This window comes from Tamandua tetradactyla, chromosome 17 (genome assembly GCF_023851605.1).
Source record: "Tamandua tetradactyla isolate mTamTet1 chromosome 17, mTamTet1.pri, whole genome shotgun sequence".
Lineage (NCBI taxonomy): Eukaryota > Metazoa > Chordata > Mammalia > Pilosa > Myrmecophagidae > Tamandua > Tamandua tetradactyla.
This window is the reverse complement of record NC_135343.1, coordinates 62,941,776-63,067,511: the sequence shown is the minus strand read 5'-3', so window position 1 is coordinate 63,067,511 and position 125,736 is coordinate 62,941,776. Positions and strand designations below refer to the sequence as shown.

At 38.3% G+C, this 125,736-nt stretch overlaps 1 gene segment (V, D, J or C); it reads right to left on the bottom strand.

Moving 5' to 3' along the window:
* Positions 1-23,834: 23,834 nt before the first annotated feature.
* On the bottom strand, positions 23,835-80,498 carry LOC143661177 (immunoglobulin kappa variable 3-15-like). The segment is given in 2 exon segments: positions 23,835-24,232; positions 80,438-80,498. Coding segments are annotated over 2 exon segments (447 nt in total).
* Positions 80,499-125,736: the final 45,238 nt, after the last annotated feature.

Genomic DNA, 125,736 nt, shown 5'->3' with positions numbered 1-125,736 from the left:
CGGTGGTTAATAGGTAAAATAGCTTCAACAGAGGTCTGATAGGGCAATTCTTTATTAATCCCTTTCCAAAATCAAGGACATTTAGAGATTTATGCAAATAATAAAATTATGAATTCTTCTAGGCATAAGACATTAAGTTATGAACCAATAAAACAGAACCTGCAACTTCATAAAGGTTTCATTCAAGGGAAGGGACAGATCATACTCAGAGAACCTTTCTGAAGCCCCTACTATCCTGCTACTCTGAGATTTCCTCCCCCATAGCAAAGCCATTATTCAGAACAGTGAGGCAGTTTGTGACCAGGTACATTTCATGGGAATCCGTCAGCATGGCCAGAGTAACAAAGAGAAAAAAAATAGAAGAATATTAACTATTTTATGTTACACAATTTTTCCTCTCCATTAGTTCAACTTTTCCTGCAAAGAAACCTCCCTAATGGCCCCAAGAACTTCCTCTTGATGGTGAGTTTCATAAGGCATGTATTGTGCCAATTTTAATCAATAGAGAGTTCATTTTTCCCTCATTTGTCTTCTTATGATCCCATGACTTTAGATGGGGTGCTCCTTACCAGGCATTCTGGAATGGTGTGGTATGGTCCCTCATCATCGGTAAGACATTCCTACTTGTCAAATGTCCACTAAATGTTTTGTCCATCACATATTTGTATTTTAAATATGCCACTACATTCTTCATGCTTGCTCTTTTTTAGCTTGTTAAAACTGCTAGAATACAGTACCAGAACTGCAACAATTTTTATAAAAGCAATTTGTTAAGTTGCAAGTTACAGTTCTAAGACTGTGAAAATGCCCAAACTAAGGCATTCAGGGAAAGGTACCTTGATTCAAGAAATAGTGCCTTGATTCAAGAAAGACCAATGCATTCAGAACATCTCTGTCAGCTGGGAAGGCACTTGGCAATGCCTACTAGCTGTCTCTCTTCATTCCACAGTTCTTCCCCAGGGGTGTTTTCCTTCTGTGTCCTCAAAATTCTCTGGCTGTGTGGACTCTGTCTTAATGGGCTCCAGTAAGCAACCCTACCTTGAATGGGTAGAGACACATCATTTAAACAATGTAATCAAAAATTACCACCCACAACTGGACAGGTTACATATCCATAGAAACATTAAAAAATTCTTACCCAGCAATATTGAGTGAAGATTAAACAACATGGCTTTTATGGGGTACAGGACAGTTTTAAACTGGCACAGCCTCATCTTCCATATTTGTGGTTCTGTTTTACTGTTCATCTGTGATGTTATATTTAATATACATAATTCTTAAATTTACAAATAGTTGATATTTCTGCTTCCTAACTGATAGTTTTCCTGCTTCAATAGATTAGATTCAGCTTTCCATCCCTATAAACAATCAAAAGTAACAGATAGTCACATCAGGATATACCAGGACATGTCACACAGAGACACCCAGACAGACGGCTCCTTGTGAAATTTCAGGTATGGAAATGTCCTCTATGAGGAGGGAATAGTATACCTCATGCATGAATACAGGACGGAGATGGCTTGCAAATCTCATGAAAGAGTCCTTCAAGAAAAGTGCAGGCCTTGGGAGAATATGGTCTTAGATGTTCAAGAAAGACAGATGAAACTGTGTAAATAGCAGATAAGGTTCTATCCTATGGGACATTTAAAATATGGGTGGAAGCTTGTTTAGATTAAGACCATTGAGAATATATAGAACAACAGTTAGAATTAATTCTTGTTCTTTGAAATAATTTCTATGTCATTTTATGTACATTAACACTGCAGGGAAGCATAAGGATAGAAACCTTTGTTTCTGTGCCAGCTCTTCTGTCCTTTTCTCTAAAATCATATAATGAGTTTTAAAAAGTGAAATTGTCCAAAACTCCCCAGTGACACTGATAGAATTGCGGACCAAAAATTTTGATAAATGATAAAAATAAAATGTTGTGCTAAGCGGAAATCTAAGCAGGTCCTCAGGATTGCCTGGTGGTTAGTGTCCCAGCTATGCACACCATAATTTAGGTTCTGTTATGAAGGGATTTTGCAAATCAATGACATCTTTAAACTTTAAGAAGGGAGATTATGCCTGTGGGCCTGACATCCTCACAGGAGCCTTTCAAATTTTACTTTACTGCTCAGAGGGTAAGAACTATGTAAGATTCATAGAAAATTAGAATTTGACATGGCAGAAAACATCTGTTGTTGGTGAGGGTGTTCGAGGCAGATATGTGACAAATAATACAGCAGCCTCTGTGAGATGAAAGCTCCAGCCAGCAAAGGGATAAGATCTCAGTCCTACCACACAGAGAACTGATTCTGCCAAACCATGTCACCTTGGTAGAGAACTCTGAGCTGTATAAAGAACGTAGGACTACTGACTCCTGATTTTAACCTCATAAGACGCTGAGCAAAGAACCTTTCAAATTTTGTCCACAGTCCTGTCCAACAGCACTGTAAGCTAATTAATTGCTAATATGTCATTAAATGATAGAAATTTTCTATATCAAAGATCCACATGTTAAAAGGAGAATCATAAATTCAGAGATAAGAAATGATCATCCTATTGAGCCCCTACCCGAGCTTCTAATGGTATCTCTATCTCTTGAGTTAATGTGGTTTCTGCTCCTTGATGGGTGTCCACATCAAACAATCAGGATTGAATACTACAAAAATTAAAGTGGAATTAGGTTTGAAGTTAACACGGTCTGTCCCCAATTTGCCTTCATGGGAATGTTCTCTGAGGAAGGAAGGAATTCTTGGCAGGGTTCTCTGCAGAAAGATGTGTTGGTTTGAATCTCTTGTTGGACCTGAAATCCATGTCCTTTAATCTTGATATTGTTGCCTGAGTTTCTTTGATTATCCATGGAGATATGACCCACCCAATTGTGGGTGGTATTTTTTTCTGAATATGCTGGCACCAAGAATCAAACCCGGGTCTCCAGCATAGCAGGCAAGAACTCTGCCACAGCACCTCCATCGCCCACCCAGGTGGTAACTTTTGATTAGTTGATTTCCACAGAGGTGTGGCTCCTGCTGTTTAAGGTGGGGTTGCTTACTGGAGCCCTTTAAGAGGGAATAATTTTAGAAAAAGACACAGAGCCCATGTAGCCAGAGATCTTTGGAGATGAAGAAGGAAAATGCCCCTGAGGGAGCTGCATGAAACAAGAAGCAGGACAGAAAGCTAGACTTTAAAATGTGCTTCTTCAATGCCTGACACAGATGGATGGAGTGGATTAAAAAATGATCTACCAATATACTATTTATAAAAAACTCACTGTAGAGTCACAGTTACAAATGTGTTGAAGATGAAATGATGGAAAAAAACATTTCATGCAAGCAGTAACCGGAAAAGATGAGGCAGGGATGTTGATATTAGACAAAATTTTAAATGCAAATATTTTATAAGAGATAAAGAAGGACACTATATATTTATAAAGGGATTAACTCACCAAGAAAAAAATGGCAATCATAAATATACATGCACCTAATCAAGGTGACCCAAATTATATGAGGCAAACAGTGGCAAAACTGAGGGAAGTAATAGATAACTCAACCATGATACTGGGAGACATCAACATATCACTCTTTACTCTCCAATAGCTAGAACATCCAAACAAAAGATCAATAAAGAAACGGAGAACCTAAATAATATGAGATTGGGTCTAGACCTGTGTTAGTTAGGGTTCCCTAGAGAAACAGAATCAACAAAGAACACTAGCAAATATAAAATTTATAAAAGTGTTTCACGTGACCACAGGAATACAGAGTCCAAAATCCGCAGGGCCGGCTGTGAAGCCAACGACTCAGATGGAGACTCTGGACAAACTCCACAGGAGAGGCTTGTCAGCCAAAGCAGGAATAGAGCCTGTCTCTTCTGAATCCTTCTTAAAAGGCTTCCCATTATTAGATAAAGCATCACTCATTGCAGAAGGCACTCCCCTTTGGCTAATTACAAGTGGAATCAGCTGTGAATGCAACTGATGTGATCATTATCTAATTCTATGAAATGTCCTCATTGCAACAGACAGGCCAGCACTTGCTCAACCAGACAAACAGGTACTACAACTTGGCCAAGTTGACACATGAACCTGACCATAACAAAACCTAACAGACATATATAGAATGCTGCACCCCAAAGAACATGATAAACATTCATCCCAAGTGTTCACAGTGTATTCAGAAGAATAGACCACATGCTGGGGCAGAAAACAAGTCTTCATAAATTTAAAATGATTGAAATGATTCATACAAATGAAGCTGCAAATGAATTTTAAAAAGTGAGAAAAGGGCGTCCTGCGAGGCCCGGGCACCGAGTCGGCTGGAGTCTGCGGGTGGTTGCCAGCGGCTGCGCCGCGGGTGACTCAGGAGGCAGGAGGCGGGATGTGTGTGGAATTTGATGGAGAATCTTGGAGGAAGAGAAGATGGATAGAAGTCTACAGCCTTCTAAGGAGAGCATTTTTAGTAGAGCATAACTTGGTTTTGGCTGAACGAAAGTCTTCTGAAATTTCTGAACGAATTGTTCAGTGGCCTGCAATAGTGTACAAGTCTGTATTGGACAAAGCTGGTTTGGGATCCGTAACTTCTGTTCGATTTCTAGGAGATCAACAAAGAGTGTTTCTTTCTAAAGACCTTTTGAAGCCTGTACAGGATTTAAACAACCTTCGACTTTCCTTTACGGATAATCAGAATGTCAGTAAGGAATTTCAAGCTTTTGTTATGAAACATTTGGATGAAAGCCATCTCTTACAAGGTGATAAAAATTTAGTTGGTTCAGAAGTAAAAATTTATAGCTTGGACCCATCTACTCAGTGGTTCTCGGCAGTCATTGTAAATGGAAACCCAGCATCAAAAACTCTTCAAGTCAACTGCGAGGAGATTCCAGCACTGAAAATTGTCGATCCGGCACTGATTCATGTTGAAGTTGTTCATGATAATCTTGTGACATGTGGTAATTCTACAAAAATTGGACCTGTAAAACGGAAATCTTCTGAGAATAATGGAAGCCTCATTCCCAAACAAGCAAAATCTTGCTCTGAGGGAGGAACTATTGCCATGACTGGTATAGAAGACCTTCAGGGAAAACTCTTCAGGCCTCCCCTAGTCTGTGTCCTGTTCAGTCTGATCCCACAACAGTATTTAAGGAGATACTGCTTGGCTGTACTGCAGCAACTCCACCTAGTAAAGACCCCAGACAGCAAAATACTCCCCAACCTGCCAACTCTCCACCTAACCTTGGAGCAAAAATCCCTCAAGGATGTCATAAGCAGAGTTTACCAGAAGAACTTTCTTCTTGTCTAAATACGAAGCCTGAAATACTGAGAACAAAAGCAGATATCTGCAAAGCAGGGTTGGTGTCTTCAGAAACCTCTCAGATTGGAACTGGAGACTTGAAAACCTTGAGTGAGCCAAAAGGTAGCTGTACTCTGCTGAGGACAAACACTGATCAGGATAACAGATTGGAATTTGTTCCCCAGCAATCACCTGGCCTTCTGGAGTGCTTACCTCCAAAGGCTTCCAAGGCAGAATTGGGAGTTGCCAGTAGTCCTGAACTACAGAGGCACCTAGAACATACATCTCCCACCTCTGACATCCATGTTGCTCTTTCAAGTAAGGCAGAAGTGAAAGCAGATATCAATAATGATAGCCCTAATAGTTGGGCTGGAAAAAAGGTAGAACCTTCAACTTTAGGTTGCTGGTCACAGAATTTAAAGGAATCTTCAGTAAAAGATAATGAAAGCTGTTGTACAAGAAGCAACAATAAAATCCAGATTGCCCCATCCCGGAAGTCGGTTTTTACAGACCCAGCCAAACTCAAGAAGCTACAGCAGAGTGGCGAAGCTTTTGTGCAGGATGACTCCTGTGTGAACATAGTGGCCCAGCTCCCCAAGTGCCGGGAGTGCCGCTTGGACAATCTCCACAAGGATAAGGAGCAACAGAAAGACTCACCTGTGTTTTGTCGCTTCTTTCATTTTAGGAGGTTACAATTCAACAAACATGGTGTGTTGCAGGTAGAAGGCTTCTTAACACCAAACAAGTATGACAGTGAAGCAATTGGCTTATGGTTGCCCTTAACCAAAAACGTGGTGGGGACTGATTTGGACACAGCCAAGTATATCCTGGCCAACATTGGAGACCACTTCTGTCAAATGGTGATTTCTGAAAAAGAAGCTATGTCAACTATTGAGCCACACAGTAAGAACATCTCTTAGGGGGTAGGATTTTTTTAGTCCAAATTGATTTCTGTTCCTAAATGGCCCCCAAGTCCTAATTGCATAGGTTTCATTTTTACCCAGAAGGTTAGGTGACTTAGATATAATAAGGTTTCATTTTTCCTTTTGTAATAGGTTACTGACTACCTCTTGGTTTCATCAGAGTTGGCTACCTTTATGTTGGGGCTTATTTGGGGACAATTTTCAAAGGAAGTAGAACTCCTTTTTTGTTAGCAAAGGTAAAAATGAGTCTAGAGTCTTTAAGTCTAGAGCTTTACCAGTAGAGTCGGCTCCCAAAAGAGATGAGGTTCCAGGTTGGTTTTTTAAGACAAGTTCTTAATCAGGAATACATTTCAAAGAAAATAAGAATAGACAGTCTCTACCCTAGAACTACTGAATTGGAGTCTACAGGACTGGATTTCAGGTATGAGAACTGCAATGAGCTCAGATGGGAATGATTCTGTTAGGATTTTAAGGGAATTCTTGGACATCCTAGCTCAGTGTGTGCCTATCTTTTACACTTGGCAAAACTCACTGAGCTAGCAGCTCAGTGATCCACAAAAGTCCAGCACATCAGAGCCAGAGATCTTTCATGCATCTCAAGGTATAATTACAGAGGACAACATATCTTTCTCTATTTATGTTCCTCTGTAGAAATATATAACCAGCTGGAAACATCCAGGGGCATTTGTCTTTTAAGTCTCATGTTTTCTTTCTTCCATCATTTTATCTTTTCCAAATGGTCAGAAGTTAAAATTGAAGCCTATCCATGTTTCTGGTGGGTAATTTTTCATAACCAAATATGTTTGAATACAGGCATCCACACATATCAGTCTTGATGAAGAATTTTGGTTGTAGGTACCAGAAACTAACTAAGGCTAGCTCATCACAAAAATAATTTATTGGATAGGAATGGATTCTGTTATAAGAGTTCAAGGGACGAGAACCACGGCACTCCCAGCAGCAGGAATCTAGAGCTAGGTGGAAGGGTGGTGGTGTGAGCTCCTAGGGCAACCAGAGTCATTGAAGAAAAGAGCACTTTTAGAACACTCTGCTCTATTAGGGTAGTAAAGACGTGAGTCAAGAATTTCATCAAATGCTTTTCTTCCTGTAATTGTCTGTTTAGTACAAGTGATGCTGGTTTTCCATTTTCAGTGGAGAGACACAGTTTCCTTATTAAATGCATTTAAGTAAATGTATAGTGGATATAAAGAAAAATTCTTCAGTAGCTGATAAAGAGATAGTATATAAATACACGGAATGTAGAAACACTTTTTTGAAATATGTGAGTAGCTTTACTCTTGAATCTGCAAGACTCTTTTAAGCAAGGGATGTTTTTTTCTTTTGCTAAAGGTGAGTCATCTGAAGATATATTTTTCATGCAGAAAAAGGCACCGGCAGTTGTCTTAAGAACATAAATAGAAAATTTTCTGCTTGAAGATTTAAATGTGATTAACGTTTCCTCATCCTTGCCTTTTTAACTATCCAGTTCCTCTTTCCTTACTCGGTGACAAGCTTGTCAGCTTATAATGAGAAACTCTGAGTGAAGGTGTTTTCTGAGTGTCACCTATCCTTGGACCTGGCGATTAATAGATCTCAGTCATTATGCTTTTATTCTGTCTTTTGGATGACAAATAATCATTAAATATGTGTCTTAAGAGATCTAAGAATACTCTCTAATAAAACAATCTAATCTGTGTGACCAAGGGAAAAAAAAGTGAGAAAAGTATCATTCACAAATACATAGAGACTAAATAATTGGTTCTTGAATAGTAAGTGGGCCAAAGGAGAAATCAATAAATACCTTGTGAGAAAAGAAATTGGGAATGCAATGTTTTACAACGTATAAGATGCAGTGAAGGCAGTGCCAGGAGGGAAAGTTATTGCCTTAAATGCTGAGTGTAAGAAGGAAGAAAGAGCTAAAATCAACTACCTAACTGAACAACTCAAGACACTGAGGAAAGGATAGCTAACTAATCCTAAAGTAAGCAACAGGAAAAAAATAATAAAGATTAGAGCAGAAATTAATGAAATGGAGAATGAAACAAACAGTAGAGAATCAATAAAAACAGAAGTTGGTACTTTGAGAAGATCAATTAAATTGATAAACATTTACCTAGACTGAAAATGTCTAAAAGAGAGAAGCTGCATATAGATAAAATCAGAAATGAGAGGAGCACATTACCATGACCTCAAGAAATAAAATGATCATAAGATGTCCTATGAATACCTGTAGGCCTACAAACAACAACTTACATGAAATGATAACTTCTTAGAAACACAGAATTAACCTATACTGACTTAAGAAGAAATCAAAGACCACACTATACAAATCACAGATAAACAGAATTAATCTGCCATCAAAAACCTATAAACAAAGAGCTGAGGACTGGGGAGCTTCACAGGTGAATTTTCCCAAGAATCCAGAGAATTAATACCATGCCTGATCAAACTTTCCACAAAAAACTAAAGGAACACTACCTCACATTATGAAGCCAACAGTACATTAATATCAGAGCCCAATAAAGATACTACAAGAAAAGAAAACTTCAGACTGATCTCTAATGAATATAGATTTAAAAATCTGCAACAAAATACTTGCAAAAAGAATCTAACGGTATAATAAAACAAGTATAGAGCATGGTCATGTGGATTTAATTCCAGGTATACAAGGGTGATTCAACAGAAAAAAATCAATTAAGGAAACACACTACATTAATAAATCAAAGGGAAAAAACATGATATTCTCTGTCAATATAGAAAAGGCATTTGAAAAATTCAGCATCATTTTCACATTAGAAACATTTGAAAGGATAAGAACTGAAGGAAATTTCCTCAACATGTTAAAGAGCATATAAAAAAAACTCATAGCTAACATCTTATTCAGAATTGGAAGACAGAAAAATTTCCCCCTAAGATCAGGAACAAGAAAAGGATACCCACTATCAGTGTTGTTATTCATAATTGTGCTAGAAGAACTAGCCAGAGCAATTAGGCAAGAAAAATAAACAAAGGACATGCAAATTGGAAAGAAAGAAGTAAAACTGCCATTAATTACAGATGACATGATCGCATATTTAGAAAATTTGGAAAAAGTGACAACAGATCTACTTGAGATAATAAGCAAGTTCAGCAAATTAGTGGATACAAGACAAACATGCAAAAATAATTTGTATTTTTATACACTAATAAAGAACTATCCAATCATGTAATCAAGAAAAAAATTCCATTTACAATACTGTGCTGGTTTGAAGCTTTTATGTATCCAAGAAAAGCCATGTTCTGTTTCCTAATGCAATCTTTTTGGGACAGACCTATTGTTTAGGGTAGAACTTTTGATTAGATCATTTCCATGGAGATTGACCCACTCAACTGTGGGTGTAACTTTTTATCAGATGGAGATGTGACTCCACTCATTCAAGGAGAGCTTTGATTAGTTTTCCATAATCCATTAAAATGAAATGATTTTGGAAAATGCTCAGAGTTGACACAAAGAGAGATGCTTTGAGAAGCAGAAAGAAAATGGTCCCAGGGAAGCTGTTTGAAACCAGAAGCCAGAGGACCAGCAAACACCAGCCACAGGCCTTCCCAGCTCACAAAGGTGTTCTGGATGCCATTGGCCTTTCTTAAGTCAAGGTATCTTTATCTGATTTCCTTAGTTAGACATTTTATGGCCTTAGAACTGTAAATGTGTAATATGATATATCCCTTTCATTAAGGCCCACCCATTTCTGGTATATTGTATTATGTCAACATTAGCAGACTAAAAAAAATACAAATTAAAAAATCAAATACCTACAAATAAGCTTAACCAAAGATGTAAAGGACTTTTACATAGAAAACCACAAAACAATGCTAAAATAAATCAAGGAAGACCTAACTATATGGAAAAATATTCCATATTCATGGATTAGAATGATAAATATTGTTAAAATAGTGATGCTGCCCAGCGGATCTACAGACTCAATGCAATATATATCAAAATTCCTACAGAATATTTTGTAGAAAGGAAAAAACTACTTGTCAATTATATTTTGAAGGGTATTGTGGATTGAATAGCCAAAAGCATCTTGAGAGGGAAGAATGAAGTGGGAGATATCACCCTTCCTGACTTTAAAGCCTATTATAAAACTAAAGTGCTCAAAATAGCATGGTGCTTTATAAAAAATTGCCTAATTAATCAATAAAACGATATTGGATAATGATATCTTAACGATATTAAGAAACAGGCTTTCACATCTACATTCACTTTCTATTTGCCAAAGCTCTAAGTCCACTCAACTGGGATAGAGCAGTCTCTTCAATAAATGGTGTTGAGAAAACTGGATATGCATACCCAAAAGAAAGAAAGAGGACCCCTATCTCACACCCTATACAAAAATAAATTCAAAATGGATCAAAGACCTAAATATGAGAACTATTACCATAAAAATCCTAGAAGAAGATTTAGGGAAACTTCTTCAAGAGCTGGTGATTGCAATAGTTTCTTAAACTTTACACCCAAATCATAAGCCATGGTAGAGAAAATAGATACATGGGAACTCCTCAAATCAAATACTCCAGTACTTCAAAAGAAGTTGTCAAAATAGAGAAAAGACTATTGATCCAACAGGAGAAAACATTTTGAAAACACATATCTAAGTAGTGTTTGATATCCACAATATATTAAAAAAAAAACTTACAATTGAAAAGTATAAAGACAAAACAACCCAAATGAAAAATAGGCAAAAGACATGAATAGACATTTTTTGAAAAAGAAAATGCAAGTAACTAAAAAGCACTTGAAGAAATACTCAGCTTCACTAGTTGTTAAGGAAATGCAAATCAAAATCATGATGAGAAATCTCACAATCTGCTTCCACAGGAACCAAATTATAGAGTTGCCTTATGGACCGGCAATCCCACTACTCAGGATATACACAGAGGATCTGAAACCAGGGATTCCAGCAGACATTGGAACACAGATGTTCATAGCAGCGTTATTCAGAATTGTCAAAAGATGGAACCATTACAAATGTCCATCCATAAAAGAATGCATTAAAAATATGGTATATACATATGATGGAATATTATTCAGCAATAAGAAAGACTAAAGTCGTGAAGCATGCAATGACATGGATGAACCTTGAAGACATTGTTAAGTGAAATAGATTAGACATGAAAGAACAAATATTGCATGATCTTATTTAAATGAAATAATTATAGTATGCAAACTCAAAGACATAACATGAAGAATATAGGTTATCAGGATATAGAATAAGGCTGAACAATGGAAGGTGATTGATTAATATGTAAAGAGTGATTAACTAGGCTGAATGTAAATATTTGGGAATGGATATAGGTGATGGTACTATATTATTGTGAGAATGATTAATAGTACTGACGTATGAATGCATTTTAAAGGGGAAGTTTAGAGTTGTGTAAGTCACCTGAAAGATAGCTGGAGTTTAAAACACTGGAATGTTTAACAGTGAATCTTTGGGTGGACAACACTGTGATTAATTGCACAAACATAAAAATATTCTTTCAAAAGCTATAACAAATATATGACACTATTACAAAAAGTTAATAATAGAGGGACACATGGGGAAAATAGTATCTACTGCAAACTATGGACTACAGTTAACAGAAATATTTTAACATTCCTTCCTCAGGATTGTACCACACCAATACTATGGGTCAATAATTGGGGAAGGATGGGGAGGATTTTAGTTTTCTCTTTTATTTTTATTTCCTTTCTTGAGTAATGAAAATGTTCTCAAATTGATCATGGGGATATATGCACAACTCTGTGATGATACGCTGAGCCAGGGATTGTGTATTTTGGATGGTTTGAATGATATGTGAATGTATTTCAACAAAACTGCATTTAAAATGAAAATGACTGATGAAAGCATTAATTCTATCAAAGTTTACATTCCAGGATGGAAGGGACATGGCTTGTACTAATTTATATTTCTCCTTCCACCCCCTTGATTACCTTGAAACCAATCATACAACTGTGGGATGACACAGGAGAATAACTTTAACTCCAGGAAAAAAGATAACTTCAAACCTTAGCTATTCTGGACATCGATCTTCCCCAACCACATCCACCCACCTCTCTCACCCCTGCCCTCCTGCTTCCCAGGGCTCTGAGTGAGTCCTTACTGGGCAAATGCTTAATTCCTTTCTCTTGTCTCCTTACTCTTACAGGCTCCAGACATCCTCATTAACTCAAAGGAATACTTTTCCAACCAAGTGGTCCAAAAGGCAAACTCAGTAAATCCCTACCCATCTCTGTGGAATCATCCACTTGAGTGCAAAGTCAGTCAATCACTCACTCAGTCCAGTTACTTTACTGCCTCCCAGTGCTTTTCTTCCAACCTGTGTCTAGTTCTTAAAAAGCTTGCTCCCCTTTGTTTGAACAGAACTGAGACCTACTCTCTAAACCCTGCTCTAGAAGCCATCCTGGCTTGTTTAACATTGTCTGGTCCAGTTTTTTTTTTCTTTGATGATGGTAAAAAATTGGGGGTATAAACAAAAGAAACCAGTTGAATCTCCTCAAAGATAAAAATGGGATGACAGAGTGAACAGCCTGTGATTTACTGACTTGAGCAGGAGTTTGGAAAACATAGTGTAGAAACTGTGCTGGCATCTGGATAGCAAAGATGAAGTCCAAAAAATCAAAGAGATAGGTTTATATGACCCTGCTGTCAGCACAGATGGACAGTGGACAGACCACAGGGGGTCTGCCAGCTAACTGGACACACTGGGCAGGACCACAAGATGAGTCATGGCTCCCAATATCAAAAAAATTAACCAATAAACTGGACAGGTCTAAAAATGCTGGTGATTTCAAGCCACTGGGATTTGCGGATGGTTTATGACATGGCAATAGCTAACACATCGTCAATTTTAAATAGATACCCATGCTTAATCCACCAAGCTATTTTCCCTCAACAACTGGACTAAAATGAGTGGTCTCTGTGTCTGAAGTAGAGTAAGCACTTAATAAATATTTTTGGAAGCATACTTTAATATTAAATTTAACAAAAAAACTGTTATATAGGTATGTTCAGTTTAATTGTTTTGGCTTTCTCAGGAAGTTCCTGAAAATAAATTTACTAAACCATGTGTTTCATAAAGAGGTGTGGAAATAATAAAAGATCATCTGATTTATTTCTACTCAAACAAGTGAAAGGAATGAATGAATTAAAGATTTTAGCAAAGAATTCAAGTTAAAGCAGACTTAAAAACTATGACTTTAGACTGTCACAGATCATAGAAGAAGCTGCCATATATTTCTAGAGGGACAGAGTTTTAAACAAAACAATGCAGAATTGTCTTTGAGGGAATGAGTATAAGAGAAAGAGATGGAATAAAGCTAAACAGAAGTTAGGAATGAACTACACTATAACTACACAGTAACCAGGACAAGAAAGGCTTGAAGGAAAGACAGAGACTGTGGAAAGAAAAAGTAAGACAGGAAGACAACTAAGCAGAAAGTTTTCAATATGTAGAGGCTGCGAGGTGGCGGAGCAGCCACAGGCCTCAGTAACCATCAGGACTCAGTACAGCAGGACTCAGGGACCATCAGCTGGGAAAGGAGGTTGGTGTTTGAGGCTGAAGCACTGTGAGTGGAGCTATGATGCTGCTGACAGTAATAATCTGCTATGTCCTCAGCCTGGAGACTGCTGAGGGTGAGCATGAAACCTGCCCCAGACCCACTGCCACTGAATCGTTCAGGTACCCCAGATGTCCGGGCACAGCTGATGAGCAGTTTAGGGGACTGTCCTGGATTCTTTTCGTGCCAGAATAAGTAGTTCTGGTTGGAGCTGGATAAAAGACTCTGACTGGACGTACAATTGATGTTGGTGGTCTCTCCTGGAGACACAGCCAGGGAGACTGGAGATTGGGGCATCATGATGTCCCCAGTGAAACCTGAGAACAAGAATGGACAAGGACCATATATTGCATAGAATATAAATTACAATAGTTATCTAAAATAGTTGGGATTTTTACATATCATAAATAAACAAAATGGTTTTAGATGAAATAGTTTAATTACTCTACATGATAAAATCATTTTTTGGAAACTTCACTTCTGAAGCTCTCACCTGAGACCCAGAGCCCCAGGAGGATGAGGAGTTGGGACTGTGACAGCATCCTGCTCACCATCTGGTGCACTCATGACCTGTCTCCAGGGAATCCCCATTAATAGAGTCTGAGCAGCCAGCCTGGTGCCTGAGGAGCCTATGCAAATCATCCATCTCTTTCCCTTATAGGAAAACACACGTGTGCAGTGAGTTGAGATGACAAAGAAGGGTACCAGATAAAAATATCGTAAACATAGGAAATTGGTTACATATATATATGGCCAGAACTTAAGCCTATAATTTTCAAATTAGTTAATAAAATATTGATATGTAAAATATTTTTGGAATCAACTTTATTCTTTCAAAATAAATGCAGTCAGCTTGAAAACCTAAATTAATTTTGTAATTGAATAAATGTGTTCTTGAGTGTATAATTTCAAAACATAATATCATGAATATATAGGGAATGTACACTCAGTGGATATATTTGTTGGTACCTGCAGAATGCATAACAATGGCTCACATGAGAATGTACAGCTGATTTACATCTCTGGCTCAGCTTCTGTTCTGAATTTCAAATTTGCATGTGAAGCTTCTCTTGGACAAATTAACTTTTCTGGTAAAAGGTATTAAGTTACAAAGGAATCAAACAGAAGCCCTGCACTCATAAAGCTTTCTTTTATTATGAGGGACAGATAATGAACACACAAGTCACCACTGCTGCTTTTCTGAGCCTGAATCCCCTGAGATTGCCTCCCCTGTGGCAATGTCATGACTCAAGGTAAGTGGGGCAATGTGTGTCCAGTTCATTTTATAAACTCTAATCCCTCACCATGAAACAACTCAGAGAAAGAGAGAACAGAACAAGTAAGGACAGTTGAACTTTTTTATGGGCAACAAAATAATTCCTCTCTCAGGATTTCAACCTTGGCTGCAGACAATTATCATGAATGCTCCCAAGAGCTTTCCTTCAGCGGAAGCTTCCGAAGTACATACTTTCACATATCTAATGAATAAGTTCATTTTTCTGTAGTGCAGCTATGTCTCAGATCATTATTCTAGTGACGTTCCCATCATCAGGAATTCAAGAATGTTGCCGCACAGACCCACTTCCACCCAGAAGCTCTCCTCCCCTTGCACATGCCTGCGGGCTTCTGTGTCCACCACATACTTGGGTATAAAGGGTGGCAGTATATTCTGAAGTTTTGCTCATTACTCTATGTTTTGCCTTGGTTTCCATAAAGATTTTTATGCATGTATAAACAATCTTAAATCTAGTGAATTAAATTTTCACTCTACTTGTCAACATTGATTGTTTACCACATCAATACAGTAGAATCAGTTTTCACCATTATGAACATTCAGACATTTCAGACACTCATGAACGATGAGATGAATAAACAGGATATGAAATGGAGAATGAATGCTGTGGGTGGGGCCCACATAAAATGTGAGGAACAGGAATGTCCATTTGGTCAAGGAGACAATTGAGCTGATGCCTGCATGACTGAGGGAGGTGGCCATGCAAAAGTCAGGGAGGTGGAGGACACTTCAGAAAATGCAGGCTGGGCATGTTCAAGGAGGACAAAGAAATGGTACATGGAAAAGTTTAGGTGTTTTTATTTGTTTCTTGGTTTGTTTTTGTGCCGTGGGCAGGCTCTGGGACTCGATCTTGCATATGGAGACTTTAAATGCAAGAAACAACAGGTACTGGTGGAAATTAATTCATGTTTTTACCAACTATTTTACATAGCATATTATAATTTTACCCTGGAAGCAAGGGGAAATGTGGGAATGATAGCATTTCTATGTCAACTGGTTTGGTAGGTGTGCTATCTTCTCTTTTTTGAAATCATGAAATGCTTTTTAACAGTGAAATTTTCCAAACACTGCCCAATGCCAAAGATTTAATTCAGGTCAACTGTTATTTGGTAAATAATAGAGTAGGATAATACAGTATGCAGAATTCTACAATGGTATTGAAGATTGTGGTGCCACTAATATATACATACCTCTCTCAGCAATTCAAACCAACAATAATTTAGATTCTGTATGAAGGGTTTGTTCAGATAAAAGGAATTCAGTTACCTAGGGAGAGTATCAGAGAGAGCCTGGGCTTATCAAGAAGTGCTTGTTCTGAGTGGAGAGGTCAGAGAGTGTGAGGCCTGAAAGATGGAAAATATGAGAGGAATCTAATAAGAGGAAGATTATCTGAAGCTGAATCTGGAATGGAGGGGTCAGTGTCAAAGGCTAAGGACAGCTTCTTAGAGCTGAGCTCACAGGAAGGAGGGACCTCAAATCTACAATTGCAGTGAACATATTATGCAGTGACAACTATGTGGGATTGGAAGAGCGCACCAAATTCTGGAAAGAACATAGCCCAGAAGACACCTTAATTTTTGCCATGCAAGACCCCAAGAGGGAAACTGACCACCTATGCCAGGACTTAGGATCTACAGAGCTCTGAGCTAATATGCTACTGTCCGGATATTTGTTGTGAAACAATAGAAAGCAGGTACAGTAAAAATGAGCCACGCATTAAAAGATGGGTCATCAATCCAGATAGAAGAAATGATCTTTGCACTACAGCATCACACATTTCAGGCTTCTTCTTTCATGAAGCTCCCCTGGGGTATTCTCCTTATTCATCTCCAAAGATCTCTGGCTATGTGGGCACTAAAGCTTTTTCCAAAATGGCTTCTTCTTAAAGGACTCCAGTAAGTAACTGCACATTGAATGGGTGGAGACAGAACTCCTTGGGAACAATCAAAAAGCAGCCATCCAACAGTACTGCATGAGGATTAAAGGATATGGTTATTTTGGAATCCACAACAATTCGATCGGGCACACCTGCCTTTTAACCTCTCATAAATGACTCCAATTAAGGATTAAGATCCACCTTGTACAGGCTGGGTCACATCTCAAATGAAATATCCTAACCAAAAGGTCAATCCATAATAGGTTTATCCCCTCAGGATTGATTAAAAGAACATGACATTTTTGGGGTACATGACAGCCCTACAACAGCATGTGTGGATACTTAGGTTTAGAGAATTAGAGAAAGGTCTTTAAAGAAGTATGAGTGACAGAAATGACTTCCATCTTTTTGGTTTTGTTTTCTTTTGTTTTTTGTTTTTAGAAGAAAAGGTATACTTGAGCAAAGAAACTGAGGCAGGACCACAAAGAACTACAGTCAGAAAACAATGAGTAGAAAGTCCTGACTGGAAAGAGGGTTTAGTAGGGAGGGAGGGTGGAAGGCAGTCCAGGATCACTGCTGGGGATTTTGAACCTGAAATGGCAAGGATTATATCTTGAAAAACCTTAATATGGAAGGAAATACAGGGAACACTGGAAGAGAAGGAGATTGAGAAAGAATTAAAATAGGAAATTTTAATATTTGATTCATCAGAGTAAATCTCACCAGGTCTCAAACAAGTCAGGGCTGCATGGACTTTGCTTGCTTCAGTCATGTGCATCCATCTCTACAGAACTTACTACCAATAGTCCTGACAATATAAGGAACACAGAAGGTTTCAGCGGTCAGATTAATAATCCCTAAAGATGTTCCCAACTTAATTCTCAAGCCTGCAATCTGTTGCATATATGGCAAAAAGAAATTTGAAAATATCATGAAGTACAAGGTGCTGAGATGGAAGATTAGCCTGGATTATCTGGGTGCCCTTGTGAAATCATATGAACCCTTAAAAGGAAAGAACCTCCCAGGACTGTGGTCAGAGAAACATGTGACAACAGAAGCAGGGTCAGGAGATGAAGTGTTGATTAATATGAAGAACAATTAAGGGGATAAACAGCCAGGGAATTGGGAGGTCTCTGAAAGCTGGAAAGGGCAAGATTTCCCTTGAGATACAGGGGAATATTGCGCCACCATGATTTTGCCTGCATGAATCCATTTTGCTCTAATGATTGGCAGAACTGTAAATGAGACATTTCTAATGTTTGTGGGAATTGTTACAGGAGCAATAGGAAACTAAAACAGAGATTTTTACTGCATTATCCAACAAAGACCATCAAAAAAAGATATAAAGAGACCGGACCCACTACATGTTTCCTGGACCCTAAAAAAACTTCTTGAAAAGAAATCAGTAGTCAACCTCCAGGGAGATAGAGGAGGTAGGTATGTCTAGGGCTGTGTGAACAGGAAACAGCTACTTTATAAGAGCCTCATGGACAAGAAGAACAGAAGAGGAGGTTGTATTCAACAATGAATCACAATGGGAGGAACTTCTTAACATTTCTGACAGAAGTATTCTGCCCATCTCCAGCCTGGAGCCTGCTAATGCTGAGAGAAAAGTCTGTTGTGACCAACCAACAAGAGCCTGTCAGGGAGGCCAGATGCCCTGTGATGAGCAGTTAGGGGACTGTCCTGGCTCTGCTGTGTGCCAGTTTGAAAGTATTATGAAGCAAGGAAAAGACATGTTTTAATCCTGATCCAATATGTAGGAGCAGCCATTTCTATTAATAGATTAGTCTATTAATCTATTAACTGTATGTTAGAATTTTTTTATTAGATTATCTCCACAAAGATGTGGCATGCCCAATTGCGGGTGTGTCCATTTGATTAGATGAAGATGTAATTCCACCCATGTCAGGTAGGTCTTGATTATTTTACTGGAATCCTTTAAAAAAGGAACATTTTGGAGACAGTCAGAAATGACCAAAGTCTCAGAGCCAAAAGAGCCCAGCATTCATAGGGATGCCAACACCTGGAAAAGAGAAACATGGACATTTAGGGATGCTTGGAGCCCAGCAGACATCACTGTGATGTGTTAAGCCATCCAGAACCTGGAGAGAGCCAAGGGAAGCAAGAGATGAAAGCCAGCCCTGGAGAAGCAAAGAGAGGAGCCCCCACAGGAACAGAGGCTGAAAGCAATGGAGCCCAGGAGAAGGGGACCAACAGATGCCAGTCACATGACTACCCAGCTGACAGAGGTGTTCATGGCCCATCAGACTTCCTTGAACTAATGTATCTTCCTTGGAGGCCTTATTTTGGACATTCATATAGATTTTATAGGTTTAGAGGTATCAGAAACTTTGCAGAGAATTTCTAAAGGATCTTTAGGCTGGTCAGAAATATTCACGGTAGAGTGTTGTGGAACAAAGACCAGTAGAAAGTAATAAAGTGGGTAATAAAAATGCATATTAATTGCATAAGCAGTAACACTGATATTTAGTGAAAGAAAAGAAAAGTAATGTACTTAAAATAACTGGCAAAATTGTATAAGTCAATGTGGGAACTAAAAAGAATTCAGGTGATCTAAGGATATTGCTTTCACCATGAGGGTAGTTGATTGTATTTATTTGTTAAATGTTGCCAGAATGCAATACACCTGAATTGAAATGGCTCTTAAAAGGAAATTCGTTACTTGCAAGTTCACATTGTAGGCTATAAAAATATCCAAACAAAAATGTCCTGAGAAAATTATCTTGACTGAAGAAAAGCCAATGGGTCCAGTAAACCTCTGTCAGGTGTGGTTGGCGTCCACTCATCCTTTGGCTTCTCATTTCAAACAACCTCCCTAGAGGCACTTTTTTTCTGCATCTCTAAATGTCTGGAACTTCTGTTGACTCTGACAACTCTGTCAGCTATGTCAGCTCTGAAGCTTTTTCCAAAATGGTTCTCTGTTTAAGGACTCCAGTAAGCAACCCCACCTTGAATGGGTGGAGACACATCCTCAAGGAAATCACCTGTTCAAAAAGTCCTCCCCACAATTGGCTGTGTCAGATCTGCATGGAAACAACTTAGTCAAAAAATCACACCAAGAAGACTGAATCAGGATTAAAGAGTCACTTTCTGGGGTACACAACAGTATCAAACTGCCACAAAGATTTTCATTAGTTTTAGACATTGCTATTGCCATTGTGTGTTATAATTTTTTGAATAAGCACTAAAAGAATTAAAATGCATTATATATAATGGACTAAAAATGAAGGCATCTTTTCTCCAACTAAAATGTAAAGTTCATCACATTTTATAAATCACACATAACCAGAATCTTAGTCCTTAAAAGGAGACACATGTAAAGCATTATTAAGCTACAGAAAGGTTGAAAGTAAAAGAATGGAAAATTATATATATATATATATAATTACAGTATTAACTAAAAAAGGGTAGTTATAATAATATCCAAAATGCCAATGATTTAAAGAAAAATCATTGCTAGGTAAAACACTTCACTTCATGATGATAGATGTTTCAATTTACCCTGAAGATATAACACTGAATTTTACCCATCGAATAACCAAACCTCAAAAGACAGAGAGCAAAAAGGGGACAATTATCAGGAGAAAAAGCACAAATACACAGTGGTAAAAGTGGCATCTTTAATCCCCAACTTCAGCTTGATAAAACAAACAGGAAAGTTTAATAAAAATAAGGAAATCTGAAAAACAGCAGAAAAATTATGAAAACATTAACAGATTTGCACATTCACTTCAAGGCACACATGGAACCACATAAAGATGATCACAAGCAGAGACAGCAAACACACATGCACACATTTCAAAACACTGAACTCTCTGAAAACATTTTCTCTGACTTGCAGGCAGTTAAGCAAGAGATCAATGATAAAACATGATTCAAAAATATCCATACACTTTTAAAATGGTAATTTCATGTCTACGTTTCACTTCTGAAAAGCACAAGTAAGCTCTTACCAGACAGAATGTTCCACAGATAAAATGAACTCACCACAAAATTCAAAATACTTGAAGCACTGGATCCTAAACAAAGCCTGGTAAATTCTGGAAGAGAGACAACATTTTGGAAAAGGGAAGTTGAGTATAAAGAACTATTAAACTATGACGGATAAGCAAGCTTGAGTTGAAGGAGAGCTCTACATGGCACCTCAGGCAGAGGATGCACCCCTGAGAGAAATACAGGGTAGTGGGGGTCACTCACCAAGACTGGCTTTTAGACCTTCTTGGAGAAGGTGTAGTTTCAGTCCCCTGAATAGCAGGGAAGGGCTCTGGATTGCACAGGATAGAGCTGGTCTGCAGTCTCTGGACAACAGGAAGGAACCCTCCAGATATGGGTGGGGCACAGGAGAACCACAGGTAGAGGCAGAGTGCAGGTGTGCAGAGGAAGTGGGGACACAGGTGCAGCCAACAGGCCTAGAGCTCACAATGGCCTCATCAAAGGAACTCTCAAGGCCATGGAATCTATGGTGTATGAATAAAACTGTTTAAAAAAGAGTTGATTTGATAAATTTTCATGGATTTACACATTGAAATTCTATTCAGCAATGAAAGTGAATAAATTACAAATGCATGCAAAAGAATAGTTGTTCTATATATATTGAGTGAAAGATGCTAGCAGCAAAATAATGTATTTAGGATGATTCCATTTATATAAAGTTCTGTAACAAGCTAAACTGTATGATTTAGTGATGACTATCTGGAATTCCAAAATGTGAATCAAGGAAGTGATTACTATGAGATTCAGAGAAACCAAGAAGGAAGGATTATGGATGGTAAGGGAGGAGTGGATTTCAGTAGGATGTGGGGCCGAAATGTTCCAGGTGATGAGATTGGTGCCTCACCAAGTTGTTGTTAATCAAAAATGTGTATGTGTTGGGCAGGCCATGGTGGCTCAGCAGGGAAAGTTCTCATCTGCCATGCTGGAGAGCTGAGTTCGATTCCTGGTGCTTGCCATGCAAAAAAAAACACAGAAACAAAAAAGTGTATGTGCATGTGTTTTATGCAATTTTCATTGCCATATTTTAAAATGAACTGTTGAATATTAAATATCTATTTTTCCTACCTACAATTTCACACATTTATTGACACATATGAAAAATATACTCAGAGCACCTGAAACTCTATTTGACAGAGTATTTGGTCAATTAATATTTCTTCAGTAAATTAAAAAATAAAAATAAAATGAATCAAGGAAATTTTTAATTCTATCAATGTTCATGTTAATGGATAGAACAGTTATATCTTGTTCTAATTTTATTTGCAGCTAAAACTTCTCTTCTGAATTCTAAACTCAACATTCTTGGAAGTATCTATGGCACTTATAACTCAGTATCTCTGACACCAATCTCATGTTTTTCGATGTGGAAAATATATATGTATATATATTGGCCAGATCAGTGATATAGTTTTTCTTTCAGAGTCATCTTTCTATTCAGATAGATCCATGGTATTAAAATGAAATATGAAATTAATGCTAAAGCAGCACAGGCCATTCCACTTATCACAGTTACAAATTAATGCAGCACCACCTTTTTGTGTCACTGTGTGACACAGCATTTCTGCATTATAACTTTCTCATTTCCTCAATGACAGTGAGGTTGGATGAATCAAAACTCCCCAATGCATCTCCATGACTCTCTGTGTTTGATCAGCTGCAAAAGATAACCCAAATATTTCATGTCTCCATGTATCCATGTCTTTTGTATTGTGACTTTGCGGTCTCTCCCATAACATCGTAGGAGAAATTTACCCTCCCGTTTAATAAAAGCAGGTCTTGTGTGTATTACATTGGTCAAGAGAATGCAATCTGGGCTCCAATTAACCTTTTAAGCTTTTGCATTTTCTCTTTAAACCTGCCAAGAGCCATCAGAATCAGCTAGAATGACTCTGACAGATGAGGAGACACATGTGGCCCAGTCAACTCAAAGCCAAGCTGATGGCCAACAACACACATGTGCAAGACAAGAAACATGTCTGTGTCTTTCTACACGAGGCAGCTCCCACTGCACCTGGAAGCTACTGAAACCACAAGGGAAAGCCCAGCCGAGATGAGTCAGGCCTGTCGATATCAACACAAATGACCAGCAGACAGAAGAGCCATGAAAATGCTTATGATTTAAAGCACTGAGATTTGGGGGGCGTTATCAGTGGGCAATAGCTGATATCTCATTCTCTTTTAAATAGCAACCCATTCTTCCTCTGGCAAACCACTTCCCCTCATGTTTTTTTTTTGTTTGTTTTTCTTTATAGGAAAATGCCATAGGAGGCATTACACATATGTGTGAGTTTATGTTCTCTCTCAATAACTAGAATAAAAGGAGTGAACTTTGCATCTGGCACATAGTAGGCCATCAATAAGTATTGTTATGGCTTGAATTCTTTAGTATTAAATTTAACAAAAAATGGCTACATAGGGGTATTTGTTTTACACTGTTCCGGCTTTCTCAGTTTCTGAAACAGAATGTCCTTAACTCATGTGTTTCAGAAAGGCATGCAGAAATAATATTATGGCACTTCAAGTTTTTCTGTCTATACAACTGAAATAATTTTATTAATTAAATATTATCCAAAATATTGCATATATAGCAGATGCAAAAGCCATGATTTCAGTCAATCACAGATCATGGGAAAGCTGTCATACATTTCTATGGTGATAGGTAAGGAACTACAGAATTGTGTTTGAAAGAAAGAGAAAAGGAAAGGAAAGAGAAAGTGTGAAGGAAAAGGGCAGTTAGAAAGGAGGTACAGTATAACTCCTTCAGTAAGGAAGATAAGCAAGGCTTGAAGGAAAGACAGAATCAATTGAAGGAAAAAGTAGGACAGGAAGACTAACTACTAGACGGAAAGTTTCAATATGAAGAGGCAGGAGGAGGGAGAGCAGCTGCTGCTGCAGGACTCAGTGCCCCACAGCTGGGAGAGGAGGTTTGTGTTCGAGGCTGAAGCACTGTGGGAGCATAGCTGTTATACTGCTGACAGTAATAAGTGGCCACATCTTCAGCCTGGGCTCCACTGATTCTGAGAGAGAAATCTGTCCCAGACCCACTGCCGCTGAATCGGTCAGGGACCCCAGATGCCCGGGTGGATGCATAGTAGATGAGCAGTTTGGGAGCCTGTCCAGGTTTCTGCTGGTACCAGGCTAAGTAGCTGCTAATACTCTGGCTGGCCTTGCAGCTCATGGTGACAGTCTCCCCTGGAGTCACAGCCACAGAGGCTGGAGACTGGGTCATCACGATGTCCCCACTGGCACCTGCAGGCAGAAAAGAACAAAATCAAACAATAAATCACAAGTATATAAAATGTATATTCACATGTAGGTTTCCTCATTTATCATATATAATCAGATCTGTTTGAGATGGAACAGTCTGTACACTCTGCATGTGAAAACCATCTCTCCACCTTTATAAAGACATTGCTGTTCTGAAGCTCTCACCTGAGACCCAGAGCCCCAGGAGGATGAGGAGTTGGGACTGTGACAGCATCTTGCTCACGTTCTGGTGCACTTAGGCCCCATCTCCAGGGAATCCCCATTAATAGAGTCTGAGCAGCAGCCCAGTCCCCAGGAGTCTATGCAAATTAGCACAGGGTACAAAGGGAAACACACTGTGCAGTGAGGTGTGAAGACAGATAATGCAAGGAAGGGGACAAAATAACATAAGCACAGGAAATGTGAGTGTAGTCCTGCAAATGTCCCAGAAATCAAATGAACACTATACTTTTCAAGAAACTTCAGAAAATTGTCAAATTTAAAATATTTCATTATCAACTTTATGCTTCAAACTACCTTCAATCATCTTATAAATGCAATTTAATTTTGAAATAGAATATATGTGTCAATGAATGTAAAATTTCTGAACTTCATTAAACTTTAAAAATATGGTGGCAGGAACTATGTGGAGTATATTCATATCATGGGATAGAATGAAGATGTAGGGCAAAAATTCTGTGTCTATCTCAGCCTATTCTGAATTTTATATACATTTTTGAAGTTCCTCTTTGATGTCTCAAAGTCACCTCTATAGGTCCACAACCAGAACTTCTGATATTCCTCTCAACCCAAATAATGTCTCTGAAAATGAGTGACCAGATACTTGCAAGTTACCCTTGGCACTGCCCTGTGTGTCCACACATTTTCAAATCACAAAGGAAGTGATCCACAGACCTACAGGGTAATGGCCCCACCTAGTGGTCATAGGTAAAATAGTCCAGTTCCCGATGTATCACAGCAGATTTGTCATTTATTTCTACCCCAAATTAAAAGTATTTATAAAATTATACAATAACAAGTGAACCTTTCTAGGCCTCAGACATTAGATTATGAAAAAATGAAACAAAACACCTGATCTCTTGATCCTTTAAATAACCTGGGAGAGACAGACCATAAACAAAGGACATTTCTGCAGCTTCTCTTATCCTGTTTCTCTGAGATTTACCCTCTAAAGCAAAGCTGGTACCCAGGAAAAGTGGGGCAAGGTATGTTCAGCTCAATTTCATGAATCTTCCCTCATTATGAACAGAGTCAGAGGAAGAGATAAAAAAATTGGGACAGTTTAACAATTTTAAACATAACATAACCCTTCCTGCATTGTAATTTCCACATTTCCTGCAAAACAACCACCCTTCTGCTCCCAAGAATTTTCCTTAAAGTGGAACATCCTAAGACATGTATTGTTCCAGTTATAATTAAAAATACATTTATTTTTCTGTAACTTGCCTTCTTATGAGCCCATTACCTTAGGCGGGGGTGCCATCTCCAGGCATTCAGGAATGGGGTGGCCCAGACCCAAACCACCAGGAAGACATTCCTACTCAGTCAAAGGTCCACTGTGGTCTTGGCCCACCACATATATGGGTGTGGAAGATGCCACTAGGTTCTTCAGGTTTGCCCTCATCCCCCATGGGCTTTTCCCTTCTTTTCCATGTAGTTAATATACATATAGTATTAAGTTAAATTTCTACTTTGTAATTGACAGCTTTCCTTCTTCAAAACAGTAGAATTTTCTTGCTATGCTGACATATATTTAAAAACTTGAGATAGTCAAGGATGACATGAGATGAAACAGGTTGTGTCATGTAAATGACTGAGGCAGAGGGGTCTCCATAAAATGTTGTGTATGGAAATATTCTCCATGAAAAGTGATTAGTTGGCATCATGCATGAATAAAGTTGAGAGCTGGCTTGCAAAACTCAGGTACAAACAATTCCAAAAATACACAGGACATGGTCTTAGACTTTTAAGAAAGACAAATAAAACTGTGAATAAAGAAGACAAGGAAGTGATCCTAGGGTAACATTAAAGTTGGTATGAAAGCTGAGGGTTCAGATTAAGTGCAGTGAAAATCCATGAAATCCATGACCTGAGTCAGAATGAATTGGTATTTTAACAGATATTTTCTAGGTCATTTCATGAGCATTAACACTGTGAAGAAGCAGGAAGTGTGGAATCCTTATTTTTCCTGGGCCAGCTAGGAAGCTAGCACTTTTATCTTCTCCTCTAAAATCATATAATGGTTTCTTTATTTAAATTTAAAATTAAGACCAAGCAATATTTGATAAAAGATAAAAAGAGCATTGTGGTAAGTAGAATTCTAAGAGGGCCCTCAAGTTGCCAAGCTGCTGGCATGTATAAATTCAATCCCAGTTGATCAAATAGTGTGAAATAAAATTCAAACAAAACAATATTTGATAAAAGACAAAAAGATCACTGTGGTAACTAGAATTCTGAGAGGACCCTCATATTTGCATATTTAATGAAACTGTTGACTTTGATTGCATAAGAAATGAAAACTGTTGACATTGAGAAGGGGAGATTATTCAAATGGGCCTGACCATTTCACAGGAGCCCTTTAAATATTGTTGTACTGGTCAGAGTCTAAGGACTCAGTAAGATTCCTAGATAATTAAGATTTGACAAGGTAGAAACTATCTGATGTTGCCTGTGGAAGTTGAGGGGCCATGTGACAAGGAATGAAGGCAGACTCTAGAAGATGAGGACACTCAGGCAGCAAGAAAGTAGGATCTCAGCCTTACCACCCAGGGAACTGACTCTGTCCAACCACATCAGCTTGGAAGAGAACTCCAAGCTCTGGAGAGAACAGAGCCTCACTCACTCCTTCATTTTATTCTCTTAAGACCCTGAGCAGAGAACCCTTCACACTGTGCTCAGCCAGACTCCTGACCTACAGCACTGAGAACTAATGAACTGCTCACTGGTTTTTTTTTTTTTTTTTTTTTTAGAGAGAGGGAGGAAGGGAAGGAAAGACAGAGAAGGAAGGAAGGATGGAAGGAAGGAAGGGAGGAAGAAAGGGAAACATCTTTAAACATTTTCTTATTTTATTATATTTTGTTTGTTTGTTTGTTTTTTTACATGGGCTGGGGCCGGGAATCGAACCGGGGTCCTCCGGCATGGCAGGCAAGCACTCTTGCCCGCTGAGCCACCGCGGCCCGCCCTGCTCACTGGTTTTTAACTGATAAAAACTAATATGGGTTTATGAATGAATCTTGTGTTAAAAGGAAATTCTTGAACCCAGAGAGGAGAAACTATCATACCATTTACTTTGTTGCTGAGTGATGTTGACTCCTCCCTCCTCCAGACAAAGAGTGTGTTTTATGCCTCTTTGACCAACAAATGATTTCCTGTCATTAGATCACATCCACAGGATAAGGGATGAATACTGTGCTATGAAAACACGAGGAAGAACAGAATTAGCTTTAAAGATGGTCAGAATCTCTCCATTCTTGGACTATATGGCCATGTTCTCAGACAATTAAAGGAATTCTGGTCAGAAATCTGTAAGAGAAGAGAGGGGCATTGCTAGAAAACCTGAACCACTGTACTACTCACATATTTGTTCACACTACCCCGTCCCCTGTCCTGAGAACACTCAGCACATGTGCTCCTGTGGCAGATATAACATCAAGCTAAGTGAGTTATAAGGATCAATTCTCATGCAGCCAGCTGTGCTATGCTATTCATTTCAAATGGGAGCATTGCATTAGCAGTGACCATGATGTTCTTCTGTAAAAAGTCACCCGACATTCTTGAACAAATTCATGGAAAGATTAGAGAACATGTGGTGCTGGTTTGGATCCTTGAACAGGAAAAATACATTAGAGAAACATGGTTAAACCTGAATAAAGTCTGGACTCCACTTAATGTTATCTTACCCATATGAGTAGCTCAATTTTGCAAATGAACAATGATTATGTAAGATGTTAGCATCAGGAGGAAGTGGGTGGCTTCCGAGAAGATGACAGACTGCTCCTGCTTCATGAAACAAGATAGAAGGCAGGGAGAAAATGTCCAAAGACTGCAGGTTCGGGGTGCTAGGAGTTCACCTTGGGTCTCTTGCTGTGGCAGTCAGCCATTCTGCCACTTGAGAACCAGTGCACCCCCATGTACCTTATTATAAACCCTTAAGTTGAATTGCATCTCCTACATGAGATCTGGATCTTGATTTGGCAGAGAATAATCAAAGAACAATGTGCAAAACTTTATTTTGTCAAAAACTAAGGAAAGGGCAGTCCACGGTGGCTGAGCAGGCAGAGTTCTCACTTGCCATGTCAGAAAGTTGGGTTCAATTTTTGATACCTACCCATGTAAAAAAACTAAATAAATATAAAACTTTAGGAAAGTGAAGAAAAACAGCTTACTAAATAACCAAATCAAGATAATAAAATATGCAAGCACAATAGAAAATCACAAAAGATCCAAGCAGAAATGGCCCACCCAAATGACCAAATCAAGATTCCAGATGGGACAGAGAATATGAAACTACTACGCAAGGATATTTATAAAGAAATAAAGGATATCAGGAAGACACTAGAAAAGCATAAAGAAGAATTTGGGAGGTTAAAAAGAAAAATGGCAGATTTCACAGAAATGAAAGATACAGTAGACCAAATACAAATTATACTAGAGACACACAATAGCAAATTTGAAGAAGGAAAAGGAAGAATAAGTGACCTTGAAGATAGAACAATAGAACTTGAGCACACAAAAGAGCAAATAGAAAGAAAGATGGAAAAGATGAAACTGGATCTTAGGAAAACGATGGACAACAAAAAGCATGAAAATATGAGAATTATGGGTGTCCCCTAAGAAAAAGACAAGAGTAAAGGGTTGGAAAAGTTAGTTGAAGATATAATCAGAGGAAACTTCTGAACACTTATAAAAAACACAAATATGCACATCAAAGAGGCCCAGTGACCTCCAAATAGAATAAATTTGAACAAGTCCACTCCAAGACACATGCTAATCAGACTTTCAGGTGTTGAAGACAAACAGAAAGTCCTGAAAGCAGCACAAGATAAGAAATCTACTACATACAAGGGAAAACACATAAGCCTGACTTCAGACTATTCAACAGACACCATGGAAGCAAGAAGGCAGTGGTATGACATTTTTAAGATCCTGAATGAGAAAGGCTTTCACCCCAAAATTCTTTATCCAGTCAATTATCTTTCAAAATTGAGGGAGAGATTAAATTCTTCACAGATAAAGAAAGATTGAGAGAACTAGTCAACAAGAGATCAACCCTACAAGAAAATTTAACTGGATCCTTGTCAGCTGATTAAAAAAAAAAGACAAGAGAGGGAACTCTGGAGTAGTGCACAGAATTGAAGAATAAGAGTAAAAGTAGTTTAAAGGAAAAGAGAGCAAAGGAGAATAATATACAGATCTGACAAAAAAACATCTAAAGGACAAGATGGTAGAATCAAGAACTGCTTTTACAGTAATTACTTTGAATGTTAATGGACTAAATTCACCAATTAGAGGATGCACACTGAAAGTTTGGATAGAAAATGTAATCTATCTATATGGTGTTTATAAGAAATTCATCTTAGATTCAAGGACACAGTTAGATTGAAAGTGAAAGGATGGAAAAAGGTCTTCTATGCAAGCTGTAACCAAAAGAAAGAAGGAGTAGTTATACTAATATCATGTAAAGACATCATAAGAGACAAAGAAGGACACTACATATTAATAAAAGGGACAATTCACCAGGAAGAAATAACAATCATAAATGTGCATGTTTCTGATCAAGGAGTTTCAAAGTACATGAGGCACATATTGGAAAAATTGAGGGGAGCTATAGATACATCAATAGCAGTTGTGGAAAACTTCAACACAACACCCTCCACTATAGATAGAACAACCACATAGAGGTTCAACAAGGAAATAGAAAACCTAAAAAGTAAGATAAATGACTCAGATCTAATAAACTTGTATAGATCATTACATCCCAGAACACCAGGATACACATTCTTCTCTAGTCTACATGGAATGTTCTCCAGGATAGATTATGTTCTTGGACCTAAACTGAGTCTCTATAAATTTAAAAAGATTGAAATTATTCACAGCACTTTCTCTAATCACAACAGAATAAAGTTGGAAATTAATAATCACCAAAAGAAATAGGGTTTTCACAAATATATGGAGATTAAACAGTATGCTCTCAAATAATCCATGGATCAAGGAAGAAATTGCTAGAGAAATCACTAAATATCTGGAGAAAAATGATGATGAGAAGACAACATATCAAAACTTCCAAGATGCGGCAAAGGCACTGGTGAGAGGGAAATTTATTGTCCCAAATGCCTATATTAAAAACAAGAATGAGAAAACGTGAGGATTTAATGATTCACCTGGAGAACTTAGAGAAAGAATAGCAAACTAACCCCAAAGCTATTAAAAGAAGAGAAAAAATAAAGACTAGAGAAGAAATAAACAATCTGGACAACAACAGAACCATAGAAAGAATCAACAAAACTAGAAGTTAATTCTTCGGAGAAAATTGATAAAATAGATGGTCCCCTGCTACACGACAAAGGAGAAGAGAGAGAGGACACCAACAAATAAAATCAGAAATGAGAGGGGGGTTGTTACCACAAATCAGGAAGAAATTGTAAAAATCATAAGAGAATATTATGAACAACTATATGCCAACAACCTCATAATTTAGATGAAATGGACAAATTCCTGGAAACACACAAATCACCTATACTGACTTGAGAAGAAATACATAATATCAACACACCAGTTATAAATAAAGAGATGCTATCAATCATCAAAAACCTTCCCACAAAAAAGCCCAGGACCTGATGGCTTCACAGGAGAATTTTATCACACTTTTCAAATAGAACTGATACCAATCCTGCTCAAACTGTTCCAAAAAACTGAAGAAAAAGGAGCATTGCCTAATTCATTTTATGAAGTTTACATCACTGTAATACCAAAATCGGATAAAGATGATAGAGGAAAAGAAAACTACAGACCAAAATGTGTTTCTTTGACTCCTGATTGTCCTCACCTCCTTGGATCGTTTTGTCCAAACACACATCTCTTCGAGCAGAACTATTCAAACCATGGTAGGTGTAGCCATGGGAGGATGCAAAGATTTTCCCAGAGGTTCACAGAGATGACAAACTTTAATGCAATCCCTTTCTACATTTTCATGTTCTGCTCAAAGTCTTTCCTAAAATGGCTCAGTCCAAGAACAGGCAAGTTGTGCTGCTGATTCTCCTTTGATGCTTCCAAGATCACATTACGTCTCTAGGCCTTAATGTAGAAAGAAAAAGGAAGCTCCCACTCAATTCACCATAGGCATTTTTTCCTTGGGATCCAAACCTCTGAAGAGCCAAATGAAGGGAATTCTCACATTCCCACTAGTGTCAATATTAAGAGTGAAAAACTCTAAAGACTAGAGACAGTTCTATGGTTCAAAAAATGCAGGGAGAATCTAATTGAATTTTTGGTCCAAATATTCCACAATTCAGTTATGGAACTTCAAAATGAAATCATTTGTCTAGTTTTCATTGTTTATTTTTGTGTCTTCCTGCCTGCACTTAGTATCTATCTGCTGAACGTATTGCTTTTAATAATTACACCTTGCTAAGGTTAGCAAAATTGAGATTTTGCTACTACCTTGAATAATTGGAATATGCATTTTCAAATAATTTTTGAATTATTTCTTTTGAAAAGTTCATTAGCATTTAGGACACATGGGTCACTTTATATAATTCTTCAAGGGCCCAAAATTTCTGAAAATTAACCTATATTTGGCACCAACATGACAAGGTGTGGACTGGACTACTTTGTTTTTATTCTTTAACTGCACTGTATAAGTCAATATTCTCTCTGTGCATGTGTTTGTGCATGTATGCATATTAACATGTGGTTAAACACATAATATATGTATATAATATATATATATAAATTATTGTAAATTTGGACCACTGCAGTTTCTCTTTGAGTTAGTAGAATAGCAAAAGTTGCTTAGATACAATTATGAACACATGTCAACTAAAATCAATAAACAGAAAATTTCCTCAACCTCGGTCTTCTAATTTGGTGAGAAAATTATTTTTACCACCATATTTTGTTCAATGGCAAAACTGCGTTAGCAAGAGACTTTACCTAATCCTCTATTAATTCCACGGCTGGACTCCTGAGACTCTCAACCAATAAATATTTGACATTTAACTCACCTATAATATCCAATGTTCTTTACTGTTCAGATCAAAGTCAACCTGGCATCTTTGTGCATCCTGGAGGACACAGCACATGCCAAAGCACAATTCGCTGCTGTAAGACAAGATAGGAGGGACAGATGCATCAAATATTTCACTCATCTCCTCTTCAGATGACATGGAGTTAGTGTTCTGTAGATGTAAAGGTAAAGGACCAGGAAAGTGAAAAGGGAATTTACAGGTTTCTCTCAGATTTAACTAATGGTTAGAGTGAGAGCTCTGTTCTTATGCAGGAATTTCATAAACTAAAATGAGGGCAAAAGCTGGGAGTAAAAAACAAATAAACACTAATTGCAACCATCATGAGTTTTGTTTTGTTTTGTTATGGGCAGGCACTGGGAATCGAACCCGGGTCTCCAGTGTGACAGGCAAGAACTCTGCTTACAGAGCCACAGTGGTCTGCCCTGCATCATGAGTTCTTTAAATGCAGCTACTATTAACACATTTGGAAAGGGAATCTTAAACTTCTTTACTATGTGTGCTCTGACCATAGTATGATGAAATCAGTAAATGTGTTTTCTATTTATTCGTTCCATAGATAGAGTTGAATTTTGAAAGAAAATGGATCCTACCCAGAGTGTCATCCATATTTGATATAGATGATTTAGATGACGATTTGAGAATTTTGAGTGATGTTATTTAGATGAGGTTTTGGAATTGCACTGAGACCTCAATGGGTTGTGATGTTTGGGGATTTGGGGATGAGGTTAATGTATTTTGCATGGGGGAAAAAATGGATAAAATTGGGGCTGAAGGTTACCCCCTGGAGATTGAATAATAGCTTCAAAATACCTGTTCCTAAATCCAGGTATCCAAAAGTGTTACAAAAACTTGGAAGAGAAGGTAATGGAAAAGCAGAGCAGAAAGACATTTGAAGATGCTGGACTTGAAGACAAGAGAAATGGAGTAAAAAACAAACCAAAAAGAAAAAAAAATCAAGGAGGTCTGGCAGCCACAATCAGTTGATGGAGGTGAAGAACACTTTCTACCCAGGAATATCCCAAAGGAGTGTGTCCTTAGAGACAGATTTCAGACTAGCTGTATTGATTTCAATCTTCCAGCCCCCAAACTTGTAAGAGAGTTGATTTTTGTTATTCTAAGTCATCACATTCCTTATAATTTGTTGAAGCAGCCACAGAAATATAATTTAATCATTGAAACAATAAATAATGGAGACTCAAAGTCAGTTTTAATGAGGCATGAAAATGCTGCTAATGGTTGTACCCAAGTATTTTCAGGTGCTTCTCAAAGCATTTTATATGTAGTGACCCATTTTGCCTCAAAAAATCCTACAAAATAGGTGTAAATGAAATATCCATTATACATCTGAAAAAGCTTTCCACTGAGATGTTAAGAAATTTACTCAAGGACATATGGAAAGGAAGTATCAGAGATGTAAAAAAAGAAAAGTTGATACCTGATGAAATGAAGTCACCCAGGAATTTGAACACATTTCTAATTAGGTTAGATAATTGGAGACTAGCCTTTAACTGGAAGAGAATGACTGAGAATAATAGCTTTTTCTCACATTTTTTCTTTTTTTTGGTTTTCAAAATAAAACATAGAAATGTGAAAAGGCATTGTGATAAGACTGTACAAGTACAGTTAGAAAACCCTGAGCAGAAAGGCCTGGCTGGAACTGAGTTTACAGTATCAAGAGGGGAGACAGACAGACAGGGTTTCTGGTGGAAATTTTAAGCCTGAGAATCTCAGAGTTTTATCTTGTTATTGGGTTTGGAGGATAATAGCAGGGAGGGGAGATAATAGCAGAGGAAGTGAAAGATACTGAGAGGGAGTTAACATTATAAAGTTTAAGTCAAGAAGGCACAGGGAATTGGAGGTTGATACATCAGGGTGGAAAACTCTCTGGGTCTTATCTTACATAACAGAGAACAGAGCTACAGCTTTGCTTGTTCACTCCTGAGCATCTATCTGTATGGAACAGTCAGTTTCTGGTTATCCAAAATCTCCTGATAATATAACAAAGGTACATTGAGAAGAGATGATAGGTAAATGTGCAACCTATCTAAAGGTGTCAACGCTCAAATCCCTGGAACATGTGCAGATCTTACCTTACATGGCAAAAGGAACTTTGAAGAGGCACTTGACCTTGAATTGAGGAGATTATCCTAGATTATCTGGATGAACTAAATCTATTTGCATGAGTCCAAAAAAATGCAATTTCACAGGACTGTGATGAAAGGAAGATGTAAGTATGGAAAAGGCATCATGGAAATGCAGTGTTGCTGTGTTTGAGGTGGGAGGAAGGGGATCTCAGTGAGGGAGCCAAAGGATGAATATGGATGAAGTAAGGAAGACCTTCACAGTAATAGCATTGAATGTTAATGGATTGAACTCCTCTTTAAAAAAAGACAACTACTGGCATAAATGATAAAATATAAGATCTAATTATAGGCTTTTTAAAAGTGACTCATTTTAGACAAAATGATGCAAATAAGTTGAAAGTGTAAGGACAGAAAATGATATTCTGCACAAACAGTAATGAAATAAAAGCTGGATAAGCCATACTAAAACCAGAAAAAATAAACTTCAAATGTTATAAGAGATTAAAAAGAGAAGAGGCTATATATTAGTAAAAAGTACAATTCACCAGTAAGTAATAACAATCATAAACAGTGTATGTCTAGTCTAGGTAGCCAAAATTCATGAGACAAACCCTAGAAAAACTGAAGTTGAGAAATAGGTTTCTCTACAATAATAGTGGGAGACCTCACCACTGCCCTCTCTTCAATAGAGCATCTAAACAGAGAAGCAAAAAGGACAAAAATAAACTAAATAATATAATTAAAAAAAACTAGTTCTAACAGACACATATAGAACATTGCATCTAAAAACAGCAGTTTAAACATTCTTCTAAGTGCTCATGGAAAATTCTCCAGGATAGACCACATGCTGGGGTACAAACGGGTCTTAATAAATTTGAAAAGATTGAAATTGTACAACGTGCAATCTCTGATCACAATGAAATGAAGCAGGAAATCAATAACAATGGGAGAAGTGGAAATTTTACTGATATATGGAAGTTAAACAACATGCTCTTGAACAATATTGCATCAAAGAAGAAATTGCAAGAGAAATTTTATATTCACTGTTCCTTTTCCTTTTATCTTTTGTTTTTATTTTATTTTGTTTTCTCTACTATTTTCTTGTCTTCTCTAGTTTTCATTTGGTGTTATATATAATTTGATTTTCTCCCAGCTTTATGCATATCAATTAAATTCTTTTTAAAATTGTTTTACTGGTTGTCCTAGCCTTTACAATATATATTTACAACTTATCTACATGTATTTACAACCTACACTTTTGCACTTCATGTGCAGTGCAGGTAACATAAGTGTCATCCCAGTTTTTCCCCCATCTCTTATAACATTGTTGTCATGTAGTGCTTTATTATTTTATAGTATAACATAGTGTTATGTCACTTAACCATAAATTATCCAAAATAGTGTTGCTGCTATTAAAACAAACTATCTTCTATATCAGTTAAGAAAAAGTAACATTCTATTTTACCTATATTTATTCCTTCTCAATTGCTTTTCCTTTCTCCAGATAAATCATTTCCTTTCTCTCTGAACAACTTTGTTTAACATTTCTTACAGGGATAATTTGCAAATATCCCCAAGTTTTGTTTGTCTTAGACAGTCTTTAATTCTTCTTCAATTTCAGGCTAGTTCTGGATGCAGAATCCTAGGTTGGTATGTGTGTTTTTTTCTGTCATTGAGTATTTCACTCACCTCTTCTTGCTTGCATGGTTTATGAATGGATGGCCAATGTAATAATTACCCTTCTTTCTCTAAGGTAGGATATTTTTTTCCTGTGCCCTATTTCAAAATTTTCTCTGCTTTTCATTTTTTTGCAGTTTGAATATAATACTCATGGTTGTATTTGAGGGTGACTTATCCTTCTGGTATTCTATGAGCTCCCTAGATCTGAAGCAATGTGTTATGTGTCCGTTTCACTCATAAAAATATTTTCCTAATTGTTGTCCACATCACACAATCAGGAGTGAATACTGTGAGATAAAAATTAAAGCAGAATTAACTTTGAAGATGGTCATGGTCTGTCCCTGATTGTCCTCATGGCCATATCTTCTGAGGAAGGAAAAACTCCTCCGCAGGGCTTTCTGTAAGAGAAGGGTGTGAGCTGGGGACATCCCAAGCAGAGCTGAACCACACTGCTGAAGTGCCAGATGCACCAATGTGGATGTTTCCTTCCACCTGGGGCATGATATAACTGTTTGTAGCTTTGTCTTCATCTCAAAAAAAAGTATTATTCTTCAATTTCTTTTAGCATGTGTAATTCTAAGCTTAGGTTTACTTCTGGATATTTCCAGTGTGAACATGGGATGTCTCTCTTAATTACAGATAAAATTATACTCAACACCCCCGATATGTTTACTTGGCACAGCTTACATTGCGACATGCTCTTACCTGGGACATTCAACACGAGGGTCTCTGTTGCAGATATATCATCAGACGGACTGAGTTATAAGGGCCCATCCACATGCAGCCAGCTTTATCATGAATCAGGGTTCTCAACTAACTGTTCGTGGTCTGTGGGATCCCCGGGTCCCCATGAAGATTCCCAACTATTTCTTTCATATGAGTGAGTGAATGTGATGAGTTAGATGATTGTTAACATAGAGGCAAAAGCTCATCAGTAATCATGAAATAATGAGATTGATAGACAAACTCATAAAATATTGATGTATAGAATAAAATTTTATGCTATTCATTTAAAATTGCAACACTGCTCTAGCAGTGACCATGACATTCTTCTCTAAAGATCATATAATTTTTCCATAACAAATTCATAGAAACCAAGTGCAATGTGGTGTCCTGGACTGGACCTAGAAAAGGAAAAGGGCATGATAAAACAAATGGTTAGCCTGAATAAAGTCTGGATTTTAATAAATGTGACTGTGCCAATGTAAATTTCTTAGTTTGATAAATGTGCTGTGATTATGTAACATGTTAAATTTAGGGACAAGTGATTGACATGTACAGGAACATTGCACTATGTCTCCACCTTAAAAAATTATTCCAAAATCAAAACTTAATATTAAAAGCACAAGAAAGGATTCCTTAGAATAGCTGAGTGAATATTGGATGGGACCAAGGGAGTCTGTCATGAATGACATAATGTAAGGTAACCCTTCCTAATAGTGAGACCCCATCTGGAGTGACATTATAGGTCTTGTTCTAGACATTCAGCCTTTCTCCTTGCAAGTGAGACCTGACAATACCCAAAATATGGTTCTTTGACAGCTGATTATCCTCACCTCATTAGATCCTTTTGCCCAAGCGTGCATCACTTACAGCAGCCCTCTCAAACCTGGGTAAGTGTCCCTCTGGACAACACCAAGTTTATCTCAGGGGTTCATGTTCATAAAGAGCTTTAATGCAATTAAATTCTAGATCTTTGTGTCTTGTGAAAACTCTTTCCTAAAATGGGTAAGGGGAAGAACAGCCCAGTTGTGCTGCTGACACCCCTTCCCATTTCCAAGTACACTGTCACCCTATGCTGCTTTAATATAAAAAGAAATTCCAGCACTCATCTCACCACAGATATTTCCTTTGGAACCAGAACCTCTGCAGTATCAAATGAAGGGATGATTCTCACTCCCACTAGGGTGAACATTAAGAAAATTTACGAATTCAGAGATGGGGAACAGTCCTGTGGTGCCCACTGTTTTGCTTCCAAGAAAAGCAAAGGAGGATCTAATTGAATTATGTGCCCAAATATTCCAGAATGCAGTCATGGAATTGGAAAATTAAGTCATTGCTGGAGTTCTTCTTGCTTAATTTCTTCTTCTCCTTCCCAATTAACACTATTTAGTCCAGAAGTTTTTCTTTGATAGTATAAATTTGATGCAGAAAATTCAAATCATTAATGGAATTAAAATACATTGTTTTGAAGCATGTGAGTTTATTCATATAAAACAGACATTATTTTACTGTTTGCAACATTATTATTCTGCTAATGAAGCCAAGCAAAAGATGTGTCACTTTACATTTCATATTTGCCCAAGAAAATATGGAATCAAACATAAGGAAAACAAATTTAGAAGAACCCTCATTTTATACAAGAAAAAATCATTCTTCAAAGTCATACATAACCCTTCAGGAGATATAAATGGCAAACTGTTGTTGGACCCAGTGTTCTTAAAATAAATCTTTCCTTGAGAACTGGATGTAGACATCTTTGTACAGATGAATGACTTCTCATTTTCATGTGTTCAGCCCCAAGACACATATATGGAAAATAACAGCAAGTATTTTATGTAAATTACACATTTATCAACTTGTACTTATTGAGAAAGAAAAATTTAGTAGGTGATTTTTGTTTAGCTCTCACTTTTATTTGTTTACCTTATAACTCTTCAAAAGGATGTCACGAAATTTAAAAACAAACTATTGCCAAACAATAATATTGTCACAATATACACCTACACTAAATGAAAGAAAAGAAACCACTATAATAGACAACTGTCCTCCATTACTCTATATAGAGACAAACTGTCCTCTATTACTTATACAGGTGTGCAGCAGGACTCCTGAGCATTTTCTCTTTAAAATATGTTTCAAATAATTAACTGATAATTTCCAACACTAACACTGCAGCCACTGAGTGCACCTGGCCACTTCGTGCACCGAGGAGTGCACAGCACAGAGCAAAGCACAACTGGGCAGGGTGCCAAGAGGCTGCAGGGACAGATGCACCAACCAGGAGGATCTGACTGCCCCACGATGGAAAGGGAAAGGGCCAGGGGTGGAAGAAGTTTCTCGAAGGTCTCTCTCAGACTGAGCTGCATTTTAGAGAGTGATCTCTTCACCACACTAGGAGTCATAAACTAATTGTATCAGAGGCAGAGAATAAAATATTAATAAATAAAATGTTTTAACCCCCCCTTGATTTCTTTAAATACAGCAACTAGTGACACTTTAAAAAAATTTTTAAAAACTGAAACATGCTCAACAGGACAGTCATCTCAGGAAAAGTGTATAGACAAGACTGTTTCAAAATGGCATGAAGAAAAATGTTACCCTAGATGGGAATGAATTCACCCACAAAGTGTAATTGAAACAAGGACACATCTTCTACAAGGATTGTCACTGTTTTGCAGAGGAGCTGCATATCAGAATCAGGTGGGGAACATTGAAAATATGACTGTTAAGGTAAAATATAGTCAAACAGTTCCAAATACCCAGAATTTGGATTTGTGAATCTGCATTTGAGTAAAATCTAATGATTTTGTTTTTGTAGGCTGTCTCACCAGTCAGGGAACGGGCATTAAGAAACCATCTCTACAACACATAAGCAGTTCTCAGCAACATCGGGGATACCAATAAAACTTATTTCACCTGGTTTAAATGAAGATTAAAGGAGGTATTTGAAACATACTATAGATGCTAGTCATTATTGTAATTATCTAAATATTAACGTATTGACAACTTGACTAATGACTGAAACATGACTATTCAACGCAAAAATTAAAAATCCATGGCCGAAATCACCTTGAGATGAGGTGAATTGAAAAGCACCATGATGCTGAGTGTTCAGATAAAATATGGCAATGGAAATGTTAGGCAGAAACAAGAGACTCTGGGCTTGGATGATATAGTTATATTGTTATAAAAATTGAGGATATAATAGAGTGAGAAGAAAGAGGCACTTGTGCAGCATGAAATGATGGCAGTGCCTAAGTGTGGTCCAGGTGCAAGGAATTGCTCAAAGCAATTTACATGTATTGACTTATTGGGCCTCACAGCATTCCTACAAAATAGATGCAATTATTTCAGCCATGGTACATATGTGAAAACTACCCATAGAGTAGTAAATCAACTAACTTCTCAGAGCTAGCAGGGTCACAACAGTATAAAATAAATTTCATACTTTAGGGATCAGTGTATACTCATTTATGATATATTGATTTTCTAAAGCTGCCAGAGTGCTATATACCAGAAATGGGTTCAATTTCATTTCAAGTTTATTTTCTTAGAAATTTACAGTTTCACAGCCTTGAAATTTCCAATTTAAGGCATCAGGAGGAAGAAATCTTCTTGTAGAAAAGGCTGCTGCTATCCAGAGTTCCTCTGTCACATGAGACCACACATGGCGATGTCTGTCCTTCCCTACTGGTCCTGGTTTCAATGGCTGTCTCCAAAATGTATCTGGGCATTTCTCCATTTGTTCTCCTTCTTTACCTGCTTCACTAGTTTGCAACCTTCTGGGATACAATATTCCAGAAACAGAATGACTTTTACAATTGGGAATTTATTATTAAGTTGCAATTTTACATGTTCTAATGCTGTGAAAATGTTAAAATTAAAGCAAAGTTATCCAAGATTAAAAGTATCCAATCTAAGGCATCCAGGGAAAGATACTTTGGTTTAAGAAGACCAATGACATCCAGAGTTTCTCTCTCAACTGGAAACACACATGGCAAACATGACAGCATCTACTGGTTTTCTCTCCATGCTTCTTGTTCATGAAGCCCTCACTGGGACATTTTTCTTTTTCATCTCCAAAGGCCTCTCACTGAATAGACTCTAAAGCCTTTCCAAAATAGTTTCTCTTAAAGAGCTCCAGTAAGCAACCTACTTTGAATGGTTGGAGACACATCTCCATGCAAACAAACAGCTCCCATCTGATAATACTGGATGAGGATTAAAGCACATAGCTTTTCTGGAGTCCATGACAGATTTAAACTGGCACACCTACCTTTTCAGCTCTTAGAAAGGACTGCAGTGAAGGATTAAGACCAACCTTCATTGGGTTGGGTCCCATCTCAAATGTAATATCTTAACCAAAATGTCCAATCCAGAAAACATCTAACTCCACAAGAATGAAATAAAAGTACATGAACTTTTTTGGAATGCATAACAACTCTAAAACAGCACATGTGGATACTTAGGTTTACAAAATTAGAGAAAGGTCTCTAGAAGGAGTATGAATGAAAGAAATGACTTTTTGTTGTGGGGCACACCAAAAGAGAGACCACATAATTCAAAACTGCAAGCCAATTTGGAGTCTTTATTAGCTGGCCAGTGACTGCCACAGAAATTTCCAAGAAGGAAGATTCAGAGAGCAGCCCCCAGAGGTTTTCAAGGTGTGCTTATAAAGGGTAAAATTATGTTGTGGACTTCTGGAGAAGATGGCAGCTTAGTAAGGTGCGCATGTCTTAGTTCCTTCTCCAGAAAAACTACTAAATAAGTAGAAACAGTACAGAATAGCTCCCAGAGCCATGACAGAGACCAGACACACAGTGTACCCCAGTCTGGAATGGCTGGACCGGCTAAGACACTCCACTGTGGTGAGGTCCCCGAGTGGCACGTGCTTCCCCGGGCCACGGCAGCTGGCGGCCGGAGCCCCTCCCTCCCTCCTTCCCGGGCTGGCTGGGAGGCCCAGATCGGCGGTTCCCCAAGCTGCAGGGGCCAGCAACTGGTGCCCCTCCCACAAACACGGCTTCCCGGGATGGCTAGGAGCCTCGGATCAGTGGTTCCCCAAGCCGCGGCAGTCGGCAACCGGCGCCCCTCCCACACGCAGCTTCCCGGGCCATCTGGGAGCCTCGGATCAGCAGTTCCCCAAGCCACAGCGGCTGGTGCCCCTCCCCCACAGGCAACTTCCCGGAGGGAAAGGAAAGAGTCTCCAACAGTAGTAGAGACTGAGCCCAACCTAACACCAATAGTGGCATTAATGAACAACTTCTGACTAATAAAAATAGGCCCTCAGCTCAGGTGAAACTGATCAAGGCAGAAGTCACCTATTGGGCTAACTGAAGAAGAGGAAAGGGGGCAAAACAGAGCATTCTGCAGCTGTTTCTACAGAGGCTTGGTTGCCTCTGGGCTCAGTGCTGGGATTACACAGGTTGCAACTGCCCTGAACACAGAAACAGGCTGCTTTCAGGGCATCTACCACCTGAACTTTCCCCATGGGAGGGGTGAAATGCAACTCAGGCAGAATCCCTCTCTCAAGGAATTGAAATCCCAGGACTTCACAATGTGAAGCCATTAAAAACAACCTACAACCTTTCCTCTGTCTCCACCACACACCCAGCAGCGAGAGTCTTCCAAAGTTAAAGGAGCCACAACATCTTTTGCTGGTGGGACCCACAGACAGACAAGCAGCACATACTGGGCAGGATAAGAAAAACAGAGCCCAGAGACTTCACAGGAAAGTCTTTCAACCTGCTGGGTCCCACACTCAGGGAAATATGATTAAATGCCCAGACGCCAGCAAAAAATAACAAATCAAACCAGGAAAATTGAAGATATGGCCCAGTCAAAGGAAGAAACCAATAGCTCAAATGAGATATGGGAGCTGAGACAACTAATTCTGAATAAATGAACAGAAATGGAAAACCTCTTCAAAAACCAAATCAATAAATTGAGGGAGGACATGAAGAAGGCAAGGGATCAACAAAAAGAAGAAATGGAAAGTCTGAAAAAACAAATCACAGAACTTATGGGATTGAAAGACACAGTAGAAGAGATGAAAAAACAATGGAAACCTACAATGGTAGATTTAAAGAGACAGAGGATAGAATTAGTGAACTGGAGGATGGAACATCTGAAATCCAAAAAGAAACAGAAACTATAGGGAAAAGAATGGAAAAATTTGATCAGGGGCTCAGAGAATTGAATGATAATATGAAGCGCACAAATATACGTGTTGTGGGTGTCCCAGAAGGAGAAGAGAAGGGAAAAGGAGGAGAAAAACTAATGGAAGAAATTATCACTGAAAATTTCCCAACTCTTATGAAAGACCTAAAATTACAGATCCAAGAACTGCAGCACACCCCAAAGAGAATAGACCCAAATAGGCGTTCTCCAAGACACTTACTAGTTAGAATGTCAGAGGTCAAAGAGAAAGAGAGGATCTTGAAAGTAGCAAGAGAAAAGCAATCCATCACATACAAGGGAAACCCAATAAGACTATGTGTAGATTTCTCAACAGAAACCACGGAAGCTAGAAGACAGTGGGATGATATATTTAAATTACTAAAAGAGAAAAACTGCCAACCAAGACTTCTATATCCAGCAAAATTGTCCTTCAAAAATGAGGGAGAAATAAAAACATTTTCAGACAAAAAGTCACTGAGAGAATTTGTGACCAAGAGACGAGCTCTGCAAGAAATACTAAAGGGAGCACTAGAGTCAGATACGAAAAGACAGAAGAGAGAGGTATGGAGAAGAGTGTAGAAAGAAGGAAAATCAGATACGATATATACAATACAAAAGGCAAAATGGTAGAGGAAAGTATTACCCAAACAGTAATAACACTAAATGTTAATGGACTGAATTCCCCAATCAAAAGACATAGACTGGCAGGATGGATTAAAAAACAGGATCCTTCTATATGCTGTCCACAGGAAACACATCTTAGACCCAAAGAAAAACATAGGTTGAAAGTGAAAGGTTGGGAAAAGATATTTCATGCAAATAACAACCAGAAAAGAGCAGGAGTAGCTATACTAATATCCAACAAATTAGACTTCAAATGTAAAACAGTTAAAAGAGACAAAGAAGGAAACTATCTTCTAATAAAAGAAACAATTAAACAAGAAAACATAACAATCATAAATATTTATACACCAAATCAAAATGCCCCAAAATACGTGAGGAATACACTGCAATCACTGAAAAGGGAAATAGACACATCTACCATAATAGTTGGAGACTTCAATTCGCCACTCTCATCAATAGACAGAACATCTAGACAGAGGATCAATAAAGAAACAGAGAATTTGAATATTACAATAAATGAGCTAGACTTATCAGAAATTTATAGGACATTACACCCCACAACAGCAGGATACACCTTTTTCTCAAGTGCTCATGGATCATTCTCAAAGATAGACCATATGCTGGGTCACAAAGCAAGTATCAACAAATTTAAAAAGACTGAAATCATACACAACGCTTTCTCAGATCATAAAGGAATGAAGTTGGAAATCAATAATAGGCAGAGTGCCAGAAAATTCACAAATACATGGAGGCTCAGCAACACACTCTTATGCAACCAGTGGGTCAAGGAAGAAATTACAAGACAAATTAGTAAATATCTCAAGGCGATTGAAAATGAAAGCACAACATATCAATACCTATGGGACACAGCAAAGGCATTGCTAAGAGGAAAATTTATTGCCTTAAATGCCTATATCAGAAAAGAAGAAAGGGCAAAAAATCAGGAATTAACTGTCCACTTGGAAGAACTGAGAAAGAACAGCAAACTAACCCCAAAGCAAGCAAAAGGAAAGAAATAATACAGATTAGAGCAGAAATAAATGAAATTGAGAACATGAAAAAAATAGAGAAAATCAATAAGAACATAAGTTGGTTCTATGAGAAAATCAACAAGATTGATGGGCCCTTAGCAAGATTGACAAAAAGAAGAAGAGAGAGGATGCAAATAAATAAGATCATAAATGGAAGAGGAGACATAACCACTGACCTCACATAAATAAAGGAGGTAATAACAGAATACTATGAACAACTTTACGCTAATAAATACAACAATGTAGATGAAATGGACAAGTTCCTAGAAAGGCATGAACAACCAACTTTGACTCAAGAAGAAATAGATGACCTCAACAAACCAATCACAAGTAAAGAAATTGAATCAGTCATTCAAAAGCTTCCCAAAAAGAAAAGTCCAGGACCAGATGGCTTCACATGTGAATTCTAACAAACACTCCAGAAAGAATTAGTACCAACTCTCCTCAAACTCTTCAAAAAAATGGAAGTGTAGGGAAAGCTACCTAATTCATTCTATGAAGCCAACATCACCCTCATACTAAAACCAGGCAAAGATATTACAAAAAAAGAAAAATACAGACCAATCTTTCTAATGAATATAGATGCAAAAATCCTCAACAAAATTCTAGCAAATCAAATCCACCAACACATTAACAGAATTATACATCATGACCAAGTAGGATTCATCCCAGGTATGCAAGGATGGTTCAACATAAGAAAATCAATTAATGTAATACACCATATCAACAAATCAAAGCAGAAAAATCACATGATCATCTCAATTGATGCAGAGAAGGCATTTGACAAGATTCAACATCCTTTCGTGTTGAAAACACTTCAAAGGAAGGAATACAAGGGAACTTCCTTAAAATGATAGAGGGAATATATGAAAAACCCACAGCTAATATCATCCTCAATGGGGAAAAATTGAAAACCTTCCCCCTAAGATCAGGAACAAGACAAGGATGTCCATTATCACCACTATTATTCAACATCGTGTTGGAGGTTCTAGTCAGAGCAATTAGACAAGAAAAAGAAATACAAGGCATCAAAATTGGAAAGGAAGAAGTAAAACTATCACTGTTTGCAGACGATATGATACTATACGTCAAAAACCCGGAAAAATCCACAACAAAACTACTAGAGCTAATAAATGAGTACAGCAAAATAGCAGGTTACAAGATCAACATTCAAAAATCTGTAGTGTTTCTATACACTAGCAATGAACAAGCTGAGGGGGAAATCAAGAAACGAATCCCATTTACAAATGCAACTACAAGAATAAAATGCTTAGGAATGAATTTAACTAAAGAGACAAAAGACCTATACAAAGAAAACTACAAAAAATTGTTAAAACAAATCACAGAAGACCTAAATAGATGGAAGGGCATACCGTGTTCATGGATTGGAAGACTAAATATAGTTAAGATGTCAATCCTACCTAAATTGATTTACAGATTCAATGCAATACCAATCAAAATCCCAACAACTTATTTTTCAGAAATAGAAAAACCAATAAGCAAATTTATCTGGAAGGGCAGGGTGCCCCGAATTGCTGAAAACATCTTGAGGAAAAAAAACGAAGCTGGAGGTCTCACACTGCCAGACTTTAAGGCATATTATGAAGCCACAGTGGTCAAAACAGCATGGTATTGGCATAAAGATAGATATATCGACCAATGGAATTGAATAGAGTGCTCAGATACAGACCCTCTCATCTATGGACATTTGATCTTTGATAAGGCAGTCAAGCCAACTCACCTGGGACAGAACAGTCTCTTCAATAATTGGTGCCTAGAGAACTGGATATCCATATGCAAAAGAATGAAAGAGGACCCATATCTCACACCCTATACAAAAGTTAACTCAAAATGGATCAAAGATCTAAATATTAGGTCTAAGACCATAAAACAGTTAGAAGAAAATGTAGGGAGATATCTTATGAATCTTACAATTGGAGGCAGTTTATTGGACCTTAAACCTAAAGCAAGAGCACTGAAGAAAGAAAGAAAGAAATGGGAGCTCCTCAAAATTAAGCACTTTTGTGCATCAAAGAACTTCATCAAGAAAGTAGAAAGACAGCCTACACAATGGGAGACAATATTTGGAAATGACGTATCAGATAAAGGTCTAGTATCCAGAATTTATAAAGAGATTGTTCAACTCAACAACAAAAAGACAGCCAACCCAATTACAAAATGGGAAAAAGACTTGAACAGACACCTCTCAAAAGAGGAAATACAAATGGCCAAAAGGCACATGAAGAGATGCTCAATGTCCCTGGCCATTAGAGAAATGCAAATCAAAACCACAATGAGATATCATTTCACACCCACCAGAATGGCCATTTTCAACAAAACAGAAAATGACATGTGCTGGAGAGGATGTGGAGAAAGAGGCACAGTTGTCCACTGTTGGTGGGAATGTCAAATGGTGTAACCACTGTGGAAGGTAGTTTGGCAGTTTCTCAAAAAGCTGAATATAGGATTGCCATATGACCCAGCAATACCATTGCTACGTATCTACTCAGAGGACTTAAGGGCAAAGACACAAACAGACTTTGCACACCAATGTTTATAGCAGCATTATTTACAATTGCAAAGAGATGGAAACAGCCAAAATGTCCATCAACAGATGAGTGGCTAAACAAACTGTGGTATATACATACGATGGAATATTATGCAGCTTTAAGACAGGATAAAGTTATGAAGCATGTAATAACATGGATGGACCTAGAGAACATTATGCTGAGTGAGACTAGCCAAAAACTAAAGGACAAATACTGTATGGTCCCACTGATGTGGACCGACATTAGAGAATAAACTTGGAATATGTCATTGGTAACAGAGACCATCAGGAGTTAGAAATAGGGTAAGATGATGGGTAATTGGAGCTGAAGGTATACAGACTGTGCAACAGGACTGGATACAAAAACTCAAAAATGGACAGCACAACACTACCTAATTGTAATGTAATTATGTTAAAACACTGAATGAAGCTGCATCTGAGCTATAGTGGTTTTTTTGTTTTTTTTAATATGTTTTTTTGTATTTTGTTTTTTTATTTTTTTCTCTATATTATCATTTTATTTCTTTTTCTGTTTTCTTGTTATCTTTTTCTAAATCGATGCAAATGTACTAAGAAATGATGATCATACATCTATGTGATGATATTAAGAATTACTGATTGCATATGTAGAATGGAATGATTTCTAAATGTTGTGTTAGTTAATTTTTTTTAATTAATAAAAAAATTATGTTGTGGTTTTGCAGTTGCTTGCAAGCAAGCATATCATAGAAGCAGAAAAATGTCATTAGCTGTTGCCAAAACATATCCCATTCTCTCAGTTTCCTAACATTGATTACTGTTTAATTCTTGGGGACATTCCGCCCCAATGTTGTGGGGACTTTCCCTGCTCAGGCCTGATTGATTGCTCCTGCTTGGGCCTGACTGACTGCTCCAGACCCTCCACATTCCACACTGGTTTTATGAGAGAATTAAATCATTGTTTCTTTACTTGATTATAACTTTGCTGATATTGGGTTCCAAGAACTAATAATTTAACAGTTGTATTTTTTTGTGTATGTATGAGGTTAGACAGTTGATTATACAGGGTGCAAACATTAAGCTTAATAATATGAGAATTAGGGGCCTTGCTATGGCAGACAAGAGCGTGGTCTGCCATGGGGTCAAGGAAAATAAGTTTTCATATCACTGACAGGGGTCCCGTCCACTGGCCCTCCAAGTTGGCTGGTTGAAGCTTCTTTATCCAGACTAGGTCTCCAGGCTGCACCTGAAATAGATCTTCTTTAGGGCAGGATTTGTTCATCCCAGATGGTCTGCCTTCACCAGTTCCTCAGTTTTCTGGGTGGCAGACTGAAAGGCCTATATTAATTTTAGAAGAGAATGGTTATTTAATTTAGCTATTTTTTTCTCCCAATTTAGAGATTAGTGGGGGTGGTTGCCTGAACATGATTTCATATGGGGTAATTTCCTTAATACAGGGAGTACATTTAGTTTGTTTGTTTTTTCACATGGGGAGGCACTGGGAATCAAACCCAGGTCCTCTGGCATGACAGGCAAGCATCCTTGCCTGCTGAGCCACCATGGCCCGCCCTACATTTACTTTTTAGGAGGGCAAATGGAAAGAGACTCACTCAGTTTTCACCAGTCTTGAGTTTTAGTTTATTTAAAGTTTCCTTTATTGTTTTATTTATTCTTTTAACTTGCCCTGAACTCTCTGGTCTATAAATGCAATGTACTTTTCATTTGATATTTAACATTTTTGCTAATAATTGTGTAATTTGGGTGATGAACACTGGCCCATTGTCAGACCCCATTGCAGTTGGGAGGCCAAATCAGGGGACAATTTCAGAAACTAGTTCTTTTATTATTATTATTTGTGCTGTCTTGGTTCTGGTAGGAAGTGCCTCAGTCCATCTGGAGAAGGTGTCAATGAAGACTAATAGGTATTTGTATCCATATGGACCAGGTAATATTTCCATGAGGTCTATTTCCCACTGTTCCCTTGGGGTTTGTCTCCTCAGCTTAGTTCCTTGGAGCATTTCTTTATCTTGGCTGGAATTTACCTGGGTGCAGATGTGGCATCTGGATGATATCTGCTGGGCTTGTTGCTATAATCAGGGAATGTAGTAATCTCTCTATAAGAGTTCAGTTAGTTTCGTACTGCCCAGATGTGTACTCTGGTGAACCTGGATAACCAATTTTTTCCCCAGGTGCTCTGGAACTAGGATTCTCACATCTGGAAGAATTTTCCAACCATCTAGATCTGTTTTAGTGCCCAGAGTTTTGCCCAGTCTAATTTCTTCCTTGGTATATTTTGGAGGGCTTGGCAGCACTTGCCCTGGTAAAACAGGAACTATCTGCAGCATCCCCACCAGTTTCTGGGCAACCACTTTTCCATTTTATCAGTCAGGGCATTTCCTCTGGTGATTTGAGTTTCAGCAGTCTGATGTCCTTTGCAATGAATAACAGCTGCCCTTTTTGGCAACCATATAGCTTCTAGCAAGGCAAGTATTTTGGGGTATATTTTTTATTTCCTTTCCTCCAGATGTTAAAAGTCCCCGCTCCTGATACAGTGCCCCACGGACGTGCGCAGTTGCAAAGACATATTTGCTGTCTGTACAGATGTTGACAACCTTCCCTTTTTCCCAACTTAGAGCCTGGGTCAGAGCTATTTGTTTGGCCCTTTTGGCTGAGACCTGATAGCCCAATTGGGCTAGTTTGTGTAATAAGTTTTCAGTTGCTTTTTTACAGTTTGACAGGTTATTAACTGCCAGTAAGAGGTCATCCACATATTGTAGGAGGGTTATCTCTGGATGCTCTCATCTAAAACAAGCCAGATCCTGGCTTAAGACTTCATTAAACAGGGTGGGAGAATTTTTGAAACCCTTTGGTAACCAAGTCCAGATTTGTTGTCTAGAAAACCCCCCTCTGGGTCCGTTCATTCAAAAGCAAAGATGGGTTGAATTACCATGGCCAGGGGAAGTGAAAAGAAGGCATCCTTTATGTCCAGAACAGTGTAGATTTGCTGGCTGGGAGGCAACAGTCTCAAGAGCATATATGGGTTAGGCACAGTGGGGTGAATGGTTTCAATGTTTTTGTTTACCTTTCGGATATCTTGCACTGGCTGGAAATCACTGTCCCAGGTTTTTGGACAGGAGAAGTGGGGTGTTCCAGGCCGAATGGCAGGGTACTAGGATACCTGGCCTCCAAGAGTCTTTTGATATGGACTGCAATGCCTTTTTTAGCCTTTAAGCTAATCAGGTATTGTCAGACTTTGATTGGGGTGGCGCTGCTACTCAACTGGACAACAATGGGGGTCTGGTGGATGGCTAATCCTGGTAGGTTAGTTTCTGCCCCTATGCCTGGTATATATATTTTTAATTCCCACAAATATGGGCCTGGGGCCAGCAGCGGCACTTCTGCAGTAAGTAAATACTCTTCCAATAAGGGGCAAGTGAGAAGGATTGCCGAGGGTTTTGTATTGAAGGAGAGCTTGGCCGAATCGTTTTTGAAAGAGATGGTGGCTTGTAATTTCTGAGAAAGTCTGTCCCCAAAAGTGGATATGGACACTCTGGCATTATAAGAAACAAGTGGGTGACAGTTCCTTCCCCGAGGTTAGTGATCCCAGTCTTAGTCCATGGGTAAGACTTTGTCTTTCCTGTTGCTCCCTGTATGGGGATTTTTTCCTTAGATATGGGCCCTTCTGCCTGCTGGAGGATGGAGAAGATCACCCCAGTATCCACAAGAAATTTTATAGGCTTGCCCCTGATTTGTAAGGTGACCTTGGGCTCCCGGGGGCTCAATGGAATGGAGTCCCAGCCCTGTCAATTCACCTCTTCAACTAGAATGGGGGCCGCTTTCAGTCCTTTAAGTCCTCTTTTAGGGCATTCATTTTTGCAATGTCCATTTTCTTTGCAGTAGGTGCATTGGTTTGCACCTAGGCCCAAACTTTTTCCTTGGTTTCCCTTTCTTTTTTAATGGTTTTCCATTTACCTTTTTGTTTTTCCTGTTCAGCCATTGTGGATACTAAAATTTTGGCTGTTTTTTGGACTGTGTGGTCCCGGGGTTATCTCTGTTATTAAAAGTCTCTTGGGCAATTTCTATCAGTTCAGACAGGACTTTTTCCTTAAATCCTTCTAATTTCTGTAATTTTTTTCTTATATCTAGGGTCAACTGGGTGAAAAATGCTATATTTACAGCTCGTCTATTTTTGAGTGCCTCTGGATTTATAGGGGTGTATAAGTGGTATGCATCAAGAAGGTGTTCAAGGAAACTGGCTGGAGATTCATCCTGCTTTGTATGGTTTTGCTTACCTAAGACAAGTTGGTCAGCTTCTTGGCTGCCTCTCATATTACCCGAGCAGAGTCTGGCGATACCGATCGAGAACCTCCTTACCTCTATCAGTGTTGGGGTCCCATCAGGGATGGGTGGAGGGTAACACAGCCTCTAATCAGGTTGATTCAGAGGTCGATTGTCCATCAGGTCCAAGAATTAACTTCTGTGCTTCTCTCCTGACTCGGTCACATTCCTCAGAGGTGAAGAGGGCTTGGAGGAGCTGTTGGCAGTCATTCCAGGTGGGCTGGTGGGTAAAAAAAGACAGTCTCCAAGAGGGAGATGAGCCCTTTTGGCTTTTCAGAGAAAGAGGGATTCTGTCTTTTCCAATTATATAGATTGCTAGAGGAAAAGGAGATATAGACCATGAAAGGTGGGTGGTCATCCCCCGGGGCAGGGCCAACCTGCCTCAAGGGTAAAATTGGAGCTCCGGAAGAATCTGGTGATTGTGAAACAGAAGACGGGTGGTAAGCAGAGCCTCTTCTGGTATGGGGGGGGACTGAAGGTCACCTTCCAGCCATTAGAGGGGCTGGTTGCTGCCTCTTGGCTGTTTCTACCCTCTGGTCTTAGAGGGGGCAGAGGGGCTGTTGGGTATGGGGGAGGGTTGATCAAGAGTGGATCCTCTGATGGTCCTGTCAATACTGGGATACCATTAGTCCTTTCTTTTTGAGAGGTTTTTATTAAGAGGGCCATTTTGGCATTGGGAGAGGTCTTTCTTTTTTGGGACCCTAGGCAAGACCATAAACACTTGGGTTTTTTCTGTTAAAATTTCAATCCAAATTAGTCTATAGGGGATTTGATCAAGATGGCCTGGATTACCAAAAATAGTCCTTTTGACCTTATAAGCCACAGATATATCTGTGGTTCCCTTATGAGGCCACCCAGAAGCAAAAGTTGGCCACTCCCTTGAGCAGAATCTTCTTAAATTGAAGGCATTTTGTATGGTTTTGCTTACCAAAGACAAGCTGGTCAGCTTCTTGGCCACCTCTCATATTACCTCCATAGTCTCTGGCTTTCTGCTGAAATTTCTGGAAATTTTTCAAAAAAACATTGAAGGGGAGTACAGACGGATAAGATTGACTGACCCAATGCAATTATGAAAAGACTGGCACAGAATGCAACATGACCAACAGATGAGAGAAGGTACAAACTAAACCATGACACACAAAATCTTTATCCTTAATTGATTCCTATCCAGAAGCCCCAGGCAACATCTAGCTTCAGGACCTGACCTTGGAAGTAACGCTGCATCCAGCCTTCCAGAGGTCCTCACTGGATCCAATAACAGATCTGTACTAATCGGTGAGGTTTCCAGAAACAGATGACTCCATCAGATTTTGTATAATTTTGGAGGGTGTTTTAGAACCGGCCCGGTTCTTGGTCCTTGCCAGGGGTGGAGGAACATCTCTCTGAGGACTTCCTCTAGGCTGCAGCCTCAGTTCTGGGGTGATCCCCAGGACCTGTGGTCACCAGATGTCCCATTACGGGTGATCTCACTGGGGCCTCCAAATGTTTTTGGGTACACCAAAAGAGAGACCACATAATTAAAAACTGCAAGCCAATTTGGAGGCTTTATTAGCTGGCCAGTGACTGCCTCAGAAACTTCCAAGAAAGAAGATTCAGAGAGCAGCCCCCAGAGGTTTTCAAGGTGTGTTTATAAAGGCTAAAATCATGTTGTGGTTTTGAAGTTGCTAGTAAGCAAGCATATCACAGAAGCAGAAAAATGTCATTAGCTATTGTCAAAACATATCCCATTCTCTCAGTTTCCTAACATTGGTTATTGTTTAACTCTTGGGGACATTCCACCCCAATGTTGTGGGAACTTTCCCTGCTCAGGCCTGATTGATTGCACCTGACCCTCAACACTTTCATCTTTTTGGTTATGTTTTCTTTTGTTTTTAGAAGAAGAGGCAGATTTGAGCAAAGAAACTGAGTTCTGACTACAAAGTACTATGGTCAGAAAATGATGAGCTGAAAGTCGTGGCTGCAAAGGGGGTCCAGGAGGGAGGGAGGGTGAGAGGCAGTACAGAGTCAGTGGTGGGGATTTTTAGCCTGAAGTGGCCAGGTTAATATCTTAAAAACCCTTTGATGTGAAAGAAAATAACATAGAACAGCAGAAGAGTAGGAGATTGAGAAACAATTAAAATAGGAAAGTTTAATATGATTCCTCAGAGTATAAATCTCACTGGGTCTCTAACAAGTCAGGGCTGCATGGACTTTCCTTGACTCAGTCATGAGCATCCATCTGTACAGAATGAACTGACAATGGGACTGACAATGTAAGGAACACAGAAGGTTTTGGGAGTCAGATTAAGAACCCTCAAAGAGGAGCTTGCATTCTGTTACCAAATATGGCAAAAAGGACACTGAAATTATCATGAAGTACACAGATGCTGAGATGGGGAATTACCCTGGATTATCTGGGTGCCCCTGTGAAAGCATATGAGCCCTTAAAATGAAAGAACCTCTCAGGATTGTAGTTGGAGAAATACATGACAACAGAAACAGGGTCAGGAGATGAAGTGTTGATTACTATGAAGAATAATGAAGGGGGGGCACCAGACAGGAAATTAGGAGGTCTCTACAAGCTGGAAAGGGCAAGAAACAGATTCTCCCCTGAGGCTAGCACAAGGGGACACTGTCACACCAGGATTTTAGCTGAGGGAGATCCATTTTGCTCTAATGATTTGCAGAAGTGTAAATTAGACATTTCTAATGTTTGTGAAAGTTGTTACAAGAGCAATAGGAGACTAAAACAGAGATATTTACTGCATTGTCCCACAGTGACCATTACAAAAACGTGTTAAAGGAGCAGGTTCCCTAACTATTTCCTAGACCCTGAAAACATTCTTGAAAGGAAATCAGTAGGCCATCTCCAAGGCAGATAGAGGAGGTAGGTAAGTCCAGGTATATGTGGACAGGAAACAGCTACTTCATAAGATACTCACCAACCAGCAGCCCAGAGAAGGAGGTTGTACTCAACAGTGAATCACAATAGGAAAGTAATAATACTGCTGATAGAAGTAACTGGCCCATCTTCAGCCTGGAGCCCACTGATGCGGAGAGGGAAGTGTGCTGTGATTGACTGCTAAGGATATGTCTGGGACTCCATGTACCTGGTAGATGCCAAGGAGATGAGCAGTTGGGGGACTGTCCTGGCTTCTGCTGTGTACCAGATTGAAAGTATTATGAACCCCAGAAAAGCTATGTTTGAATCCTGATCCAATCTGGTGGAGCAGTCATTTCTATTAAGCTTGATTCAATACTGCATGTTGGAATCTTTTGATTAGATCATCTCCATGGAGATGTGGTGTGCATAATTGTGGGTGCAAACTTCTGATTAGATGGTGATGTGTTTCCACCCATTTCCCATTGGGTTTTGATTATTTTATGGGAATCCTTTAAAAGAGGAAAGATTTTAGAGAGAGTCAGAAATAATAGAACCCTCAGAGCCAACAGAACCCAGAGCTGACACAGATGCAGATACTTGGATAACAGAGACATGGATGTTTGGAGATACTTGGAGCCCACCAGATGTCACCATGAGATGTTAAGCAAGCAAGAACCTAGAGAAAGCTAAGGGAAGCCAAGAGATGAAAACTAGCCCCCTATAAGCAAAGTGAAGACCCCCACTCCCCATAGAAAGTGAGACTAAAACCAATGCAGCCCAGGAGCCAGAGACCACCAGATACCAGCCATGTGACTGCTAAATTGACAGAGGTGTTCCTGAATCATCAGCCTTCCTTGAATAAAGGTATCTTTCCTTAGAGGACTTAGTTTGGACATTCTTATAGCTTAGAACTGTAAAATTGTAACTTATTCAATTCCACTTTTTAAATCCATGCCAGTTCTGGTATATCACATTGTGGCGACATGCAAACTGACACATGCTTGTACCAGGATAAGTGGTTGTGGTTGGGACTGGATAAAATGCTAGGGCTGGATTTACAGATTATGGTGAGCCTCAGACCTGGTGAGTCAGCCAGGGAGACGGGAGACTCAGTCTTCACAAGGTCCCCTCGGGCACCTACAATAGGATGAACAATTAACACAGAAGCACAGATTATGCCAACAAATTCAAAAACAACTTGTTCACACATTGTTTGCTTGTGGTTATACATAACTCAGAGACCCATTACATTTAATATTCCCTATACTATTTCTGGAAATAACAGCTATTTCAGTTGCATCTAAAGTAGTTTTCATAATCTACAAAGATTTAAACCTTACTTGATTGAGGTTCTTTTATACCTTCATACTGAGTCCCAGAGCAGCAACATCAGAGAGAGGTGGGGATGTGCCACTACCATTCTCCTTTGCCCTGACAGTCACAGCTCTTTTCCTGTCACCAAGGCACAGAGCCCAGCTGGAAATCTATGCACAGCTGGGCAGTGCCAGAGAGGCCTGTGCAAAGCAGGTAATGATCACACAAGGATTGGCATAGTGGATTGTGGAAGGATATAATGTACAATACTGAAAGTATCATCACAGAAAATATTTATTTAACTTGAAACGTGTAGTACTCAATTTCAAAACTGGAATTTGCAATAACTAATTTTAAAGTAAATATATATTCAAAATGTATAGCATTATTTTGTTACACAAGATGCGGTCAACAATATAGAACAATCTAAATAAGAACTTCATATTGAATGTGTGGACCTCCTTAATAACATTCATGATCTGAAAAGATATTGGATGACTGGTAACTGGAAATATTTCAGTAACAAGAGAACATTGTCCTGAAAACATCTAAGGACACTGCAAATATATGCCTGGACTCCAGACCCATGCAAAGGCCATGGCAGTGAGAGCCCAGAGCCATCCAGGTGGGAAATTCTGAAGGCACATGTACAGCATGAATCATAAGTGCATTGGCAACAGCATTTCTCCTTATACTTCAGATTTTGAACACAGAATTTATTTAAAGGAGTGAGTAACAAATATGATAATTTGTATAATGAAAACTAAACTTTAATGATGACATTATACACTTAAACATCACCAAATTAAAGTTTCTAGATCTTGGATAAGGAAAACCAAGATTGTAAACTGAATGGAGGCAACTGACAGAAGTAGAAAATTTATAGAATTAGAAGCCAGAGCAGAAAAAACTTTCCAAAATACAATACTGAGAAAGAAGGTAGACAGAAAACCACAGACATAGAGGATACAGAGAGATTTACAGTGAGCACTAACACATATCTGAGGAAGGCAGATAATGGGTAGATGTATATCTGAACAAATGATTGAGAATTACTCAGAACTAAAGAAAGAAACCAATTCACAAACTCAAGGGCCCTTCAAACCAAAGCCAAATTAGTCAATACGACTCCATACTGAGATACATCTCAGAAAGCTGCAGCATATTAAAGACAAATAAGAAAAAATACAGTCATACAGAAAAATCACAGATCCCTTTCAGTGCAGCAGTTCTTTATAGTGGCATAAAATCAATTGTATTTGGTAGCTCACCATTTTTGCCTAGGAATAAGAACTCCTGTTGAGTGAGCACCCCAGCTAGCCCTGCCTTATTTATAACTCCATTCTAAGCCTTCAGCTCCATATGGACTGGGTGTTAACAGCTGCACTTAGCTTCTCTGAACAGCCCCTGCTGCTGCTTCTCTAAACATCCCCTTGCCATCTCAAGCCATAGCAAGGCTTTTCTCTCCATAGGCTTTGGATGATCTGAATGGGCACTCAGTTTCTCTGAAAGACCAGGCCCTTACCACTTCTGCTTTTTTCTCTGTATAGTTTGTAACTTGTACTTCCTAGTATCTGTCTGAGACACGATAGAAGCAAGAACCCATGACCCATCCATGACTATTACTTCCCCTCCATAGGGGCAAAGTTTAGGTAACCTTGGGATCCTCAACCATCTTTATTCTCCCCTTTCCTCCTCCATGTTCTTAAATTTAATACAGCTGTCCTTTTCTGCACTCAAGTCTACCTGGTTAACTGTGCTTCTTCGTTATTACCCAAAGAACTTCCTCATATCATCCAAAACAATTGACCCAGGAAGCAGGGAGATTTAATGCTGCATAGCAGACCCAGGTGGGAATGCATTCAGGTGATCTTGGCTAGTTATCACCTGTCTCGTGTGGTCAGTACCATTGGAGAGACTTCACTGCTGGCAGGTGTGCACTGGTGCTGCATTGCACTGCTGCCCTTGGTGTATTTGGGGGCAGCCTAAGTCATTGTCCCCAAGCTGTGGCTCCATTAAAGGGCCAATAATCTGCAGAGAGGCATGGGACAGCTTCCTGGACCCTGATTAAGTTGACTACCTGCTTCTGCAGGGCAAGAAGGGAGCTCCCCAAAAAGGAACAAAGGACTGGGTGAGACCAGTGCAAATTTTGTATAAATTAATTGGCTATTGTTCTGAAAAGATATAGAAGATACACAGGAGAAGCAGGTCTCAGAACCAATTGTCTTAAACCGCCCAGAGCAAGTATTCCTGGGCCGGCTTTTGGCTGTGTCTGACACTTCACCCCAATGCCTGAAGACAGCAGTGTGTTGAGACAGGAGGCTATGTTTACTGTATGCTCTGATCTGTGTCTTCCAGAATTTCACCAAAGGTATCACACCATCCCTGACTTAGGAGAATATCTCCCTGGTCAGAGCCCAGATGGAGGGGAATATTCCTGCCTGGGATAACAGGCCATCCTGTGGACAAAGGTCCATTAAGATCTGTGACCCTTATGTTTCTGCTGTCTGCGCTACTGCCAATTGCCCTCCCCTACCCCATGGGTTTTAGAAGGTCCAATTCTTGGTACACAGTGTCCAAGGATCCAATGGAAAAATGCTAGTGACTTGAGCACCTTGTATCAGCTTCATCTTAGACTTGTAAAGGAGTTTCCACCCTACTGAAGAAAGGTGAGATACCCAGGTAATGGGCATGGACTTTGTTGAGCACCACATCCTGTCAGCATGGTAGAGTGCTAGTCTCAAAAGCATGGCAGAGTTACACATAGTAGATAGGATTTAAGAAATGAAAATGAATGCTGATTCATTAAATTGATATCTCTTTTAGGCTTCAGTATTTTAGAACAGTTAGAAGTAAAAACCTAAAATTGTGAAATTATAACTTACATCAAACTCTGAAATATGTTCTACAACTAATTGTGGTGGTGTGCTTTGAAATAGCTTTTTTGTATATATGTTTTTTCACAAAAAAAGAACAGAAAGTCAGTTGTGATGATAAAAAAAATTTTAGACCTTCTCACCTGCTATATTCTGCAGTACCTAGAAGGAAAAATATGAGAGAATCATATGGTAGCCCATGACAAACTCTGGGATGTGTTCTGCAACCACATATGAAGAGTGCTTTGAAAACTATTGTTTTTTTGTTACTTTGCTTTATATGTGTGTTATACTATACAGTAAAAAAGTAAAAATAAAATAAAGGCTGCCTGATGACATTTATTTACTACCAATGAAAGCATGCATTACTATCAGAAACTTTCCAGAGGATTTCCAAAGGATCTTTAGGCTGATCAAAAATATCCATGGTGGAATGCTGGGAAACAAAGATAAGTAGAAAGTGATGAATATGGGTAATAAGAATGCATATTAACTACATAAACAGTAACAGATATTTAGTGAATGATAAATAAAAATTGATGTGCTTAAAATAATTGACAAATTGTATAAGTCAATATGGAAAATAAACAGAATTTAGGTGATCTAAAGATATTGGTTTAGCCATGAGGAGGGTTGAAGATTGTATTAGCTTGTGAATGCTGCCAGAATGCAATGTACCAGAAACGGAATGATGTTAAAAAGGCAATTCATTAAGTTTTAAGTCTACACTCTAAACCTATAAAAATATCCAAAGTGTCTATGACCATAACACCCTGAATGTTCCTAATCTGATCTGATCTCAGAAAAATATCCAAAGCCATCCAGAGAAAGACACCTTGACTCAAGAAAGGCTGGTGGGTCCAGCAGACCTCTCTGTCAGGTGTGGCTGGAATCTGCTGATCCTTTAGCTTCTCATTTCAAACAACCTCCTTGGAGGCAGTTTCCTTCTGCATCTGGAAACATCTGGGCTCCTGTTGACTCTGACAACTCTGTCAGCTGTGTCAGCTCTGAAGCTTTTTTCAAAATGGTTCTCTCTTTAAGGACTCCAGTAAGAAACCCTATCTTGAATGAGTGGAGACACATCTTTGTGGAAATCACCTGTTCAAAAGGTCCCACCCACAACTGGATGAGTCATATCTCCATGGAAACAACTTACTCAAAATATTCCAAGTAACATTGAATCGGGAGTAAAGAATCATTTTTCTTGGGTACACGACAGTTTCAAACAGGCACAAAGATTTCAATTAATTATAAACATGACTATTGTAATGTGTGCCACAATTTGTTCAATAACCACTAAAAGAATTAAAAGCACATTATATATAATGCACAAAAAAGATGGAATAATGAAAATTATCCAGTCAACACCAAAGCATGCTAGGAAATAATTAATATGTTAGTAATTATCTTATGTTTCAGATTCTCCAAATAAAATATAAAGTTTGTCACATTTATGAATCACATTCACTGAAAATCATGGTTGTTAAAAGAAGACACATCTAAAGTGTTTTAAATTTATACAAATGTGGAAAGTAAAAGAATGAAAATTATATATATATTTATAAAATTATAACATTAACCAAAAAAGGTAGTTTTAATAATATCCAATATGTATATGCTTTAAAGCAAATATATTACTAGGTAAAACACTTTACTTTATGATGGTAGCTGTTTCAATTCACCCTGAAGATATAACAATATTGAATTTTACCCATCTAATAATCAAACCACAGAAGATAGAGAACAAAAAGTGAACAATTATAAAGAGATAAAGCATAAATACACAATAATAAAGGAGGTATACTAGATCCCCAAAGGGATTCCTAATAAAAATATGAAAATCTGAAGAACAAGCAGAAAAAATGATGAAAATGTTAACAGATTTACACATTCACTTCAAGCCACACATGGAACCATCTAAAACAATTGCAAATAGGCAAAGACAATGTTCTAGCTTGCTACCTGACAGAATGCAATATACCAGGGATGGAATGGCTTTTAAAAAGGGGAATTTAATAAGTTGCTAGCTCACAGTTCAAAGGCTGAGATAACTTCCCAAATAATTAAAGCAAGTTTATAGAAACGTCCAATCAAAGGAATCCATTGAAAGATACTTTGGTTCAAGAAGGCCACTGAAGCTCAGGGTCTCTCTCACAAATGAGAAGGCACATGGAAAGGCATGTGGTGAACATGGCATCATCTGCTACCTTTCTCTCCTGGCTTCCTTTCATGAAGCTCCCCAGGAGGCATTTTCCTTCTTCATTTCCAAAGGTTCATGGTTGGTGGACTCTCTGCGTCTCATGGCTCTATCGTTCTGCTCTCTTAGAGTTTCTCTTTCTCTAAAATGTTATAGAATTCCAGTAAACTAATCAAGACCCACCCAAATGAGTGGACACATGCCTCCACCTAACCCAGCTTAACAAGCACTCTTGATTAAATCACATCTCTAGAGAGATGCTCTAATTACAGTTTCAAATGTGCAATACTGAATAGGTATTAGAAGAAATGGTTGCCTTTACAAAATGGGATTAGGGTTAAAACATGGCTTTTCTAAGGTACATACATCCTTTCAAACCAGCACAAACCATAAACAAACATGAGCACATTACAAAACACTGAATGCACTGAAAATATATTCTCTGACCTGTAGGCAATTAAGCGAGAGATTAATAATAAAACATGATTATGAAATATCTATCTATCTATAGATAGATAGATATGCAAAATAGTAATTTCATGTCTATGCTCCACTTCTGGAAAGCACAAATAAACTCTTACCAGACAGAACGTTTCACAGGTAGCAATAAAATCACTACAAAATTCAAAACACTGGGTCTTGAACAAAACCAGACAGATTTTGGAATAGAGTCACAAATGGGAAAAGGGAAGCTTAATATAAAGAATTATTAAACTATGATAGAGAAGTAAGTGTGAGATGTAAGAGAATGTCACATGGCACCCTAGGGCTAAAGGAACACCCTTGAGGGAAACACAGGGTAATGGGGGTCCCTCCCCAAGCCTGGTTTTCAGACCTACTTGGAGAAGATATAGATACAATCCCTTGAAGAAATTTGCTGGATTGCACAGGCCAGAGCTAGTCCCCAGCCTCTGGGTAACAGGAAGGAACACCCCAGGCATGGGAGGGACACAGGAGAACCAGGGGTAGGGACAGAGTGCAGGTGTGTGGAGGGAGTGGGGACACAGGTGCAGACAACAGGCCTGGAGCTCACAATGTCCTCATCAAAGGAACTGCCAAGGCCATGGAATGCATGCATGTGAAGAAAATCATTGAAAATAGAATTGATTTGATAAGTTGTGGTGGATTCACATAGTGAAATTCTATTCAACAGTGAAAGTGAATAAATTCCAGATGCATATGACAAAATAGATGTATAATTATCAAATGAAATATGCTAGCAACAAAATAATGTGTGCAGGATTATTCTATTTACATAAAGTTCCATGACAAGCAAAACTGTGGGGTTTAGTGATGTCTATCTGGAATTTAAAAATGTGAATCTAGGAAGTGATTACTATGAGATTCAGAGAAATCAAGAAAGAAGGTTTATGGTTGATAAGGGAGGAGTGGATTTCAGTAGGATGTGGGGCAGAAATGTGCCAGGTCATGGTGAGATCTTGGTGACTAGTAGGTTGTTGTTAATCAAAAATATGTGTGTGCATGTGTTTTATGCAGTTTTCATTGCCATATTTTATAATAAAAATTTAAATATTGAATACATATTTATGATACATATAATTTCACACATTTATTGTTACATATGAAGAATAATACCCTCAAATTACCCAGCACTGATTTGACACTGTATTTGGTCAATTACTACTTGCTGAGTAAATTAATAAGTAAAAATAAACAGTACAGGAAAGCTTTAATTCTATCAATATCCCTGTTAGTTGATAGAACAGCTATAACTTGTTCTAATTTATTCATATTTACAGTTCAAACTTCTCTTCTGAACTTTAACATTCTTGAACGTCTCTATGTCACTTTTAGCTCAGTATCTCTGGAACCTATGTCATAATCTTTACATCTCCACACAAGCCAATCCCACCCAATTCCACCCATGGGAAGGAGCAGCACACATCCTGTTGTCTAAAGCAGGATCAGTGGAGTCATCCTTGACCTCAGCCCTCATATCCACCTCCTGTCAATTTTACAACTACATATTCCCCAGTGCATCCACTTCTTCCTGTTTCCACTGCCATGGCTTTAGGTGCCAAGCCACCAACATCTCTCTCTTGCATTCCTGAAACATCATCCTAACTAGTCTTCTTACAGCTATTTTTTACTTTTTAAAGAAAAAAAATTAACTCCACTAAAACTAGAGTGTTTTTAAAAAGATGAATTTGGCCAGGCCATCCATCTACTTAAGCACCTACTAAATCTTTCCACTGCATTTAGGGAGTGCACACACATACAGACATGGAAGGTGTTCCCTGTTGGCCTCATGCATACATCCTACAAAACACTTGTGTTTTCTTTAGTCAATATCTGTTACCTCTTCAAACTTAAATATGACAGACAGACTTATGTCTTTAATTGGCTATTCCCATTATTTCAAAGCAAACAACAAGAAGTTTCCTTGGCATATAGTAGATTCTCAATTTGAATTTATTTAATAATGCAAAATGGAAAGAGGAATCAATGAAGAAAAGCAAATTCGTTCACAAATATGACACTAAAATAGAATAATGAATTGTTGAATGTAGTATGTAAAATATTCTAGGTTTAATGGAAGCATAAAGACTTTGGTATGAAATAAATACCCTGCGGAAAGAAAATTGATGGATATCTAGTGCTGCCAAATATGAATGCTGTTTGGTTGTTACGAAGACTGTTTTCCATCTCTTGACCAAGTTGCCAACCTTACTCATTCATGGCCCTTTCCCACTGACTCCCTCTTCCTTACCACCTTGAAACCAGGTGTGGGAAAAGAAGCACTTCAACTGCAGTGGAAAGAAAGGGAAAAAATGGCCCATTCAGACCCTAACTATTCTAAATACTGGGAATGGCATTCCCGGTTTTCTCATGTTTCCCCCTTGAGAGACTCCTAACTAGGCGGCTCCTTATCTCCCTCCTCTTGTTTCTTTGCCCTTGCAAGCTCCAGACAGCCCCATTACTTCAAAGGAATATATTCCCAGCCAAGTGGTTCTAAAGGAAAACTCAGTAAATTCCTCCTCCACCTCTAAGGAACCAAACCATCCAAAGAGCAACCTCAGTAAATCCCTCTTTCATGGTAGTGACCAACCAGTAAGAATCTAGGGCTTTTCCTCCAGCATACTCACAATCCTTAAAGCTTTCTGCCCTTTGTTTAAACAGAGGTGAATACTATTCCCCATCCCCTGCTATAAACAGTCCTGGATAAAGTTATCTTGCCTGTTTAACATTGTCCAGTCCAGTTTTTAACTCGTTGACATTGGTCAAGGATTTTGATGCAAACAACACAAACGAGTTGGGTCCCTTCAAAGCTAAAACTGAAATTGCAGACTGAATATGCATAGCTCACAGATTTGAGGAGGAGTTTAGCAACATGATGGAGAAAATGTACTGGGATATGGGTGTCATAGATGGAGTCCAACAAATCACAGAAATAGGTTAATATGATCCCACTGTCACCACAGATGGAGAGTGGATAATCCTGATGACTCATTCACAGTGGACATGAGTCATGGGACATTGGATAGTGGAAGCCTCTACTTCTGCCCTCATGGGAGATAATTCTGTATGTAAACATTTAGATGTCATGATATATTATATCCAAGGCAAAAGGACCATCTTCTTTCATCATCAAATCTAATTAAGAAATTACAGTTTATAATATTTTTAACTCAACCGTGTGGTTTCAACTTCCTTCCCCCTTTCTTTTTTTTAACAGGAGCATCCCCCAGCCAGCACCTTGCATCAACCCTGATGATCTGAGCCTCATGAAGGGAGCCTTTTCTGGGATTTGGAGAACATCAGTCAGAAGAGAGACTTTAAGATGGTTTCATAAGCCCAGAGCCTCTGAGTTCTGCTGTACTGTATTCCAGTTAAAAACATTTGCAAGCTTAGAGATATGGTTTTCCTCTAAAGTCATTTTTCTTTTCAGATAGATTCATGGTATTAAAATGGAATATGAAATTAATGCTAAAGCAGCAAATGCCTATCCACCTATCACAGTTGCAAATTATTACAGCATCATTTTCATTCTGTCCCTGAGTGGCACAGCATCTCTGCATTGGTTCCTTCTCATTTCCTCAACAACACTGATGTTGGACAAATCATACCTTCTTAGTGCACCCCCCAAGGCCCTCTGTGGTTGATCAATTGCAATAATGTTCCAAATATTTCATGATTCCCTGGATCCATGGTCTATTTTTTTGTTATGCTGTATGGCAGAGGTCACATATCTTTATTTTCCCGTGTGAATATGCTGTTATTGCAGCACCATTGTGGATTTGTTGTTTGTTTATTTTGTTGGCTTGCTCATATGTTTGTTTTTGGGGGAAGTGTATGGGCCAGGAATCAACCTCAGTTCTCCCACATGACAGGGAAGAATTCTACTACTAAACCAACCCCCCACCCCTCCCATCCTGTCTTTTGAAATGTGACTCTGCAGCCTCTCCCATAAAGAAATAGGGCAACTTACATTCCCCTTTAATACGCTCTGGTCCTGTGAATTGCATGGGTCAAGAGAATAGAGTCTAGGTTTCAATGAACCTTTTAAGCTTTTACATTTCCTGTTGTAAACCTGCCAAGAGCCATCAGAATCAGCTAGATTTATTCTGACAGATGATGAGAGACACGTGGCCCAATCAAATCAAAACCAAACCAATGGCCAAAAACAGACATGTGAAAGACAAGAAACATGTGTGTGCCTTTCCAGGCCTGGGAGGTCCAACAGGGCCTGGCAGCTAACTTGGCACATAGGGCAAACCCAGCCAAGATGAGTCAACCCTGCCAATATCAACAGAACTAACCAATCAAAAAACAGCTTTGAAAACACTTTTTATTTTAAGCACTGAGATTTGGGGTGGTTTATGACATACCAATAGCTGATTTATCATCCTCTTTTATATAGCTACCCACTTCTACAGCAAAACATTTCCCCTCACCTTTATTTTTCTTCCTAGCAAAATGACATAGGAAACATTATACTTATGTGTGAGATTATTTTCTTTCTCAACAGCTAGAATAAAAGGCATGATCTTTGCATCTGACATATAGTAAGCAATCAATAAATATTTTTAGAGCCTTGGATTCTTTAACATCAACTTTAGCAGGGAATGGTTATGTAGGTGTCTTTGATTTACAGTGCTCTGGCTTCCTCACATAGTTACAGAAACTGAATGTCCTAAGCCCATGTGTTTCAGAAATGTGTGCAGAAATAATATGTCACTTGAAGTTTTTCAGTTTATACAGCTGAAATAAATGTGTTAACTGAATATTTTCCAAAATACTCCACTTAAAGCACATATAAAAGCCACAATTTTAGTCAATCACGGATCATGGGAAAAGGGTGACAGAGTTAAAGAAGTGCAGAATTGTCATTGAAGGAATGAGTATAATTGAAAGAGAAGGAATGAAGGAAATGGGCAGTTAGAAAGGAGGCAGAGTATAACTACTTCAGTAACAATGGCGAGGAAGGCTTGAAGGAAAGACAGAGTCTGTTGAAGGAAAAAGTAAGACAGGAAGAATAACTACCAGGCAGAAAGTTTCAGCTTGAAGAGGCGGGAGGAGGGGGAGCAGCTTCTGTGGCAGGACTCAGTGCCCCACAGCTGGGAGAAGAGGTTTGTGTTTGAGGCTGAAACACTGTGGGAGGATTACTGGTATGTTGCTGACAGTAATAACTGGCCACATCTTCAGCCTGGGCTCCACTGATTCTCAGAGAGAAATCTGTCCCAGACCCACTGCCGCTGAATCGGTCGGGGACCCCAGATTTCTGGATGGATGCAGCATAGATGAGCAGTTTGGGAGCCTGTCCTGGTTTCTGCTGGTACCAGGCTAAGTAGCTGCTAATACTCTGGCTTGCCTTGTAGCTCATGGTGACAGTCTCCCCTGGAGTCACAGCCACAGAAGCTGGAGACTGGGTCATCACGATGTCCCCACTGGCACTTGCAGGCAGGAAAGAACAAGATCACACAATAAATCACAAGTATATAAAATGTATATTCACATGTAGGTTTCCTCATTGGTCATATATAATCAGATCATTTTGAGATGGAATTGTCTGTACACTCTGCATGTGAAAACCATCTCTCCAGCTGTATAAAGACATTGCTCTTCTGAAGCTCTCAGCTGAGACCCAGAGCCCCAGGAGGATGAGGAGTTGGGACTGTGACAGCATCTTGCTCACTGTCTGGTGCACTCAGGCCCCATCTCCAGAGTCCCCATCCCATTAATAGAGTCTGAACAGCAGCCAAGTCCCCAGGAGTCAATGCAAATCAGCACAGGGTATAAAGAGAAACATGCTGTGCAGTGAGCTGTGAAGACAGATGATGGAAGGAGGGGGCAAAATAACATTACCACAGGAAATGTGATTGTAGTCCTGCAAACATCCCAGAAATTAACTGAACACTATAATTTTCAACAAACCTTAGCAAAATTATGAAATTTAAAACATTTCATTATCTACTTTATGCTTCAAACTACTTGCAATCACCTTGTATTACTTAAATTAATTTTGTAGTAGAATATATGTGTCAGTCAGTGTAAAGTATTTGAACATCATTGAACTTTTAAAATACAGTGCCATGAACTATGTGGAATATATTCATATCATGGGGTAGAATGAATATGTAGTGCACAAATTATGCATCTATCTCAGCTTATACTGAATTTTAAATATGCATTCAGAGTTCCTCTTTGACATCTCAAACTCACCTCAATATTCCCACAGCCAGACCTCTAATACTGCTCTCAATCCAATTAATGTCTCTGAAAATGAGCCACCTGATACTTACAAGTTACTCTTGGCACCACTGCCCATTAGGTCCATGAGTTTCTCAAAAGAGATTCACAGCCTAAGTGGCAACCACCCCACCTAGTGGTAATAGGTAAAATAGCTCCAGTTCCCAAAGTCTCAGAACAGGTTCCTTACTTACTCATACCAAAATATACATATATATATATATATATGTTTACAGAATTATACAATAACAATATGAACATTTCTAGGCCTAGGACATTAGATTATGAATAAATTAAACAGAACCCCTGACCTCTTAACCTTTCATTTATCTGGGAGAGACAGACAATAAAGACAGGATATTTCTGCAGCCTCTCCTTTACTGTTTCTGAGATGTCCCCCCTGCAGCAAAGCTGTTAATACAGGATAAGTGGGGCAAGGTGCATCCAGGTCCATTTCATGAATCATCCTTCATCATGAACAGAGTCAGAGGAAGAAATAAAAAATTGAGACAGTTTTTTAACAATTTTAACAATTTCCAGTTTTACTGCAAAGCAACCCCCCTTCTCCCCCCAAGAAGTTTCCCTTAGGGGAGCATCCTTCAGCATCTCTTCTTCCAGTTCTAATTAACAATATACATATTTTTCCATAGATTGTCTCTTTATGAGCCCATTATGTTAGGTCAGGGCACCATTTCCAGGCATTCTGGAATGGGGTGGCACAGACACGTTTGTGTAAGACATTCCTACTCAGTTAAAGGTCCCCCGTGTTCTTGGTCCACCACATGCATTGGTTTTGAAGGTGCCAGCACTTTCTTTATGTTTGTCATCAGCCCCCATGGTTTATTTTTCCTGCTTTTCCATGAAATTACTATACATATATTCTTTTTTATTAACTTTTTATGGTATAGTGTAGTATATATATGTGCATTAAAAAGCAATAATTTTCAAAGCACTCTTCAACAAGTAGTGACAAGACAGATCCCAGAGTCTGTCATGAGCTTTAATACAATCCTCTCAGATTACTCCTTCTAGCTGCTCCAGGATACAGGAAGATAAAAGACTTAAACATTTTTTTATCATCACAATTGACTTTTTTCCCTTCTTTTTTTGTGAAGAAAAAACACACCAACAAAAAAGAATAAATTTCAAAGCACAGCATGACAATTATTTGTAGAACATATTTCAGAGTTTGACATGGGTTGCAATTCCACAATTTCACATTTTCACTTCTGACTGCCCAAAGATACAGGAGACTAAAAGAGATATTAATTTAATGATTCAGCAATCATATTCATTTGCTCAATCCAATCTTCTCTGTATAACCCCACCATCATCTTTGATCTTTCCATTCCTCTCTTTACTGGTATTTGGATTATGGCCATTCTAAATTTTTGATACTGGAAAAGTCTGTCACTAATATGTGGTAGGGAGATGAAACTAGCTGATGTTCTAGAGAGGCTGGGCCCTCTAGTTTTCAGGACTTATCTGGAACAGGGACCCATCTGGAGGTTGTTGTAGGTTTCTCTGAAGTTACTCTAGTGCATGGAACACTTGTGGAATCTTATATATTGCCCTAAGTGTTCTTTAGGATTGGCTGTAATGGTCCTAGAAGGTTCTTGGCAGGTTATGATAGGTAGCAAGGTCTAACTGAAGCTTGTATAAGTGTAACCTCCAGAGTAACCTCTCAACACTTTTTAAACTCTCTCTATTTAAAGACAGACCTGAATGTCTTGTCCTGTAGGGGGTGGGGTCAATATTTCACTTGTAGAGTTGGGCTTGGAGAAACTGAGGCCACATCTCACTCTCTAGATGTAGCTGTTAGGCATGACTATAAGTAGTCTAAGCTTCTCTGCCACCTACATAAGCTTCACAAGAGTAAGCCTCAGGATTGAGAGAAAGGCTTATTGATTTGGGTGTCCCTAATGTTTGACACAGTATTAGGGGAATTCTCTGATGGTAAGGTTTAATAGTTCCATTCTATTTATCTCTGCCTCCCTCAAGGGACTATTACCAATGCTTTTTGATTATCTACTTAATATACTCTAGAAGGCTCCAGGCATTACAATAATCTATACAGGATTAAAGGAGTACTTTCTCATTCTGTGCTCCCTGTGTTTCAATTGTTGAAATGAAATATACAAGTAGATTGCGTTAGATTATGTGCTACAGAAAATTTCAGTTCCAGACTAAATAAATGGTTTTTCCTTTGGGCTCAAAGAGTATGTGTGGTTCTAAAATATAGACATTGTCTTCCTTACTGCTGTGTTCTGAATTATTTTAACCACAACCTGATTGGTTTCATTATTAATCTCTAAATATTAGAGTATATGTGTGTGTGTGTGTGTGTTTGTGTGTGTGTGTGTGTGTATAGACACACAAATATAATCTCAACATCCAGAAATAATATAAGCACTCTGGACATAATGCAGATGCTCTAAAAACTTACAGTCTGGGCCCCTGTTTTTCTTATAAACATTTTCTAAATGTTGCCATACCAGCATTGTTCTTTTGTTTCTGTCTTATTTTGTCTCACCAAATGTCTCACATGTTCATCCACATCGTTGACTGCTTCATGACTTTGTTCCTTTTTGTAGCAGCACAGCCTTCATTGATAAGTATACACCAACATTCACCAATCTACTTCTCAGTCACTGCATCCTTCAGCCACCTGCATTCATTAGGCATCATATAGAGGGCCGAAAGACCACAGTCCATCAACATTCCCAATTTTAGATAATTTAATTGTTCCCATGAGAAAGGAAAATAATAAACACAAGCTCACCAAATAAGAAATCTAAACCTCCTCTTAACTCTTGTCCTTCCCTCCATTATTTACCTCTGCTGTTGCTGTGGTAGTGCTGATGGTTTCCTTTTGAACTTCACAGCATACAATAGCAGTTTTCCCCCTTTACCCTGGATTTAAACACTCTTATACTAGAATCAAGTCTTTGAAGCAATTCTTGCAAGAGCTAGTTCATATTTCTAGTGTGAATCAGTGGGACACGTATGTCTATACAACTCCTTTCAATCTTATTCATCTTCAATATGGTAATATTACTTATAGACCCACTAGAGAACCACCTTCCCTCCTACCTATTCCTTTACACTGGAGTTCAACCTCATTACCTAATGGTTCACCCATCTCTAGATTCTACATACCTCTAAGTCCCCTATGTATGTTCTGTATTATAAGCCTCTCATTATACCTTTTTGCTGGTCATAAATGTGGAATCATACAGTATATATTTTATTGTGTCAGGCTAATTTAGCTCAGCATTATGTACTCAAGGTTCATGCATCTTTTCATGTGCTTCAGCACATCATTTTGTCTTACTGCTGCATGATGATTTTGACAGTGAAATTTCCAAAACACAACCTAAGGCCAAAGATATAATTTGAGTCAATTGTTATTTGGTAAATAATAGAGTAGGATAATTACTCAGGAAGACAGAGAATCAAAATGAGCAAAGTTATTTTATAAGAACTTTTATTTATCAAAATGAAAGCTCATAATTCATAGTGGCATATAAATTCACCTTCAGCAGCTACACACAGTAAATTGTTTTGGGGACTAGTGCTTTTAAAATCAATACTTATATCTGAATTGGATGCTTATGTTGTTTAACAGATTCATGCATTATTGCTTTCATGAGGTCAATATCATAGCATATAGTAAATATCAGACATCTTTTTTGATATCACACATTTATTATTTTCTACTGGTTGAGAAAATAATCAGTAGTTAGTTGGCTGTGAAGGATGCACTTTCAATTTTGATTATCTTATTGCTGCCAAAAATGATTATATGGGGAAAGAGGAAACTATTACAAACTATAAAATAAAGAGTAACTGATTTGTACCATGCACAAGATGAGAAAACCACTTTAGCAAGAGTCTTTTCACTATTCTCTATTTCTTCTATGGTGGCACTGCTCTATCTCTTTTACCCTCAAATATTGACCACAAACTAATCTATAGCTTCCAACATTTTCCACTAACCCAGTGTTCTAGACTTAATTATATGCTACAAAATCATATATTCAAGTCCTAAAGCCAAATTCCCTGAATGTGATCAGGTGTGGAAATAAGATTCCAGAAGATGTTGGATAAGGTAAGGCCAAAAAAAAACTATGGTGAGCCTTTATCTAATATGATTGGTAACCTCCTATGAAGAGGAAATTTAACTCAGATGGACAGACAGTAAAAAAGTCACCATGTGACAAGGAAGTCAGAAAATATTGTACATTGCTGGGAAGCCAAGGTCAAAAATGAAGACAGAGTCATGGCAAAATATTCTCTCCTATAAGTTTAAGGGGAAACATGATCATGCTTACATGCTAGTCATGGTTCTCTAGGGAAACAGAGCCAACAGAAGATACCACTAAATATGAGATTTATAAAAGTATCTCCCAACTATATGGATATTATAGTCCAAAATCTGCAGGCAGGCTGTGGACTAGCAGCTCCAATGAAGGTCCTCAAAGAACTCCCCAGGAAAGGATGGTTGGTTGAAGTGAAAAGGGAGTTTCTCTCCTCTGAATTCTCCTTAAAACTTTTGGGTAATTAAAGTAATCATCGCTCATTGCAGAAGACACTCCCCTCAGCCAACTGCAGACATAGATGCAATCAACTTGCTCATGATTTAAATCCATATAATGTCTTCACAGAAGCAGGCCAGTCCTTCCTTTACCAGATAACTAGGCATCATCACCTAGCCAATATGAAATCAGTGTAGAAAGATAACAAACTGTCCTTTATTATTTGCACAGTTGTACAGTAAGATTCCTGAGCCTTTCTCCAACAAGTACTTTTCAAATAAAAAACCAGAAATTTCCAACATTAACAATCCAGCCACTGAGTGGCAACTGGCCACTTTGTGCACCTATGAGTACACTGAACAGACCAAAGCACAAGTGGATAGTGTGCCAAGAGGCTGCAGGCACAGATGCACCAACCAGGAGGATCTGGTTGCCCCATGATGGAAAGGGAAAGAGCCAGGGGTGGAAGAAGTTTCTCGCAGGTCTCTCACAGACTGAGCTGCAGATTTGAGAGATTGAACTCCTAACCATGCTTGGATCTCATAAACTAATTGTATCAGAGGTTGAGAGTAAAACATTCACAAGTAAAATATCTGCCATGGTTTCTTGAAATGTAGTGATTAGTGACACTTTAATAGAAAAACTTACAAAGCTGAGCAAAACTCAACTAGACAGGACTGTCAGTAAGTTAATATAAACAGCAATTTTTAGAATGGTTTGAAGAAAATTGTTACCCTAGATAGAAATGAATTCATCCACAGAATGTAAATGACTCAAGGACACTTCATCTGCAAGGATTGTCACTGTTCCCTAAATTAGCTGCATATCAGAATCAAGTGGGAAAGTTGCTGAAAATTTGACTCTTTAGCTACTGGATAGTCAAACAGTCTCAAAGTCTCAAAATTGGGAGTTGTTAATCTGCATTTTAACAAAATCTAAAGATTTTATAACTGTAGCCTGTCTCACCAGTCAGTGAACGGGCATTTAGAAACCACTGTACAACACATGAGCACTTCCCAGCAACACTGGAGATAACAATAAAACTTATTTCACATGGCTTATATGAGGATTAAAGGAGGTATTTGAAACATATCATAAGTGTTGATTATTATCATAATTATCCAAATATTAAAGTATTGACAACCCAGTTAATGACAGAATCATGACTGTTCAATGTAGAAATTAAAAATCCATGGCTGAATTCACTGTATGTGGGGGGGGTAAGGGCAAGTGGAAAAGCACTATGGTCCCAAGTGTTTAAGCAACATATGGGAACAAAAATGTTAGGGAGTAAACAGAGAACTCTGAGGTTGGAGAATATACTTATATTTTGGTAAAAATTAAAGATGTAATTGACTGAGAATACAGAGGCACTTGTGTAGTATGGAAATGTGGAAATGATGGCAGTGCCCAGGTGTGGTCCAGGTACAAGGAATTGCTCAAAGCAATTTACATATATTGGTTTATTGTGTCCCATGACATTCTTGTAAAATAGATGCAATTATTTCAGTCATTGTACATATGTGAAAACTAGCCATAGAGTAGTAAAATAACTAAATTCCAAGAGCTAGCAAGGGTCAGAATAGTAGAAAATAAACTTCATCCTTTAGGGATCAAGCTCATAACATACTCATTTATGGTGTTTTGGTTTTTAAAGATGCCAGAATGTCATATACCAGAAATGGGTTGATTTTTATTTCAGGTTTTATTACATTACAAATTTACAGTTCCAAGGCCATGAAAATGTCCAAATTAAGGCATCAAAAGGAAGAAATCCTCAGTAGCCTAAGGAAAGGATGCTGGCATCCAGAGTTTCTGTGTCATGTGAGAGCACACATGATGATGTCTGTTTGTCCTTCTCTACTGGTCCTGGTTTCATTGGCTGTCTCCAAAATGGGTATTTTTCATTCTGTTCTCCTGCTTTACTTGCTTTTCAATTTGCAAGCTGCCAGAATGAGATATGCCAGAACAGAATGGCTTTTACACAGAGGACTTTATTCTTAAGTTGCAAGTTTGTAAGTTCTAAAGCTGTGAAATGTCCACATTAAAGCAAGGATGTAAAAGTGTCCAATCTAAGGCATCCACATGAAAAGATATCATGGTTGAAGAAGGCTGATGATGACCAGAGTTTCTCTCTGAACTGGAAAGGCTTGTGGCAGACATGGTGACATCTGCTAGCTTTGTCTCCAAGCTTCTCATTTCTTGAAGCTCCCCCAGGGGCATTTTCCTTATTCATCTCCAAAGACCTCTGGCTGTGTGAGCTCTAAAGCTTTTTCCAAACAGGTTCCCTCTTAAAGGGCTCCAGCAAACAACCCACCTTGAATGAATAGAGACACATCTCCTTGGAAACAATCAATGATCTCCCATCCAACAATACTGAATGAGGATTAAAGAATATGACTTTTTGCATCCACAACAGATTCAATCTGGCACACCTACCTTTTAACCTCTCATAAAGGGCTCCAATGAAGGAATAAGACCCACCTTGAATGGACTGGGTCACATCTCAAATGAAATATCCTAACCAAAATCCCCAATTCACAATAGATAAACAATTCCCACAAGATTGTTTAAAAGAACATGGCCTTTTTGGGGGTACATGGCAGCTCTAAAGCACCACTTAGGTTTGAAGAATTAAAGAAAGGTCTTAAGAAGGAGTATGAATGAGAGAAACAACTTTCCATACTTTTGGTTTTGCTTTCTTTTGTTTTTAGTAGAAAAAGGCAGAAATGAGCAAATGAACTGAGGTAGGACAACAGAGAACTACAGTCAGAAGATGATGAGCAGAAAGTCCTGGCTGGAAAGAGGGTCCAGTAGGGAGGGCAGGAGGCAGTGCAGGGTCAGTGGTGGGGATTTTGAACCTGAAATGGCCAGGATTCTATCTTTAAAACCCTTTAATGTGGAAGAAAATGGCAGGGGACAGTGGAAGAAAAGGAGATTGTAAACAATTAAAATAGGAAATTTTAATATTGATTCATCAGAGTATAAATCTTACTGGGCCTCTAACAAGTTAGGGCTGCATGGACTTTGCTTGCTTCAGTCATTGCATCTATCTGTAGAGAATGTACTGACAATGGTCCTGAGGATGTAAGGAACACAAAAGGTTTCAGGAGTCAGGATAATAACCCCCAAAATGTTCTCAACCTAATTCTCGGACCTGCAATCTGTTACCATATATGGCAAAAAGAACTTTGAAAATATCATGAAGTACATGGATGCTGAGATGGGAGATCAGCCTGGATTATCTGGGTGCCCCTGTGAAATCATCTGAATCCTTAAAAGGAAAGAATCGCTCAGGACTGTGGTCAGAGAAACACATGACAACAGAAGCAGGGTTAGGAGATGAAGTGTTGATTCCTATGAAGACTAATGAGGGGGGGCACCAACCAGGGAATTGGGAGGTCTCTAAATCTGGAAAGGGGAAGAAACAGATTCTCCCCTGAGGTTACCACAAGGAAGAAACTGCCACACAGTATTTTAGCTGAGTGAGATTCATTTTGCTCTAATGATTTCAAAACTGCAAATGAGACATTTCTAATGTTTGTGGGAGTTGTTGCAGGAGCAATAGGAAATTAAAACAGAGACTTTTACTGCATTATCTTAGTGTGACCATCACAAAAATGGATTAAAGAGGCTGGACCCACTAAATGTCCCCTGGACCCTGAAAACCATCTTGAAAAAAATCAGAAGGCAACCTCCCAGAAAGATAAGGGAGGTACTTATGTCTAGGGCTGTGTGAACAGGAAGCAGCTACTTTGTAAGAGATTTACTGACAAGCAGCACATCGAAGGAGGTTGTATTCAACAGTGTATCATAAAGGGGTAGAAAGTCATAATACTTCTAACAGAAGTAATCTGCCAACTTCAGTGTGGAGACCATTATGTTGAGAGGGAAGTCTGATGTGCACAGCTGAAAAGGACCTGTCAGGGATGCCAGATTCCTTGTGGATGTTGAGGTGATGAGCAGTTAGGGGACTGTCCTGGCTTCTGCTGTGTGCCAGTTTGAGAGTATTATGAACCCCAGAAAAACATGCTATAATCCTGATCTCAGTCTTGTGGGAGAAGGCATTTCTATTAATCCTGATTCAATATTGTAGGTTGGAATTTTCTGATTAGGTTATCTCCATGGAGATACGGTGCAACCTATTGTGGGTGCAAACTTTTGATTAGATGAAGATGTGACTCCATCCATTTTAGATGGATCTTGATTATTTTATTGGATTCCTTTTAAAGCACAAACATTTTGGAGGGAGTCAGAAATGACCAACGCCTCAGAGCCAATAAAGCCCAGAGCCAAAATGGATGTTGACACTTGAAGACCAGAGATACGGACATTAGGAGATGTTTGGAGCCTAGAATATGTCACCATGACATGTTAAGGGAACCAGAACCTGGAGAGAGCTGAGAGAAGCCAAGAGATGAAAGCCAGCTCTGGAGAAGCAAAGTGAGGAACCCCACAAGAATAGAGGCTGAAAGCAATGGAACCCAGGACAAAGGGACCAGCAAATGCCACGTGACCACCCAGCTGACAGAGCTGTTCCTGACCCATCAGCATTCCTTGAATTAAGATATATTTCCTTGGAGACCTTCATTTGGACATTTTTATAGTTTTAGAACTGTAAAATTTTAACTTATTAAAGTCCCTTATTTAAAAGCCATTCAATACTGGTGTATCACATTCTGGCAGCTTGCAAACTAACACATGCTGGTAACCAGACTAAGTAGTTCTTCTGACTGAGACTGGATAAAATACTAAGACTGGACTTGCAGCTGAAGGCAACCATCAGACCTGGAGCCCTAGCCAGGGAGACTGGAATCTCAGGCTCCACAAGTTCCCCTCAGGCACCTACAATCAGAATGACCAATTGACACAGATGCATGGATTATGATAACAAATTTTGAAACAGCTTGTTCACACATTATTTCCTTGTGATTACATATGCCTCAGAGACCCATTACATTCAATATTGTCTGGAAGTTGCAGCCATTTCTGTGTGCATCTCAAATAGATTTTCCTAATCCTCAAAGATTTAAATCTTGATTAATTGAGGTTCTTCTATACTTTCCACCAGAGTCCCAGAGCAGCAACATCAGAAAGAGGTAGGGATGTGCCATTACCAGTCTCCTCTGCCCTGCCAGTCACAGCTCTTTTCCCATCACCAACACACAGACCCCAGCTGGAAATCTATGTGCAGCTGGGCAGTGCTGGAGGGGGCTATGCAAAGTAATCAGTGATTATAGAAGCAAATTCCATACTGGATTCTGGAAAGATAGAATGCTTAATCCCAAAAATATCCTCACAGAAAATGTGATTTTTGACCATGAAGCATGCAATAATTTACTTCAAAATTGTAATTTGAAATAAGTTATTTAAAAATAAATACATATCCAAAATGTATAACTTTTTCTTCTTACACAAGCCACAATCAACAATTCAGAACAATCTAAATAAGAACCTCATATTAAATGTGCCTTGGGCTCCAGATCTATGCAAGGGCCATGGCAGTAAGAGCCCAGAGCCCACACAGGTGGGAAATTCTGAAAACACATCCATTTCTCCTGATACTTAGATTTTGAAACTATCAGAGTTTATTTAGAGTCCAAATATTTAGACTTCATGATTTAGAATTAAGACAATTTCCACATGTACTCTTTCTGTAAATGCCTCATCATGAACAAATTTCTGTTACTAGAAACTATATCAGCAGCACTAAAAAACTGGTTTTCTTAGAAAATCCAAAGCAAAAGGTACCATCTTCTCTCATTGTGAAAACCTAAGAAAGGAATGAGAACTTATAATATTTTAACTTGTGGTTTCTTCCTCCTCCCCTTTTCTGTACAAGAACTTCCCCAAACCAGCACCTTGCATCAATCTCGATGAACTGAGCCTCATGAATGGAGCCTTTTCTGGGGTTTGGAGAACATCAGTCAGAAGTAAAACTGTGAGATGCTTTCACTAGCTCAGAGCCTCTGGGTTCTGCTCTACTGTGTTCCAGATAAAACATATTAACCAGCTTAGAAATATGGTTTTTTCTCCAAAGTCAACTTTCTATTCAGATAGATCCATGGTTTTAAAATGAAATATGAAATTAATTCTAAAGCAGCACATGTCTATCCACCTATCACAGTTACAAATTATTACAGCATCATTTATGTTTCTGTCCCCGAGTGGCACAGCATCTCTGTATTAGTCCCTTCTCATTTCCCAACAACACTGATGTTGGACAAATCATACCTTCTTAGTGCACTCCCCATGACCCTCTATGGTTGGTCAATTGCAATAATGTCCCAAATATTTCATGCTTCCCTGGATCCATGTTCTTTTTTTTTTTTTTTTTGTATGCTGTATGGCCATGTGAATATCCCATTATTGCAGTATCATTTGTTGGATTTTTTTGTTTTTTGTTTGTTTGTTTGTTTGTTCATTTGCTTGCTTGCTTGCTTGTTTTTTGGGGAAGTTCATGGGCCTAGAATCGAAACTGGTCTCCACATGGCAGGCAAGAATTCTACCATTTACCCACCCTTGCCCCCCCTGGATCCATGTTTTTTGAAATGTAACCCTGCATCCTCTCCCATAAACAAGTTGTGCAACTTACATTCTCCTTTAATACAATCTGGTCTTGTGATTTATGTTGGTCCAGAGAATAGAATCTAGGCTTCAATTAAACTTCAGTTTTTAAGCTTTTACATTTTCTCTTGTAAACCTTCCAAGAGTCATCAGAATCAGCTAGAATTATTTTGACAGATAAAGAGAGACATGTGGCCAAGCCAACCCAAAGTCTAGCTGATGGCCAAAAACAGACATATGAAGGACAAGACAATAAACATGCTTCTGTCTTTCCAGGCCTGGGACGTCCAATGGTGCCTGGCACCTAACTGGATGTACAGGGCAAACCCAGCCAAGATGAGTCAACATTGTCAATATCGACAGAACCAACCAATCAACAAGAAAGTTTTGAAAATGCTTCTCATTTTAAGCACTGAGATTTGGGGTGGTTTCTGACATGGAAATAGCTGATACATCATCCTCTTTTAAATAGCTGCCCATTCCTCCTACAGCAAAACATTTCTCAACTTCCTCATTTTTCTTCATAGGAAAATGATATAGGAAACATTATACTTGTGTGTGAATTTATTTTCTTTTTCAATGACTGGAATAAAAGGAGTTGTCTTTGCATCTGACACAGATTAACAATCAGTAAATATGTTTAAAGCCTTGGATTCTTTAATATCAATTTTAATAAAGAATGGTTGTGTAGGTGTCTTTGGTTTACACTGTTCTGACTTTCTCAGATAGTTACTGAAACTGGATGTCCAAAAACCCATGTATGTCAGAAAAGTGTGCATAAATAATACTATGTTGGTTGAAGTTTTTTTGTTTATACAGCTGAAATAAGTGTTTTAATTAAATATTTTTGAAAATATTCCACTTATAGCAGATGTAAAAGCCATGATTTTAGTCAATCACAGATCATGGGAAAAGAGTGAGAGAGTTAATAAAGAACATAATTGCCATTGAAGAAATGAGTATAACTGAAAGAGATATACTCAGGAAATGGGCAATGAAAGGAGACAGAATATAATTACTTCAGTAACAAGGACAAAGAAGGCTTGAGGGAAAGACAAAGCCCACTGAAGGAAAATGTAAGACAAGAAGAATAACTATTAAGCAGAAAGTTTCAATATGAAGAGGTGGGATGAGGGGGAGCAGCTTCTGCTGCAGGACTCAGTACCCTACAGCTGGGAGAGGAGGTTTATGTTCAAGGCTGAAGCACTGTGGGAGGATAGCTGTAACCATGCTGACAGTAATAACTGGCCACATCTTCAGGCTGGGCTCCACTGATTCTGAGAGAAAAATCTGTCCCAACCTACTGCCACTGAATTGGCCAGGGACCCCAGATGCCTGGGTGGATGCATAATAGATGAGTAGTTTGGGAGCCTGTCCTGGTTTCTGCTGGTACTAGTCTAAGTAGTAGCTCACACTCTGGCTGGCCTTGCAGCTCATGGTGATTGTCTCCCCTGTAGTTACAACCACAGAGGCTGGAGAATGGGTCATCACAATGTCCCCAATGGCATCTGCAGGCAGAAAAGAACAAGATCATACTGTAAATCACAAATATATAAAATTTATATCCAAATGTAGGTTTCCTAATTTATCATATATAATCAGATCTGTTTGATATGAAATAGTCTGTACACTCTGCATGTGAAAACTACCTCTCCAACCACATAAAGTAATTTCTCTTCAGGAGCTCTCACCTGAGACCCAGAGCCCCAGGAGGATGAGGAGTTGGGACTGTGACAGCATCTTGCCCACCGTCTGGTGCACTCAGGCCCCATCTCCAGGGAATCCCCATTAATAGAGTCTGAGCAGCAGCCGAGTCCCCAGGAGTCTATGCAAATAAGCACAGGGTATAAAGGGAAACACACTACGCAGTGAGCTGTGAAGGCAGATAGTGAAAGGAAGGGGACAAAATAACATTAACACAGGAAATGTGATTGTAGTGTTGCAAAAGTCCCCAAAATCAACTGAACAGTATAATTTTCTTAAACCTTTCATTTATCTTTGAGAGACAGATATTTGACAAAGGACATTTCTGCAGCCTCTCTGACATATCTCCCCTGCAGCAAAGCTGTTAATACAGGGCAAGTGGGGCAAGGTGCATGCAGGTCCATTTTGTGGGTCATCCCTCACCATGGACAGAGTTAGAGGAAGAGAGTAAAAATTGAGATAGTTTAACAATTTTATGCATAACATAATCCCTCCTGTGTCTTGATTTCCAGTTTTTGTGCAAAGCAACAACGCTTCCACCCTGAACAAATTTCCCTTAATGTGGATCATCCTAAGTCATGTATTGTTCCAATTCTAACAAATAATACATTTATTTTTTCATAGTTTGTCTCTTCATGAGTCCATTACCTTAGGTGAGGTTGTCACTTCCAGGCATTCAGGAATGGGGTGGCACAGACCCAACCCCCCAGGAAGACATTCCTACTCAGTCAAAGGTCCACCGTGTTCTTGGTCCACCACATATATGGGTTTTGAAGATGCCAGTACTTGCTTCATGTTTGCCATCATACCCCACATCTTTTTTCTGCTTTTACATGAAGTTAATATACATATATTCTTAATTTAAATTTCTAATTTGTAATGGACAGTTCTCCTGCATCAGTACAATAGAATCTCATTCTTATGCCTAATATATATTTAAAAACTTGAGATATTCATGGATGGCATGATAAAGGAACAGGTTGTGTCATGCAAATGACTAAGTCAGAAAGATCCACAGAAAACATTGTGTATGGAAATAGCTTCTTTGATGAGTGGACAGTTGACCTCATGCATGAATGAGGTATAGTTGCGTTGCAAAACTCAGGGAAAAACACTTGGAAAAACACACAGGATAAGGTCTTGGATTTTTAAAAAAGACAAATAAAATTGTTGAAAGCAGACAAGGGTCTGATCCTAGGGGAACACTAAAGTCTGGATGAAAGCTGAGGGTTTAGATTAAGTGCATTGAGAACCATTTTTTCAGCAGATACTTTCTAGATCCTTTTATGTGCATTAACACTGTGAGGAAGTGGGAAGTCTGGAATCCTTATCCTTTATGTGCCAACTGGGAAGCTACTGATTCTATCTCCTCCTCTAAAATCATATAATGATTTTTTAAATTAAAACTTTCCCAAACACCCCACTGCCAAAAATATAATTGGGTCAAAACAATAAATGAGCATTGTGGTAAGTAGAATTCTAAGAGGGCCCTCAAGTTGCCAAGCTGCTGGCATGTACAAATGAAATCAGTTGATCAAACACTAATTAAAATTCTGCTGTGAAGTGATTTTGCATATTTAATGAAATCTGTTGATTTTTATTGCATATGAAATGAAATCTTTTGACATTAGAAGAGGAGATTATTTAAATAGGCCTGACCATTTCAAAGGAGAACTTTAAATTTTGTTGCACTGGTCAGAGGCTAAGAACTCAGTAAGGTTCTTAGATGATTAGGATAATTATAATTTGACATGGCAGAAAATATCTGATGTTGGCTATGGATGTTGAATGGCCATGTAGCAAGGAATGAGGGCAGCTTCTAGGATATGATGGGGACAGCACTGGGAGCTAATAAACTGCTAACTGGTTATTCACTGATAAAAAAACTAGTATGTGTTTATCAATACATCTCATAATAAAAGAAGATCCCTGATCCCAGAAAGAAGAAACTATCATACCATTTACTTCATTACTTCATTGCTGAGTGATGTTGACTCCTCTCTTCTGCAGGACAATGAGTGTGTTTTATGTCTCTTTTACCCACAAATGATTTCCTATCATTAGACCACATCCACAAGACCAGGGATGCATACTGTTCTATGAAAACACAAAGAAGAACAGAATTAGCTTTAAAGATGGTCAAAATCTACTGTTTCTTTGACTATATGACCATGTTCTCAAACAATTGAGGGAATTCTGGGCAGAAATCTGTAGTAGACAAGAGTGATCTGGGGTCATTATTAGAATACCTGAACCACTCTGCTGCCTGTACATTTGCTTACACTACACCATATCGTTATCTTAAATGTGTTACATTTGAAGATATAACATCAAACTAAGTGTGTTATAAGAGTTGGTTCACACACAGCCAGCTATGCTATGCTATGCTATGCTATGCATTTCAAATGGGAGCATTTCATTAGCAGTGACCATGATAATATTCTGCAAAAGTCACCCAACATTTAAGTAACAAATTCATGAAGCTTATACAACATGTGGTGCTAGAACTAGAAAAATATAGTAGAAAAAATGGTTAAACCTGAATAAAGTCTGGACTCCAGTTAACATTATCTTACCAATAAAAATAGTTCAATTTTGCAAATGAACAATGATTATGTAAGATGTTAGCATCAAGAGGAAGTTGGTGGCTTCCAAGAAGATGGCAGACTGGAGTGAAGTGAGTTTATTCCAGCTGCATGAAACAAGATAGAAGATGGGGGGAAATGGCAAACACTGCAGATACCAGCATGCTAGGAGTTCACCTTGAATCTCCTGTGTGGTAGTCAGCCAGCTTGCCAATGCTGTACCCGTTCACGCTAACGTACTTTATAATAGACCCTTTTGTTGAATTGTATCCTCTACATGAGATAACCTTGGTTTGGCAGAGAATAACCAACAAATAAAATGCAAAAGGACACACTCAGAAAAAAATACGAAAATAGAAAACTTTAGAAGAGTAAAGAAAACCAACTTACATAATAACCATAAGAAGATAATTAAATGCCCCTAACACAACAGAAAATCACAAAACACATGAAGATTCAAAAAGAGATGGCTCAACCGAATGACCAAATCAAAATCCAGAGGGTTCACAGAATATGGAACAACTACTCAAGGATATTTATAAAGAAATTAAGAATTTCAAGAAGACACTAAAAGATCTTAAAGAGAAATTTGAGAAGTTAAATAGAAAAATGGCAGATCTCACAGAAATGAAAGATACAGTAGACCAAACAAAAAATATATACTGGAGACACATGATAGCAGATTCTAAACACTAAAGGGACCCCTGTCAGCTGATTAAAGAAAAAAGAAAGGAGAGGGAGGTCTAGAGGAGATCACACAATTTAAGAATATGAGGAAAGGTAATTTAAAGGAAAAGAGAGAGAGAAGGAAAATAATATATGGATCTGACAAATGAAAACTAAAGGATAAGATGGTAGAATCAAGAACTGCTTTTACAGTAATTACTATGAATGTTATGGACCAAACTCACCAATTGAAAGATATAGACTGGAGTAGTCAGTTCCGAGATGGTGACTTAGTGAGGTGTGGAATTTAGCTCATCCTCCAGAGCAGCTAGTAAACAGCCAGAAACAGTACATAACAACTGTTGGGGCTATGTTAGTGACAGGACACACAGCATGTACCAATCTGGACAAGCTGGACCAGCTGTGATCACAAACAGAGCTATAAGTCCTCTAAGCCATGGAGGCCAGCCCATCACTCTCACAGGCTGGTCCCCAGGGGGGGAAAGAAAGAGACTTTACTAGCAGCAGTGGCTTAGCTCAACCAAGCTCCAATTGTGGAATTAATTAACAAATTCTGATTACTGAAAATAGACCCCTAGCTCATATAAGCCTTGAATAAGAACTAAAGTTATTAGGAGTTTTTGCACCAGTGCAGAGGGGGTGGACTGTTAGAAATAAAAGGCCTTTTGTATCAGTCAGCAAAAAATACTTGAAAAGAGTCAGACCCTAAAAAAGGGGGGAGAGGGAGGACATAGAACCTGGAGACCTAGAACAATGTGCCAACTTAAGTTCTTAATTGACAAACCTAATGAATAGGGGTTCTTCTCTGAAAAGGATTTTTTGCTTTGTTTCTATCACTAACAACTCATTCAATAGAACAGCAAGGCTTCTCAGGCTCCAACTGCAAGGGCAGAATTAAGTTTGTCTGAGAGACAAAGAGTCTGGTCAGGTGCAAAGAGTTAATTCCCTGGAGACTGTGCTTTCCCCAGGAGAGGAGTGGAGCCCAACTCAGGTGGAATTTCTCCCTCAAGGAATTCATACCACAGGGATTGGAAAACAACCACTCCTCTCTCTCAACCATACCCCAGCAGGGGGAGTCTTCTGAAATTAAAGGCACTGCATCACTTTATACTGGTGTGAAACTGCAGGCAGACAAACACCACATGATGGACAGGATAGGAAAAACACAGTCTTGAGGCTTCATAGGAAAGTCTGTCAAACTGCTGGGACTTACCCTCAGGGACAATGATGCAAGTGATTCTTTTCTCATGAGAGGAGGGCAGTCTGGTCTGGGAAAATATGACTGAGCTCTATCATATCTAAAAAGACCCTTCTAAAAAAGGCTCCATATAGGCAGGAGAATAAACAGAAAAGCAATAATTGAAAAATTCTGATCCATTAAACAAAACTAATGCTCCAGGTCTAGAATAAGCTGAACCAAATCCAAAGAACATATAAAGTCATTCAGCAAGAAAATCCTAGGTAAAAAAATTGAAAACAGTCCCCAGAATAAACTAATTAAGGAAATCAAATGCCTAGATGGAAGCAAATATAGCGAGTCATTCTAGGAAAATTGAAGATACATCCCAGTCAAAGGCACAAACCAACAATTCAAAGGAGATACAGGACTTAAAACAACTATTTTAGGATGTTTGAACAGACATAGAAAATGACATGAAAAATCAAATCAAGCTGAGGGATGATGTAAAGAAGGCAATGGAGAAACAAAAAGAGGAAATCAAAAATCTGAAAAAACAAATCACAGAACTTATGAAAATGAAAGACACAGTAGAAATGATGAAAAAATAAAACAATAGAAACTTCCAACATTAGATTTGAAAAGGCAGAAGAAAGGATTACTGAACTGTAAGGACTGGGCATCTGGAATTCAACATGCAAAGGAAAACATAGGGAAAAGAATGGGAATTGAATGATGACATCAAGCATACAAATATATGTGTTGTGGATGTCCCAGAAGGAGAAGTGAAGGGAAAAGAAGGAAAAATGATAATGGAGGAAATTATCTCTGAAAATTTCCCATCTTTTATGAGAGACTTAAAATTACAGATCTTAGAAGTACAGTGAACCCCAAACAGAATATATCCAAATAGACATACTCCAAGACACTTACTAATCTGACCATCAGATATCAAAAAGAAAGAGAGAATTTTGAAAGCAGGAGGAGAAAAGCAATCCATCACATACAAGGGAAGCCTGATAGGACTATGGATAGATTTCTCAGTAGAAACCTTGAGGGTAAGAAAACAATGGTATGATATATTTAAGACCCTAAAAGAGAAAAACGGCCAACCAAAAATTCTATACCCAACAAAATTGTCCTTCAAAAATGAGGAGGAAATTAAAACATTTTCAGGCCAAAAAAAAAAAAAATCACCAGTAGAATATGTGTTCAAGAGACTGGCTCTGCAAACAATAAAAAGGGAGCACTAGAGGCAGATTGTAAAAGACAGGGGAGAGAGGTGAGGAGAGAATATGGAAATGAAGAATATCAGTGAAGGTAAAAAGGAGAAAAGAATTAGATAACACATACAAAATCTAAAAAGCAAAATAGAAGAAGAAAATAGTGCTTTTACAGTAATAACACTAAATATTAACGGATTATACTCCCCAAACAAAAGATATAGCCTGGCAGAAAGGATTTTAAAACAGGACCCATCTATATTCTGTCTACAGGAGACTCATATCAAAATGTATGGGACACAGTAAAGGCAGTGCTAAGAAGAAAATTTATTGTCTTAAATGCCTATATCAAAAAAAGAGGAGGATAGGCAATGGTGGCAGAGTGGTAGAGTTCTGGTCTTCATGCCGGATACCCGGGATCATTCCTGGTGCCTGCCAATGCCAAAAAAGAAGGAGGAGGAGAAGGAGGAGGAGAAGGAAGAGAACAAATCAAGGAATTAACTGCTCACTTGGAAGAACTATAAAAAGAACAGCAAACTAACCCCAAACCAAGCAAAGGGAAAGAAATAATGACGATTAGAGCAGAAATAAATCAAATTGAAAACAGTTGAGAAAATCAGCAAAACCAGAAGTTGCTTCTTTGAAAATCAATAAAACTGATGGGCCCTTACCAAGGTTGACAAAAAGAAAAAGAGAGAGGATAAAAATAAAATCAGAAATGGAAGAGGGGATATAACCACTGACACTGCAGAAATAAAGGAGGCAATGAAAGGATACTTTAAGCAACTTTATGCTAATAAACTAGACAACATAGATGAAATGGACAACTTTCTGGAAAGACATGAACAACCAACACTGACTTACGAAGAAATAGACGACCTCAACAAACCAATCAAAAGTAAAGAAATTGAATCAGTCATCATGAAGCTCCCAGAAAAGAAAAGTCTAGGACCAGACGGCTTGAGATGTGAATTCTACCAAACATTCAAGAAAGAATTAGGCCAATTCTACTCAAACTCTTCAAAAAAATTTGAAGAGGACGATAGACTACCCAACTCGTTCTATGAATCCAACATCACCCCCATACCAAAGCCAGACAAAGATACTATGAGAAAAGAACATTACAGACCAAGCTCTCTAATGAATATAAATACAAAAATCCTCAACAAAATTCTTGCAACTTGAATCCAGCAGTACACTAAAAGAATTACACAACATGACCTAGTGGAATTTATTCCAGGTATGCAAGGATCAGCCAGCATAGGAAAAACAATTACTGTAATACACCATATCAACAAAACAAAGCAGAGAAACCACATGTTCATCTCAATTGATGCACAAAAACATTTGACAAAATTCAACAGCCTTTCTTGATGAAAACACTTAAAAGGATAGGAATAAAAGGGAATATCCTCAACACAATAAAGGGAATAAATGAAAAACCCACAGCTAGCATCATCCTTAATGGGAAAAGACTGAGAGCTTCCTCTGTAAGATTAGGAAGAAAACAAGGATGTCCAGTGTCACCATTGTTATTCAACGATGTACAGGAAGTTCTAGCCAGAGCAATTAGACAAGAGAAAGAAATAAAGGTCATCAAAATTGGAAAGGAAGAAGTAAAATTTGCATTGTTTGCGGATGATATGATATTATACATCAAAAACCCCCCAAAATCCACAACGTAACTACTAGAGCTAATAAATGAGTACAGGAAAGTGGCAGGATAGATCAAAGCCCAAAAATCTGTACTTTTTCTATATGCTGGTAATGAGCAATTTGAAGAGAAAATAAAGAAAAAATTACATTTATAATTACAAACAAAAGAATAAAATATTTAAGAATAACTCTAACTAAGGGATACAAAAGACCTACACAAAGAAAATTACCAAAAAATTGCAAAAATAAATCACAGGACTTCCAGGAAGATGGTCACATACAGTAGCTTGGGATCAGCCTTGCTCCATGGAAAAGTTAGAGAAGAGACAGGAGGGTGACTGAGGTGATGATTCGGGAGTGTGGCTGACTTGGGAGAGCCTATGCACCACATAGGATGGCCCTAGTTGCAGAAGCCGAAGAACTGAGAGGCAGAAAGCTGGAGCTTGGAAAGGAGGTGTGGAGCCTGCGTGAGTGCCTGTATGAGAGCTGAGGACCAGAAAGTAAATCAAGCCATGTTCCCTGGGAGCACTACCCTCACCAGTGCAGCCCTGTGACTGATGACACACCCAGAACCCCACACATGTGAACCCCATTACCCACTCTCATTCCCCATGCTCCAAATGCCCCCATCCCACCACTCACAGTGTACATAACTGCTCCCCACCCCTAACCAAAGTGCAGACCAATCGATCTCTCCTACACCCCTCCTGAGCATTACCTCCCCCCTCTGTGTTTTCTGCAAAGTGTTCTCAGTGCCTAAAGGCTGCAGACACTGTGCTGGTTTGAAAGGATGTATGTCCCCTAGAAAAGCCATGTTTTAATCTAAATCCCATTTCATAAAGGCAAAATAATTCCTATTCAATACTGTATGTTTGACACTACTCAGATCATCTCCCTGGATGATGTGATTTAGTCAAGAGTGGTTGTTAAGCTGGATTAGGTGATGACATGTCTTCACCCATTTGGGTGGGTCTTGATTGGTTTATTGGAGTCCTACGAAAGAGGAAACCTTTTGTAGAATGGGAGATTTGGAGAGAGCCAAAAATGCTCCTGCACCACGAAGTTGAGTCCACTAGCCAGCGTCCCTTGGAGATGAAGAAGAAAAATGCTTCTTGGGAACTTCATGAAACAGGAAGCCAGGAGAAGAAGCTAGCAGATAAGGAACTCTGACTGTGTTCACCATGTGTCCTTCCACTTTAGAGAGAAACCCTGAACTTCATCCACCTTCTTGAACCAAGGTGTCTTTCCCTGGATGGATGACTTTGATTGGACACATTTCTATAGACTTGTTTTAATTGGGACATTTTCTCAATCTCAGAACTGTAAGCCAGCAACTTATTAAATTCCTGTTTTTGAAAGCCAGTTCACTTTTGGTGTATTGCATTCCAGCAGCTAGCAAACTAGAACAGGCACTAACCTCAATACACAGGCTAATTTCGTCTCCCTGCCCATATTGTCACATAGGCTTACCGGCCATCCTTGAGCTCAGTGGATCAGTTTACAGCACTCATAGACCCACACATGTGCACAGGCCCTCAGTCATGTCATTCAGCTCTGGAAACCTCAATTTACAGCAGTTCTAGAACTGCACATGCACACTGCCCTCAACCACAATTCCCAGCTATGAGAAAGTGCTGAGCTATGCAGCAGGATCATATATTACCCCAATCCATAAAGGCATAATACCAACCTGCTGTCACTGCTCTATGTATGGGTACAAAGGGCCCCATGCTTCCACCAATGCACACCAAGGTTACACCTCACAAACCAGTGCACCTGTACAGCTACATACTCCCCAGTTGCTGGGCACTCATGTTCACAAACATCAACATAACACCTCCAGCCTGTGTCTATACCTTCCATGAAAAAATCTCCACACTGAGTGCCCCACCCTGTACCCTACTCTGTGCTGTACATCCATCCTGAAAACCCAAGGCCTTAGACTACTGAAAGAAATTAACTCACAAAGTAAATCAATCAAGATATTTACATGCCATGAAAACAGTAGAAGATCACTAAACATATCACAATGCAGACAGATATAGCCTGTCTAGTGACCAAATTAAAACACCAGAGGAGGCACAGATATTAGACCAATTAATCAAAGATGTTCATGCAAGTCTACTTAATAAAATAAGTGGGATGGCAAATGACATAAAGGAAATCTAGAAGACTGTAGAAGAGCATAAAGAGCAATTTGAAAGAATAAATTTAAAAATAGCAGAAATCATGGAGATTAAAGACACTGTTGACCAAATAAAGAACATACTAGAGGCAAACAATGCCAGATTTGAAGAGGCTGAAGAAAGAATATGTGATATAGAGAACAGGATAACTGACTTCAAAGACATAAAACAGGAAATGGCAAAAAAGATGGAAAAATTTGAATTGGATCCCAGGGAAATGATAGTTAAAACAAAGCAGGCAAATATAATAATTATTGGTGTCCCAGAAGAAGAAGAGAGGAGTAAAAGGCTAAGAAGAGTCCTTGAGGATATAATGAGGGGAAACTCCCAAACCCTTATAAAGGACATAAATATACAGGTCAAAGAAGCTGAATGAAGTCCAAACAGAATAAATCCAAATAGGCCTTCCCCAAGTCACATACTAATCAGTCTGGCAAATGTTGAAAAGAAACAGAAAATCTTGTGAGCAGAAAGAGAAAAACAATCTGCTACATACAAGGGAAAAAAAATAAGACTGAGGTCATTCGGTTCGACTAGCACCATGAAGGAGAAAAGGCTGTGGTATGATATATTCAAGATTCTGAAAGATGAACACTTCCAGCCAAGAACTCTGTTCACAGCCAAATTGTCCTTCGAAATTGAAGGGGAGATTAAAGTTTTCACAGGCAAAGAAGTTCTGAAAGAATTTGTCAACAAGAAACCAGCCCTATAAGAAATACTAAAGGGAGTTCTGCCAGCTGAAATAAAAAGACAGGAGAGTGAGTCTGGAGGAGGGTTCAGAATTAAAGAGTACAACTAAGGGTAATTTAAAGAGTATGGAGAGAAAGAGGGAAAAGAATATATAGACCTGACAAATAAAATTAAAAAGATAAGATAGTGGATTCAAGAAACACCTTTTCAGTGATCACGTTGAAAGTTAAAGGACTTAATTTACCAATTAAAATATGCAGAAGGGCACAGTGGGTTAAGAAATATAATCCAGCTATATATAGCTTACAAGAGACTCACCTTAGACACAAAGATACAAATAGATTGAAAGTGCAATGATGGAAAAAGATTTTCCATACATGTTGTAATCAAAAGAAAGCATGAGTAGCCATACTAATATTAGGCAAAATAGACTTTAAATATAAAGACATCATAAGAGACATAAGGACAATATACAATAATTAAAGTGTTAATTCAACAATAAGATACAACAGTCATAAATGATTATGCTCCCAATCTAGGAGCCCCAAAGTACATGAGACAGATATGGGCAAAACTGAAAGGAACATGAGATGTTTCAACAATAATACTAGGAGACTTCAGTACACCACTCTCCTCTATAGATAGAATAACTGGATAGAAGGAAGATCAACAAGGAAAAAGAGAAGTTAAATAATTTGATAAACCAATTAGACCTAACAGACATATACAGGTCATTGAACCCCAAAACACAAGGCTAAGTATTCTTCTCAAGTGCTCATGGAATTTTCTCCATGATAGATCATATGCTGGGGCATAAAACAGGTCTTTATAAATGTAAAAACATTAAAATTATTCAAAGCAATTTCTCTGATCACAATGTGATGAAGCTGAATTGCAATAGCCTCCAAAGAATGAGAATATTCACAAATATATGAGATTAAATAACACACCTTAAACAACCAGCGGGTCAAAGAAGAAATTGCTAGAGAAATCAGCAGCTACATGGAGTTGAAGGAAAATGAGAATAAATTTATCAGACCTTATAGGATGCAGCAAAGAATGTGCTGAGAGGGAAATTTATTGCCCAAAATGCTATAGTAAGGAACAAGTAGGAGCAAAAATTGAGGACTTAACCCCAAACCTGGGGGAACTTGGGAAAGAGCAGCAAACTAAATCCAAAGCAAATAGAATAAGAGAAATAACAAAGATTAAAGCAGAGATAAATGAATGGGAGAACAAAAGAACAATAGAAAGGATCAATAAAACCAAAATTTGGTTCTTTGAGAATATCAATAAAATTGACGGGCCACCAGCATGACAGACAAAGAAAAAAGAGAGAGGATTGAAATAAACAAAATCAGAAATGAGAGGAGGTGCACTACCACAGTCCCTGGAGAAATAAAAGAAATCATAAGAGGATATTATGAACAACTATATGGCAACAAATGAGACAACTTAGATGAAATGGACGAATTCTTGGAGACACACAAATAAGCTTCACTGACTCAGGATGAAATAGAAGATCTCAGCAAACCAATCACAAGTAAACAGATTCAATCAGTCATCAAAATGTTTCTAGAAAGAAAAGCCCATGATCTGATGGTGTCATTGGGGTATTTATCAAACATTCCGAAAAGAACTAGCACAATCCTGCTAAAACTTTTCCAAAAAATTGAGGACAAAGGAACTTTACCTAACTAATTTTATCAAACTAATATCATTTTAATACCAAAACCAGGTAAAGAGGCTATAAGAAAGGAAAACTACAGCCCAATATCCCTAATGGACATAAATGGAAAAATTCTCAATAAAATATTAGTAAATCAAATTCAAAACACAGTAAAGGAATTATACACCATGACCAGGTGGGATTTATACCAGGAATGCAAGGATGGTTCAACACAAGATAATCAATTAATATAATACAACACATTAACAAATAGAAAGGGAAAAATCACATGCTCATCTCAATTGGTGCTGAGAAGGCATTTGTGCTGATTTGAAAGGATGCATGGCTAGTAAAGCCATGTTTTAATCAAAATCCCATTTCATTAAGGTAGAATAACCCTTATTCAATATTGTATGTTTGAAACTGTAATCATATCATCTCCCTGGAGATGTGATTTAATCAAGAGTGGTTGTTAAGATGGACTAGGTGATAACATATCTCCACTAATTTGGGTGGGTCCTGATAAGTTCTGGAGTCCTATAAAAGAAGAAACATTTTGGAGAATGAAAGAGATTCAGAGAGAACAGAGAAGAACGACATAGCCATGAGAATCAGAGACTCCATCCGCCAGTGCTTTGGAGATGAAGAAGGAAAACGCCTCCTGTGGAGCTTCATGAAACAGGAAGCTAGGAGAAGAAGCTAGCAGATGATGCCATGTTTGCTATGTGCCCTTCCAGGTGAGAGAGAAACCCTGACCATGTTCTTCATGTGCCTTTCCACTTGAGAGAGAAATTCTGAACTTCATTTGCCTTCTTGAACCAAGCTATCATTCCCTGGATGCCTTAGATTGGACATTTCTAAAGACTTGTTTTAATTGGGACATTTTCTTGGCCTTAGAACTGTAAACTAGCAACTTATCAAATTCCTCTTTTTAAAAGCTATTCTGTTCCTGGTACATTGCATTCTGGCAGCAAGCAAACTAGAACAGCATTCACCAAAATTCAGTTTCCTTTTCTGATAAAAACACTCCAAAAGATAGGAATCAAAGGTAACTAACTCAATCTGATAAAGGGAACATACGGAAAACTGATATCCAGCATCATATTCAATGAACAGAGATGGAAAGCTTTCCCACTAAGATCGTGAATAAGACAAAGATCCCCACTGTCACCACTATTATTCAACATTGTTCTAGAAGTTCTAGCTAGAGAAATAAGGCAGAACAAAGGACAAAAAGCATCCAAATTGGAAAAGAAGTAAAATTTTCATTATTTGCCGATGATATGATGCTATACTTGGAAGATCCTGAGAAATCTACAGCAAAGTTACTTGAGTTAATCAACAAATTCAGCAAAGTGGTGAGATATATAATTAATGTGCAAAAATCAGTAACATTTCTATACACAAAAAATGACATAGCTGAGGAGTCAGTTAAGGGAAAAATTCCATTCAAAATAGCATCTAAAATAATCAAATACTTAAGAGTGAACCTAACTAGGGATGTAAGGGACTTGTACACAGAAAACTATGTAATATAGCTAAAAGAAATCAAAGGAGACCTAAACAGGTGGAAAAATATTCCCTGCTCATGGATAGAAAGGCTAAACATAGTTAAGATATCAATCATCCCCAACTGATCTACAGATTCAACACAATACCAATAAAAAAAAAAAACCTACTTTGAAGATTTGAAAGATAACTACCAAATTCATCTGGAGGGGAAAAAAACCTGAATAGCTAAAAGCATCATAAAAAAGGATAATGTAGTGGCAGGATTAACAGTTCTTGACTTTAAAACCTATTATAAAGCCACAAGAGTCAAAACACATGGTACTGGCACAAAGACAAAGCATTTATCAATGAAATCAAATCAAAACTGCAGAAGTAGACCATCAAATCTATGGTCAACTGATTTTTCACAAGGCCTCCAAATCCTCTAAACTGGGACAAAATATTCTTTTCAATAATTGGGAATGAAAGAATGGGACATCAATAGCCAAAAGAATGAAAGAGGATCCCTATCTTACACCCTACACAAAAATTAACTCACTGTGGATTAAACACCTAAATATAAGAACTAGCACCATACAACTTGTAGAAGAAAATGTAGAGAAACATCTTTAAGACCTAGTAATAGAAGGTAGCTTCCTAAACTTTACTCCCAAAGCATATGCAACAAAAGAAAACATAGATAAATGGAACTTCTCAAGTTCAAATGCTTCTGCACCTCAAAAGACTTTGCCAAAAAAGGTGAAGAGGCAGCCAACTCAATGGGAGGAAATATTTGGAAATCACATATTAGACAAAGGTTTGATTTCCTGTATATACAGAGAAATCATACAACTCAACAACAAAAGAGAAAACAACCCAACTATATAATAGGCTAAAGATAAGAACAGGCATTTTTCTAAAAAGCAAATACAGATGGCTCAAAAGCATATGAGGAGATGCTCATTTTCACTGGCTATAATGGAAATGCAGGTCAAGACTACAATGAGATACCACCTCACACCTATAAGAATGGCTGCTATTAAACAACCATTAAACTAAAAATGTTGGAGAAGATGTGGAGGAACTGGAACACTTATGCACTGCTGGTGGGAATGTATATTTGCATAGCCATTATGGAAGACTGTTTGCAATTCCTTGGGAAACTAAATATTGAGCTCCCCTATGACCCAGCAATAGCACTACTTGGTATATACCCAGAAGAGAGGAAAGAAAAGACACAAATGGACATTTGCACACCAATGTTCATAGCAGCATTATTCACAATCACCAGAAGATGGAAACAAACCAAATGCCCATGAATAGAGGAGAGGATCAACAAAATGTGGTATATACATACGATGGAATATTATGCAGCAGAAAGACAAAATGATGTCCTGGAGCACACGACAAGATGGATGAGCCTTGAGGACAAGGACATAGTGCTGAGTGAAATTAGCCAGACACAAAGGACAGATACTGTATGATTCCACTTTTATAATCAGAACTATGGTATATATATATACACACACACATGCATACATTGGAATATTATGCAGCAGAAAGACAAAATGACATCCTGAAGCACGTGAAAATATGGATGAGTCTTGAGGACATGATGCTGAGTGAAACAAGTCAGACACAAAAGAATAGATACTCCATGATTCCACTTTCATGATCAGAATAAAGGTATAATCAGAGACTTATAATATGGAATATAGGGGATGTAGAGGTGCATAGAAGCTAGCATCGTGTGAACTGTTAGCTAATGGGGTTGTACTCCAATGTAAGTGAATAGACAGGAGTGAAGGTGGTACTCTAGTGGGTCCATAGGTAATATTGCCATATTGAATATTAACATCATTAAAAGGGTTTGTATAGATCTACATGTCCCACTGATTCACATTAGTAATATGAATTAGTTCTTGCAAGAATTACTTCAAAGTTATGATTCTTGAACAAAGAGTGACTAAGTCCAAGGTACAGAGGGAAAACTGCTATTGCATGCTATGAGCTATGTTCCAAAGAAAACCATCAGCATTACCACAGCAACATTAGAGGTAAATAATGGGGGGGGGGGCGGCAAGAGTAAAGAGGAGGTTTAGATTTCCTATTTCATGAGGGTGTGTTGATTGGTTTTCTCCCTCTTGGGATCAATGAAGTTATCTAAAGTTGAGAATGTTGTTTGGCTATGGACTTTGGACCCTATGCATGACACCTGATAGATGCAGGTGGTTGAAGGATGCACTGACTGAGGGGTACACTGGCAAATTATGGTGTATACTTATGAATGAAGGTTGAGCTGTTACAAAAAGGAACAATGTCATGCGGCATGCAATGACTTGAGTGAAATGTGGGACATCTGGTGTTCTAGTTTGCTAGCTGCTGGAATGCCACACACAAGAGGTGGATTGGTTCTTAATGAAAGGGGATTTATTTCATTAGTTCTTCAGAGGAAAGGCAGCTCACTTTCAACTGAGTTTCTTTCTTATGTGAGAAGGCACAAGGTGAACTCTGCTGGCCTTCTCTCCAGGCCTCTGGGTTCCAACAACTTTCCCCAGGGAGATTCCTTTCTGCATCTCCAGAGGCCTGGGCTAGCTGCGAATGCTGAGGTGAGGTATGCTGAGCTGCTTAGGCTGTGCTATGTTGACCTCTCTCATTTAAGCACCAGCCACTTAAATCAAACATCATTCATTGAAGCAGGCATGCCTCCTAGCTGACTGCAGATGTAATCAGCAACATATGAGGTTCACATGCCATTGGCTCATGTCGACAGCAATAGAACTAGGCACCTTCACCTGTCCAAGTTGACACTTGAACCTAAGTACCACACCCTCTTTTTGCATCTCCAGGACCACAAACATTCTTTAATGGAATAAAATCATTCCTCTCACCCAGTATTTGTCTTAGCATGGTCATTTCCTTGGGAGGCAAAATCTATTCAGCACCAAATAAAGGGACTTTCCACATTCATGACATTGCAAGGAAGTTCATGAGTCTAGAGACTGGATAAAAGTCCTATAATTTATAGGACTATAATGTTAGTTCAACAAAGCTGTAGGAAGATCTTAGCTTTAACCATTGGCTTTGCACATGCTGAATGAAAAGTGGGCTATGCAAAGGAGAACCGTAATACAGAGACAATCTGCAAAGACTGAGAGAGGACTTTTCTGCTCATTTTTTTGTTGTTTGTAGATTCTGTCATGCAGCTCCTGACAGAAAACTTCTGTCATAATATTACCTGATTGAAGCTAAAGGTACAGAGAAAACTGTGATCAAGCATGTCAAAAAAAAATCAAGCATTTGTAAAAATATTTTGGGAAAATCTCTAAACAAAGAGGTGATCATCATTTTCTACAATTAAACAATATAGAAAGAGTAGAACTTGAGGAATGGAAAGAACCTCACTCCAATAGATAAAGCATTAAAATGATCAAATGTCCAGATTTCAACAAAGACATTAGAAGACATATAATGAAACAGGGAAAATGGCAAGTCAAAGGAATCAAATAAAGTGTCAGAATAAACCCATGAGGAAGCACTGACTTTGGAATTAAAGCTCAAAGATATTAATTGTACTAATTATGTGTAATGGCAGTCAGAAACATATTTGAAGTTGTTAAGGGAAAATAGCTGCCAATGGAGAATTCTATACACTGCAAAACTGCCTCTCAAAAATGAGGAAGAAATCAAGGCATCCCCAGATAAATAAAACCTGTGGCAGTTCACTAACCCTGGATCTGCTTTACAAGAAATACAAAAGAGAGCCCTGCAACAGGAAAGATAAGGGCACCAGACAGGACTTTGAAGCCACATGAAAAATAAATGTCCACAATAAAAGTGACTCCATGAATAAATATAAATGCCAGTACTATTCTATAATCAGTTTGTAATGACAGTTTGAAATTGTCTTACATGATTTCAAATACAAATGCATATATATATAGTCATAATTCTATGTTTGGGGCATTCAGTGTATGAAGATATAATCTGAGATATGTCCAACCTCTAAGGGAAATTTGGGAGGGCATTGAAGCATCTTCTGTACTTGCTATTGATCTGTACTTGCTATAAGGATCCAATTGATCCTTATAGATTTATAATGTTAAATGTCCATAGACCATATTGGACATTTAAACCTCCATGGACCACAAACAAATTAAAACAAAAAGATTTACATACAATGAAATGAGGAGGGATTCAAAACGGTTCACTATAAAAAAATAACATGTAAGCAAAATTAACCTGTAATGGAAAAAAATGTGGTACAGAAAAGGTATGGCATGCAAAAAAAAGCAAAAAAGTAAAGAGCAAAATGGTAAAAGAAAATTCTATCTCATCAGCAATGTAAAGGAATAAACTCTCCATCAAGTGGAAGATGTTGGCTGAATATATGAAAAACCATGATCCAACTACAGAACTTTAAAAAGAAATTCAACTTAAATTGAAAGGTAAGAATAGGCTAAAATGAAATCATAAAAAGAAGAAAACATATCTGCAAATAGTAGCAAAAGGAGATAAAGGTATCTATACTACCAGACTGCTGTAAGAGCAAAAAAAGTGAAGTGACATGAGCAAGTTGATGGCCTAAGATGCTACCAATGTACAAGCCACCACACACACACACAAATATGATAAGACAAGCAAAAACAATAACACCCCCACATTCTCAGAATTCTGGAAATGAGTCAAAGCTATACAAGTACCAGTGAATGCCAAATAAAGAAAAAGGTCGATCAAAAATCAATAGGAAAACTGCAAGTCACTTTTACTTTCCATGGCCTTACTCCCTCCCCTGGAACAGACATTGCTCTTGGATGGGGATTTGAGTTCCCACTGTAGGTCCCTTGTATGTGGATATGGAGTGAACAGAGTGCAATGGCTGCAGAGATGTAGTTTGTTTGTATGTCTATTTCAATCCATCATGTGTATCCCTGAAAGACTTTCATCTATTTCATCTAACCTGGAAGTCATGCAGGTCATAGGAGTGGTGCACAGAAGTGGCACAGAACTGTGAAAACTGCAACCACATGGGGCAAATAATTATGGTTGAGATATACAGTATGGCAGCTGGCAACCAGGAGGAGAAGCTGGATACATAGATTTTTTGTATGGAGAAGGGGAAGAATTAAGTCAACCAGGTGCATTTGTACATATGTGGAGATTGAAAGAAACTGCTAAAGACCTGCGCAGAATATGGATACCCAAAGAAGACCTTTAGCAAGAGTATATAGAATGAGTACTGTATTCATTTGTTAAATGCTGTTGGAATGCAGTATACCAGAAACAGGAACAAGCTTACAGCTCTAAGACTATGAAAATGCACAGACTAAGGCAGCCAGGGAAAGACACCTTAATTCAAGAAAGGTTGATGGGTCTGGAACACTACTGTCAGCTGGGAAGGCACATGGCTGGCATCAGCTGGTCCCTTCCTCCTGAGTGCCATTGCTTTCAGCCTTCTTTTTTTGTGGGGGATCCTCACTTTGATTCTCCAAGGCTGGCTTTCATCTTTTGGATTCCTTTGGCTGTCTTCAGATCCCGGCTTGCTTTGATGTCCCCTGGGAAGACACACACCAAAGTCTACTGGGCTCCAAGCATCTCCAAGCATTGATGCCTCTGTTCTTCAAGTGTTTGGCACCCGTGTCAGCTCTGAACTGAGCTCTCTCTAAAATGTTTCCTCTTTTAAAGAACTCCAGTAAATTAATCAAGAGCCACCTGGAGTGGGTGAAGTCACATCTCCATCTAATAAAAAAGCCACAGTTTTGATGGCTGATCCAATGTTATCTAAGCCAGTGTTTAACACCCAGAATTTAAGAGCTTTGCTATCTGAATATGTAGATTTTTTCCTTGTTGCCTTATTTTAAAATTGGTTTATGAAACTTACTGCACAAACACAGACCCCCAAATATTACATGAATATTTTATTTAAATATGCCTATAGTTAAGCTAAATAAGATAACCATTGTTGCTGGTTATTGAAAATAAGAACATAAAAATAAAAGCCACTCCCAGAAAAAGTCACAGCCACAGTTGGGCATGTCACTTCTCCAAGGAGATAATGTAATTAAAAGTGATTAATTACAACACTGAATCTGGATTAAAAGAATTGGCTGCCCCCACAAGATATAATCAGGACTAAAACATGACTTTTGGGGGTGCATAATAGCTTCAAGTGCTATCTAGCAAAAGTACTACCTAGGTTAAAAATTGTAGGAGAAGCTAAACAAGAGCCAATTTACATGACAGCCTTCAGCAATCAAAAGATAAATTAAAAGACACAAAACCCTGGATTAGAGAGAAAACTGATTTACATAGATAATGCATCAAAATCTTCAAATATCCAGGCTGCCAAAAATTTCCAATGTATACATAGAAGCAAGGAGTGATGGCCTAACTATAAGGGATAAAATGAAGTTGGAGAAACTATCACTGAGGAAGAACCAACATGGAAATTCCTAATCAAAGTCACTAAATCAGCTCTCCTAATTTTATTGAGCTAAAAGGAAAACATGCACAATTAAAGGAACGAGGAAAAACAACAAATAAAAGACAGGATAATTTCAGTAAAGAGATGGAATTTTTAAGAAAGTGAACTGAAATTCTAGAGATACAATACCTGAAAACAAAATGTCACTAGATGAGTTCAACAAGCTATTTAAAAGGCAGTAAAACAGGTCAGTGAATCAAAAAAGGAAAATTGTACTTATTCCAGCCTTGTAGCAAGAAAACACAAGAATGAAAAAGTGAACAAAGCCTATGAGACCTGTGGGACATCCTGAAACATACCAACATATGCGATATGAGAGAGGAGAAAGAGAAAGGGTCAGAAAGAATATTTAAAGAAATAAAGACTGAAAAAATCACAGATTTTCACCTTACAAAGTATTTTATTGGGCTATCCATATATATTTTAGAAAAGGTTTTTCAATATTTGCAGAATAACATGGAGATTTTGCATGGTATTGCATTGAACCTAGGTATCAAGTTGGGACAAATTGAGATCTTAATAATACTGTTTTCTAATAGATGTTAATGGAATATCTCTACATTCTGTTTAGATCTCCTTTGATTTATATCATTTATGGCTTTTAGTTTTCCACATGTAGATCTTGTACATATTTTAAGTAGCAATGTAATAGTGTCATGTTTTCAATTTCAAGCTCCATTTATTTCACTTCTGTATATAGAAAAATACTTGATGTCTATATACTCCTTGTATCTAACATCATGGCTATGGTTGCTAATTATTTCCATGAGGTTTTTTCTGTGAATTCTGTGCAATTTTCCACATGGACAATCATATCATCAGTAAGCAAAGACAGTTTTATTTATTTCTTCCCAATCCATTTATCTTTTATTGTATGCAGATTTTTAAATTTTATTGTCTTATTGCATTATACAGAATTTCAAGTCTTTAAGTATGATGATTATTAAAAATGGTAACGGGTTATTGTGGTCTTCTTCATGAACTTAAGGCAAATCCATTTCATTCATCAACATTAAGATGTTAGTTGTGATTTTTTATGAGTGGATGCTGTATTCCAGCTGAGTCATCCATCTCCATTATAAATTAGCATTTCAGATTTTGAAAACTGCCTTTTATATATCTATCGATATGATAATATGATTTTTCTTCTTAACTGGTTGATGCCGCTGATAACATTAACTGATTTTCAAATAATGGACAGTTATAAATATCTAGAATTATTCACATTTGTTCATGGTATATTTTTCATTTGCCAAAATTTGGTTGAAAATTTTTGCAGCTATGCTCGTAAGAGATATTGCTTTGTTTCCTTCCTCCTTTGTTAGTTTTGGTATTAGTGTAATGCTCTTCTCATAGAACTCTTAGGAATTGTTTTTTTGTTGTTCTTCTTGTTTTTGGTTTTTGCTTTTATTTTCAGGAAGAGATTAACAGGAAATTTGTATAATTTCTTCTTTAAATTTTGGTAGCTTTCACCAGTGAAACTCTCTGTGCCTAATGCTTTCTGCTTAGGAAAATTACAAAGTATAGATTCAATCTTTTTAATAGATACAGGTTTATTCCAGCTATGAATTTCTCCTTATGTAATTTTCTCAGTGTTCTGGTTTGCTTGCTTCTGGAATGCAACACAACAGAGATGGACTGGAACTCAATAAAAGAGAATTTATTTAGTTAAAAACGTGCAGTTCTTCAGAGGATAGGCAGTTAACTTTCAACTGAGTTACTTTCTTACTCGGGAAGGTACAGGGCCATCTCTGCTGGCATTCTCTTCAGGCTTCTGGGTTCCAACAACTTTCCCAGGGGTGATTCCTTTCTACATCTCCAAAGGCCAGGGCAGAGCTTAGTGAGTGCTGAGATGAGGTATGCTGAGCTGCTTGGGCTATGCCATGTTGAGCTCTCTCATTTAAGCTTCCAGTTAATTAAATCAAACATCATTCACTGCAGCAAGCATGCCTTCTAGCTGTCTGTGGACATAATCAGCAACAGATGAGGTTCACATGCCATTGGCTCATGTCCACAGCAATAGAACTAGGGATCTTCACCTGGCCAAGTTGACACCTGAATCTAACTACCATACTCAGATTATGCCTTTCTATGAATTTTTTTCATTTCATCTACATTATCAAATTTTGGAGTATTAAGTTGGTCATACCATTCCTTTATTATCATTCTAATGTCCTTGGGATAAATGGATAGGTCCCCTTTTTCAATTCTGAAATTAGCAATTTCTGATGTCTCAGTTTTTTCTTACTATAATGACGTTTTGTCAATTTGATCAAACTTCGCAAATAGTAAAGCTTTGGTTTGATTATATTTCTCTATTAAATTCCATTCTTCAAATTCATTGATTTCTGTTGTGATTATTATAATTTATTGTTTCTACTTACTTAATTTGGATTAATTGTTTTCCTATTTTAGTTCCTAAACTTAGATTACTGATTTTGAAACTTTCTTCTTTTCTGATATACATATTCATTGCTATACATTTCCCTCAAAATACTGTTTTTGCTGTACTGTACAAATTTTGCAATTTATTTTCATCTAGTTCAAAATAGCTTGTTACTTTGCTTGAAACATCCTCTTTAATTCATGTGTTCTTTGAAAATTGGTTGTTTAATCTACAAACATCTAGAATTTTCCAGCTGCCCTTCTCTTGCTGATTTCCACTTTAATTCTGTTGTGATCAGAGAGCATATTCTGTGTGATTTCTATTCTTTCAAATGGGAAAGATCTGTATCATGACCCAGGATGTGGTTTATCTTTGGGAATGTTCCACTGGAGCTTGAGAATAATGTGAATGCCAATCAGATCATTACAGATTTTCTTCCACCTACCAATTACTGACATAACTTGATAAAGTCCCCAATGAAAATTGTGGATATTCCTGTTTTTCCTTGCAGTTCAATAAGATTTGTCCCACTTATTTTGATGCTTTGTCATTAGGCACACTAGGTACCAAAACTAACCCCCAAGTCCAGAGTGCTTGGCTCTCATCCAGTGGTTGGAGTGGGCTGGGAGAGAGGAAAGCCCTCCCTTTGGGAAAATGGTGGAGACAGAAAGAGCCTTATTCAACTGTTTACCAGTGAGAGTGACGCTCTGGATCCCACACCCTTGAATTTTTCTGTTCAGGAGCCCGGACTGTCTGCAGCTCAACTATTTTCAAAAATGGAGAAACTGCAGTGAGTACCTGGGCTCCACTGTAGCCCCAGGTACACTATACCACCCTAGATGCCAGGAGCCAAGGCTGTGCCTGGTTTTGACCTGGTGGGGTGCAGTGGTCTGGGAAATATATAGAGGCCTTCTCCTTAGGAAGAGAGGAAAGCAGGGAACACTCCTTTACAGGGCTGTGGGCAATAGGTCACCATAGAACACCATCTGTGGGGAAAGCTGGGGAAGTACAGCCTGAGAAGCTGCTTTCCTGACCCTTTCTCTAGGGCCTTTAGGAAGAGGTCTACACTTCCTGAGCAGGACCATTGACCTGGTTTGGCTGTGAAATACAGCCAGAGGAAATGTTCATCAATGAACCAATGAACAACAAAATGTTAGACAAGAGAAGAAAACCAACTGTCAAGATAATCTTATCAAGATAATCAGATGCTCAGAAACCAATAAAAGATGAAAGGCACATTAGGAAGCAAGAAAATATGGCCAAGTCAAATGATCAAATTAAAAAGTCAGAAGACATAAAGAACAACTAATCAAATATGTCCACACAAATCTCTTAAATAATTAAATAATAAGCTAGATTTGAAAAGGCAGAAGAAAGGATCAGTGAACTAAAGGACAAAGCAACTGAATTCAAATAGTCAAAAAGACAAGTGGAGAAAAAAAGAAAAAAAATGAGCTGGGTCCCAGAGAAAAGATTGACAAAACAAAACATGCAAATATTTGCATCATAGGTGTCCCAGAGGGAGAAGAGATAGGTAAACAGGCTAGGAAGATTACTGAGAACATAATGGCTAAATATTTCTCATTCTTACAAAAGATGAATATAGGTAAACCAAAGAAACCCAACTATTTCAGTATCCTAAAGCTGTTGCTAGAATGCAAAATACCAGAAATGGATTGGCTCTTAACAAGGCAATTTATTATGTTACAAGCCCAAATTGAGTTTCATAGTCAGGTTCATATTTCAACTTAGCCAGGTGGTGGTACCTGTTTTTCTGGTTGAGGAAGTGCTGGCCTGTCTGTTGGTATGAGGACATTTCATAGAATTAAATCATGATCATACTGACTGCATCCACAGCTGATTCCATCTGTAATCACCCAAGGGAAGTGTCCCCTGCAATGAGTGAGGTTTAATCTAATCAATGGGAGGCTTTTAAGGAGGATTCAGAAGAGGCAGTTTCTGTCTTCTTGCTTTGGTCAGCAAACCTTTCCTTTGGAGTTCATTCAGACCTTCCATCAGAGTCATCAGCTTCACAGATTGCCCTATGCATTTTGGACTCTATGTTCCCATGGTTATGTGAGATACTTTTATAAATTTTATATTTATAGGTATTTCCTATTAATTCTGTTTCTCTAGAGAACCCTAACTAAAAACGCTTGGTACCAAGAGTGGTTCTTAAGAAACAGAATCTTAAGAATGGGTTTTTATGATTGGTTTTCTACTCTGACTGGACTCAAAGACACTAAGGACTCTGATTCCCATAATTAGAATGATATTGCCAATCCATGGAGTGAGTTGGGAAAAGAGGAAGTCAAAATATCACCATTCAACTATTCTAATGCTTCTCTTGTATGAAACCTGGCTCTGGGGGATAAAGTTTTTGACACCTTTAGGGAGTTTGTGGAAATAGGAGGTGTATAGATGTTGGCTGGTTGTTGTTAGATGCACTGTGTATATTAATTAGTGAAAGGGGTGGGCTTAAGAATTCAAATAAGAAGCTTACATGCTGTCTGACAGAAGAAAACATTTCTATGAGCCTGTTGGAACTTTAGTCTAGTTATAAGTCTTATTTTAAGATCTTATTTCCTGTAGCCATAAACTTGAGTCTCCAAAAATCAGACTCAGAATCTTATTGTTAGAGTAGCAACTTTACAACGTAAACTGAAATCTCAATCTTGCATAGTGTTTGCTGTTAAAGTGAGGGTATTGATTGGAAAGGAATGGGAACCTGAAAAATGGGCTGGTGACATATGGACTGATAATGATGTATGTGGAAAGATTGGAACTCTAGGTCATGCTTAGTTTTTTCTAGATAACCCTGTAATAGTCTGACCTGAGGACATACCTTCCCCACCTCCAGCCTGCCCGGACAAGTTAGCCATCCAACCTCCACCTAAAGTGATTAGCCCTAAAGTGGTTGATCTTGTTTCACCAGATGAAACTACAAATGAATGCCCTGAAACAAATAACTGAGAAGACACTTCTAATTCCTTTCAGCACACAACCCACTACCCCTCATTTCCTCCAGACCTATAACTAGACTAATGTCCCGACGGGCCCCAAAAGGTGAGTCCCAATAGGCACCATGAGGAGATACATTATACTCCAAAAAAACTATGTGAGTTTTCCAATTTACTTAGACAGAAATCAGGGGAATATATGTGGCAATGGATTTTAAAGGTGTGGGATAATGGTGGGAGGACTATAAAGCTGATCAGGCTGAATTTATTGATATGGGCTCATAAGCAGAGATTCTACATTCAGTGGTATAGCTCATAGGTAATATATACCTATGTTATAGCTCTATAGGTATCAATGTTGATACCTAGAAAAGGTATCAACAGTTTGTTTGGATGGATGGCTCAAACATGGATCAAAAGGTGGCCAACATTACCTGAAGTTGAAATGCCATAACTGCCCTAGTATAATGTAAATGAGGGGATCCAGAGGCTTAGAGATATTGGAATGCTAGAGTTGATTAATCATAGAAAGGCTGCTCTTACACCTCAGGAATGTCCGAAGGATGCACCTTTGACCAGAACTTTGAGAAATTTGTGAGACTAACGCCATCATCCCTGAAGAGCTCTATAGTTGCATTTCCCTGTAGGTCAAATATTACTGCTGGAACAGCTGTCACTGAGCTGGAATCCTTAAACATAATGGGGGTGATGGGATCCTAAGTTGGTAGAAGGCAGGTGGCAGCACTTAATCACCTATGGACCCATCCTGAAGTTATTTCCCAAGTTCCAAAATGTATAATTGTAATAGACATATTGAGCAACTGGAGGAATCCCCACACTGGCTCTCTAACTCATGGTGTGAGGGCTATTATGGTGGGAAAGGCCAAGTGGAAGCCTAAAACTGCCCCGACCCAACAAAATAGTAAATCAGTAGCAATACCAGATACCTGGGGGGATTGCAGAGATTACTGCCACTCTTAAGGACTTGAAAGATGCAGGGGTGGTGATTCTCTCCACATCCCCATTAAACTCTCCTATTTGGCCTGAGCAGAAAACAGATGGGTCTTGGAGGATGACAGTGGATTATCATAAGCTGTAAAGACAGATAATGGAAGGAAGGGGACAAAAGTAACGTTACCATAGGAGATGTGAATGTAGTCCTGCAAAACTCCCAGAAATCACCTGCAAACTATACTTTTCAAAAACTTTAGCAAAATTATGAAATTTTGAATATTTTCTTATTTAACTTATGCTTCAAACTACTTGCAATCATCCTGTATTACTTAAATTAATTTTGTAAGAGAATATATGTGTCAGTCAGTGTAAAATATCTGAACTTGATTGAACTTTTAAAATATGGTGCCGTGAACTATGTGGAATATATTCATATCATAGGATAGAATGAAGATGTAGTGCACAAATTATGCATCTATCTCAGTTTATACTGAATTTTAAATATGTTTTCAAAGTTCCTCTTTGACATCTCAAAGTCACCTCAATATGTCTAAAAAACAGACCTCTGATACTGCTCTCAACCCAAATAATGTCTCTGAAAATGAATCACCAGATACTTACAAGTTACCCTTAACACTACCCATTAGGTCCATGAGTTTCTCAAATCATAAGATTTGAGAAATCAGCCTAATGGGCAACCACCCCACCTAGTGGTAATACATAAAATAGTTCCAGCTCCCAAGGTCTCAGAACAGGTTCCTTATTTACTCATACCAAAAATTTAAAAATATATATTTACAGAATTATGTGATAACAATATGAACCTTTTTAGGACCAGGACATTAGGTTATGAATAAAGGAAACAAAACCCCTGACCTCTTAACCTTTCATTTATTTGGGAGAGACAGACAATAAAGAAAGGACATTTTTGCAGCCTCTCATATCATGCTTCTCTGGGATTTTCCCCCTGTAGCAGAGCTGTTAATACAGGACAAGTGAGGAAGGTGCATCCAGGTCCATTTCATGGGACATCCCTCATCATGAACGGAGTCAGAGGAAGAGATAGAATTTGAGACAGTTTAACAATTTTAACAATTTCCACTTTTACTGCAAAGCAACCACCCTTCTGCCCCCAAGAAGTTTCTCTTACTGTGGAGCATCCTACAGTATGTCTTGTTCCAGTTCTAATGAACAATACAATTATTTTTCCTTAGATTGTCTCCTTATGAGCCCATTATGTTAGGTCCAGGTGCCATTTCCAGGCATTCAGGAATGGGGTGGCACAGACCCAAACCACCAGGAAGACATTCCTACTCAGGCAAAGGTCCACCGTGTTCTTGGTCCACCACATGCATTGGTTTTGAAGATGCCAGTACTTTCTTCATGTTTGTTGTCAGCCCCCATGATTTTTTTTCCTGCTTTTCCATGAAGTTAATATACATATATTCTTTTTTTATTAACTTTTTATGGTATTGTATTATATGGTATATTTATGGTATTGTAATACATAAATATGTATGCTGTTGTAATACATAAATTAAAAAGTAGTAGTTTTCAAAGCACTCTTCAAAAAGTAGTTACAAGACAGATCCCTGAGTTTGTCATACAATCCTCTCAGATTACTCCTTCTAGCTGCTCCAGAATACAGGAAGCTAGAAGACTTAAATATTTTTTTATCATCACAATTGACATTTTTCCCTTCTTTTTCTGTGAAGAAAAAAACATTCATACAAAAAAAAACAAAAAATTTCAAAGCAAAGCACCACAATTAGCTGTGGAGCATATTTCAGAGTTTGACATGGGTTACAATTCCACAATTTTAGCTTTTCACTTCTAGCTGCTCTAAGATACTGGAGACTAAAAGAGATATCAATTTAATGATTCAGCAATCATATTCATATGTTCAATACAATCTTCACTGTAAAACCCCACCATCACCTTTGATCTCTCCATACCTCTCTTTAGGGGTATTTGGGCTGTAGCCATTCTAAATTTTTCATGCTGGAAAGATCTTTCACTAATATGGGGTAGGGAGATGGAAATATCTGATGTTCTGGAGAGGCTGGGCCCTCTATGTTTCAGGATGTATCTGTACCGGGGACCCATCTGGAGGTTGTAGGTTTCTGGAAAGTTACTCTAGTGCATGGAACACTTGTAAAATCTTATCTATTGCCCTAGGTGTTCTTTAGCATTGACTGGAATGGTCCTGGATGGTGTTTGGCAGGTTATGATAGGTAGCAAGGTCTAACTGAAGCTTGCATAAGAGCAACCTCCAGAGTAACCTCTCAACACTTTTTAAACTCTCTCTGTTTAAAGACAAACCTAGATGTCTTGTCCCATGTAGGGGGAGGTCAATGATTTCACTTGTACAGTTGGGCTTAGAGAGACTGAGGCCACATCTCACTCTCCAGATGTAGTTCTTAGGCATGACTATGAGTAGTCTAAGCTTCTCCACCACCTACACAAGCTTCAAAAGAATAAACCTCAGGAACAAGAGAATGGCTTATTGATTTGGGTGTCCCTAATGTTTGACACAGTATCAGGGAATTCCCTGATGGAAAAGTTTAATAGCTCCATTCTATTTCTTTCTAGCTCCCTCAAGGGACTTTACCAATACTTTCTGATTATCTGCTTAATATACTCTAGGATGTATCCAGGCATTTCAATAATCTGTACAGGATTTAAGGACTGCCTTCTTATTCTGTGATCCCTGTGTTTCGATTGTTGAAATGAGATATACAGGTAGATTGAGTTAGATTATGTGCTACAGAAAATTTTAGTTCCAGACCAAATAAATGTTTTTTTCCTTTCTTCACAAAGATGATGTGTGGTTCTCAAATATAGACAGTGTCTTCCTTACTCCTGTGTTCTGAATCATTTTAGCCCCAAACTCATTGGTTTCATTCTTATCTCTAAATATCAGATTATATATATATCAAAATCCAGAAATAATATCAGCACTCCAGACATAATGCAGATACACTAAAATCTTACAGTCTAGGCCCCTGTTTTTCTTAAAAGCATTTTTTAAAGGTGACCATACCATTGTTGTTCTTTTGTTTCTGGGTTATTTTGTCTTACCAAATTGCCACATGTTCATTCACATTGTAGAATGCCTAATAAGTTTATTCCTTTTTTGTAGCATCACAACCTGTGTTCATAAGTACACACCATCTTTCACCAATCTACTTCTCAGTCAGTGTATCCTCCAACCACCCGCATTCATCAGGCATCATGTGTAATGCCCAAAGTCCACAGTCCACCAACATTCTAAATTTTAGATAATTTCATTGTTCCCAAGAGAAAGATAACCAATAAACACACCCTCACCAAATAGGAAATCTAAACCTCCTCTTGACATTTGTCCCTCCCTCCATTATTTACTTCTGCTGTTGCTGTGGTAGTGATGGTTTCCTTTTGAACATAGCCCATAGCATGCAATAGCAGTTTTCACCCTGTACCCTGGATTTAGACACTCTTAAACAAGAATAAAATCTTTGAAGTAATTATTGCAAAAACTAATTCATATCTCTAGGGTGAATCAATGGGACACGTAGGTCTATACAACCCGTTTCAATCTTATTCATCTGCAATATGGTAATACTACTTATAGACCCACTAGAGAATCACCTTCACTCCTATCTATTCTGTTACATTGGAGTTCAACCCCATTACCTAACAGTTCACTCATCTCTAACTTCTACATACCTCTAAGTCCTCTATGTTTTGAATTATAAACATCTCATAGTATCTCTCTGCTGGTCATAAGTATGTAATCATACAATATCCATTGTATTGTGTCAGGGTAATTTCACTCAGCATTATGTACTCAAAGCTCATGCATCTTTTCATGTGCTTCAGCATGTCATTTCTTCTTACTACTGCATGAGGCTTTTTGACAGTGAATTTTTCAAAACACAACCTAAGGCCAAAGATATAATTTGAGTCAATTGTTATTTGGTAAATGATGGAGTAGAATACTATACTATGCAGAATTCTACAATGGTATTAAAACTGCTGTGCTGATGATACATACATACAAACCTCTTTCAGCTCTTCAATCCAATAGTTATTTGTATTCTGTGTGAGGGGGTTGTTCAGATAAAAGGAATTCTGTTACCAAGGGAGATTATCAGAGAGAGCCTGAGCTTATCAATAAGTGCCGTTCTGAATGGAGAGGTCACAGAGTGTGATGCCTGAAAGATTCAAAATATGAGAGGCATCCAATGAGTGGATGATTCTCTGAAGCTGAATCTGGAATGGAGGGGGCAATGACAAGGACTAAGGGCAGCTTCTTAGAGCTGAGCTAGCAAAGAAAGAGGGACCTCAAATTTATGATTGCAATGAACAGATTATGCCTTGACAACTATGTGGGATTGGAAGTGGGCACCAACTTCTGGAAAAAACATAGGCCAACAGGCAGCTTAATTTTTGCCTTGCAAAAACCCAAGAGAGAAACTGACCACCTATGTCTGGACGTAGGATCTACAAAACTCTGAGCTAATATGTTGCTGCCCAGTAATTCATTATGAAGAAATATAAAGCAGATACAGATAAAAATGAACCACACGTTAAAAGATGGGTCTTAAATCCAGATAGAAGAAATTATCTTTGCACTATGTTTATGGTGAAAATGAAGTATTTAAGGTTTGACCCCTGATGTGAGATGGTGTACTTTCTGTGCTCTTTCTCCCACAACAATTTCCTAAATGTGTCCACGGTCACGTGGCCATGGGGATAAAATTATTTTTGCTCCTACAGTTTTGCTTTACAAAATTTGTTTTGTCAACATCACAAAAACATTGAGGACTTTAACTTAATTAACAATAATCAACTGTAGCATCAGATATTTCACTACCACCAGAATGAATCTCCAAACCTTTTTAAGATGTCAAAATTGCATGAGGAAAAAATAAATAATCATAGATACAAATTGATTTTCTATTTGAAACATGAGGATACTGATATAAAAATGGCATTATTTAATTATCTTCAAAATTATTCTTCTACTAATGGAGCAAGCCATTAAAGCTATCATTTTATTTTTCCACTGAGGAAAACAGAGAATCAAAATGAGCAAAGTTATTTTATAAGAACCTCATTTATCTAAATGAAATCTCATCATTCATAGTGGGACATAAATTCACCTTCAGCAGCTACACGTGGTAAATTGTTTTGGGGACAAGTGCTCTTAAAATCAATATCTATATCTGAATTGGATGCTTATGTTGTTTAACAGATTCATGCATTATTGCTTTCATGGGTTCAATATCATAGCATAAAGTAAGCATCAGCCAACTTTTTTGATGTCACACATTTATTATTTTCCACTGGTTGAGAAAATAATCAGCAGTTAGTTGTTTGTGAAGAATGCACTTTCAATTTTGTTTATCTTATTGCTGCCAAAAATGATTTCTTGGGAAAGAAGAAACTATTACAAACTACAAAATAAAGAATCACTGATTTGTGCCATGCACAAGATGAGAAAACCAACTTAGCAAGAGTCTTTTCACTATTCCCTATTTTTTCTATGGCAGCACTTCTTTCAATCTCTATTATCCACAAAGATTGACTGCAAACTAATCTGTAACTTACAACATTTTCCACTAACCCAGTGTTCTGGACTTAATTGTGTGCTACAAAAACAAGTTCAAGTCTAAAGCTAAATCCCTTGAATGTGATCAGGTGTAGAAATAAGGTTCTTGAAAATGTTGGATAAGGTAAGGCAAAAAAAGAACTATGGTGAGCCCTTATCTAATACGATTGATAGCCTCCTAAGAGGAGGAAATTTAACTCAGATGGACAGAGAGAAGAAAGTCACCATGTGACAAGGAAGTCAGAAAATATCATAGATTACTGGGAAGCCAATGGGAAAAATGAAGACAGAGCCATGGCAAAATATTCTCCCCTACAAGTTTAAGGGGAAACATTGTCATGCTTATGTATTAGTCATGGTTCTCTAGAGAAACAGAACCAACAGAAGATACCTCTAAACGTGAGATTCATGAAAGTATCTCCCAGCTATATGGATGTTAGAGTCCAAATTCTGCAGGCAGGCTCTGAGCTGGCAGCTCCAATGAAGGTCCTCAAAGAACTCCCCAGGAAAGGATGGCTGGTTGAAGTGGAAAGGGAACTTCTCTCCTCTGATTCTCCTTAAAACTTTTCAATGATTAAAGTAATCATCACTCCTTACAGAAGACACTTCCCTCAGCCAACTGCAGACATGGATGCAACCAACTTGCTCATGATTTAAATCCATATAATGTCCTCACAAAAACAGATAAGCCAATCCTTGCTTAACCAGACAACTAGGCATCATCACCTGGCCAAGTTGACCTATGAAATCACTGTAGTAAGATAACAAACTATCCTCTATTATTTGCAAAGTTGTACAGTGAGATTCCTGAGCCTTTCACCAACAAGTATTTAACATATAAATAACCAGTAATTTCCAACATTAATAATGGAGGCACTGAGTGCATCCAGCCACTTGGTGCACCAAGGAGTGTGCAGTACTGAACAAAGCACAACAAGGCAAGGTGCCAAAAGGCTGCAGGGACAGATGCACCTACCAGGAGGATCCGGCTGCCCCACAATGGAAAGGCAAAGGGCCAGGGGTCGAAGAAGGTTCTCACAGGTCTCTCTCAGACTGAGCTGCAGTTTTGAGATATTGAACTCCTAACCAAACTTGGGTCTTATAAACTAATTGTATCAGAGGCTGAGAGTAAAACATTGACAAATGAAATATCTTTACATCTCCCATGGTTTCTTTAAATGTACCTATTAGTGACAATTTAATAGAAAAACTTTTAAAGCTGGGCAAATGCTCAACTGGAAAGTGCTCTTAGTAAATTATATGAGCAGCACTTTTTAGAATGGCTTGAAGAAAAAGGTTCCCTAGATAGGAATGAATTCATCCACAAAGTGTAAATGATTCAAGGACATCATCTGTAAGGATTGTCACTGTTCCCTAAAATAGTTGCATATCAGAATCAGGTGGGAAACTTGTTAAAAATTGGACTCTTTAACTACAATACAGTCAAACAGTTCCAAATTCTCAAAGTCGGGATTTGAAAATCTGCATTTTAACAAAATCTAAAGATTTTATTACTGTAGCCTGTTCAGTGAACAGGCATTTAGAAACCCACTGGACAACATATAAGCAATTCCCAGCAATATTGGGGATAACAATAAAACTTGTTCCACCTGGTTTATATGACAATTAAAGGAGGCATTTGAAACATATCAGAGGTGTTGATCATTATCATAATTATTCAAATATTAAAGTGTTGACAACCCAGCTAATGAGAGAATCATGACTGTTCAATGTAGAAATTGAAAATCAATGGCTGAATTCACTGTGTGTGGGGGGTAAGGGCAAGTGGAAAAGCACTATGGTCCCAAGTATTTAAGCAACATATGTGAACAAAATGTCAGGGAATAAACAGAGGACTCTGAGGTTGGAGAATATATTTATATTTTGATAAAAATTAAAGATGTAATTGACTGAGAAAAAAGAGGTACTTGTACAGCATGGAAATGATGGCAGTGCCCAAGTGTGGTCCAGGTGCAAGGAATTGCCCAAAGTAGTTTACATTATTGGCTTATTGTGTCCCATGACATTCCTGCAAAATAGATGCAATCATTTCAGCCATTTTCCATATGTGAAAACTAGCCATAGAGTAGTAAAATAACTAACTAAATTCCCAGAGCTAGCGAGGGTCAGAATAGTAGAAAATAAATGTCATCCTTTATGGATCATGCTCATGACATACTCATTTATGGTGTTTTGGTTTTTTAGAGATGACAGAATGTCATATACCAGAAATGGGTTGATTTCTACTTAAGGTTTTTTACATTACAAATTTACAGTTCCAAGGAGAAATGTCCAAATTAAGGTATCAAATGGAAGAAATTCTCAGTAGCCTGAGGAAAGGATGCTGGCATCCAGGGTTCCTGTGTCATGTGAGAGCACGCATGGCAATGTCAGTTTGTCCTTCGCTACTAGTTCTGATTGCTGTCTTCAAAATGGGTATTCTTCACTCTGCTCCCACTGTACTTGCTTTTCAATTTTCAAGAATGATATACTAGAACAGAATGGCTTTTACAAAGGGGAATTTATTCTTAAGTTGTGAGTTTATAACTTCTAAAGCTGTAAAACGTCCACATTAAAGCAAGAATATAGAAATGTCCAATCTAAGGCATCCACATAAAAAGATATCTTGGTTGAAGAAAGCTGACGATGTCCAGAGTTTCTCGCTGAACTGGAATTGCACATGGCAGACATGGTGACATCTACTAGCTTTGTCTCCAAACTTCTTGTTTAATGAAGCACCCCCAGGGGCATTTTCCTTATTCATCTCCAAAGATCTCTGCCTAAGTGAGCTCTAAAGTTTTTCCAAAATGTTTCCCTCTTAAAGGGCTCCAGTAAACAACCCACCTTGAATGGGTAGAGACACATCTCCTTGTAAACAATCAATAATTTCCCATCCAACTACATTGAATGAGGACTAAAAGATATGACTTTTTACATCCACAACAGATTCAGTCTGGCACATCTGCCTTTTACCCTCTCATAAAGGGCTCCAATGAAGGAATAAGACCCACCTTGAATGCACTGACCCACATCACAAATGAAATATCCTAAATGAAATGCCCAACCCACAATAGACAAATAATCCCCACAGGATTGTTTAAAAGATCATGGCCTTTTGGGGGGTACATAAAAGCTCTAAAACACCACTTAGGTTTATAGAATTAAAGAAACATCTTAAGAAGGAGTATAAATGAGAGAAATGCCTTTCCATCCTTTTGGTTTTGCTTTTTTTTGTTATTAGTAGAAAAAGGCAGAATTGAGCAAAGGAACTGAGCAAAGGAACAACAAAGAACTACAGTCAGAAGATGATGAGCAGAAAGTCCTTGCTGGAAAGAGGGTCCAATAGGGAGGTTAGAGGCAGTGCAGGGTCAGTGGTGAGGAATTTGAACCTGAAATGGCCAGGATTATATCTTTAAAACCCTATAATGTAGAAGAAATTGGCAGGGGACAGTGGAAGAGAAGAAGATTGTAAATACTTAAAATAGGAAAGTTTAATATTGATTCCTCAGAGTATAAATCTCACTGGGCCTCTAACAAGTCAGTGCTGCATGAACTTTGCTTGCTTCAGTCATTGCACCCATCTGTACAGAATGTACTGACAATGGTCCTGACAACGTAAGGAACACAAAAGGTTTGGGGAGTCAGAATAATAACTCCTAAAGATGCTGTCAGCCTAATTCTTGAGCCTGCAATCTATTACCATATATGGCAAAAAGAACATTAAAAATATCATGAAGTACACAGATGCTGAGTTGGGAGATCAGCCTGGATTATCTGGGTGCCCCTGTGAAATCATACGAACCTTCAAAAGGAAAGAACCTCTCAGGACTGTGGTTGGAGAAGCATGCTACAACAGAAGCAGGGTCAGAAGATGAAGTGCTGATTACTTTGATGACCAATGAAGGGGCACACTAGCTAGGAGATTGGGAGATCTCTACTAGCTGGAAAGAGCAAGAAACAGATTCTTCCCTGAGGCTACCACAAGGAGACACTGCCACACCAGGGCTTTAGCTGAATGAGATTCATTTTACTCAATGATTTTAGAGCTATAAATGAGATATTTCTAATGTTTGTGGGAATTGTTACAGGAGCAATAAGAAATTAAAACAGAGATTTTTACTGCATTATCCCACTGTGCCCATCACAAAAAGGGATTAAAGAGACTGGACCCCCGTAAATATCCCCTAGACCATGAAAACCATCTTACAAAAAGTCAGAAGGCAACCTCCTAGGAAGATAAGGGAGGTAGGTATGTCTAGGGCTGTGTGAACAGGAAGCAGATGCTTTATAAGAAACTCACTGACAAGCAGCACAGAGGAGGAGGTTGTATTCAACAGGGAATCACAAGGGGAGAAAAGTCATAATACTTCTAATAGAAGTAATCTGCTCATCTTCAGTATAGAGCTCATAATGCTGAGAGGAAAGCCTGTTGTGTACAGATGAAAAGGACCTGTCAGGGATGCCAGATGCCTTGTAGATTTCAAAGTGATGAGCAGTTAGGGGACTGTCCTGGCTTCTGCTGTGTGTGAGTTTGAAAGTATTATGAACCTCAGAAAAGAAATTATAATCCTGATCCAGTCTTGTGGTAGAAGCCATTTCTATTAATCCTGATTCAATATTGTAGGTTGGAATTTTCTGATTAGGTTCTCTCCATGGAGTTTCAGCATGCCCAATTGTGGGTGCAAACTTTTGATTAGATGGAGACATGACTCCACCGATTTTAGATGGATCTTGATTATTTTACTGGATTCCTTCAAAAGCAGAAACATTTTGGAGGAAGTCAGAAATGACCAAAGCCTCAGAGCCAATAGAACCCAGAGCCAACATGGACTCTGACACTTGGAGACCAGAGCGACAGACATTAGGAGATATTTGTAGCCTAGAATATATCACCATGAGATGTTAAGGGAGCCAGAACCTGGAGAGAGCTGAGGGAAGCCAAGACATGAAAGCCAGCTCTGGAGAAGCAAAGCAAGGAGCCCCCAAAGGAATAGAGGCTGGAAGCAATAGAGCCCAGGACAAAAGGACCAGCAGATGCCACATGACCATTCAGCTGAAAGAGCTGTTCCTGACCCATCAGCATTCCTTGAATTAAGGTATCCTTCCTTGGTGACCTTGTTTGGACATTTTTATAGGTTTAGAACTGTAAAATTGTAACTTATTAAAGTCCTTATTTAAAAGTCAGTCAGTACGGGTATATCACATTCTGGCAGCTTGCAAACTAACACATGCTGGTACCAGGCTAAATAGTTCTTCTGACTGAGACTAGATAAAAACTAAGACTGGATTTGCAGCTCAAGGCAACCCTCAGACCTGGAGCCACGGCCAGGAAGACTAAGACTCAGTCTTCACAAGTTCCCCTTAGGGACCTGCAATCAGAATGAACAATTAACACAGATGCATGGATTATGCCAACCAACTCAAAAACAGCTTGCTCACACATTGTTTCCTTGTGATTATATATGCCTCAGAGACTGATTACATTCAATATTGTCTGGAAGTTACAGCTGTTTCAGTGAGCATCAAAAGTAGTTTTTCCTAATGCTTGAAGGTTTAAACCTTATTTGATTGAGGTTCTTTTGCAACTTCCACCAGAGCCCCAGAGCAGCAATGTCAGAAAGAGGTAGGGATGTGCCATTACCAGTCTCCTCTACCCTGCCAGTCACAGCTCTTTTCCCATCACCAAGGCACATAGCCCAGCTGGGAATCTATGCACAGCTGAGCAGTGCCAGAGGGGGCTATGCAAAGTAATCAGTGATTATAGAAACAAATTCTGTAGTGGATTCTGGAAGGATAGAATGCTTAATCCCAAAAATATCATCACAGAAAATGTGACTTTTTGACCATGAAGCATGCAATAATTTACTTCAAAATTGTAATTTGCAATAATTTATTTAACAATAAATATATATTCAAATTTATAGCTTTTTCTTGTTACACAAGGCACAATCAACAATACAGGACAATCTAAATAAGAACCTCATAGTAAATGTGCCTTGGGCTCCAGATCTATGCAAGGGCCATGGCAGTAAAAGCCCAGAGCCCACACAGGTGGGAAATTCTGAAGACACATCCATTTCTCTTGATACTTTAGATTTTGAAACTATCAGAGTTTATTTAGAGTCCAAATATTTAGACTTCATGATTTATAATTGAAACAATTTCCACATGTACTCTTTCTATAAATGTTTCATCATGAACATATAACATATTTCTGTTACTAGGAACAATACTAGCAGCACTAAATTATTAATTTACCCTCTTGGTATATTAATTAATTAAGCCTCTTTGGCTTTCTTAGAAAATCCAAAGCAAAAGTTACCATCTTCTCTCATTGTGAAAACCTAAGAAAGGAATGAGAACTTATAATATTTTTTAAAAAGCCTGTGGTTTCTTCCTCCTACCCTTTTCTGTACAAGAACATACCCCAGACAGCACCTTACATCAATATTGATGATCTGAGCCTCATGAATGGAGCTTTTTCTGGGGTTTGGAGAACATGAGTCAGAATAGAAGATGTGAGATGCTTTCACCAGCCCAGAGCCTCTGGGTTCTACTCTACTGTGTTCCAGATAAAAACGTATTTGCCTGCTTAGAAATATGGTTTTTCCTCCAAAGTCAACTTTCTAATCAGATAGATCCATGCTTTTAAAATGAAATACAAAATTAATTGTAAAGCAGCACATGCCTATCCACCTATCACAGTTACAAATTATTACAGCATTGTTTTTCTTTCTGTCCCTGAGTGGCACAGCATTTCTGCATTAGTCCCTTCTCATTTCCTCAACAACACTGACTTTGAACAAATCATACCTTCTTAATGCACTCCCCATGGTCCTCTATGGTTTATCAAATTGCAGTAATGTCCCAAATATTTCATGCCCCTATGGATCCATGTTCTTTTTTTTTCTTTTTTTGCATGCTGTATGGCCATGTGAATATCCCATTATTACAGTATCATTTGTTGGACTTTTGGTTTTCTGTTTGTTTGCACATTTGCTTGCTTGCTTGTTTCATGGGAAAAGAGTGACAGAGTTAAAGAAGAACAGAATTGCCATTGAAGGAATGAGTATAACTGAAATAGAAACACTGAAGGAAATGGGCAATGAAAGGAGATAGAGTATAATTACCTCAGTAACAAGGATAAAATTGCTTGAGGGAAAGACAAAGCCCACTGAAGGAAAATGTAAGGCAGGAACAATAACTGAAAGGCAGAAAGTTTCAATATGAAGAGGCAGGAGGAGGGCAAGCAGCTGCTGCTGCAAGACTCAGTGCCCTACAGCTGGGAGAGGAGGTTCAAGGCTGAAGCACTGTGGGAGGATTGTTGTCATATTGCAGAGAGTAATAACTGGCCACATCTTCAGCCTGGACTCTGCTGATCCTGAGAGAGTAATCTATCCCAGAGCCACTGCCACTGAATTGGTTGGGAACCCCAGATGCCCTGTTGGATGCATGATAGATGAGTAGTTTGGGAGCCTATCCTGGTTTCTGCTGGAACCAGTTTAAGTAGCTGCTAACACTCCTTCAGTGTTTCTCTTTCAGTTATACTCTTTCCTTCAATGGAAATTCTGTTCTTTTTTAACTCTGTTACTCTTTTCCCATGATCTGTGATTGACTAAAATCATGGCTTTTACATTTGCTATAAGTGGAATATCTTCAAAAATATTTAATTAAAACACTTATTTCAGCTGTATAAACAGAAAACTTCAAAACTCATGGCCTTGCAGCTCATGATGATGGTCTCCCCTGGAGTCAAAGCCACAGAAGCTGGAGACTGGGTCATCACAATGTCCCCTCTGGCACCTGCAGGCAGAAAAGAACAAAATCAAACAATAAATCACAAGTATATAAAATACATATCCAAATGTAGGTTTCCTAATTTATCATATATAATCAGTTCTGTTTGAGATGAAATAGTCTGTACACACTGCATGTGAAAACCATCTCTCCAGCTTTATAAAGACGTTGGTCTTCTGAAGCTCTCACCTGAGCCCAAGAGCCCCAGGAAGATGTGGAGTTGGGACTGTGACAGCATCTTGCTCATCTTTCTCAACTCCCTACTTCACTCATGCATGAGGTCAACTACCCACTCGTCAAAGAGGCCATTTCCATACAGAACATTTTATATGGATCCTTCTGACTTAGTCATTTGAATGACACAACCTGTTTCTTTATCATGTCATCCATGACTATCTCAAGTTTTTAAATATATACAGACATAGGAAGGAGATTCTATTGTATTGACACAGGAGAACTGTCAATTCCAGAGTAGAAATTTAAATTAAGAATATATGTATATTAACTTCATGTAAAAGCAGGAAAAAAACATGGGGGATGAGGGCCAACATGAAACAAATACTGGCATCTTCAAAACCCATATATGTGGTGGACCAAGAACACGGTGGACCTTTGACTGAGTAGGAATGTCTTCCTAGGGGTTGGGTCTGTGCCACCCCATTCCTGAATGCCTGGAAATGACAACCTCACTTAAGGTAATGGACTCATGAGGAGACAAACTATGGAAAAGTAAATGTATTATTAGTTAGAATTGGAACAATACATGACTTAGGATGATCCACATTAAGGGAAATTTGTTGAGTGTGGAAGGGTTGTTGTTTTGCAGGAAAACTTGAAATCAAGACACAAGAGGGATTTTGCTATGTATAAAGTTGTTAAACGATCTCAATTTTTACTCTCTTCCTTTGACTCTGTTCATGGTGAGGTGGTGACCTACAAAATGGACCTAGATGCACCTTGCCCCACTTGTCCTGTATTAACAGCTTTGCTGCAGGGGAGAAATGTCAGAGAGTTTGCAGAAATGTCCTTTGTTAAATATTTGTCTCTCCAAGATAAGTGAAAGGTTTAAGCAAATTATACTGTTCAGTTGATATTGGGGACTTGTGCAGGACTAAAATCGCATTTCATGGTAATGATATTTTTGCCCCCTTCCTTCCATTATCTGTCCCTACAAGTTGGTGGAGAATAACCAACAAATAAAATGCAAAAGGACACACTCAGAAAAAAATTAAGAAAATACAAATCTTTAGAAAAGTAAGAAAACCAACTTACATAATAACCATAAGAAGATAATCAAATGCCCCGAACACAATAGAAAATCACAAAACACATGAAGATCCAAGAAGAGATGGCCCGGACAAAAGACCAAATCAAAATTCCAAAGGGGAAGCAGGATATGGAACAACTACTCAAGGATATTCATAAAGAAATAAAGGATATCAAGAAGACACTACAAGATCTTAAAGAGGAATTTGGGAGGTTAAATTGAAAAATGACAGCTCTCACAGAAATGAAAGATACAGTAGACCAAATAAAAAATATACTGGAGACACATAATAGCAGATTCTAAACACTAAAGGGACCACTGACAGCTGATTAAAAAAGGAAAAGAGAGGGAGGTCTAGAGGAGAGCACACAATTGAAGAATATGAAGAAAGGTAATTAAAAGGAAAAGAGAGTGAGAAGGAAAATAATATATGGATCTGACAAATGAAAACTAAAGGACAAGATGGTAGAATCAAGAACTGTTTTTATAGTAATTACTTTGAATGTTATGGGCCAAACTCAACAATTGAAAGATACAGACTGGGTTAGTCAGTTCCAAAATGGTGACTTAGTCAGGTGTGGAAATTAGTTCACCCTCCAGAGCAGCTAGTAAACAACCTGAAAAGGTACAGAACAACTGTTGGGGCCAGATTAGTGACAGCACACAAGGCGTGCATTAGTCCAGGCAAGTTGGACCAGCTGTGATCCCACACAGACCTATAAGTCCTCCAAGCAATGAAGGCCAGCCCATCAACCCCACAGGCTGGTCCCCAGAGGGGAAAAGAAAGAGACTTTACTAGCAGCAGGGGCATAGCTCAATCAAGCTCCAACTGTGGAATTAATTAACAAATTCTGACTACTGAAAATAGAGCCTCAAATAAGAGCTAAAGTTATTAGGAGTTTTTACCCGAGCACAGAAGGGGTGGGCTGTCAGAAATAAAAGGCTTTTTGTATCAGCCAGCAAAAAAATACTTGAAAAGAGTTAGACCTTAAAAAGGGGGGAGAGGGAGGACATAGAACCTGGACACATAGAACAATGTGGAAACTTAAGGTCTTAATTGACAAACCCAAGGAATGGGGGTCCTTCTCTAAAAAGAATTTTTTTTGCTTTTGTTCTACTACTTACAACTCATTCAATAGAACAGCAATGCTTCTCAGGCTCCAACTGCAAGGGCAGAATTAAGTTTGTCTGAGAGACAAAGAGGCTGGTCAGATGTAAAGAGTTAATTCCCTGGAGGCTGTGCCTTCCCCAGGGGAAGGGTGGAGATGAACTAAAGTGGAATTCCTCCCTCAAGGAATTCAGACCCCAGGGATTGGAAAACAGAAGCAATTAAAGCCAGCCTACAACCACTCCTCTCTCTCAACCATGCCCCAGCAGGGAGAGTCTTCTGAAATTAAAAGCACTGCATCACTTTATACCGGTGGGAAACTGCAGGCAGACAAACACCACATAGTGGGCAGGATAGGAAAAACACAGAGTCTTCAGGCTTCAATAGAAAGTCTGTCAAACTGCTGGGTCCCACCCTCAGGGAAAATAATGCAGGTGACTCTTTTCTCATGATAGGAGGCCAGTATGGCCTGGGAAAATCTGAACGTGCTCTATCATATCTAAACAGAGCCTCCTAAAAAAGGTGCCATATAGGCAGGACAAGAAACAGAAAAGCAAGAATTGAAAAATTCTGATCCATTAAATAAAACTTATGCTAGAGGATAGAATAAGCTGAACTGAATCCAAAGAACATAGAGAACAAAGCCATCCAGCAAGAAAATCCTAGGTAAAAAAATTGAAAACAATCTCCAGAATAAACTAACTAAGGAAATCAAATGCCTAGATGGAAGCAAAAAATAACGAGTCATACTAGGAAAATTGAAGATAAGTCCCATTTGAAGGCACAAACCAACAATTCAAATGAGATACAGGAGTTAAAACAACTATTTTAGGATGTTTGAACAGACATGGAAAATTTAATCAGAAATCAAATCAACGAGCTGAGGGATGATATAAACAAGGCAATGGAGAAAGAAAAAGAGGAAATAAAAATATCTGAAAAAAACAAAGCACAGAGCTTATGAGAATGAAAAACACAGTAGAATTAATGAAAAAAATAAAACAATAGAAACCTACAACGCTAGATTTGAAGAGGCAGAAGAAAGGGTTACAAAACTGGAGGGCTGGGCATCTGGAATTCAACATGCCAAAGAAAATATGGGGAAAAGAATGGGAATTGAATGATGACATGAAGTACACAAATATATGTGTTGTGGTTGTCTCAGAAGGAGAAGAGAGGAGAGAAGAAGGAAGAAGGTTAATGGAGGAAATTATCACTGAATATTTCCCATCTCTTATGAAAGACTTAAAATTACAGATCTAAGTAGTGCAGTGTACCACAAATAGAATATATCCAAATAGACATACTCCAAGACACTTACTAATCAAACCTTCATATATCAAAGAGAAAGAGAGAATTTTGAAAGTAGGAAGAGGAAAGCAATGCATCACATACAAGGGCAGCCCAATAAAACTATAGATAGATTTCTCAGTAGAAACAATGGGGGTAAGAAGACAATGGTATGATATATTTAAGACCCTAAAAGAGAAAAACTACCAGCCAAAGATTCTATACTCAACAAAATTGTCCTTTTCAAATGAGGAGGAAATTAAAACATTTTCAGACCAAGGAAAAAAATCACTGAGAGAATATGTGACCAAGAGACTGGCTCTGCAAGCAATAAAAAAGGGAGGACTAGAGGCAGATTGTAAAAGATAGGGAAGACAGGTGTGGAAAGAGTGTGGGAATGAAGAATATCAGTGAAGGTAAAAAGAGAAAGAATTAAAGAATTAAATATGACATACAAAATCCAAAAGGCAAAATAGTAGAAGAAAGTAGTGCCTATACAATAATAACACTAAATATTAATGGATTATCCTCCCCAATCAAAAGATGTATCCTGGCAGAATGGATTTAAAAACATGACCCATCTATATGCTGTCTACAGGAGACTCGTATCAAAATGTATGGGATGCAGCAAAGTTAGTGCTAAGAAGAAAAGTTGTTGTTTTAAATGCTTATATAAAAAAAGAGGTGAACAGGCAATCGTGGCATAGTGTTGGAGTTCTAGTCTGCCATGCCGGAGACCTGGGATCAATTCCTGGTGCCTGCCAATGCCAAAAAAGAAAAAGGAGGAGGAGGAGGAGAGGAGAAGGAGAAGAATAAAGAACACAAATAAAGGAATTAACTGCTTACTTGGAAGAACTAGAAAAATAACAACAAACTAACCCCAAAACAAGTAAAAGGAAAGAAATAATGATGATAAGAACAGAAATAAATCAAACTGAAAACAGTTGAGAAAATCAACAAAACCAGAAGTTGTTTCTTTGTGAAAATCAATAAAATTGATGGGCCCTTACCAAGACTAACAAAAAGAAAAAGAGAAGATACAAATAAAATCAGAAATGGAAGAGGGGATATAACCACTGATACTGCAGAAAGAAAGGAGGGAAGGAACAAATACATTAAGCAATTTTATGCTAATAAACTGGACAGCATAGATGAAATGGACAACTTTCTGGAAAGGCATGAACAACCAACATTGACTTCTGAAGAAATAGATGACCTCAACAAACCAATCACAAGTAGGAAATTGAATCAGTCATCATGAAGCTCCCAGAAAAGAAGAGTCTATGACCAGATGGCGTCACATGTGAATTCTACCAAACACTCAAGGAAGAATTAGGGCCAATCCTGCTCAAACTCTTAAAAAAATTTGAAGAGGAGGAAAGGCTACCTAACTCATTCTATGAATCCAACTTCACTCCCATACCAAAGCCAGAGGAAGATACTACAAGAAAAGAAAATTACAGACCAAGCTCTCTAATGAATATAAATACAAAAATCCTCAACAAAATTCTTGCAACTCGAATCCAGCAGCACATTAAAAGAATTACACACCATGACCAAATGGGGTTTATTCCAGGTGTGCAAGGATGGATCAACGTAAGAAAAACAATTACTGTAATACACCATATCAACAAATCAAAGCAGAGAAACCGCATGATCATCTCAATTGATGCAGAAAAGACATTTGACAAAATTCAACAGCCTTTCTTGATGAAAACACTTCAAAGGATAGGAACAAAAGGGAACATCTTCAACACGACAAGGAGAATATATGAAAAACCCACAGCTAACATCATCCTTAATGGGGAAAGACTGAAAGCTTTCTCTGTAAGATCAGGAAGAAAACAAGGATGTCCACTGTCACCACTGTTATTTAACATTGTGTAGGAAGTTCTAGCCAGAGCAATTAGACAAGAAAAAGAAATAAAAGTCACCAAAATTGGAAAGGAAGAAGTAAAACTCGCACTGCTTGCAGGTGATATGATACTACAATCAAAAAGCCCCCCAAAATCCACAATGTAACTACTAGAGCTAATAAATAAGTACAGTAAAGTGGTAGGGTAGAAGATCAGAGTCCAAA